Here is a 144,179-nt window from a genome sequence, read left to right as displayed (position 1 = left end):
ACTCAAAGAAACCAGCGCAAAATATCCCCACAGTTAATTCTGAGACCAAGATCCCAGCTGCCAAATTTGAGGTAGCAGAGGCAACGGTCAGTGAGGCATAGAGCTACGGATGATGGCATACGCTGAGTCTCAGGGATCTGGAGTGCGTTGTGGGATGTGGTGGGTCGAATCAAGAGAGCAAACCGAAATGTGTACCAATAATAAATCAACCACACTGGTCGCGCGGTTGCGATTACCGATATGTCCCATGGCCACACCCAGTACATCTGCAGGACCAGGGACCAATTGGGAATTTTGCCAATAGAGCACGTGTGGGGCTGAATCAGAGATATCGTGCATCTGGTCTGAGGGATCCAGGGGGCCTTGAATTTGAAATCAGAATGAAAAGCCTTAGGATATGCTACATTCATAACCTGGGCTGGGATTATGTTTTGGTTTGAGTCACAGGATGCGCAACAACTCTGTGGTTGCCTTCGTGCACCCATGCCACAAGGATGAGAGGACAAGGAAGAGTGGTCCAAGTCCACAGCGCGAGAAGAGGAAGCATTCCCTTCAGCACTATCTCCCAAAAGCGGATGCTACCTTTTGGATGGCACCGGCATGGTACGGAACCTAGGACACAAGGAAGGTCTGCGGGATCATTCCAGCAGGCCCTGATATGTGACATCCATAGATATGCTTCCACTGGTGTTTCTGTAGACAGAGAAGCTCTGGAAAGAACTGATTTCATTGGGACATTCCCGTGGCAATAAAAAGCAGAAGAGCACTCTCAGTTTGCTGTTTTGGAAACACTCCAAAATGACATAGAGAAGAATGCAGAGCTGAGAACTTTTAGAAGCTTCATTTCCACAAGAGGAAGTGTCCTGTGCACTTTCAGAAGTGTGAGATAAGTATAATCAAAGTGAAGTTATGGTAATCGAAGTAGAATGGGTTGTTCATCACAACTAATGCAACACCAGCAATTGGAGATATACCAAACAACACACACAGGTACAGGTTATGGCATCAATGCCTAGGAGAAATTGTCCTCACAGTAATCCCATGGAATTGCGTAGAGACAAGAGTCTAAATTTTTCAATTAACAAAGCCCTAGAAGTCTACATTAGATACCTGATATTACCTGACCAGTAGAGATGAAGAAGAACAGTAAAAGAAACAGGAAGTACCATTTTCAGTTCCAAAGATATTGAAGGCGCAAAAGATAAGCTTTCAAACAACTAGTCTGCAAAACGCTATCCAGAACAAGTGTTGAAAATGAAGGTCAGGAAAACACTGAAGAACACCAGTGTCTCAGAATCACAAAAGGCAGAATACCAGAAAAGGGGAAGAGAAAGTCTCAACACGAGCCAAAAATATCAGGAAACTCAATGGTTGTCATAATATCAGGGCTAAAATTCAGTCCTTAGCAGACTAGATAATGCAGAGGGACGCGTGAATGACTGTGAATACAGGGGAAGAGAAAAACCTCGGTCAGAAGCAGACATAGGAAAGCAAGTGCAAACAAATGAAAACATTGCAGTTGAACCCTGGGTTAAGACAGGGCATGAAAGAATAGAAATCATGAGTCCCAGATGGAAAAGCAAGAGATAAAGAAACAAAAAGTGTCTGAAAATTTATCTGTAGAAAAATCAGACTGAAACTTGCTGAAAGCCAAGAAAGAATCATCTATGCGAATTCAGGAATTACACAGCATCCGAAGGAGGTGGAATCCCAATAGACCTACCAGCAGCTGTATGATTCAAATCAACAAAGTTCACGAATATCCGAGTGATTTAAAATGCACCTGGAGGAAACAACATAGTCACAAGGAAACCTCCAGAGGGGTTTCAGCTGATATCTCGGCAGCAATATTGCAGGAGAGGGAGGAGTGCCAGGACACAGACCATATCCTGAATGGCCAAATGCTGCCACCTAGGGTAGCCTATGCCACATGAACACCATTTCAAATAACGGCAGAGCTAGAGAATTCTACAGACCGGCAAATCTTAAAAGAATTCAGCAGTTCAAAAGTTTTTCTAAAAGAAAGGTTGAGAAAACTCCCCTGAATAGAAAAGCAGCAAGATGGAATGGAAAGAAGAAACCATTATTGGAAATGCAAGAAGAGCATGTGTGGCAGAGAAGAAAGAAGAAGAACTTAAGGAGGACATCAAAACCCTAAAGATGGGAGAGGGAAGCAGGAAATCATAGGTGATTGGAAGCACTCTCTTAAGTGAATCAGCTTATTTGACTCTGTTTGAAGCGAAAGGAGAGATGCATGGCCTGACGTGTTTGCAAAACAAGCGAGAAGAAGACCAACAAAGAATCAAACCAACAAACAAGCACCAAAATGGTATGGTTGGCTGACATATACAAAGGGAACCATGATTATTCAAAAGAAAATACTCAAGGTGAGGTCAAGGGTCATTCAGAACGCATCGACCCAGTATCGTGGCTTGCATGTACTCAGCACACTTGTATTCGGAAATCAGAAGCGTGCATTCATATTCGTAAATTTTGATTCATAAGAGCATATCGTGACCTAACACTAATGCCGATTTGGAATCAAATGGTTTCCTAGTCCGTGATGTAGACTTGTATGTCTTCCAACAGGATGAAGGAATGCCATATTCTAGGCTACGTAGAGAAGAAATGTAAGAAGCCGATAACAAAGGCAAGTAGCTCTGCCAAAGTGTACTAAGTGCAAAAGAGACCGACAGCAAAGTGCACATTGGGGTTGGTTTCATTTCTTGGAATTTCAGCCCCCATGAATCCAATGGATCCATGTCCTGAGAGTGTGGGTGTTTCAGCAGAAATCAGGCGACGCATATGTATTCCGGGTGTACGGATCTTATAGGAACATAAGTCTCCTTTAGTGGGTCCCTGTGTACTGTGAACTGTTAGAAAGTTTAAAGACGTGTGAAACCATCAACTGAAAAGGGACACACTTCCCTCCATTGGTACGGTGCATAGAGCTCTGAACAAAAGGAAAGAGGGAAGAAGAAAGGCCCATGGGACGCTAGTGGGTAGAATCACATTTACCTTAGGAACCTCTCGTCGGATGCAGCCCCTCCCCCAACACTGACAAGATGCAGCAGCCATTGGGGATGGCAGTTAGCGGTTGGATTCCAGGTGGAATGTTGGTGTTTACCGCGAGGCTTGTTGTGGCTGTTGGATCCTAGGTAACCGGGCAGAGTTCTGTGGGTGGATCAGTGTGATGGAGGGGCTGCCGCCCTCTGTGGAGCTTGGCTTAGGTGTTTGGTCCGGGAAGCTGTGTAAGTTCGAGATACTGCTGCTGCCCAAAGACCTGAGGTCACAGGTCAGTTTCCAGAACCTGAAAGGGCAGACAGTGGAAGATCTGCCTGTCATCAGCTTACTGGTCAGGCTCCGAGGTACTTTCAGACTTGCCCAGTCCTGGTGAAGTCGACTTTAGGGGAGACACGAAGAGAAGCTGGCCGATAAGCTGGCTGCACGGATTGAGGAGAGATGCGAACACATGGATGAGAGATGTTCTGCTACAATGGAGAATACTGGCGTGGAGACAGCTGTAGAGGATACCAGGCTCAAAAGACATTCATGAGACATATTGAAACTCACTGATACAGGCAGAAACATACGGAGTGCCAACGTGGACTTGAGGAAGTTCCTCAATTCTCTTCTCCAAGAACGGGTCCAAGGTCCCTGACGTCTGAAGGAGAAGAAATGGCAGAGATGATCAAAACGCTCCTGTTCTTGGAAGAGGTCGTGAGAATCCACACGTCCCAAGGGGCATTCCCAAGCCATTCAGACCAAAATTCAACAAGCCCAGGTAAGCCTTTTCCCAGGTTTGGGCCTAGCTAGTGAGCACTTGCCCTTGCCTCCCCTCCACTCAGGCATCCATTTTGAAGGATCAGTACCTGAGCTGCAATGAAGCCATTACGAGAAGAGCAAGCCCCTCCTAGAATCAGAGTTCCTCCAGCTTCACTCTCTGTGAACAACAGTGAACACCTTAAAGGTCAAATAGTCTCGGCTGAAATAGATAAAATTGAATACTTAGCTCACACCTAGAAACGATGTCCTTCCGCTAGATTCAGCAAATGTTGTGTTTCTGTCTTCCCTGGGGTGAAGGGAGTGTGGTAAGTGAGGGGAATCTTTGACTGAACATGAATCTGTATTAGGCTTCAGTTTTTCAAGACAGTGAAGGTAAATAGTACAAGTCAGAAAGTGAACTGAACTGTAAAAGTCGCCAATGACATTAAAGACACAGCTTATGTGGATCGTCTTTCACTTGAGTCAAGCCCCCGGGGGCACTATATCATGGGGGTGCAGACTTGGTTGCGTTAAATGGCTTTAAACTACAGGATCGGATGATTAAGCGTTCTCAACACTGATAGAAATACACCTGGTTCTCAATAGACTAGCATAACTGCAGCAGGATTCTCCTAGCTAGAATGCCTCTAGGTGCTTTTGGATTCAAACCTAAATGTATATATTTGGTTTGTTTCCTCTTGTATTTTCCTAGAGAGGGATGTTACCCCTTGAAATGCCAACATTGGCCAGTAGGTGTCATTGGGATACAGGGCACCACATGCACAAGTGTATCCAAGGTTGGGGGTTATTCCATGTTTCCAAAAGTTATTTCATGGTTCCTGTTGGTTTCGGAGGCTTCAACCTTAAAGAGCTGACATGACCCCTTGAACAGTTTGGACTGCTAGTTTGCATTCTATCTGTCTAGCTTTTCCGTCGAGCTGACACAATGTTACCAAAATTGACAAGTCTGGCTTCTAGGTCGATTGAGTGTGTTTCAAAAAATAACTCCATTTTCGTATAACTCCCAAAACATGTAAATGAGTTCTGTTAAACTTCTTAAAGACTGCAAATGGGATATCAACACAATGTCAAAATAGTTGTCTTCGGACAATCCCTCCCACCACGGCTGTATAGAAACCAAGAGCTAAGCAAATATCACATTTCTGTGAAATGTATCTGGATAGTGTTGATTCATCGATGCCCAGTTGGCAGAGAAGAAGTGCAACCTGCACTCACTCGCTCCCATGTACAGAGCAATGGAAACATCCACTCACCCAGCCCTTAGCATAGGACAATGGCCGAAGCGAGGTCTGTTACTCCCAAAGACAGGATGAGGCCTCAGGACACCTGGAAGCAGGAGAATGCAAAGCAGGGAATGGAAACCAGTGCAGGTTCGGACCCCTGGTGATGGAGCAACAAGGGTGAAACTCTGTTTAACTTGGACGCACACTCTCAAGCGGACAGGAGACATGGGTTTGAAGGTGATGTGCTGAGATTTACAAGAGTGCACAGCAGATGCTTGGCTGAGAGAACTCAAAGAAACCAGCGCAAAATATCCCCACAGTTAATTCTGAGACCAAGATCCCAGCTGCCAAATTTGAGGTAGCAGAGGCAATGTTCAGTGAGGCATAGAGCTACGGATGATGGCACACGCTGAGTCTCAGGGATCTGGAGTGCGTTGTGGGATGTGGTGGGTCGAATCAAGAGAGCAAACCGAACTGTGTACCAATAATAAATCAACCACACTGGTCGCGCGGTTGCGATTACCGATATGTCCCATGGCCACACCCAGTACATCTGCAGGACCAGGGACCAATTGGGAATTTTGCCAATAGAGCACGTGTGGGGCTGAATCAGAGATATCGTGCATCTGGTCTGAGGGATCCAGGGGGCCTTGAATTTGAAATCAGAATGAAAAGCCTTAGGATATGCTACATTCATAACCTGGGCTGGGATTATGATTTGGTTTGAGTCACAGGATGCGCAACAACTCTGTGGTTGCCTTCGTGCACCCGTGCCACAAGGATGAGAGGACAAGGAAGAGTGGTCCAAGTCCACAGCGCGAGAAGAGGAAGCATTCCCTTCAGCACTATCTCCCAAAAGCGGATGCTACATTTTGGATGGCACCGGCACGGTACGGCACCTAGGACAACAAGGAAGGTCTGCGGGATCATTCCAGCAGGCCCTGATATGTGACATCCATAGATATGCTTCCACTGGTGTTTCTGTAGACAGAGAAGCTCTGGAAAGAACTCATTTCATTGGGACATTCCCGTGGCAATAAAAAGCAGAAGAGCACTCTCAGTTTGCTGTTTTGGAAACACTCCAAAATGACATAGAGAAGAATGCAGAGCTGAGAACTTTTAGAAGCTTCATTTCCACAAGAGGAATTGTCCTGTGCACTTTCAGAATTGTGAGATAAGTATAATCAAAATGAAGTTATGCTAATCGAAATAGAATGGGTTGTTCATCACAACTAATGCAACACCAGCAATTGGAGATATACCAAACAACACACACAGGTACAGGTTATGGCATCAATGCCTAGGAGAAATTGTCCTCACAGAAATCCCATGGAATTGCGTAGAGACAAGAGTCTAAATTTTTCAATTAACAAAGCCCTAGAAGTCTACATTAGATACCTGATATTACCTGACCAGTAGAGATGAAGAAGAACAGTAAAAGAAACAGGAAGTACCATTTTCAGTTCCAAAGATATTGAAGGCGCAAAAGATAAGCTTTCAAACAACTAGTCTGCAAAACGCTATCCAGAACAAGTGTTGAAAATGAAGGTCAGGAAAACACTGAAGAACACCAGTGTCTCAGAATCACAAAAGGCAGAATACCAGAAAAGGGGAAGAGAAAGTCTCAACACGAGCCAAAATTATCAGGAAACTCAATGGTTGTCATAATATCAGGGCTAAAATTCAGTCCTTAGCAGACTAGATAATGCAGAGGGACGCGTGAATGACTGTGAAGACAGGGGAAGAGAAAAACCTCGGTCAGAAGCAGACATAGGAAAGCAAGTGCAAACAAATGAAAACATTGCAGTTGAACCCTGGGTTAAGACAGGGCATGAAAGAATAGAAATCATGAGTCCCAGATGGAAAAGCAAGGGATAAAGAAACAAAAAGTGTCTGAAAATTTATCTGTAGAAAAATCAGACTGAAACTTGCTGAAAGCCAAGAAAGAATCATCTATGCGAATTCAGGAATTACACAGCATCCGAAGGAGGTGGAATCCCAATAGACCTACCAGCAGCTGTATGATTCAAATCAACAAAGTTCACGAATATCCGAGTGATTTAAAATGCACCTGGAGGAAACAACATAGTCACAAGGAAACCTCCAGAGGGGTTTCAGCTGATATCTCGGCAGCAATATTGCAGGAGAGGGAGGAGTGCCAGGACACAGACCATATCCTGAATGGCCAAATGCTGCCACCTAGGGTAGCCTATGCCACATGAACACCATTTCAAATAACGGCAGAGCTAGAGAATTCTACAGACCGGCAAATCTTAAAAGAATTCAGCAGTTCAAAAGTTTTTCTAAAAGAAAGGTTGAGAAAACTCCCCTGAATAGAAAAGCAGCAAGATGGAATGGAAAGAAGAAACCATTATTGGAAATGCAAGAAGAGCATGTGTGGCAGAGAAGAAAGAAGAAGAACTTAAGGAGGACATCAAAACCCTAAAGATGGGAGAGGGAAGCAGGAAACCATAGGTGATTGGAAGCACTCTCTTAAGTGAATCAGCTTATTTGACTCTGTTTGAAGCGAAAGGAGAGATGCATGGACTGACGTGTTTGCAAAACAAGCGAGAAGAAGACCAACAAAGAATCAAACCAACAAACAAGCACCAAAATGGTATGGTTGGCTGACATATACAAAGGGAACCATGATTATTCAAAAGAAAATACTCAAGGTGAGGTCAAGGGTCATTCAGAACGCATCGACCCAGTATCGTGGCTTGCATGTACTCAGCACACTTGTATTCGGAAATCAGAAGCGTGCATTCATATTCGTAAATTTTGATTCATAAGAGCATATCGTGACCTAACACTAATGCCGATTTGGAATCAAATGGATTCCTAGTCCGTGATGTAGACTTGTATGTCTTCCAACAGGATGAAGGAATGCCATATTCTAGGCTACGTAGAGAAGAAATGTAAGAAGCCTATAACAAAGGCAAGTAGCTCTGCCAAAGTGTACTAAGTGCAAAAGAGACCGACAGCAAAGTGCACATTGGGGTTGGTTTCATTTCTTGGAATTTCAGCCCCCATGAATCCAATGGATCCATGTCCTGAGAGTGTGGGTGTTTCAGCAGAAATCAGGCGACGCATATGTATTCCGGGTGTACGGATCTTATAGGAACATAAGTCTCCTTTAGTGGGTCCCTGTGTACTGTGAACTGTTAGAAAGTTTAAAGACGTGTGAAACCATCAACTGAAAAGGGACACACTTCCCTCCATTGGTACGGTGCATAGAGCTCTGAACAAAAGGAAAGAGGGAAGAAGAAAGGCCCATGGGACGCTAGTGGGTAGAATCACATTTACCTTAGGAACCTCTCGTCGGATGCAGCCCCTCCCCCAACACTGACAAGATGCAGCAGCCATTGGGGATGGCAGTTAGCGGTTGGATTCCAGGTGGAATGTTGGTGTTTACCGCGAGGCTTGTTGTGGCTGTTGGATCCTAGGTAACCGGGCAGAGTTCTGTGGGTGGATCAGTGTGATGGAGGGGCTGCCGCCCTCTGTGGAGCTTGGCTTAGGTGTTTGGTCCGGGAAGCTGTGTAAGTTCGAGATACTGCTGCTGCCCAAAGACCTGAGGTCACAGGTCAGTTTCCAGAACCTGAAAGGGCAGACAGTGGAAGATCTGCCTGTCATCAGCTTACTGGTCAGGCTCCGAGGTACTTTCAGACTTGCCCAGTCCTGGTGAAGTCGACTTTAGGGGAGACACGAAGAGAAGCTGGCCGATAAGCTGGCTGCACGGATTGAGGAGAGATGCGAACACATGGATGAGAGATGTTCTGCTACAATGGAGAATACTGGCGTGGAGACAGCTGTAGAGGATACCAGGCTCAAAAGACATTCATGAGACATATTGAAACTCACTGATACAGGCAGAAACATACGGAGTGCCAACGTGGACTTGAGGAAGTTCCTCAATTCTCTTCTCCAAGAACGGGTCCAAGGTCCCTGACGTCTGAAGGAGAAGAAATGGCAGAGATGATCAAAACGCTCCTGTTCTTGGAAGAGGTCGTGAGAATCCACACGTCCCAAGGGGCATTCCCAAGCCATTCAGACCAAAATTCAACAAGCCCAGGTAAGCCTTTTCCCAGGTTTGGGCCTAGCTAGTGAGCACTTGCCCTTGCCTCCCCTCCACTCAGGCATCCATTTTGAAGGATCAGTACCTGAGCTGCAATGAAGCCATTACGAGAAGAGCAAGCCCCTCCTAGAATCAGAGTTCCTCCAGCTTCACTCTCTGTGAACAACAGTGAACACCTTAAAGGTCAAATAGTCTCGGCTGAAATAGATAAAATTGAATACTTAGCTCACACCTAGAAACGATGTCCTTCCGCTAGATTCAGCAAATGTTGTGTTTATGTCTTCCCTGGGGTGAAGGGAGTGTGGTAAGTGAGGGGAATCTTTGACTGAACATGAATCTGTATTAGGCTTCAGTTTTTCAAGACAGTGAAGGTAAATAGTACAAGTCAGAAAGTGAACTGAACTGTAAAAGTCGCCAATGACATTAAAGACACAGCTTATGTGGATCGTCTTTCACTTGAGTCAAGCCCCCGGGGGCACTATATCATGGGGGTGCAGACTTGGTTGCGTTAAATGGCTTTAAACTACAGGATCGGATGATTAAGCGTTCTCAACACTGATAGAAAAACACCTGGTTCTCAATAGACTAGCATAACTGCAGCAGGATTCTCCTAGCTAGAATGCCTCTAGGCGCTTTTGGATTCAAACCTAAATGTATATATTTGGTTTGTTTCCTCTTGTATTTTCCTAGAGAGGGATGTTACCCCTTGAAATGCCAACATTGGCCAGTAGGTGTCATTGGGATACAGGGCACCACATGCTCAAGTGTATCCAAGGTTGGGGGTTATTCCATGTTTCCAAAAGTTATTTCATGGTTCCTGTTGGTTTCGGAGGCTTCAACCTTAAAGAGCTGACATGACCCCTTGAACAGTTTGGACTGCTAGTTTGCATTCTATCTGTCTAGCTTTTCCGTCGAGCTGACACAATGTTACCAAAATTGACAAGTCTGGCTTCTAGGTCGATTGAGTGTGTTTCAAAAAATAACTCCATTTTCGTATAACTCCCAAAACATGTAAATGAGTTCTGTTAAACTTCTTAAAGACTGCAAATGGGATATCAACACAATGTCAAAAGAGTTGTCTATGGACAATCCCTCCCACCACGGCTGTATAGAAACCAAGAGCTAAGCAAATATCACATTTCTGTGAAATGTATCTGGATAGTGTTGATTCATCGATGCCCAGTTGGCAGAGAAGAAGTGCAACCTGCACTCACTCGCTCCCATGTACAGAGCAATGGAAACATCCACTCACCCAGCCCTTAGCATAGGACACTGGCCGAAGCGAGGTCTGTTACTCCCAAAGACAGGATGAGGCCTCAGGACACCTGGAAGCAGGAGAATGCAAAGCAGGGAATGGAAACCAGTGCAGGTTCGGACCCCTGGTGATGGAGCAACAAGGGTGAAACTCTGTTTAACTTGGACGCACACTCTCAAGCGGACAGGAGACATGGGTTTGAAGGTGATGTGCTGAGATTTACAAGAGTGCACAGCAGATGCTTGGCTGAGAGAACTCAAAGAATCCAGCGCAAAATATCCCCACAGTTAATTCAGAGACCAAGATCCCAGCTGCCAAATTTGAGGTAGCAGAGGCAATGTTCAGTGAGGCATAGAGCTACGGATGATGGCACACGCTGAGTCTCAGGGATCTGGAGTGCGTTGTGGGATGTGGTGGGTCGAATCAAGAGAGCAAACCGAACTGTGTACCAATAATAAATCAACCACACTGTTCGCGCGGTTGCGATTACCGATATGTCCCATGGCCACACCCAGTACATCTGCAGGACCAGGGACCAATTGGGAATTTTGCCAATAGAGCACGTGTGGGGCTGAATCAGAGATAAAGTGCATCTGGTCTGAGGGATCCAGGGGGCCTTGAAATTGAAATCAGAATGAAAAGCCTTAGGATATGCTACATTCATAACCAGGGCTGGGATTATGGTTTGGTTTGAGTAACAGGATGCGCAACAACTCTGTGGTTGCCTTCGTGCACCCGTGCCACAAGGATGAGAGGACAACGAAGAGTGGTCCAAGTCCACAGCGCGAGAAGAGGAAGCATTCCCTTCAGCACTATCTCCCAAAAGCGGATGCTACATTTTGGATGGCACCGGCATGTTACGGCACCTAGGACAACAAGGAAGGTCTGCGGGATCATTCCAGCAGGCCCTGATATGTGACATCCATAGATATGCTTCCACTGGTGTTTCTGTAGACAGAGAAGCTCTGGAAAGAACTGATTTCATTGGGATATTCCCGTGGCAATAAAAAGCAGAAGAGCACTCTCAGTTTGCTGTTTTGGAAACACTCCAAAATGACATAGAGAAGAATGCAGAGCTGAGAACTTATAGAAGCTCCATTTCCACAGGAGGAAGTGTCCTGTGCACTTTCAGAAGTGTGAGATAAGTATAATCAAAATGAAGTTATGCTAATCGAAGTAGTATGGGTTGTTCATCACAACTAATGCAACACCAGCAATTGGAGATATAACAAACAACACACACAGGTACAGGTTATGGCATCAATGCCTAGGAGAAATTGTCCTCACAGAAATCCCATGGAATTGCGTAGAGACAAGAGTCTAAATTTTTCAATTAACAAAGCCCTAGAAGTCTACATTAGATACCTGATATTACCTGACCAGTAGAGATGAAGAAGAACAGTAAAAGAAACAGGAAGTACCATTTTCAGTTCCAAAGATATTGAAGGTGCAAAAGATAAGCTTTCAAACAACTAGTCTGCAAAACGCTATCCAGAACAATTGTTGAAAATGAAGGTCAGGAAAACACTGAAGAACACCAGTGTCTCAGAATCACAAAAGGCAGAATACCAGAAAAGGGGAAGAGAAAGTCTCAACACGAGCCAAAAATATCAGGAAACTCAATGGTTGTGATAATATCAGGGCTAAAATTCAGGCCTTAGCAGACTAGATAATGCAGAGGGACGCGTGAATGACTGTGAAGACAGGGGAAGAGAAAAACCTCGGTCAGAAGCAGACATAGGAAAGCAAGTGCAAACAAATGAAAACATTGCAGTTGAACCCTGGGTTAAGACAGGGCATGAAAGAATAGAAATCATGAGTCCCAGATGGAAAAGCAAGAGATAAAGAAACAAAAAGTGTCTGAAAATTTATCTGTAGAAAAATCAGACTGAAACTTGCTGAAAGCCAAGAAAGAATCATCTATGCGAATTCAGGAATTACACAGCATCCAAAGTAGGTGGAATCCCAATAGACCTACCAGCAGCTGTATGATTCAAATCAACAAAGTTCACGAATATCCGAGTGATTTAAAATGCACCTGGAGGAAACAACATAGTCACAAGGAAACCTCCAGAGGGGTTTCAGCTGATATCTCGGCAGCAATATTGCAGGACAGGGAGGAGTGCCAGGACACAGACCATATCCTGAATGGCCAAATGCTGCCACCTAGGGTAGCCTATGCCACATGAACACCATTTCAAATAACGGCAGAGCTAGAGAATTCTACAGACCGGCAAATCTTAAAAGAATTCAGCAGTTCAAAAGTTTTTCTAAAAGAAAGGTTGAGAAAACTCCCCTGAATAGAAAAGCAGCAAGATGGAATGGAAAGAAGAAACCATTATTGGAAATGCAAGAAGAGCATGTGTGGCAGAGAAGAAAGAAGAAGAACTTAAGGAGGACATCAAAACCCTAAAGATGGGAGAGGGAAGCAGGAAATCATAGGTGATTGGAAGCACTCTCTTAAGTGAATCAGGTTATTTGACTCTGTTTGAAGCGAAAGGAGAGATGCATGGCCTGACGTGTTTGCAAAACAAGCGAGAAGAAGACCAACAAAGATTCAAACCAACAAACAAGCACCAAAATGGTATGGTTGGCTGACATATACAAAGGGAACCATGATTATTCAAAAGAAAATACTCAAGGTGAGGTCAAGGGTCATTCAGAACGCATCGACCCAGTATCGTGGCTTGCATGTACTCAGCACACTTGTATTCGGAAATCAGAAGCGTGCATTCATATTCGTAAATTTTGATTCATAAGAGCATATCGTGACCTAACACTAATGCCGATTTGGAATCAAATGGTTTCCTAGTCCGTGATGTAGACTTGTATGTCTTCCAACAGGATGAAGGAATGCCATATTCTAGGCTACGTAGAGAAGAAATGTAAGAAGCCGATAACAAAGGCAAGTAGCTCTGCCAAAGTGTACTAAGTGCAAAAGAGACCGACAGCAAAGTGCACATTGGGGTTGGTTTCATTTCTTGGAATTTCAGCCCCCATGAATCCAATGGATCCATGTCCTGAGAGTGTGGGTGTTTCAGCAGAAATCAGGCGACGCATATGTATTCCGGGTGTACGGATCTTATAGGAACATAAGTCTCCTTTAGTGGGTCCCTGTGTACTGTGAACTGTTAGAAAGTTTAAAGACGTGTGAAACCATCAACTGAAAAGGGACACACTTCCCTCCATTGGTACGGTGCATAGAGCTCTGAACAAAAGGAAAGAGGGAAGAAGAAAGGCCCATGGGACGCTAGTGGGTAGAATCACATTTACCTTAGGAACCTCTCGTCGGATGCAGCCCCTCCCCCAACACTGACAAGATGCAGCAGCCATTGGGGATGGCAGTTAGCGGTTGGATTCCAGGTGGAATGTTGGTGTTTTCCGCGAGGCTTGTTGTGGCTGTTGGATCCTAGGTAACCGGGCAGAGTTCTGTGGGTGGATCAGTGTGATGGAGGGGCTGCCGCCCTCTGTGGAGCTTGGCTTAGGTGTTTGGTCCGGGAAGCTGTGTAAGTTCGAGATACTGCTGCTGCCCAAAGACCTGAGGTCACAGGTCAGTTTCCAGAACCTGAAAGGGCAGACAGTGGAAGATCTGCCTGTCATCAGCTTACTGGTCAGGCTCCGAGGTACTTTCAGACTTGCCCAGTCCTGGTGAAGTCGACTTTAGGGGAGACACGAAGAGAAGCTGGCCGATAAGCTGGCTGCACGGATTGAGGAGAGATGCGAACACATGGATGAGAGATGTTCTGCTACAATGGAGAATACTGGCGTGGAGACAGCTGTAGAGGATACCAGGCTCAAAAGACATTCATGAGACATATTGAAACTCACTGATACAGGCAGAAACATACGGAGTGCCAACGTGGACTTGAGGAAGTTCCTCAATTCTCTTCTCCAAGAACGGGTCCAAGGTCCCTGACGTCTGAAGGAGAAGAAATGGCAGAGATGATCAAAACGCTCCTGTTCTTGGAAGAGGTCGTGAGAATCCACACGTCCCAAGGGGCATTCCCAAGCCATTCAGACCAAAATTCAACAAGCCCAGGTAAGCCTTTTCCCAGGTTTGGGCCTAGCTAGTGAGCACTTGCCCTTGCCTCCCCTCCACTCAGGCATCCATTTTGAAGGATCAGTACCTGAGCTGCAATGAAGCCATTACGAGAAGAGCAAGCCCCTCCTAGAATCAGAGTTCCTACAGCTTCACTCTCTGTGAACAACAGTGAACACCTTAAAGGTCAAATAGTCTCGGCTGAAATAGATAAAATTGAATACTTAGCTCACACCTAGAAACGATGTCCTTCCGCTAGATTCAGCAAATGTTGTGTTTATGTCTTCCCTGGGGTGAAGGGCGTGTGGTAAGTGAGGGGAATCTTTGACTGAACATGAATCTGTATTAGGCTTCAGTTTTTCAAGACAGTGAAGGTAAATAGTACAAGTCAGAAAGTGAACTGAACTGTAAAAGTCGCCAATGACATTAAAGACACAGCTTATGTGGATCGTCTTTCACTTGAGTCAAGCCCCCGGGGGCACTATATCATGGGGGTGCAGACTTGGTTGCGTTAAATGGCTTTAAACTACAGGATCGGATGATTAAGCGTTCTCAACACTGATAGAAAAACACCTGGTTCTCAATAGACTAGCATAACTGCAGCAGGATTCTCCTAGCTAGAATGCCTCTAGGTGCTTTTGGATTCAAACCTAAATGTATATATTTGGTTTGTTTCCTCTTGTATTTTCCTAGAGAGGGATGTTACCCCTTGAAATGCCAACATTGGCCAGTAGGTGTCATTGGGATACAGGGCACCACATGCACAAGTGTATCCAAGGTTGGGGGTTATTCCATGTTTCCAAAAGTTATTTCATGGTTCCTGTTGGTTTCGGAGGCTTCAACCTTAAAGAGCTGACATGACCCCTTGAACAGTTTGGACTGCTAGTTTGCATTCTATCTGTCTAGCTTTTCCGTCGAGCTGACACAATGTTACCAAAATTGACAAGTCTGGCTTCTAGGTCGATTGAGTGTGTTTCAAAAAATAACTCCATTTTCGTATAACTCCCAAAACATGTAAATGAGTTCTGTTAAACTTCTTAAAGACTGCAAATGGGATATCAACACAATGTCAAAAGAGTTGTCTTCGGACAATCCCTCCCACCACGGCTGTATAGAAACCAAGAGCTAAGCAAATATCACATTTCTGTGAAATGTATCTGGATAGTGTTGATTCATCGATGCCCAGTTGGCAGAGAAGAAGTGCAACCTGCACTCACTCGCTCCCATGTACAGAGCAATGGAAACATCCACTCACCCAGCCCTTAGCATAGGACACTGGCCGAAGAGAGGTCTGTTACTCCCAAAGACAGGATGAGGCCTCAGGACACCTGGAAGCAGGAGAATGCAAAGCAGGGAATGGAAACCAGTGCAGGTTCGGACCCCTGGTGATGGAGCAACAAGGGTGAAACTCTGTTTAACTTGGACGCACACTCTCAAGCGGACAGGAGACATGGGTTTGAAGGTGATGTGCTGAGATTTACAAGAGTGCACAGCAGATGCTTGGCTGAGAGAACTCAAAGAAACCAGCGCAAAATATCCCCACAGTTAATTCTGAGACCAAGATCCCAGCTGCCAAATTTGAGGTAGCAGAGGCAACGGTCAGTGAGGCATAGAGCTACGGATGATGGCACACGCTGAGTCTCAGGGATCTGGAGTGCGTTGTGGGATGTGGTGGGTCGAATCAAGAGAGCAAACCGAACTGTGTACCAATAATAAATCAACCACACTGGTCGCGTGGTTGCGATTACCGATAAGTCCCATGGCCACACCCAGTACATCTGCAGGACCAGGGACCAATTGGGAATTTTGCCAATAGAGCACGTGTGGGGCTGAATCAGAGATATCGTGCATCTGGTCTGAGGGATCCAGGGGGCCTTGAATTTGAAATCAGAATGAAAAGCCTTAGGATATGCTACATTCATAACCTGGGCTTGGATTATGATTTGGTTTGAGTCACAGGATGCGCAACAACTCTGTGGTTGCCTTCGTGCACCCGTGCCACAAGGATGAGAGGACAAGGAAGAGTGGTCCAAGTCCACAGCGCGAGAAGAGGAAGCATTCCCTTCAGCACTATCTCCCAAAAGCAGATGCTACATTTTGGATGGCACCGGCACGGTACGGCACTTAGGACAACAAGGAAGGTCTGCGGGATCATTCCAGCAGGCCCTGATATGTGACATCCATAGATATGCTTCCACTGGTGTTTCTGTAGACAGAGAAGCTCTGGAAAGAACTCATTTCATTGGGACATTCCCGTGGCAATAAAAAGCAGAAGAGCACTCTCAGTTTGCTGTTTTGGAAACACTCCAAAATGACATAGAGAAGAATGCAGAGCTGAGAACTTTTAGAAGCTTCATTTCCACAAGAGGAAGTGTCCTGTGCACTTTCAGAAGTGTGAGATAAGTATAATCAAAATGAAGTTATGCTAATCGAAGTAGAATGGGTTGTTCATCACAACTAATGCAACACCAGCAATTGGAGATATACCAAACAACACACACAGGTAAAGGTTATGGCATCAATGCCTAGGAGAAATTGTCCTCACAGAAATCCCATGGAATTGCGTAGAGACAAGTGTCTAAATTTTTCAATTAACAAAGCCCTAGAACTCTACATTAGATACCTGATATTACCTGACCAGTAGAGATGAAGAAGAACAGTAAAAGAAACAGGAAGTACCATTTTCAGTTCCAAAGATATTGAAGGCGCAAAAGATAAGCTTTCAAACAACTAGTCTGCAAAACGCTATCCAGAACAAGTGTTGAAAATGAAGGTCAGGAAAACACTGAAGAACACCAGTGTCTCAGAATCACAAAAGGCAGAATACCAGAAAAGGGGAAGAGAAAGTCTCAACACGAGCCAAAAATATCAGGAAACTCAATGGTTGTGATAATATCAGGGCTAAAATTCAGGCCTTAGCAGACTAGATAATGCAAAGGGACGCGTGAATGACTGTGAAGACAGGGGAAGAGAAAAACCTCGGTCAGAAGCAGACATAGGAAAGCAAGTGCAAACAAATGAAAACATTGCAGTTGAACCCTGGGTTAAGACAGGGCATGAAAGAATAGAAATCATGAGTCCCAGATGGAAAAGCAAGGGATAAAGAAACAAAAAGTGTCTGAAAATTTATCTGTAGAAAAATCAGACTGAAACTTGCTGAAAGCCAAGAAAGAATCATCTATGCGAATTCAGGAATTACACAGCATCCGAAGGAGGTGGAATCCCAATAGACCTACCAGCAGCTGTATGATTCAAATCAACAAAGTTCACGAATATCCGAGTGATTTAAAATGCACCTGGAGGAAACAACATAGTCACAAGGAAACCTCCAGAGGGGTTTCAGCTGATATCTCGGCAGCAATATTGCAGGACAGGGAGGAGTGCCAGGACACAGACCATATCCTGAATGGCCAAATGCTGCCACCTAGTGTAGCCTATGCCACATGAACACCATTTCAAATAACGGCAGAGCTAGAGAATTCTACAGACCGGCAAATCTTAAAAGAATTCAGCAGTTCAAAAGTTTTTCTAAAAGAAAGGTTGAGAAAACTCCCCTGAATAGAAAAGCAGCAAGATGGAATGGAAAGAAGAAACCATTATTGGAAATGCAAGAAGAGCATGTGTGGCAGAGAAGAAAGAAGAAGAACTTAAGGAGGACATCAAAACCCTAAAGATGGGAGAGGGAAGCAGGAAACCATAGGTGATTGGAAGCACTCTCTTAAGTGAATCAGCTTATTTGACTCTGTTTGAAGCGAAAGGAGAGATGCATGGCCTGACGTGTTTGCAAAACAAGCGAGAAGACCAACAAAGAATCAAACCAACAAACAAGCACCAAAATGGTATGGTTGGCTGACATATACAAAGGGAACCATGATTATTCAAAAGAAAATACTCAAGGTGAGGTCAAGGGTCATTCAGAACGCATCGACCCAGTATCGTGGCTTGCATGTACTCAGCACACTTGTATTCGGAAATCAGAAGCGTGCATTCATATTCGTAAATTTTGATTCATAAGAGCATATCGTGACCTAACACTAATGCCGATTTGGAATCAAATGGATTCCTAGTCCGTGATGTAGACTTGTATGTCTTCCAACAGGATGAAGGAATGCCATATTCCAGGCTACGTAGAGAAGAAATGTAAGAAGCCGATAACAAAGGCAAGTAGCTCTGCCAAAGTGTACTAAGTGCAAAAGAGACCGACAGCAAAGTGCACATTGGGGTTGGTTTCATTTCTTGGAATTTCAGCCCCCATGAATCCAATGGATCCATGTCCTGAGAGTGTGGGTGTTTCAGCAGAAATCAGGCGACGCATATGTATTCCGGGTGTACGGATCTTATAGGAACATAAGTCTCCTTTAGTGGGTCCCTGTGTACTGTGAACTGTTAGAAAGTTTAAAGACGTGTGAAACCATCAACTGAAAAGGGACACACTTCCCTCCATTGGTACGGTGCATAGAGCTCTGAACAAAAGGAAAGAGGGAAGAAGAAAGGCCCATGGGACGCTAGTGGGTAGAATCACATTTACCTTAGGAACCTCTCGTCGGATGCAGCCCCTCCCCCAACACTGACAAGATGCAGCAGCCATTGGGGATGGCAGTTAGCGGTTGGATTCCAGGTGGAATGTTGGTGTTTTCCGCGAGGCTTGTTGTGGCTGTTGGATCCTAGGTAACCGGGCAGAGTTCTGTGGGTGGATCAGTGTGATGGAGGGGCTGCCGCCCTCTGTGGAGCTTGGCTTAGGTGTTTGGTCCGGGAAGCTGTGTAAGTTCGAGATACTGCTGCTGCCCAAAGACCTGAGGTCACAGGTCAGTTTCCAGAACCTGAAAGGGCAGACAGTGGAAGATCTGCCTGTCATCAGCTTACTGGTCAGGCTCCGAGGTACTTTCAGACTTGCCCAGTCCTGGTGAAGTCGACTTTAGGGGAGACACGAAGAGAAGCTGGCCGATAAGCTGGCTGCACGGATTGAGGAGAGATGCGAACACATGGATGAGAGATGTTCTGCTACAATGGAGAATACTGGCGTGGAGACAGCTGTAGAGGATACCAGGCTCAAAAGACATTCATGAGACATATTGAAACTCACTGATACAGGCAGAAACATACGGAGTGCCAACGTGGACTTGAGGAAGTTCCTCAATTCTCTTCTCCAAGAACGGGTCCAAGGTCCCTGACGTCTGAAGGAGAAGAAATGGCAGAGATGATCAAAACGCTCCTGTTCTTGGAAGAGGTCGTGAGAATCCACACGTCCCAAGGGGCATTCCCAAGCCATTCAGACCAAAATTCAACAAGCCCAGGTAAGCCTTTTCCCAGGTTTGGGCCTAGCTAGTGAGCACTTGCCCTTGCCTCCCCTCCACTCAGGCATCCATTTTGAAGGATCAGTACCTGAGCTGCAATGAAGCCATTACGAGAAGAGCAAGCCCCTCCTAGAATCAGAGTTCCTCCAGCTTCACTCTCTGTGAACAACAGTGAACACCTTAAAGGTCAAATAGTCTCGGCTGAAATAGATAAAATTGAATACTTAGCTCACACCTAGAAACGATGTCCTTCCGCTAGATTCAGCAAATGTTGTGTTTATGTCTTCCCTGGGGTGAAGGGCGTGTGGTAAGTGAGGGGAATCTTTGACTGAACATGAATCTGTATTAGGCTTCAGTTTTTCAAGACAGTGAAGGTAAATAGTACAAGTCAGAAAGTGAACTGAACTGTAAAAGTCGCCAATGACATTAAAGACACAGCTTATGTGGATCGTCTTTCACTTGAGTCAAGCCCCCGGGGGCACTATATCATGGGGGTGCAGACTTGGTTGCGTTAAATGGCTTTAAACTACAGGATCGGATGATTAAGCGTTCTCAACACTGATAGAAAAACACCTGGTTCTCAATAGACTAGCATAACTGCAGCAGGATTCTCCTAGCTAGAATGCTTCTAGGTGCTTTTGGATTCAAACCTAAATGTATATATTTGGTTTGTTTCCTCTTGTATTTTCCTAGAGAGGGATGTTACCCCTTGAAATGCCAACATTGGCCAGTAGGTGTCATTGGGATACAGGGCACCACATGCACAAGTGTATCCAAGGTTGGGGGTTATTCCATGTTTCCAAAAGTTATTTCATGGTTCCTGTTGGTTTCGGAGGCTTCAACCTTAAAGAGCTGACATGACCCCTTGAACAGTTTGGACTGCTAGTTTGCATTCTATCTGTCTAGCTTTTCCGTCGAGCTGACACAATGTTACCAAAATTGACAAGTCTGGCTTCTAGGTCGATTGAGTGTGTTTCAAAAAATAACTCCATTTTCGTATAACTCCCAAAACATGTAAATGAGTTCTGTTAAACTTCTTAAAGACTGCAAATGGGATATCAACACAATGTCAAAAGAGTTGTCTTCGGACAATCCCTCCCACCACGGCTGTATAGAAACCAAGAGCTAAGCAAATATCACATTTCTGTGAAATGTATCTGGATAGTGTTGATTCATCGATGCCCAGTTGGCAGAGAAGAAGTGCAACCTGCACTCACTCGCTCCCATGTACAGAGCAATGGAAACATCCACTCACCCAGCCCTTAGCATAGGACACTGGCCGAAGAGAGGTCTGTTACTCCCAAAGACAGGATGAGGCCTCAGGACACCTGGAAGCAGGAGAATGCAAAGCAGGGAATGGAAACCAGTGCAGGTTCGGACCCCTGGTGATGGAGCAACAAGGGTGAAACTCTGTTTAACTTGGACGCACACTCTCAAGCGGACAGGAGACATGGGTTTGAAGGTGATGTGCTGAGATTTACAAGAGTGCACAGCAGATGCTTGGCTGAGAGAACTCAAAGAAACCAGCGCAAAATATCCCCACAGTTAATTCTGAGACCAAGATCCCAGCTGCCAAATTTGAGGTAGCAGAGGCAACGGTCAGTGAGGCATAGAGCTACGGATGATGGCACACGCTGAGTCTCAGGGATCTGGAGTGCGTTGTGGGATGTGGTGGGTCGAATCAAGAGAGCAAACCGAACTGTGTACCAATAATAAATCAACCACACTGGTCGCGTGGTTGCGATTACCGATAAGTCCCATGGCCACACCCAGTACATCTGCAGGACCAGGGACCAATTGGGAATTTTGCCAATAGAGCACGTGTGGGGCTGAATCAGAGATATCGTGCATCTGGTCTGAGGGATCCAGGGGGCCTTGAATTTGAAATCAGAATGAAAAGCCTTAGGATATGCTACATTCATAACCTGGGCTTGGATTATGATTTGGTTTGAGTCACAGGATGCGCAACAACTCTGTGGTTGCCTTCGTGCACCCGTGCCACAAGGATGAGAGGACAAGGAAGAGTGGTCCAAGTCCACAGCGCGAGAAGAGGAAGCATTCCCTTCAGCACTATCTCCCAAAAGCAGATGCTACATTTTGGATGGCACCGGCACGGTACGGCACTTAGGACAACAAGGAAGGTCTGCGGGATCATTCCAGCAGGCCCTGATATGTGACATCCATAGATATGCTTCCACTGGTGTTTCTGTAGACAGAGAAGCTCTGGAAAGAACTCATTTCATTGGGACATTCCCGTGGCAATAAAAAGCAGAAGAGCACTCTCAGTTTGCTGTTTTGGAAACACTCCAAAATGACATAGAGAAGAATGCAGAGCTGAGAACTTTTAGAAGCTTCATTTCCACAAGAGGAAGTGTCCTGTGCACTTTCAGAAGTGTGAGATAAGTATAATCAAAATGAAGTTATGCTAATCGAAGTAGAATGGGTTGTTCATCACAACTAATGCAACACCAGCAATTGGAGATATACCAAACAACACACACAGGTAAAGGTTATGGCATCAATGCCTAGGAGAAATTGTCCTCACAGAAATCCCATGGAATTGCGTAGAGACAAGTGTCTAAATTTTTCAATTAACAAAGCCCTAGAACTCTACATTAGATACCTGATATTACCTGACCAGTAGAGATGAAGAAGAACAGTAAAAGAAACAGGAAGTACCATTTTCAGTTCCAAAGATATTGAAGGCGCAAAAGATAAGCTTTCAAACAACTAGTCTGCAAAACGCTATCCAGAACAAGTGTTGAAAATGAAGGTCAGGAAAACACTGAAGAACACCAGTGTCTCAGAATCACAAAAGGCAGAATACCAGAAAAGGGGAAGAGAAAGTCTCAACACGAGCCAAAAATATCAGGAAACTCAATGGTTGTGATAATATCAGGGCTAAAATTCAGTCCTTAGCAGACTAGATAATGCAAAGGGACGCGTGAATGACTGTGAAGACAGGGGAAGAGAAAAACCTCGGTCAGAAGCAGACATAGGAAAGCAAGTGCAAACAAATGAAAACATTGCAGTTGAACCCTGGGTTAAGACAGGGCATGAAAGAATAGAAATCATGAGTCCCAGATGGAAAAGCAAGGGATAAAGAAACAAAAAGTGTCTGAAAATTTATCTGTAGAAAAATCAGACTGAAACTTGCTGAAAGCCAAGAAAGAATCATCTATGCGAATTCAGGAATTACACAGCATCCGAAGGAGGTGGAATCCCAATAGACCTACCAGCAGCTGTATGATTCAAATCAACAAAGTTCACGAATATCCGAGTGATTTAAAATGCACCTGGAGGAAACAACATAGTCACAAGGAAACCTCCAGAGGGGTTTCAGCTGATATCTCGGCAGCAATATTGCAGGACAGGGAGGAGTGCCAGGACACAGACCATATCCTGAATGGCCAAATGCTGCCACCTAGTGTAGCCTATGCCACATGAACACCATTTCAAATAACGGCAGAGCTAGAGAATTCTACAGACCGGCAAATCTTAAAAGAATTCAGCAGTTCAAAAGTTTTTCTAAAAGAAAGGTTGAGAAAACTCCCCTGAATAGAAAAGCAGCAAGATGGAATGGAAAGAAGAAACCATTATTGGAAATGCAAGAAGAGCATGTGTGGCAGAGAAGAAAGAAGAAGAACTTAAGGAGGACATCAAAACCCTAAAGATGGGAGAGGGAAGCAGGAAACCATAGGTGATTGGAAGCACTCTCTTAAGTGAATCAGCTTATTTGACTCTGTTTGAAGCGAAAGGAGAGATGCATGGCCTGACGTGTTTGCAAAACAAGCGAGAAGACCAACAAAGAATCAAACCAACAAACAAGCACCAAAATGGTATGGTTGGCTGACATATACAAAGGGAACCATGATTATTCAAAAGAAAATACTCAAGGTGAGGTCAAGGGTCATTCAGAACGCATCGACCCAGTATCGTGGCTTGCATGTACTCAGCACACTTGTATTCGGAAATCAGAAGCGTGCATTCATATTCGTAAATTTTGATTCATAAGAGCATATCGTGACCTAACACTAATGCCGATTTGGAATCAAATGGATTCCTAGTCCGTGATGTAGACTTGTATGTCTTCCAACAGGATGAAGGAATGCCATATTCCAGGCTACGTAGAGAAGAAATGTAAGAAGCCGATAACAAAGGCAAGTAGCTCTGCCAAAGTGTACTAAGTGCAAAAGAGACCGACAGCAAAGTGCACATTGGGGTTGGTTTCATTTCTTGGAATTTCAGCCCCCATGAATCCAATGGATCCATGTCCTGAGAGTGTGGGTGTTTCAGCAGAAATCAGGCGACGCATATGTATTCCGGGTGTACGGATCTTATAGGAACATAAGTCTCCTTTAGTGGGTCCCTGTGTACTGTGAACTGTTAGAAAGTTTAAAGACGTGTGAAACCATCAACTGAAAAGGGACACACTTCCCTCCATTGGTACGGTGCATAGAGCTCTGAACAAAAGGAAAGAGGGAAGAAGAAAGGCCCATGGGACGCTAGTGGGTAGAATCACATTTACCTTAGGAACCTCTCGTCGGATGCAGCCCCTCCCCCAACACTGACAAGATGCAGCAGCCATTGGGGATGGCAGTTAGCGGTTGGATTCCAGGTGGAATGTTGGTGTTTACCGCGAGGCTTGTTGTGGCTGTTGGATCCTAGGTAACCGGGCAGAGTTCTGTGGGTGGATCAGTGTGATGGAGGGGCTGCCGCCCTCTGTGGAGCTTGGCTTAGGTGTTTGGTCCGGGAAGCTGTGTAAGTTCGAGATACTGCTGCTGCCCAAAGACCTGAGGTCACAGGTCAGTTTCCAGAACCTGAAAGGGCAGACAGTGGAAGATCTGCCTGTCATCAGCTTACTGGTCAGGCTCCGAGGTACTTTCAGACTTGCCCAGTCCTGGTGAAGTCGACTTTAGGGGAGACACGAAGAGAAGCTGGCCGATAAGCTGGCTGCACGGATTGAGGAGAGATGCGAACACATGGATGAGAGATGTTCTGCTACAATGGAGAATACTGGCGTGGAGACAGCTGTAGAGGATACCAGGCTCAAAAGACATTCATGAGACATATTGAAACTCACTGATACAGGCAGAAACATACGGAGTGCCAACGTGGACTTGAGGAAGTTCCTCAATTCTCTTCTCCAAGAACGGGTCCAAGGTCCCTGACGTCTGAAGGAGAAGAAATGGCAGAGATGATCAAAACGCTCCTGTTCTTGGAAGAGGTCGTGAGAATCCACACGTCCCAAGGGGCATTCCCAAGCCATTCAGACCAAAATTCAACAAGCCCAGGTAAGCCTTTTCCCAGGTTTGGGCCTAGCTAGTGAGCACTTGCCCTTGCCTCCCCTCCACTCAGGCATCCATTTTGAAGGATCAGTACCTGAGCTGCAATGAAGCCATTACGAGAAGAGCAAGCCCCTCCTAGAATCAGAGTTCCTCCAGCTTCACTCTCTGTGAACAACAGTGAACACCTTAAAGGTCAAATAGTCTCGGCTGAAATAGATAAAATTGAATACTTAGCTCACACCTAGAAACGATGTCCTTCCGCTAGATTCAGCAAATGTTGTGTTTATGTCTTCCCTGGGGTGAAGGGAGTGTGGTAAGTGAGGGGAATCTTTGACTGAACATGAATCTGTATTAGGCTTCAGTTTTTCAAGACAGTGAAGGTAAATAGTACAAGTCAGAAAGTGAACTGAAATGTAAAAGTCGCCAATGACATTAAAGACACAGCTTATGTGGATCGTCTTTCACTTGAGTCAAGCCCCCGGGGGCACTATATCATGGGGGTGCAGACTTGGTTGCGTTAAATGGCTTTAAACTACAGGATCGGATGATTAAGCGTTCTCAACACTGATAGAAAAACACCTGGTTCTCAATAGACTAGCATAACTGCAGCAGGATTCTCCTAGCTAGAATGCCTCTAGGTGCTTTTGGATTCAAACCTAAATGTATATATTTGGTTTGTTTCCTCTTGTATTTTCCTAGAGAGGGATGTTACCCCTTGAAATGCCAACATTGGCCAGTAGGTGTCATTGGGATACAGGGCACCACATGCACAAGTGTATCCAAGGTTGGGGGTTATTCCATGTTTCCAAAAGTTATTTCATGGTTCCTGTTGGTTTCGGAGGCTTCAACCTTAAAGAGCTGACATGACCCCTTGAACAGTTTGGACTGCTAGTTTGCATTCTATCTGTCTAGCTTTTCCGTCGAGCTGACACAATGTTACCAAAATTGACAAGTCTGGCTTCTAGGTCGATTGAGTGTGTTTCAAAAAATAACTCCATTTTCGTATAACTCCCAAAACATGTAAATGAGTTCTGTTAAACTTCTTAAAGACTGCAAATGGGATATCAACACAATGTCAAAAGAGTTGTCTTCGGACAATCCCTCCCACCACGGCTGTATAGAAACCAAGAGCTAAGCAAATATCACATTTCTGTGAAATGTATCTGGATAGTGTTGATTCATCGATGCCCAGTTGGCAGAGAAGAAGTGCAACCTGCACTCACTCGCTCCCATGTACAGAGCAATGGAAACATCCACTCACCCAGCCCTTAGCATAGGACACTGGCCGAAGAGAGGTCTGTTACTCCCAAAGACAGGATGAGGCCTCAGGACACCTGGAAGCAGGAGAATGCAAAGCAGGGAATGGAAACCAGTGCAGGTTCGGACCCCTGGTGATGGAGCAACAAGGGTGAAACTCTGTTTAACTTGGACGCACACTCTCAAGCGGACAGGAGACATGGGTTTGAAGGTGATGTGCTGAGATTTACAAGAGTGCACAGCAGATGCTTGGCTGAGAGAACTCAAAGAAACCAGCGCAAAATATCCCCACAGTTAATTCTGAGACCAAGATCCCAGCTGCCAAATTTGAGGTAGCAGAGGCAACGGTCAGTGAGGCATAGAGCTACGGATGATGGCACACGCTGAGTCTCAGGGATCTGGAGTGCGTTGTGGGATGTGGTGGGTCGAATCAAGAGAGCAAACCGAACTGTGTACCAATAATAAATCAACCACACTGGTCGCGCGGTTGCGATTACCGATATGTCCCATGGCCACACCCAGTACATCTGCAGGACCAGGGACCAATTGGGAATTTTGCCAATAGAGCACGTGTGGGGCTGAATCAGAGATAACGTGCATCTGGTCTGAGGGATCCAGGGGGCCTTGAAATTGAAATCAGAATGAAAAGCCTTAGGATATGCTACATTCATAACCAGGGCTGGGATTATGGTTTGGTTTGAGTCACAGGATGCGCAACAACTCTGTGGTTGCCTTCGTGCACCCGTGCCACAAGGATGAGAGGACAAGGAAGAGTGGTCCAAGTCCACAGCGCGAGAAGAGGAAGCATTCCCTTCAGCACTATCTCCCAAAAGCGGATGCTACATTTTGGATGGCACCGGCACGGTACGGCACCTAGGACAACAAGGAAGGTCTGCGGGATCATTCCAGCAGGCCCTGATATGTGACATCCATAGATATGCTTCCACTGGTGTTTCTGTAGACAGAGAAGCTCTGGAAAGAACTCATTTCATTGGGACATTCCCGTGGCAATAAAAAGCAGAAGAGCACTCTCAGTTTGCTGTTTTGGAAACACTCCAAAATGACATAGAGAAGAATGCAGAGCTGAGAACTTTTAGAAGCTTCATTTCCACAAGAGGAAGTGTCCTGTGCACTTTCAGAAGTGTGAGATAAGTATAATCAAAATGAAGTTATGCTAATCGAAGTAGAATGGGTTGTTCATCACAACTAATGCAACACCAGCAATTGGAGATATACCAAACAACACACACAGGTACAGGTTATGGCATCAATGCCTAGGAGAAATTGTCCTCACAGAAATCCCATGGAATTGCGTAGAGACAAGAGTCTAAACTTTTCAATTAACAAAGCCCTAGAAATCTACATTAGATACCTGATATTACCTGACCAGTAGAGATGAAGAAGAACAGTAAAAGAAACAGGAAGTACCATTTTCAGTTCCAAAGATATTGAAGGCGAAAAAGATAAGCTTTCAAACAACTAGTCTGCAAAACGCTATCCAGAACAAGTGTTGAAAATGAAGGTCAGGAAAACACTGAAGAACACCAGTGTCTCAGAATCACAAAAGGCAGAATACCAGAAAAGGGGAAGAGAAAGTCTCAACACGAGCCAAAAATATCAGGAAACTCAATGGTTGTGATAATATCAGGGCTAAAATTCAGTCCTTAGCAGACTAGATAATGCAGAGGGACGCGTGAATGACTGTGAAGACAGGGGAAGAGAAAAACCTCGGTCAGAAGCAGACATAGGAAAGCAAGTGCAAACAAATGAAAACATTGCAGTTGAACCCTGGGTTAAGACAGGGCATGAAAGTATAGAAATCATGAGTCCCAGATGGAAAAGCAAGGGATAAAGAAACAAAAAGTGTCTGAAAATTTATCTGTAGAATAATCAGACTGAAACTTGCTGAAAGCCAAGAAAGAATCATCTATGCGAATTCAGGAATTATACAGCATCCGAAGGAGGTGGAATCCCAATAGACCTACCAGCAGCTGTATGATTCAAATCAACAAAGTTCACGAATATCCGAGTGATTTAAAATGCACCTGGAGGAAACAACATAGTCACAAGGAAACCTCCAGAGGGATTTCAGCTGATATCTCGGCAGCAATATTGCAGGACAGGGAGGAGTGCCAGGACACAGACCATATCCTGAATGGCCAAATGCTGCCACCTAGGGTAGCCTATGCCACATGAACACCATTTCAAATAACGGCAGAGCTAGAGAATTCTACAGACCGGCAAATCTTAAAAGAATTCAGCAGTTCAAAAGTTTTTCTAAAAGAAAGGTTGAGAAAACTCCCCTGAATAGAAAAGCAGCAAGATGGAATGGAAAGAAGAAACCATTATTGGAAATGCAAGAAGAGCATGTGTGGCAGAGAAGAAAGAAGAAGAACTTAAGGAGGACATCAAAACCCTAAAGATGGGAGAGGGAAGCAGGAAACCATAGGTGATTGGAAGCACTCTCTTAAGTGAATCAGCTTATTTGACTCTGTTTGAAGCGAAAGGAGAGATGCATGGCCTGACGTGTTTGCAAAACAAGCGAGAAGGGGACCAACAAAGAATCAAACCAACAAACAAGCACCAAAATGGTATGGTTGGCTGACATATACAAAGGGAACCATGATTATTCAAAAGAAAATACTCAAGGTGAGGTCAAGGGTCATTCAGAACGCATCGACCCAGTATCGTGGCTTGCATGTACTCAGCACACTTGTATTCGGAAATCAGGGGCGTGCATTCATATTCGTAAATTTTGATTCATAAGAACATATCGTGACCTAACACTAATGCCGATTTGGAATCAAATGGTTTCCTAGTCCGTGATGTAGACTTGTATGTCTTCCAACAGGATGAAGGAATGCCATATTCTAGGCTACGTAGAGAAGAAATGTAAGAAGCCTATAACAAAGGCAAGTAGCTCTGCCAAAGTGTACTAAGTGCAAAAGAGACCGACAGCAAAGTGCACATTGGGGTTGGTTTCATTTCTTGGAATTTCAGCCCCCATGAATCCAATGGATCCATGTCCTGAGAGTGTGGGTGTTTCAGCAGAAATCAGGCGACGCATATGTATTCCGGGTGTACGGATCTTATAGGAACATAAGTCTCCTTTAGTGGGTCCCTGTGTACTGTGAACTGTTAGAAAGTTTAAAGACGTGTGAAACCATCAACTGAAAAGGGACACACTTCCCTCCATTGGTACGGTGCATAGAGCTCTGAACAAAAGGAAAGAGGGAAGAAGAAAGGCCCATGGGACGCTAGTGGGTAGAATCACATTTACCTTAGGAACCTCTCGTCGGATGCAGCCCCTCCCCCAACACTGACAAGATGCAGCAGCCATTGGGGATGGCAGTTAGCGGTTGGATTCCAGGTGGAATGTTGGTGTTTACCGCGAGGCTTGTTGTGGCTGTTGGATCCTAGGTAACCGGGCAGAGTTCTGTGGGTGGATCAGTGTGATGGAGGGGCTGCCGCCCTCTGTGGAGCTTGGCTTAGGTGTTTGGTCCGGGAAGCTGTGTAAGTTCGAGATACTGCTGCTGCCCAAAGACCTGAGGTCACAGGTCAGTTTCCAGAACCTGAAAGGGCAGACAGTGGAAGATCTGCCTGTCATCAGCTTACTGGTCAGGCTCCGAGGTACTTTCAGACTTGCCCAGTCCTGGTGAAGTCGACTTTAGGGGAGACACGAAGAGAAGCTGGCCGATAAGCTGGCTGCACGGATTGAGGAGAGATGCGAACACATGGATGAGAGATGTTCTGCTACAATGGAGAATACTGGCGTGGAGACAGCTGTAGAGGATACCAGGCTCAAAAGACATTCATGAGACATATTGAAACTCACTGATACAGGCAGAAACATACGGAGTGCCAACGTGGACTTGAGGAAGTTCCTCAATTCTCTTCTCCAAGAACGGGTCCAAGGTCCCTGACGTCTGAAGGAGAAGAAATGGCAGAGATGATCAAAACGCTCCTGTTCTTGGAAGAGGTCGTGAGAATCCACACGTCCCAAGGGGCATTCCCAAGCCATTCAGACCAAAATTCAACAAGCCCAGGTAAGCCTTTTCCCAGGTTTGGGCCTAGCTAGTGAGCACTTGCCCTTGCCTCCCCTCCACTCAGGCATCCATTTTGAAGGATCAGTACCTGAGCTGCAATGAAGCCATTACGAGAAGAGCAAGCCCCTCCTAGAATCAGAGTTCCTACAGCTTCACTCTCTGTGAACAACAGTGAACACCTTAAAGGTCAAATAGTCTCGGCTGAATTAGATAAAATTGAATACTTAGCTCACACCTAGAAACGATGTCCTTCCGCTAGATTCAGCAAATGTTGTGTTTATGTCTTCCCTGGGGTGAAGGGAGTGTGGTAAGTGAGGGTAATCTTTGACTGAACATGAATCTGTATTAGGCTTCAGTTTTTCAAGACAGTGGAGGTAAATAGTACAAGTCAGAAAGTGAACTGAACTGTAAAAGTCGCCAATGACATTAAAGACACAGCTTATGTGGATCGTCTTTCACTTGAGTCAAGCCCCCGGGGGCACTATATCATGGGGGTGCAGACTTGGTTGCGTTAAATGGCTTTAAACTACAGGATCGGATGATTAAGCGTTCTCAACACTGATAGAAAAACACCTGGTTCTCAATAGACTAGCATAACTGCAGCAGGTTTCTCCTAGCTAGAATGCCTCTTGGTGCTTTTGGATTCAAACCTAAATGTATATATTTGGTTTGTTTCCTCTTGTATTTTCCTAGAGAGGGATGTTACCCCTTGAAATGCCAACATTGGCCAGTAGGTGTCATTGGGATACAGGGCACCACATGCACAAGTGTATCCAAGGTTGGGGGTTATTCCATGTTTCCAAAAGTTATTTCATGGTTCCTGTTGGTTTCGGAGGCTTCAACCTTAAAGAGCTGACATGACCCCTTGAACAGTTTGGACTGCTAGTTTGCATTCTATCTGTCTAGCTTTTCCGTCGAGCTGACACAATGTTACCAAAATTGACAAGTCTGGCTTCTAGGTCGATTGAGTGTGTTTCAAAAAATAACTCCATTTTCGTATAACTCCCAAAACATGTAAATGAGTTCTGTTAAACTTCTTAAAGACTGCAAATGGGATATCAACACAATGTCAAAAGAGTTGTCTTCGGACAATCCCTCCCACCACGGCTGTATAGAAACCAAGAGCTAAGCAAATATCACATTTCTGTGAAATGTATCTGGATAGTGTTGATTCATCGATGCCCAGTTGGCAGAGAAGAAGTGCAACCTGCACTCACTCGCTCCCATGTACAGAGCAATGGAAACATCCACTCACCCAGCCCTTAGCATAGGACACTGGCCGAAGAGAGGTCTGTTACTCCCAAAGACAGGATGAGGCCTCAGGACACCTGGAAGCAGGAGAATGCAAAGCAGGGAATGGAAACCAGTGCAGGTTCGGACCCCTGGTGATGGAGCAACAAGGGTGAAACTCTGTTTAACTTGGACGCACACTCTCAAGCGGACAGGAGACATGGGTTTGAAGGTGATGTGCTGAGATTTACAAGAGTGCACAGCAGATGCTTGGCTGAGAGAACTCAAAGAAACCAGCGCAAAATATCCCCACAGTTAATTCTGAGACCAAGATCCCAGCTGCCAAATTTGAGGTAGCAGAGGCAACGGTCAGTGAGGCATAGAGCTACGGATGATGGCACACGCTGAGTCTCAGGGATCTGGAGTGCGTTGTGGGATGTGGTGGGTCGAATCAAGAGAGCAAACCGAACTGTGTACCAATAATAAATCAACCACACTGGTCGCGCGGTTGCGATTACCGATATGTCCCATGGCCACACCCAGTACATCTGCAGGACCAGGGACCAATTGGGAATTTTGCCAATAGAGCACGTGTGGGGCTGAATCAGAGATATCGTGCATCTGGTCTGAGGGATCCAGGGGGCCTTGAATTTGAAATCAGAATGAAAAGCCTTAGGATATGCTACATTCATAACCTGGGCTGGGATTATGATTTGGTTTGAGTCACAGGATGCGCAACAACTCTGTGGTTGCCTTCGTGCACCCGTGCCACAAGGATGAGAGGACAAGGAAGAGTGGTCCAAGTCCACAGCGCGAGAAGAGGAAGCATTCCCTTCAGCACTATCTCCCAAAAGCGGATGCTACATTTTGGATGGCACCGGCACGGTACGGCACCTAGGACAACAAGGAAGGTCTGCGGGATCATTCCAGCAGGCCCTGATATGTGACATCCATAGATATGCTTCCACTGGTGTTTCTGTAGACAGAGAAGCTCTGGAAAGAACTCATTTCATTGGGACATTCCCGTGGCAATAAAAAGAAGAAGAGCACTCTCAGTTTGCTGTTTTGGAAACACTCCAAAATGACATAGAGAAGAATGCAGAGCTGAGAACTTTTAGAAGCTTCATTTCCACAAGAGGAAGTGTCCTGTGCACTTTCAGAAGTGTGAGATAAGTATAATCAAAATGAAGTTATGCTAATCGAAGTAGAATGGGTTGTTCATCACAACTAATGCAACACCAGCAATTGGAGATATACCAAACAACACACACAGGTACAGGTTATGGCATCAATGCCTAGGAGAAATTGTCCTCACAGAAATCCCATGGAATTGCGTAGAGACAAGAGTCTAAATTTTTCAATTAACAAAGCCCTAGAAGTCTACATTAGATACCTGATATTACCTGACCAGTAGAGATGAAGAAGAACAGTAAAAGAAACAGGAAGTACCATTTTCAGTTCCAAAGATATTGAAGGCGCAAAAGATAAGCTTTCAAACAACTAGTCTGCAAAACGCTATCCAGAACAAGTGTTGAAAATGAAGGTCAGGAAAACACTGAAGAACACCAGTGTCTCAGAATCACAAAAGGCAGAATACCAGAAAAGGGGAAGAGAAAGTCTCAACACGAGCCAAAATTATCAGGAAACTCAATGGTTGTCATAATATCAGGGCTAAAATTCAGTCCTTAGCAGACTAGATAATGCAGAGGGACGCGTGAATGACTGTGAAGACAGGGGAAGAGAAAAACCTCGGTCAGAAGCAGACATAGGAAAGCAAGTGCAAACAAATGAAAACATTGCAGTTGAACCCTGGGTTAAGACAGGGCATGAAAGAATAGAAATCATGAGTCCCAGATGGAAAAGCAAGGGATAAAGAAACAAAAAGTGTCTGAAAATTTATCTGTAGAAAAATCAGACTGAAACTTGCTGAAAGCCAAGAAAGAATCATCTATGCGAATTCAGGAATTACACAGCATCCGAAGGAGGTGGAATCCCAATAGACCTACCAGCAGCTGTATGATTCAAATCAACAAAGTTCACGAATATCCGAGTGATTTAAAATGCACCTGGAGGAAACAACATAGTCACAAGGAAACCTCCAGAGGGGTTTCAGCTGATATCTCGGCAGCAATATTGCAGGACAGGGAGGAGTGCCAGGACACAGACCATATCCTGAATGGCCAAATGCTGCCACCTAGGGTAGCCTATGCCACATGAACACCATTTCAAATAACGGCAGAGCTAGAGAATTCTACAGACCGGCAAATCTTAAAAGAATTCAGCAGTTCAAAAGTTTTTCTAAAAGAAAGGTTGAGAAAACTCCCCTGAATAGAAAAGCAGCAAGATGGAATGGAAAGAAGAAACCATTATTGGAAATGCAAGAAGAGCATGTGTGGCAGAGAAGAAAGAAGAAGAACTTAAGGAGGACATCAAAACCCTAAAGATGGGAGAGGGAAGCAGGAAACCATAGGTGATTGGAAGCACTCTCTTAAGTGAATCAGCTTATTTGACTCTGTTTGAAGCGAAAGGAGAGATGCATGGCCTGACGTGTTTGCAAAACAAGCGAGAAGACCAACAAAGAATCAAACCAACAAACAAGCACCAAAATGGTATGGTTGGCTGACATATACAAAGGGAACCATGATTATTCAAAAGAAAATACTCAAGGTGAGGTCAAGGGTCATTCAGAACGCATCGACCCAGTATCGTGGCTTGCATGTACTCAGCACACTTGTATTCGGAAATCAGAAGCGTGCATTCATATTCGTAAATTTTGATTCATAAGAGCATATCGTGACCTAACACTAATGCCGATTTGGAATCAAATGGTTTCCTAGTCCGTGATGTAGACTTGTATGTCTTCCAACAGGATGAAGGAATGCCATATTCTAGGCTACGTAGAGAAGAAATGTAAGAAGCCGATAACAAAGGCAAGTAGCTCTGCCAAAGTGTACTAAGTGCAAAAGAGACCGACAGCAAAGTGCACATTGGGGTTGGTTTCATTTCTTGGAATTTCAGCCCCCATGAATCCAATGGATCCATGTCCTGAGAGTGTGGGTGTTTCAGCAGAAATCAGGCGACGCATATGTATTCCGGGTGTACGGATCTTATAGGAACATAAGTCTCCTTTAGTGGGTCCCTGTGTACTGTGAACTGTTAGAAAGTTTAAAGACGTGTGAAACCATCAACTGAAAAGGGACACACTTCCCTCCATTGGTACGGTGCATAGAGCTCTGAACAAAAGGAAAGAGGGAAGAAGAAAGGCCCATGGGACGCTAGTGGGTAGAATCACATTTACCTTAGGAACCTCTCGTCGGATGCAGCCCCTCCCCCAACACTGACAAGATGCAGCAGCCATTGGGGATGGCAGTTAGCGGTTGGATTCCAGGTGGAATGTTGGTGTTTACCGCGAGGCTTGTTGTGGCTGTTGGATCCTAGGTAACCGGGCAGAGTTCTGTGGGTGGATCAGTGTGATGGAGGGGCTGCCGCCCTCTGTGGAGCTTGGCTTAGGTGTTTGGTCCGGGAAGCTGTGTAAGTTCGAGATACTGCTGCTGCCCAAAGACCTGAGGTCACAGGTCAGTTTCCAGAACCTGAAAGGGCAGACAGTGGAAGATCTGCCTGTCATCAGCTTACTGGTCAGGCTCCGAGGTACTTTCAGACTTGCCCAGTCCTGGTGAAGTCGACTTTAGGGGAGACACGAAGAGAAGCTGGCCGATAAGCTGGCTGCACGGATTGAGGAGAGATGCGAACACATGGATGAGAGATGTTCTGCTACAATGGAGAATACTGGCGTGGAGACAGCTGTAGAGGATACCAGGCTCAAAAGACATTCATGAGACATATTGAAACTCACTGATACAGGCAGAAACATACGGAGTGCCAACGTGGACTTGAGGAAGTTCCTCAATTCTCTTCTCCAAGAACGGGTCCAAGGTCCCTGACGTCTGAAGGAGAAGAAATGGCAGAGATGATCAAAACGCTCCTGTTCTTGGAAGAGGTCGTGAGAATCCACACGTCCCAAGGGGCATTCCCAAGCCATTCAGACCAAAATTCAACAAGCCCAGGTAAGCCTTTTCCCAGGTTTGGGCCTAGCTAGTGAGCACTTGCCCTTGCCTCCCCTCCACTCAGGCATCCATTTTGAAGGATCAGTACCTGAGCTGCAATGAAGCCATTACGAGAAGAGCAAGCCCCTCCTAGAATCAGAGTTCCTCCAGCTTCACTCTCTGTGAACAACAGTGAACACCTTAAAGGTCAAATAGTCTCGGCTGAAATAGATAAAATTGAATACTTAGCTCACACCTAGAAACGATGTCCTTCCGCTAGATTCAGCAAATGTTGTGTTTATGTCTTCCCTGGGGTGAAGGGCGTGTGGTAAGTGAGGGGAATCTTTGACTGAACATGAATCTGTATTAGGCTTCAGTTTTTCAAGACAGTGAAGGTAAATAGTACAAGTCAGAAAGTGAACTGAACTGTAAAAGTCGCCAATGACATTAAAGACACAGCTTATGTGGATCGTCTTTCACTTGAGTCAAGCCCCCGGGGGCACTATATCATGGGGGTGCAGACTTGGTTGCGTTAAATGGCTTTAAACTACAGGATCGGATGATTAAGCGTTCTCAACACTGATAGAAAAACACCTGGTTCTCAATAGACTAGCATAACTGCAGCAGGATTCTCCTAGCTAGAATGCCTCTAGGTGCTTTTGGATTCAAACCTAAATGTATATATTTGGTTTGTTTCCTCTTGTATTTTCCTAGAGAGGGATGTTACCCCTTGAAATGCCAACATTGGCCAGTAGGTGTCATTGGGATACAGGGCACCACATGCACAAGTGTATCCAAGGTTGGGGGTTATTCCATGTTTCCAAAAGTTATTTCATGGTTCCTGTTGGTTTCGGAGGCTTCAACCTTAAAGAGCTGACATGACCCCTTGAACAGTTTGGACTGCTAGTTTGCATTCTATCTGTCTAGCTTTTCCGTCGAGCTGACACAATGTTACCAAAATTGACAAGTCTGGCTTCTAGGTCGATTGAGTGTGTTTCAAAAAATAACTCCATTTTCGTATAACTCCCAAAACATGTAAATGAGTTCTGTTAAACTTCTTAAAGACTGCAAATGGGATATCAACACAATGTCAAAAGAGTTGTCTTCGGACAATCCCTCCCACCACGGCTGTATAGAAACCAAGAGCTAAGCAAATATCACATTTCTGTGAAATGTATCTGGATAGTGTTGATTCATCGATGCCCAGTTGGCAGAGAAGAAGTGCAACCTGCACTCACTCGCTCCCATGTACAGAGCAATGGAAACATCCACTCACCCAGCCCTTAGCATAGGACACTGGCCGAAGAGAGGTCTGTTACTCCCAAAGACAGGATGAGGCCTCAGGACACCTGGAAGCAGGAGAATGCAAAGCAGGGAATGGAAACCAGTGCAGGTTCGGACCCCTGGTGATGGAGCAACAAGGGTGAAACTCTGTTTAACTTGGACGCACACTCTCAAGCGGACAGGAGACATGGGTTTGAAGGTGATGTGCTGAGATTTACAAGAGTGCACAGCAGATGCTTGGCTGAGAGAACTCAAAGAAACCAGCGCAAAATATCCCCACAGTTAATTCTGAGACCAAGATCCCAGCTGCCAAATTTGAGGTAGCAGAGGCAACGGTCAGTGAGGCATAGAGCTACGGATGATGGCACACGCTGAGTCTCAGGGATCTGGAGTGCGTTGTGGGATGTGGTGGGTCGAATCAAGAGAGCAAACCGAACTGTGTACCAATAATAAATCAACCACACTGGTCGCGCGGTTGCGATTACCGATATGTCCCATGGCCACACCCAGTACATCTGCAGGACCAGGGACCAATTGGGAATTTTGCCAATAGAGCACGTGTGGGGCTGAATCAGAGATATCGTGCATCTGGTCTGAGGGATCCAGGGGGCCTTGAATTTGAAATCAGAATGAAAAGCCTTAGGATATGCTACATTCATAACCTGGGCTGGGATTATGATTTGGTTTGAGTCACAGGATGCGCAACAACTCTGTGGTTGCCTTCGTGCACCCGTGCCACAAGGATGAGAGGACAAGGGAGAGTGGTCCAAGTCCACAGCGCGAGAAGAGGAAGCATTCCCTTCAGCACTATCTCCCAAAAGCGGATGCTACATTTTGGATGGCACCGGCACGGTACGGCACCTAGGACAACAAGGAAGGTCTGCGGGATCATTCCAGCAGGCCCTGATATGTGACATCCATAGATATGCTTCCACTGGTGTTTCTGTAGACAGAGAAGCTCTGGAAAGAACTGATTTCATTAGGACATTCCCGTGGTAATAAAAAGCAGAAGAGCACTCTCAGTTTGCTGTTTTGGAAACACTCCAAAATGACATAGAGAAGAATGCAGAGCTGAGAACTTTTAGAAGCTTCATTTCCACAAGAGGAAGTGTCCTGTGCACTTTCAGAAGTGTGAGATAAGTATAATCAAAATGAAGTTATGCTAATCGAAATAGAATGGGTTGTTCATCACAACTAATGCAACACCAGCAATTGGAGATATACCAAACAACACACACAGGTACAGGTTATGGCATCAATGCCTAGGAGAAATTGTCCTCACAGAAATCCCATGGAATTGCGTAGAGACAAGAGTCTAAATTTTTCAATTAACAAAGCCCTAGAAGTCTACATTAGATACCTGATATTACCTGACCAGTAGAGATGAAGAAGAACAGTAAAAGAAACAGGAAGTACCATTTTCAGTTCCAAAGATATTGAAGGCGCAAAAGATAAGCTTTCAAACAACTAGTCTGCAAAACGCTATCCAGAACAAGTGTTGAAAATGAAGGTCAGGAAAACACTGAAGAACACCAGTGTCTCAGAATCACAAAAGGCAGAATACCAGAAAAGGGGAAGAGAAAGTCTCAACACGAGCCAAAATTATCAGGAAACTCAATGGTTGTCATAATATCAGGGCTAAAATTCAGTCCTTAGCAGACTAGATAATGCAGAGGGACGCGTGAATGACTGTGAAGACAGGGGAAGAGAAAAACCTCGGTCAGAAGCAGACATAGGAAAGCAAGTGCAAACAAATGAAAACATTGCAGTTGAACCCTGGGTTAAGACAGGGCATGAAAGAATAGAAATCATGAGTCCCAGATGGAAAAGCAAGGGATAAAGAAACAAAAAGTGTCTGAAAATTTATCTGTAGAAAAATCAGACTGAAACTTGCTGAAAGCCAAGAAAGAATCATCTATGCGAATTCAGGAATTACACAGCATCCGAAGGAGGTGGAATCCCAATAGACCTACCAGCAGCTGTATGATTCAAATCAACAAAGTTCACGAATATCCGAGTGATTTAAAATGCACCTGGAGGAAACAACATAGTCACAAGGAAACCTCCAGAGGGGTTTCAGCTGATATCTCGGCAGCAATATTGCAGGACAGGGAGGAGTGCCAGGACACAGACCATATCCTGAATGGCCAAATGCTGCCACCTAGGGTAGCCTATGCCACATGAACACCATTTCAAATAACGGCAGAGCTAGAGAATTCTACAGACCGGCAAATCTTAAAAGAATTCAGCAGTTCAAAAGTTTTTCTAAAAGAAAGGTTGAGAAAACTCCCCTGAATAGAAAAGCAGCAAGATGGAATGGAAAGAAGAAACCATTATTGGAAATGCAAGAAGAGCATGTGTGGCAGAGAAGAAAGAAGAAGAACTTAAGGAGGACATCAAAACCCTAAAGATGGGAGAGGGAAGCAGGAAACCATAGGTGATTGGAAGCACTCTCTTAAGTGAATCAGCTTATTTGACTCTGTTTGAAGCGAAAGGAGAGATGCATGGCCTGACGTGTTTGCAAAACAAGCGAGAAGAAGACCAACAAAGAATCAAACCAACAAACAAGCACCAAAATGGTATGGTTGGCTGACATATACAAAGGGAACCATGATTATTCAAAAGAAAATACTCAAGGTGAGGTCAAGGGTCATTCAGAACGCATCGACCCAGTATCGTGGCTTGCATGTACTCAGCACACTTGTATTCGGAAATCAGAAGCGTGCATTCATATTCGTAAATTTTGATTCATAAGAGCATATCGTGACCTAACACTAATGCCGATTTGGAATCAAATGGTTTCCTAGTCCGTGATGTAGACTTGTATGTCTTCCAACAGGATGAAGGAATGCCATATTCTAGGCTACGTAGAGAAGAAATGTAAGAAGCCGATAACAAAGGCAAGTAGCTCTGCCAAAGTGTACTAAGTGCAAAAGAGATCGACAGCAAAGTGCACATTGGGGTTGGTTTCATTTCTTGGAATTTCAGCCCCCATGAATCCAATGGATCCATGTCCTGAGAGTGTGGGTGTTTCAGCAGAAATCAGGCGACGCATATGTATTCCGGGTGTACGGATCTTATAGGAACATAAGTCTCCTTTAGTGGGTCCCTGTGTACTGTGAACTGTTAGAAAGTTTAAAGACGTGTGAAACCATCAACTGAAAAGGGACACACTTCCCTCCATTGGTACGGTGCATAGAGCTCTGAACAAAAGGAAAGAGGGAAGAAGAAAGGCCCATGGGACGCTAGTGGGTAGAATCACATTTACCTTAGGAACCTCTCGTCGGATGCAGCCCCTCCCCCAACACTGACAAGATGCAGCAGCCATTGGGGATGGCAGTTAGCGGTTGGATTCCAGGTGGAATGTTGGTGTTTACCGTGAGGCTTGTTGTGGCTGTTGGATCCTAGGTAACCGGGCAGAGTTCTGTGGGTGGATCAGTGTGATGGAGGGGCTGCCGCCCTCTGTGGAGCTTGGCTTAGGTGTTTGGTCCGGGAAGCTGTGTAAGTTCGAGATACTGCTGCTGCCCAAAGACCTGAGGTCACAGGTCAGTTTCCAGAACCTGAAAGGGCAGAGAGTGGAAGATCTGCCTGTCATCAGCTTACTGGTCAGGCTCCGAGGTACTTTCAGACTTGCCCAGTCCTGGTGAAGTCGACTTTAGGGGAGACACGAAGAGAAGCTGGCCGATAAGCTGGCTGCACGGATTGAGGAGAGATGCGAACACATGGATGAGAGATGTTCTGCTACAATGGAGAATACTGGCGTGGAGACAGCTGTAGAGGATACCAGGCTCAAAAGACATTCATGAGACATATTGAAACTCACTGATACAGGCAGAAACATATGGAGTGCCAACGTGAATTGAGGAAGTTCCTCAGTTCTCTTCTCCAATAACGGGTCCAAGGTCCCTGACGTCGGCAAGAGAAGAGATGGCAGAGATGATCAAAACGCTCCTGTTCTTGGTCGTGAGAATCCACACGTCAAAATGGGCCTTCCCAAGCGACTCAGACCAGAATTCACCAAGCCCAGGTAAACCTTTTCCCAGGTTTGGGCCTAGCTAGCAAGCACTTGCCCTTCCCTCCCACCCACTCAGGCATCCATTTTGAAGGATCAGTACCTGAGCTGCAATGAAGCCGTTATGAGAGGAGCACGCCCCTCCAAGAATCAGATTTCCTCCCGCTTCACACTCTGTGAAAAACACTGAACTCTTTAAAGTCAAATAGTCTCAGCTGAACTAGATAGGAATTGAATACTTAGCTCACACCTAGAAACGATGTCCTTCCGCTAGATTCAGCAAATGTTGTGTTTATGTCTTCCCTGGGGTGAAGGGAGTGTGGTAAGTGAGGGGAATCTTTGACTGAACTTGAATCTGTATAAGGCCTCAGTTTTTCCAGACAGTATAGGTAAATAGTACAAGTCAGAAAGTGAACGGAACTGTAAAAGTCGCCAATGACATGAAAGACACAGCTTATGTGGACCGTCTTTCAATTGAGTCAAGCCCCCGGGGGCAATCTATCATGGGGGTGCAGACTTGGTTGCATTCAAGTGCTTTACCCAACATGATCGGATGATTAAGCGTTCTCATCACTGATAGAAGAACACCTGGTTCTCAGTAGCCTAGCATAGCTGCAGCAGGGTTCTCATAGCTATAATGCCTCTAGGTTCTTTGGATTCAAAGCTAAATGTATATATTTAGTTCATTTCCTCTTGTATTTTCCTTGAGAGGGATGTTACACCTTGAAATGCCAACATTGACCAGTAGGTGTCATCGGGAGTAAAGGGCACCACATGCACAAGGGAATCCAAGCTTGGGGGTTATTTCATGTTTCCATTAGTTATTTCATGGTTCCTGTTGGTTTCGGAGGCTTCAACAGTAAAGAGCTGACATGACCCCTTTAACAGTTCGGACTGCTAGTTTGCATTCTATCTGTCTATGTTTTCCTTAGAGCTGACAAAATGTTACCGAAATTGACAAGTCTGGCTTCTAGGTCGATTTAGTATGTTTCAGAAACTAACTTCATTTTCGTATAACTCCCAAAACATTTATATCTATTCTATTAAATTTTTAAAGACTGCAAATGAGATATCAACACAATGTCAAAACTGGAGTCTTCGGACAATCCCTCCCACCACGGCTGTATAGAAACAAAGAGATAAAAAGAAATCACATTTCTGTGAAATGTATCTGGAAAGTGTTGATTCATCGATGCCCAGTTGACAGAGAAGCAGTGCAACCTGCGCTCACTCGCTCCCATGAACACAGCAATGGAAACATCCACTCACCCAGCCCTTGGCACAGGACACTTGCCGAAGAGAGGTCTGTTACTTCCAAAGACAGGATGAGGCCTCAGAACACCTGGAAGCAGGAGAAGGAAAAGCAGGGAATGGATACCAGTGCATGGTCTGAGCCCTGTTGATGGAGCAGTAAAGGTGAAACTCTGTTTAACTTGGACGCACACTCTCAAGCGGACAGGAGACATGGGATTGAAGGTGATGTGCTGAGTGTTAGAAGAGTGCACAGCAGATGCTTGGCTGACAGATCTCAAAGAATCCAGTGCAAAATATCCCCACAGTTGATTCTGAGACCAAGCTCCGAGCTGCCAAATTTGAGGTAGCAGAGGCAGCGTTCAGGGAGGGATAGGGCTACGGATGGTGGCACACGCTGAGTCTCAGGGATCCGGAGTGCGTTGTGGGATGTGGTGGGTCCTATCTAGAGAGCAAACCGACCTGGGACCCCAATGAGCAAGCAACCACCCTGGCGCGCGCAGTTGAAATTATCGATATGTCCCATGGCCACACCCAGTGCATCTGCAGGACCAGAGACCAATTTGGCATTTTGCCAATAGTGCATGTGTGGGGCTGAATCAGAGATATTGTGCATCGGGTCTGAGGGATCCAGGGGGCCTTGGGTTTGAATTCAGAATGAAAAGCCTTAGGATCTGCTACATTCATAACCTGGGCTGTGATTATGGTTTGGTTTGAGGCACAGGATGTGCAACAGCTCTGTGGTTGTCTTCGTGCACCCGTGCCACAAGGATGAGAGGACAAGGAAGTGTGGTCCAAGACCACAGCGTGAGAAGAGGAAGGATTTCCTTCAGTTTATCTCTCAAAAGCGGATGCTACATTTTGGATGGCACCGGCACGGTTCGGCAGCGAGGACACCAAGTTCGGGCTGTGGGATCATTCCAGCAGGCCCTGATGTGTGACATCCATAGATATGCTTCCACTGGTGTTTCTGTAGACAGAGAAGCTCTTGGAAGAACTGGTTTCAGTGGGACATTCCCGTGGCACTACAAAGCACAAGCGCACTCACACTCTGCTCTTCTGGAAACACTCCAAAATAACAGAGAGTAGAATGCAGAGCTGAGAACCTTTAGAAGCTCCATTTCCACCAGAGGATGTGTCCTGTGCTCTTTCAGATTTGTGAGATAAGCGTAATCAAAATGAGGTTATCCTAATCGAAATAGTATGGGGGGTTCATCACAACAAAGGCAACACCAGCAATTGGAGATAGACCAGGCAACACACACAGGAACAGGACATGGCATCAATGTCTAGGAAAATTTGTCCTCACAGAAATCCCATGCAATTGTGTAGAGCCAAGTGTCTAAAGTTTTCACTTAACCAAGCCCTAGAAGTCTACATTAGATACCTGAAATTACCTGACCAGTAGAGATGAAGAAATACAGTAAAAGGAAAAGGAAGTACCATTTTCAGTTCCAAAGAGATTGAAGGCCCTAAAGATAAGCTTTCAGACAACTAGACTGCAAAACGCTCTCCAGAGCAAGTATTGAAAATGGAGGTGAGGGAAACACTGAAGAACAACAGTGTCTCAGAATCACAAAAGGCAGAATACCAGAAAAGGGGAAGAGAAAGCCTAAAGACGAGCCAAATAATATCAGAAAACTCAGTGGATGAGAAAATATCAGGGCTAACATTCCGTCCTAAGCAGACGAGATATTGCAGAGGGACGCGTGAATGACTTTGAAGACAGGGGAACAGAAATCCCTCGGTCAGAAGCACACATAGGAAAGCAAGTACAAACCAATGAAAACATTGCTGTTGAATCCTGGTTGAAGACAAGGCATGAAAGACTAAAATTCGAAAGAGTCCCAGATGGAAAAGCAAGAGATAAAGAAACAAACAATGTTTGAAAAGTTATGTGTAGAAAAATCAGACTGAAACTTGCTGAAAGCCAAGATAGAATCATCTAGGCGAATTCAGGAAGTACACAGCGTCCAAAAGAGGTGGAATCCCAATAGACTTAGCAGCAGCTGTATGATCCAAATCAACAAAGTTCATGAGCATCCCAGTGATTTAAAATGCGCCTGGAGGAAAGCAACATAGTCACAAGAGAACCTCCAGAGGGGTTTCAGCTGCTATCTCAGCAGCAATATTGCAGGACAGGGAGGAGTGCCAGGACATAGACCATAGCTTGAATGGCAAAATGCTGCCATCTAGGGTAGCCTATGCCACATGACCACCATTTCTAATAACAGCAGAGCTAGAGAATGCCACAGACCTGCAAATCTTAAAAGAATTCAGCAGTTCGAAACTTATCCTAAAAGAAAGGTTGAGGATTCTCCCCTGAAGGGATAAGCAGCAAGATGAAATGGAAAGAAGAAAACCCTTATTGGAAATGCAAGAAGAGCATGAGTGGAAAAGAAGAAACAAGAAGAAGGCAAGGAGGACATCAAAACCCTAAAGATGGGAGAGGGAAGCAGGAAATCATAGGGGATTGGAAGCACTCTCTTAAGGGAGTCAGCTTATATGACTCTCTGTTGGAAGCAAACGGAGAGATGCATGGCCTGACGTGTTTGCAAAGCAAACGAGAAGCAGACCAAGAAAGAATCAAACAAACAAACAACACAAAAAGGGTAGGGTAACATGAATATTCAAAAGAAATTACTCAAGGTGATGTCAAGGATCATTCAGTACGCATCGACCCAGTATCGCGGCTTGAATGTACTCAGCACACCTGTATTCGGAAATCAGAGGCGTGCATTTATATTTGTAAATATTGATTCATATGAGCATATCGTGACCTAACCCAAATGCCGATTTGGAATCCAATGGATTCCTAGTCCGTGATATAGACTTGCAAGTCTTCCAACAGGATGAATGAATGCCATATTCTACACTACGTCGAGAAGAAATGGCACAAGCCTATAACAAGGAAAAGTAGCTCCACAAAAGTGTTCTAAGATCAAAAGAGACAGGCAGTAAAGTGCACACTGGGGATTGTATCATTCCTAGGAATTTCAGCCCCCTTGAAACAAATGGATAGATGTCCCGTGAATGCGGGTGTTTCAGCAGAAATCAACCGACGGCTATGTATTGCGGGTGTGCCCATATTACAGGAACAAGAGTTTCCCTTAGTGGGTCTCTGTGTACTGTGAACTGTTAGAAAGTTTAAAGACGTGTGAAACATTCAACTGAAAATGGACACACTTCCCTCCGTTGCTACAGTGCATACAGATCTGAACAAAAGGAAAGAGGGAAGAACAAAGGCCCATGGGACGCTAGTGGGTAGAATCACATTTACCTTAGGAACCTCTCGTCGGATGCAGCCCCTCCCCCAGCACTGACAAGATGCAGCAGCCATTGGGGATGGCAGTTAGCGGTTGGATTCCAGGTGGAATGTTGGTGTGTACCGCGAGGCTTGTTGTGGCTGGTGGATCCTAGGTAACCGGGCAGAGTTCTGTGGGTGGATCAGTGCGATGGAGGGGCTGCCGCCCTCTGTGGAGCTTGGCTTAGGTCTTTGGTCCGGGAAGCTGTGTCAGTTCGAGATACTGCTGCTGCCCAAAGACCTGAGTTCACGGGTCAGTTTCCAGAACCTGAAAGGGCAGACAGTGGAAGATCTGCCTGTCTTCAGCTTACTGGAGAGGCTCCGAGGTCCTTTCAGACTTGCCCAGTCCTGTTGAAGTCGACTTTATGGGAGACACGAAGAGAAGCTGGCCGAAAACATGGCTGCACGGATTGAGGAGAGATGCGAACACATTGATGACAGATGTTCTGCTACAATAGAGAATACTGGCCTGGAGACAGCTGTAGAGGATAGCAGGCTCGAAAGGCATTCATGAGACATATTGAACCTCGCTGATACTAGCAGAAACCTACGGAGGGCCACCGTGGACTGGAGGAAGTTCCTCAATTCTCTGCTCCAAGAACGGGTCCAAGATCCCTGACGTCTAAAGAGAAGAGATGGCAGAGATGATAAAAACGCTCATGTTCTTGAAAGAGGTCAGATAATCCACACGACCAAAGGGGCAATTCCAAGCCATTCAGATCAAAGTGCACCAAGCCCAGGTAAGCCTTTTCCCAGGTTTGGGCCTAGCTATCAAGCACTTGCTCTTCCCTCCCCTCCACTCAGGCATCCATTTTGAGGGATCAGTACCTGAGCTGCAATGAAGCCAGTAAGAGAAGAGCAAGCCCCTCCTAGAATCAGAGTTCCTCTAGCTTCATCCTCTGTGAACAACAGGGAACCCCATAAAGGTCAAATACTCTCATATGAAATAGATAGGAATTGAATACTTAGCTCCCACAAAGAAACGATGGCCTTCCGCTAGATTCAGCAAATGCTGGGATTATGTCCTCTCTGGGGTGAAGGGAGTGTGGTAAGTGAGGGGAATCTTTGACTGAACTTGAATCTGTATTAGGCCTCCGTTTTTCAAGACAGTCTAGGTAAATATTAGAAGTCAGATAGTGAACGGAACTGTAAAAGTCGCCAATGACATGAAAGACACAGCTTATGTGGACCGTCTTTCAATTGAGTCAAGCCCCCGGGGGCAATCTATCATGGGGGTGCAGACTTGGTTGCATTCAAGTGCTTTACCCAACATGATCGGATGATTAAGCGTTCTCATCACTGATAGAAGAACACCTGGTTCTCAGTAGCCTAGCATAGCTGCAGCAGGGTTCTCATAGCTATAATGCCTCTAGGTTCTTTGGATTCAAAGCTAAATGTATATATTTAGTTCGTTTCCTCTTGTATTTTCCTTGAGAGGGATGTTACACCTTGAAATGCCAACAATGACCAGTAGGTGTCATCGGGAGTAAAGGGCACTACATGCACAAGGGAATCCAAGCTTGGGGGTTATTTCATGTTTCCATTAGTTATTTCATGGTTCCTGTTGGTTTCGGAGGCTTCAACAGTAAAGAGCTGACATGACCCCTTTAACAGTTCGGACTGCTAGTTTGCATTCTATCTGTCTATGTTTTCCTTAGAGCTGACAAAATGTTACCGAAATTGACAAGTCTGGCTTCTAGGTCGATTTAGTATGTTTCAGAAACTAACTTCATTTTCGTATAACTCCCAAAACATTTATATCAATTCTATTAAATTTTTAAAGACTGCAAATGAGATATCAACACAATGTCAAAACTGGAGTCTTCGGACAACCCCTCCCACCACGGCTGTACAGAAACAAAGAGATAAAAAGAAATCACATTTCTGTGAAATGTATCTGGAAAGTGTTGATTCATCGATGCCCAGTTGACAGAGAAGCAGTGCAACCTGCGCTCACTCGCTCCCATGAACACAGCAATGGAAACATCCACTCAACCAGCCCTTGGCACAGGACACTTGCCGAAGAGAGGTCTGTTACTTCCAAAGACAGGATGAGGCCTCAGAACACCTGGAAGCAGGAGAAGGAAAAGCAGGGAATGGATACCAGTGCATGGTCTGAGCCCTGTTGATGGAGCAGTAAAGGTGAAACTCTCTTTAACTTGGACGCACACCCACAAGCGGAGAACAGACATGGGATTGAAGGTGATGCGCTGAGTGTTAGAAGAGTGCACAGCAGATGCTTGGCTGACAGAACTCAAAGAATACAGTGCAAAATATCCCCACAGTTGATTCTGAGACCAAGCTCCGAGCTGCCAAATTTGAGGTAGCAGAGGCAGCGTTCAGGGAGGGATAGGGCTACGGATGGTGGCACACGCTGAGTCTCAGGGATCTGGAGTGCGTTGTGGGATGTGGTGGGTCCTATCAAGAGAGCAAACCGACCTGTGGCCCCAATGAGCAAGCAACCAGCCTGGCGCGCGCAGTTGAAATTATCGATATGTCCCATGGCCACACCCAGTGCATCTGCAGGACCAGAGACCAATTTGGCATTTTGCCAATAGAGCATGTGTGGGGCTGAATCAGAGATATTGTGCATCGGGTCTGAGGGATCCAGGGGGCCTTGGGTTTGAATTCAGAATGAAAAGCCTTAGGATCTTCTACATTCATAACCTGGGCTGTGATTATGGTTTGGTTTGAGGCACCGGATGTGCAACAGCTCTGTGGTTGGCTTCGTGAACCCGTTCCACAAGGATGAGAGGACAAGGAAGTGTGGTCCAAGACCACAGCGTGAGAAGAGGAAGGATTTCCTTCAGTTTATCTCTCAAAAGCGGATGCTACATTTTGGATGGCACCGGCACGGTTCGGCAGCGAGGACACCAAGTTCGGGCTGTGGGATCATTCCAGCAGGCCCTGATGTGTGACATCCATAGATATGCTTCCACTGGTGTTTCTGTAGACAGAGAAGCTCTTGGAAGAACTGGTTTCAGTGGGACATTCCCGTGGCACTTCAAAGCACAAGCGCACTCACACTCTGCTCTTCTGGAAACACTCCAAAATAACAGAGATTAGAATGCAGAGCTGAGAACCTTTAGAAGCTCCATTTCCACCAGAGGAAGTGTCCTGTGCTCTTTCAGATTTGTGAGATAAGCGTAATCAAAATGAGGTTATCATAATCGAAATAGTATGGGGGGTTCATCACAACAAAGGCAACACCAGCAATTGGAGATAGACCAGACAACACACACAGGAACAGGACATGGCATCAATGTCTAGGAAAATTTGTCCTCACAGAAATCCCATGCAATTGTGTAGAGCCAAGTGTCTAAAGTTTTCACTTAACCAAGCCCTAGAAGTCTACATTATATACCTGAAATTACCTGACCAGTAGAGATGAAGAAATACAGTAAAAGGAAAAGGAAGTACCATTTTCAGTTCCAAAGAGATTGAAGGCCCTAAAGATAAGCTTTCAGACAACTAGACTGCAAAACGCTCTCCAGAGCAAGTATTGAAAATGGAGGTGAGGGAAACACTGAAGAACAACAGTGTCTCAGAATCACAAAAGGCAGAATACCAGAAAAGGGGAAGAGAAAGCCTAAAGACGAGCCAAATAATATCAGAAAACTCAGTGGATGAGAAAATATCAGGGCTAACATTCCGTCCTAAGCAGACGAGATATTGCAGAGGGACGCGTGAATGACTTTGAAGACAGGGGAACAGAAATCCCTCGGTCAGAAGCACACATAGGAAAGCAAGTACAAACCAATGAAAACATTGCTGTTGAATCCTGGTTGAAGACAAGGCATGAAAGACTAAAATTCGAAAGAGTCCCAGATGGAAAAGCAAGAGATAAAGAAACAAACAATGTTTGAAAAGTTATGTGTAGAAAAATCAGACTGAAACTTGCTGAAAGCCAAGATAGAATCATCTAGGCGAATTCAGGAAGTACACAGCGTCCAAAAGAGGTGGAATCCCAATAGACTTAGCAGCAGCTGTATGATCCAAATCAACAAAGTTCATGAGCATCCCAGTGATTTAAAATGCGCCTGGAGGAAAGCAACATAGTCACAAGAGAACCTCCAGAGGGGTTTCAGCTGCTATCTCAGCAGCAATATTGCAGGACAGGGAGGAGTGCCAGGACATAGACCATAGCTTGAATGGCAAAATGCTGCCATCTAGGGTAGCCTATGCCACATGACCACCATTTCTAATAACAGCAGAGCTAGAGAATGCCACAGACCTGCAAATCTTAAAAGAATTCAGCAGTTCGAAACTTATCCTAAAAGAAAGGTTGAGGATTCTCCCCTGAAGGGATAAGCAGCAAGATGAAATGGAAAGAAGAAAACCCTTATTGGAAATGCAAGAAGAGCATGAGTGGAAAAGAAGAAACAAGAAGAAGGCAAGGAGGACATCAAAACCCTAAAGATGGGAGAGGGAAGCAGGAAATCATAGGGGATTGGAAGCACTCTCTTAAGGGAGTCAGCTTATATGACTCTCTGTTGGAAGCAAACGGAGAGATGCATGGCCTGACGTGTTTGCAAAGCAAACGAGAAGCAGACCAAGAAAGAATCAAACAAACAAACAACACAAAAAGGGTAGGGTAACATGAATATTCAAAAGAAATTACTCAAGGTGATGTCAAGGATCATTCAGTACGCATCGACCCAGTATCGCGGCTTGAATGTACTCAGCACACCTGTATTCGGAAATCAGAGGCGTGCATTTATATTCGTAAATATTGATTCATATGAGCATATCGTGACCTAACCCAAATGCCGATTTGGAATCCAATGGATTCCTAGTCCGTGATATAGACTTGCAAGTCTTCCAACAGGATGAATGAATGCCATATTCTACACTACGTCGAGAAGAAATGGCACAAGCCTATAACGAGGAAAAGTAGCTCCGCAAAAGTGTACTAAGATCAAAAGAGACAGGCAGTAAAGTGCACATTGGGGATTGTATCATTCCTAGGAATTTCAGCCCCCTTGAAACAAATGGATAGATGTCCCGTGAATGCGGGTGTTTCAGCAGAAATCAACCGACGGCTATGTATTGCGGGTGTGCCCATATTACAGGAACAAGAGTTTCCCTTAGTGGGTCTCTGTGTACTGTGAACTGTTAGAAAGTTTAAAGACGTGTGAAACATTCAACTGAAAATGGACACACTTGCCTCCGTTGCTACAGTGCATACAGATCTGAACAAAAGGAAAGAGGGAAGAACAAAGGCCCATGGGACGCTAGTGGGTAGAATCACTTTTACCTTAGGAACCTCTCGTCGGATGCAGCCCCTCCCCCAGCACTGACAAGATGCAGCAGCCATTGGGGATGGCAGTTAGCGGTTGGATTCCAGGTGGAATGTTGGTGTGTACCGCGAGGCTTGTTGTGGCTGGTGGATCCTAGGTAACCGGGCAGAGTTCTGTGGGTGGATCAGTGCGATGGAGGGGCTGCCGCCCTCTGTGGAGCTTGGCTTAGGTCTTTGGTCCGGGAAGCTGTGTCAGTTCGAGATACTGCTGCTGCCCTAAGACCTGAGTTCACGGGTCAGTTTCCAGAACCTGAAAGGGCAGACAGTGGAAGATCTGCCTGTCTTCAGCTTACTGGAGAGGCTCCGAGGTCCTTTCAGACTTGCCCAGTCCTGTTGAAGTCGACTTTATGGGAGACACGAAGAGAAGCTGGCCGAAAACATGGCTGCACGGATTGAGGAGAGATGCGAACACATTGATGAGAGATGTTCTGCTACAATAGAGAATACTGGCCTGGAGACAGCTGTAGAGGATAGCAGGCTCGAAAGGCATTCATGAGACATATTGAACCTCGCAGATACTAGCAGAAACCTACGGAGGGCCACCGTGGACTGGAGGAAGTTCCTCAATTCTCTGCTCCAAGAACGGGTCCAAGATCCCTGACGTCTAAAGAGAAGAGATGGCAGAGATGATAAAAACGCTCATGTTCTTGAAAGAGGTCAGATAATCCACACGACCCAAGGGGCAATTCCAAGCCATTCAGATCAAAGTGCACCAAGCCCAGGTAAGCCTTTTCCCAGGTTTGGGCCTAGCTATCAAGCACTTGCTCTTCCCTCCCCTCCACTCAGGCATCCATTTTGAGGGATCAGTACCTGAGCTGCAATGAAGCCAGTAAGAGAAGAGCAAGCCCCTCCTAGAATCAGAGTTCCTCTAGCTTCATCCTCTGTGAACAACAGGGAACCCCATAAAGGTCAAATACTCTCGTATGAAATAGATAGGAATTGAATACTTAGCTCCCACAAAGAAACGATGGCCTTCCGCTAGATTCAGCAAATGCTGGGATTATGTCCTCTCTGGGGTGAAGGGAGTGTGGTAAGTGAGGGGAATCTTTGACTGAACTTGAATCTGTATTAGGCCTCCGTTTTTCAAGACAGTCTAGGTAAATATTAGAAGTCAGATAGTGAACGGAACTGTAAAAGTCGCCAATGACATGAAAGACACAGCTTATGTGGACCGTCTTTCAATTGAGTCAAGCCCCCGGGGGCAATCTATCATGGGGGTGCAGACTTGGTTGCATTCAAGTGCTTTACCCAACATGATCGGATGATTAAGCGTTCTCATCACTGATAGAAGAACACCTGGTTCTCAGTAGCCTAGCATAGCTGCAGCAGGGTTCTCATAGCTATAATGCCTCTAGGTTCTTTGGATTCAAAGCTAAATGTATATATTTAGTTCGTTTCCTCTTGTATTTTCCTTGAGAGGGATGTTACACCTTGAAATGCCAACATTGACCAGTAGGTGTCATCGGGAGTAAAGGGCACCACATGCACAAGGGAATCCAAGCTTGGGGGTTATTTCATGTTTCCATTAGTTATTTCATGGTTCCTGTTGGTTTCGGAGGCTTCAACAGTAAAGAGCTGACATGACCCCTTTAACAGTTCGGACTGCTAGTTTGCATTCTATCTGTCTATGTTTTCCTTAGAGCTGACAAAATGTTACCGAAATTGACAAGTCTGGCTTCTAGGTCGATTTAGTATGTTTCAGAAACTAACTTCATTTTCGTATAACTCCCAAAACATTTATATCAATTCTATTAAATTTTTAAAGACTGCAAATGAGATATCAACACAATGTCAAAACTGGAGTCTTCGGACAATCCCTCCCACCACGGCTGTATAGAAACAAAGAGATAAAAAGAAATCACATTTCTGTGAAATGTATCTGGAAAGTGTTGATTCATCGATGCCCAGTTGACAGAGAAGCAGTGCAACCTGCGCTCACTCGCTCCCATGAACACAGCAATGGAAACATCCACTCACCCAGCCCTTGGCACAGGACACTTGCCGAAGAGAGGTCTGTTACTTCCAAAGACAGGATGAGGCCTCAGAACACCTGGAAGCAGGAGAAGGAAAAGCAGGGAATGGATACCAGTGCATGGTCTGAGCCCTGTTGATGGAGCAGTAAAGGTGAAACTCTCTTTAACTTGGACGCACACCCACAAGCGGAGAACAGACATGGGATTGAAGGTGATGCGCTGAGTGTTAGAAGAGTGCACAGCAGATGCTTGGCTGACAGAACTCAAAGAATACAGTGCAAAATATCCCCACAGTTGATTCTGAGACCAAGCTCCGAGCTGCCAAATTTGAGGTAGCAGAGGCAGCGTTCAGGGAGGGATAGGGCTACGGATGGTGGCACACGCTGAGTCTCAGGGATCTGGAGTGCGTTGTGGGATGTGGTGGGTCCTATCAAGAGAGCAAACCGACCTGTGGCCCCAATGAGCAAGCAACCAGCCTGGCGCGCGCAGTTGAAATTATCGATATGTCCCATGGCCACACCCAGTGCATCTGCAGGACCAGAGACCAATTTGGCATTTTGCCAATAGAGCATGTGTGGGGCTGAATCAGAGATATTGTGCATCGGGTCTGAGGGATCCAGGGGGCCTTGGGTTTGAATTCAGAATGAAAAGCCTTAGGATCTGCTACATTCATAACCTGGGCTGTGATTATGGTTTGGTTTGAGGCACAGGATGTGCAACAGCTCTGTGGTTGGCTTCGTGCACCCGTGCCACAAGGATGAGAGGACAAGGAAGTGTGGTCCAAGACCACAGCGTGAGAAGAGGAAGGATTTCCTTCAGTTTATCTCTCAAAAGCGGATGCTACATTTTGGATGGCACCGGCACGGTTCGGCAGCGAGGACACCAAGTTCGGGCTGCGGGATCATTCCAGCAGGCCCTGATGTGTGACATCCATAGATATGCTTCCACTGGTGTTTCTGTAGACAGAGAAGCTCTTGGAAGAACTGGTTTCAGTGGGACATTCCCGTGGCACTACAAAGCACAAGCGCACTCACACTCTGCTCTTCTGGAAACACTCCAAAATAACAGAGAGTAGAATGCAGAGCTGAGAACCTTTAGAAGCTCCATTTCCACCAGAGGAAGTGTCCTGTGCTCTTTCAGATTTGTGAGATAAGCGTAATCAAAATGAGGTTATCCTAATCGAAATAGTATGGGGGGTTCATCACAACAAAGGCAACACCAGCAATTGGAGATAGACCAGACAACACACACAGGAACAGGACATGGCATCAATGTCTAGGAAAATTTGTCCTCACAGAAATCCCATGCAATTGTGTAGAGCCAAGTGTCTAAAGTTTTCACTTAACCAAGCCCTAGAAGTCTACATTAGATACCTGAAATTACCTGACCAGTAGAGATGAAGAAATACAGTAAAAGGAAAAGGAAGTACCATTTTCAGTTCCAAAGGGATTGAAGGCCCTAAAGATAAGCTTTCAGACAACTAGACTGCAAAACGCTCTCCAGAGCAAGTATTGAAAATGGAGGTGAGGGAAACACTGAAGAACAACAGTGTCTCAGAATCACAAAAGGCAGAATACCAGAAAAGGGGAAGAGAAAGCCTAAAGACGAGCCAAATAATATCAGAAAACTCAGTGGATGAGAAAATATCAGGGCTAACATTCCGTCCTAAGCAGACGAGATATTGCAGAGGGACGCGTGAATGACTTTGAAGACAGGGGAACAGAAATCCCTCGGTCAGAAGCACACATAGGAAAGCAAGTGCAAACCAATGAAAACATTGCTGTTGAATCCTGGTTGAAGACAAGGCATGAAAGACTAAAATTCGAAAGAGTCCCAGATGGAAAAGCAAGAGATAAAGAAACAAACAATGTTTGAAAAGTTATGTGTAGAAAAATCAGACTGAAACTTGCTGAAAGCCAAGATAGAATCATCTAGGCGAATTCAGGAAGTACACAGCGTCCAAAAGAGGTGGAATCCCAATAGACTTAGCAGCAGCTGTATGATCCAAATCAACAAAGTTCATGAGCATCCCAGTGATTTAAAATGCGCCTGGAGGAAAGCAACATAGTCACAAGAGAACCTCCAGAGGGGTTTCAGCTGCTATCTCAGCAGCAATATTGCAGGACAGGGAGGAGTGCCAGGACATAGACCATAGCTTGAATGGCAAAATGCTGCCATCTAGGGTAGCCTATGCCACATGACCACCATTTCTAATAACAGCAGAGCTAGAGAATGCCACAGACCTGCAAATCTTAAAAGAATTCAGCAGTTCGAAACTTATCCTAAAAGAAAGGTTGAGGATTCTCCCCTGAAGGGATAAGCAGCAAGATAAAATGGAAAGAAGAAAACCCTTATTGGAAATGCAAGAAGAGCATGAGTGGAAAAGAAGAAACAAGAAGAAGGCAAGGAGGACATCAAAACCCTAAAGATGGGAGAGGGAAGCAGGAAATCATAGGGGATTGGAAGCACTCTCTTAAGGGAGTCAGCTTATATGACTCTCTGTTGGAAGCAAACGGAGAGATGCATGGCCTGACGTGTTTGCAAAGCAAACGAGAAGCAGACCAAGAAAGAATCAAACAAACAAACAACACAAAAAGGGTAGGGTAACATGAATATTCAAAAGAAATTACTCAAGGTGATGTCAAGGATCATTCAGTACGCATCGACCCAGTATCGCGGCTTGAATGTACTCAGCACACCTGTATTCGGAAATCAGAGGCGTGCATTTATATTCGTAAATATTGATTCATATGAGCATATCGTGACCTAACCCAAATGCCGATTTGGAATCCAATGGATTCCTAGTCCGTGATATAGACTTGCAAGTCTTCCAACAGGATGAATGAATGCCATATTCTACACTACGTCGAGAAGAAATGGCACAAGCCTATAACGAGGAAAAGTAGCTCCGCAAAAGTGTACTAAGATCAAAAGAGACAGGCAGTAAAGTGCACATTGGGGATTGTATCATTCCTAGGAATTTCAGCCCCCTTGAAACAAATGGATAGATGTCCCGTGAATGCGGGTGTTTCAGCAGAAATCAACCGACGGCTATGTATTGCGGGTGTGCCCATATTACAGGAACAAGAGTTTCCCTTAGTGGGTCTCTGTGTACTGTGAACTGTTAGAAAGTTTAAAGACGTGTGAAACATTCAACTGAAAATGGACACACTTGCCTCCGTTGCTACAGTGCATACAGATCTGAACAAAAGGAAAGAGGGAAGAACAAAGGCCCATGGGACGCTAGTGGGTAGAATCACATTTACCTTAGGAACCTCTCGTCGGATGCAGCCCCTCCCCCAGCACTGACAAGATGCAGCAGCCATTGGGGATGGCAGTTAGCGGTTGGATTCCAGGTGGAATGTTGGTGTGTACTGCGAGGCTTGTTGTGGCTGGTGGATCCTAGGTAACCGGGCAGAGTTCTGTGGGTGGATCAGTGCGATGGAGGGGCTGCCGCCCTCTGTGGAGCTTGGCTTAGGTCTTTGGTCCGGGAAGCTGTGTCAGTTCGAGATACTGCTGCTGCCCAAAGACCTGAGTTCACGGGTCAGTTTCCAGAACCTGAAAGGGCAGAAAGTGGAAGATCTGCCTGTCTTCAGCTTACTGGAGAGGCTCCGAGGTCCTTTCAGACTTGCCCAGTCCTGTTGAAGTCGACTTTATGGGAGACACGAAGAGAAGCTGGCCGAAAACATGGCTGCACGGATTGAGGAGAGATGCGAACACATTGATGAGAGATGTTCTGCTACAATAGAGAATACTGGCCTGGAGACAGCTGTAGAGGATAGCAGGCTCGAAAGGCATTCATGAGACATATTGAACCTCGCAGATACTAGCAGAAACCTACGGAGGGCCACCGTGGACTGGAGGAAGTTCCTCAATTCTCTGCTCCAAGAACGGGTCCAAGATCCCTGACGTCTAAAGAGAAGAGATGGCAGAGATGATAAAAACGCTCATGTTCTTGAAAGAGGTCAGATAATCCACACGACCCAAGGGGCAATTCCAAGCCATTCAGATCAAAGTGCACCAAGCCCAGGTAAGCCTTTTCCCAGGTTTGGGCCTAGCTATCAAGCACTTGCTCTTCCCTCCCCTCCACTCAGGCATCCATTTTGAGGGATCAGTACCTGAGCTGCAATGAAGCCAGTAAGAGAAGAGCAAGCCCCTCCTAGAATCAGAGTTCCTCTAGCTTCATCCTCTGTGAACAACAGGGAACCCCATAAAGGTCAAATACTCTCGTATGAAATAGATAGGAATTGAATACTTAGCTCCCACAAAGAAACGATGGCCTTCCGCTAGATTCAGCAAATGCTGGGATTATGTCCTCTCTGGGGTGAAGGGAGTGTGGTAAGTGAGGGGAATCTTTGACTGAACTTGAATCTGTATTAGGCCTCCGTTTTTCAAGACAGTCTAGGTAAATATTAGAAGTCAGATAGTGAACGGAACTGTAAAAGTCGCCAATGACATGAAAGACACAGCTTATGTGGACCGTCTTTCAATTGAGTCAAGCCCCCGGGGGCAATCTATCATGGGGGTGCAGACTTGGTTGCATTCAAGTGCTTTACCCAACATGATCGGATGATTAAGCGTTCTCATCACTGATAGAAGAACACCTGGTTCTCAGTAGCCTAGCATAGCTGCAGCAGGGTTCTCATAGCTATAATGCCTCTAGGTTCTTTGGATTCAAAGCTAAATGTATATATTTAGTTCGTTTCCTCTTGTATTTTCCTTGAGAGGGATGTTACACCTTGAAATGCCAACATTGACCAGTAGGTGTCATCGGGAGTAAAGGGCACCACATGCACAAGGGAATCCAAGCTTGGGGGTTATTTCATGTTTCCATTAGTTATTTCATGGTTCCTGTTGGTTTCGGAGGCTTCAACAGTAAAGAGCTGACATGACCCCTTTAACAGTTCGGACTGCTAGTTTGCATTCTATCTGTCTATGTTTTCCTTAGAGCTGACAAAATGTTACCGAAATTGACAAGTCTGGCTTCTAGGTCGATTTAGTATGTTTCAGAAACTAACTTCATTTTCGTATAACTCCCAAAACATTTATATCAATTCTATTAAATTTTTAAAGACTGCAAATGAGATATCAACACAATGTCAAAACTGGAGTCTTCGGACAATCCCTCCCACCACGGCTGTATAGAAACAAAGAGATAAAAAGAAATCACATTTCTGTGAAATGTATCTGGAAAGTGTTGATTCATCGATGCCCAGTTGACAGAGAAGCAGTGCAACCTGCGCTCACTCGCTCCCATGAACACAGCAATGGAAACATCCACTCACCCAGCCCTTGGCACAGGACACTTGCCGAAGAGAGGTCTGTTACTTCCAAAGACAGGATGAGGCCTCAGAACACCTGGAAGCAGGAGAAGGAAAAGCAGGGAATGGATACCAGTGCATGGTCTGAGCCCTGTTGATGGAGCAGTAAAGGTGAAACTCTCTTTAACTTGGACGCACACTCTCAAGCGGACAGGAGACATGGGATTGAAGGTGATGCGCTGAGTGTTAGAAGAGTGCACAGCAGATGCTTGGCTGACAGATCTCAAAGAATCCAGTGCAAAATATCCCCACAGTTGATTCTGAGACCAAGCTCCGAGCTGCCAAATTTGAGGTAGCAGAGGCAGCGTTCAGGGAGGGATAGGGCTACGGATGGTGGCACACGCTGAGTCTCAGGGATCCGGAGTGCGTTGTGGGATGTGGTGGGTCCTATCAAGAGAGCAAACCGACCTGGGACCCCAATGAGCAAGCAACGAGCCTGGCGCGCGCAGTTGAAATTATCGATATGTCCCATGGCCACACCCAGTGCATCTGCAGGACCAGAGACCAATTTGGCATTTTGCCAATAGAGCATGTGTGGGGCTGAATCAGAGATATTGTGCATCGGGTCTGAGGGATCCAGGGGGCCTTGGGTTTGAATTCAGAATGAAAAGCCTTAGGATCTGCTACATTCATAACCTGGGCTGTGATTATGGTTTGGTTTGAGGCACAGGATGTGCAACAGCTCTGTGGTTGGCTTCGTGCACCCGTGCCACAAGGATGAGAGGACAAGGAAGTGTGGTCCAAGACCACAGCGTGAGAAGAGGAAGGATTTCCTTCAGTTTATCTCTCAAAAGCGGATGCTACATTTTGGATGGCACCGGCACGGTTCGGCAGCGAGGACACCAAGTTCGGGCTGCGGGATCATTCCAGCAGGCCCTGATGTGTGACATCCATAGATATGCTTCCACTGGTGTTTCTGTAGACAGAGAAGCTCTTGGAAGAACTGGTTTCAGTGGGACATTCCCGTGGCACTTCAAAGCACAAGCGCACTCACACTCTGCTCTTCTGGAAACACTCCAAAATAACAGAGAGTAGAATGCAGAGCTGAGAACCTTTAGAAGCTCCATTTCCACCAGAGGAAGTGTCCTGTGCTCTTTCAGATTTGTGAAATAAGCGTAATCAAATTGAGGTTATCCTAATCGAAATAGTATGGGGGGTTCATCACAACAAAGGCAACACCAGCAATTGGAGATAGACCAGACAACACACACAGGAACAGGACATGGCATCAATGTCTAGGAAAATTTGTCCTCACAGAAATCCCATGCAATTGTGTAGAGCCAAGTGTCTAAAGTTTTCACTTAACCAAGCCCTAGAAGTCTACATTAGATACCTGAAATTACCTGACCAGTAGAGATGAAGAAATACAGTAAAAGGAAAAGGAAGTACCATTTTCAGTTCCAAAGAGATTGAAGGCCCTAAAGATAAGCTTTCAGACAACTAGACTGCAAAACGCTCTCCAGAGCAAGTATTGAAAATGGAGGTGAGGGAAACACTGAAGAACAACAGTGTCTCAGAATCACAAAAGGCAGAATACCAGAAAAGGGGAAGAGAAAGCCTAAAGACGAGCCAAATAATATCAGAAAACTCAGTGGATGAGAAAATATCAGGGCTAACATTCCGTCCTAAGCAGACGAGATATTGCAGAGGGACGCGTGAATGACTTTGAAGACAGGGGAACAGAAATCCCTCGGTCAGAAGCACACATAGGAAAGCAAGTGCAAACCAATGAAAACATTGCTGTTGAATCCTGGTTGAAGACAAGGCATGAAAGACTAAAATTCGAAAGAGTCCCAGATGGAAAAGCAAGAGATAAAGAAACAAACAATGTTTGAAAAGTTATGTGTAGAAAAATCAGACTGAAACTTGCTGAAAGCCAAGATAGAATCATCTAGGCGAATTCAGGAAGTACACAGCGTCCAAAAGAGGTGGAATCCCAATAGACTTAGCAGCAGCTGTATGATCCAAATCAACAAAGTTCATGAGCATCCCAGTGATTTAAAATGCGCCTGGAGGAAAGCAACATAGTCACAAGAGAACCTCCAGAGGGGTTTCAGCTGCTATCTCAGCAGCAATATTGCAGGACAGGGAGGAGTGCCAGGACATAGACCATAGCTTGAATGGCAAAATGCTGCCATCTAGGGTAGCCTATGCCACATGACCACCATTTCTAATAACAGCAGAGCTAGAGAATGCCACAGACCTGCAAATCTTAAAAGAATTCAGCAGTTCGAAACTTATCCTAAAAGAAAGGTTGAGGATTCTCCCCTGAAGGGATAAGCAGCAAGATGAAATGGAAAGAAGAAAACCCTTATTGGAAATGCAAGAAGAGCATGAGTGGAAAAGAAGAAACAAGAAGAAGGCAAGGAGGACATCAAAACCCTAAAGATGGGAGAGGGAAGCAGGAAATCATAGGGGATTGGAAGCACTCTCTTAAGGGAGTCAGCTTATATGACTCTCTGTTGGAAGCAAACGGAGAGATGCATGGCCTGACGTGTTTGCAAAGCAAACGAGAAGCAGACCAAGAAAGAATCAAACAAACAAACAACACAAAAAGGGTAGGGTAACATGAATATTCAAAAGAAATTACTCAAGGTGATGTCAAGGATCTTTCAGTACGCATCGACCCAGTATCGCGGCTTGAATGTACTCAGCACACCTGTATTCGGAAATCAGAGGCGTGCATTTATATTCGTAAATATTGATTCATATGAGCATATCGTGACCTAACCCAAATGCCGATTTGGAATCCAATGGATTCCTAGTCCGTGATATAGACTTGCAAGTCTTCCAACAGGATGAATGAATGCCATATTCTACACTACGTCGAGAAGAAATGGCACAAGCCTATAACGAGGAAAAGTAGCTCCGCAAAAGTGTACTAAGATCAAAAGAGACAGGCAGTAAAGTGCACATTGGGGATTGTATCATTCCTAGGAATTTCAGCCCCCTTGAAACAAATGGATAGATGTCCCGTGAATGCGGGTGTTTCAGCAGAAATCAACCGACGGCTATGTATTGCGGGTGTGCCCATATTACAGGAACAAGAGTTTCCCTTAGTGGGTCTCTGTGTACTGTGAACTGTTAGAAAGTTTAAAGACGTGTGAAACATTCAACTGAAAATGGACACACTTGCCTCCGTTGCTACAGTGCATACAGATCTGAACAAAAGGAAAGAGGGAAGAACAAAGGCCCATGGGACGCTAGTGGGTAGAATCACATTTACCTTAGGAACCTCTCGTCGGATGCAGCCCCTCCCCCAGCACTGACAAGATGCAGCAGCCATTGGGGATGGCAGTTAGCGGTTGGATTCCAGGTGGAATGTTGGTGTGTACCGCGAGGCTTGTTGTGGCTGGTGGATCCTAGGTAACCGGGCAGAGTTCTGTGGGTGGATCAGTGCGATGGAGGGGCTGCCGCCCTCTGTGGAGCTTGGCTTAGGTCTTTGGTCCGGGAAGCTGTGTCAGTTCGAGATACTGCTGCTGCCCAAAGACCTGAGTTCACGGGTCAGTTTCCAGAACCTGAAAGGGCAGACAGTGGAAGATCTGCCTGTCTTCAGCTTACTGGAGAGGCTCCGAGGTCCTTTCAGACTTGCCCAGTCCTGTTGAAGTCGACTTTATGGGAGACACGAAGAGAAGCTGGCCGAAAACATGGCTGCACGGATTGAGGAGAGATGCGAACACATTGATGACAGATGTTCTGCTACAATAGAGAATACTGGCCTGGAGACAGCTGTAGAGGATAGCAGGCTCGAAAGGCATTCATGAGACATATTGAACCTCGCTGATACTAGCAGAAACCTACGGAGGGCCACCGTGGACTGGAGGAAGTTCCTCAATTCTCTGCTCCAAGAACGGGTCCAAGATCCCTGACGTCTAAAGAGAAGAGATGGCAGAGATGATAAAAACGCTCATGTTCTTGAAAGAGGTCAGATAATCCACACGACCCAAGGGGCAATTCCAAGCCATTCAGATCAAAGTGCACCAAGCCCAGGTAAGCCTTTTCCCAGGTTTGGGCCTAGCTATCAAGCACTTGCTCTTCCCTCCCCTCCACTCAGGCATCCATTTTGAGGGATCAGTACCTGAGCTGCAATGAAGCCAGTAAGAGAAGAGCAAGCCCCTCCTAGAATCAGAGTTCCTCTAGCTTCATCCTCTGTGAACAACAGGGAACCCCATAAAGGTCAAATACTCTCGTATGAAATAGATAGGAATTGAATACTTAGCTCCCACAAAGAAACGATGGCCTTCCGCTAGATTCAGCAAATGCTGGGATTATGTCCTCTCTGGGGTGAAGGGAGTGTGGTAAGTGAGGGGAATCTTTGACTGAACTTGAATCTGTATTAGGCCTCCGTTTTTCAAGACAGTCTAGGTAAATATTAGAAGTCAGATAGTGAACGGAACTGTAAAAGTCGCCAATGACATGAAAGACACAGCTTATGTGGACCGTCTTTCAATTGAGTCAAGCCCCCGGGGGCAATCTATCATGGGGGTGCAGACTTGGTTGCATTCAAGTGCTTTACCCAACATGATCGGATGATTAAGCGTTCTCATCACTGATAGAAGAACACCTGGTTCTCAGTAGCCTAGCATAGCTGCAGCAGGGTTCTCATAGCTATAATGCCTCTAGGTTCTTTGGATTCAAAGCTAAATGTATATATTTAGTTCGTTTCCTCTTGTATTTTCCTTGAGAGGGATGTTACACCTTGAAATGCCAACATTGACCAGTAGGTGTCATCGGGAGTAAAGGGCACCACATGCACAAGGGAATCCAAGCTTGGGGGTTATTTCATGTTTCCATTAGTTATTTCATGGTTCCTGTTGGTTTCGGAGGCTTCAACAGTAAAGAGCTGACATGACCCCTTTAACAGTTCGGACTGCTAGTTTGCATTCTATCTGTCTATGTTTTCCTTAGAGCTGACAAAATGTTACCGAAATTGACAAGTCTGGCTTCTAGGTCGATTTAGTATGTTTCAGAAACTAACTTCATTTTCGTATAACTCCCAAAACATTTATATCAATTCTATTAAATTTTTAAAGACTGCAAATGAGATATCAACACAATGTCAAAACTGGAGTCTTCGGACAATCCCTCCCACCACGGCTGTATAGAAACAAAGAGATAAAAAGAAATCACATTTCTGTGAAATGTATCTGGAAAGTGTTGATTCATCGATGCCCAGTTGACAGAGAAGCAGTGCAACCTGCGCTCACTCGCTCCCATGAACACAGCAATGGAAACATCCACTCACCCAGCCCTTGGCACAGGACACTTGCCGAAGAGAGGTCTGTTACTTCCAAAGACAGGATGAGGCCTCAGAACACCTGGAAGCAGGAGAAGGAAAAGCAGGGAATGGATACCAGTGCATGGTCTGAGCCCTGTTGATGGAGCAGTAAAGGTGAAACTCTCTTTAACTTGGACGCACACTCTCAAGCGGACAGGAGACATGGGATTGAAGGTGATGCGCTGAGTGTTAGAAGAGTGCACAGCAGATGCTTGGCTGACAGATCTCAAAGAATCCAGTGCAAAATATCCCCACAGTTGATTCTGAGACCAAGCTCCGAGCTGCCAAATTTGAGGTAGCAGAGGCAGCGTTCAGGGAGGGATAGGGCTACGGATGGTGGCACACGCTGAGTCTCAGGGATCCGGAGTGCGTTGTGGGATGTGGTGGGTCCTATCAAGAGAGCAAACCGACCTGGGACCCCAATGAGCAAGCAACGAGCCTGGCGCGCGCAGTTGAAATTATCGATATGTCCCATGGCCACACCCAGTGCATCTGCAGGACCAGAGACCAATTTGGCATTTTGCCAATAGAGCATGTGTGGGGCTGAATCAGAGATATTGTGCATCGGGTCTGAGGGATCCAGGGGGCCTTGGGTTTGAATTCAGAATGAAAAGCCTTAGGATCTGCTACATTCATAACCTGGGCTGTGATTATGGTTTGGTTTGAGGCACAGGATGTGCAACAGCTCTGTGGTTGGCTTCGTGCACCCGTGCCACAAGGATGAGAGGACAAGGAAGTGTGGTCCAAGACCACAGCGTGAGAAGAGGAAGGATTTCCTTCAGTTTATCTCTCAAAAGCGGATGCTACATTTTGGATGGCACCGGCACGGTTCGGCAGCGAGGACACCAAGTTCGGGCTGCGGGATCATTCCAGCAGGCCCTGATGTGTGACATCCATAGATATGCTTCCACTGGTGTTTCTGTAGACAGAGAAGCTCTTGGAAGAACTGGTTTCAGTGGGACATTCCCGTGGCACTACAAAGCACAAGCGCACTCACACTCTGCTCTTCTGGAAACACTCCAAAATAACAGAGAGTAGAATGCAGAGCTGAGAACCTTTAGAAGCTCCATTTCCACCAGAGGAAGTGTCCTGTGCTCTTTCAGATTTGTGAGATAAGCGTAATCAAATTGAGGTTATCCTAATCGAAATAGTATGGGGGGTTCATCACAACAAAGGCAACACCAGCAATTGGAGATAGACCAGACAACACACACAGGAACAGGACATGGCATCAATGTCTAGGAAAATTTGTCCTCACAGAAATCCCATGCAATTGTGTAGAGCCAAGTGTCTAAAGTTTTCACTTAACCAAGCCCTAGAAGTCTACATTAGATACCTGAAATTACCTGACCAGTAGAGATGAAGAAATACAGTAAAAGGAAAAGGAAGTACCATTTTCAGTTCCAAAGAGATTGAAGGCCCTAAAGATAAGCTTTCAGACAACTAGACTGCAAAACGCTCTCCAGAGCAAGTATTGAAAATGGAGGTGAGGGAAACACTGAAGAACAACAGTGTCTCAGAATCACAAAAGGCAGAATACCAGAAAAGGGGAAGAGAAAGCCTAAAGACGAGCCAAATAATATCAGAAAACTCAGTGGATGAGAAAATATCAGGGCTAACATTCCGTCCTAAGCAGACGAGATATTGCAGAGGGACGCGTGAATGACTTTGAAGACAGGGGAACAGAAATCCCTCGGCCAGAAGCACACATAGGAAAGCAAGTGCAAACCAATGAAAACATTGCTGTTGAATCCTGGTTGAAGACAAGGCATGAAAGACTAAAATTCGAAAGAGTCCCAGATGGAAAAGCAAGAGATAAAGAAACAAACAATGTTTGAAAAGTTATGTGTAGAAAAATCAGACTGAAACTTGCTGAAAGCCAAGATAGAATCATCTAGGCGAATTCAGGAAGTACACAGCGTCCAAAAGAGGTGGAATCCCAATAGACTTAGCAGCAGCTGTATGATCCAAATCAACAAAGTTCATGAGCATCCCAGTGATTTAAAATGCGCCTGGAGGAAAGCAACATAGTCACAAGAGAACCTCCAGAGGGGTTTCAGCTGCTATCTCAGCAGCAATATTGCAGGACAGGGAGGAGTGCCAGGACATAGACCATAGCTTGAATGGCAAAATGCTGCCATCTAGGGTAGCCTATGCCACATGACCACCATTTCTAATAACAGCAGAGCTAGAGAATGCCACAGACCTGCAAATCTTAAAAGAATTCAGCAGTTCGAAACTTATCCTAAAAGAAAGGTTGAGGATTCTCCCCTGAAGGGATAAGCAGCAAGATGAAATGGAAAGAAGAAAACCCTTATTGGAAATGCAAGAAGAGCATGAGTGGAAAAGAAGAAACAAGAAGAAGGCAAGGAGGACATCAAAACCCTAAAGATGGGAGAGGGAAGCAGGAAATCATAGGGGATTGGAAGCACTCTCTTAAGGGAGTCAGCTTATATGACTCTCTGTTGGAAGCAAACGGAGAGATGCATGGCCTGACGTGTTTGCAAAGCAAACGAGAAGCAGACCAAGAAAGAATCAAACAAACAAACAACACAAAAAGGGTAGGGTAACATGAATATTCAAAAGAAATTACTCAAGGTGATGTCAAGGATCATTCAGTACGCATCGACCCAGTATCGCGGCTTGAATGTACTCAGCACACCTGTATTCGGAAATCAGAGGCGTGCATTTATATTCGTAAATATTGATTCATATGAGCATATCGTGACCTAACCCAAATGCCGATTTGGAATCCAATGGATTCCTAGTCCGTGATATAGACTTGCAAGTCTTCCAACAGGATGAATGAATGCCATATTCTACACTACGTCGAGAAGAAATGGCACAAGCCTATAACAAGGAAAAGTAGCTCCACAAAAGTGTTCTAAGATCAAAAGAGACAGGCAGTAAAATGCACACTGGGGATTGTATCATTCCTAGGAATTTCAGCCCCCTTGAAACAAATGGATAGATGTCCCGTGAATGCGGGTGTTTCAGCAGAAATCAACCGACGGCTATGTATTGCGGGTGTGCCCATATTACAGGAACAAGAGTTTCCCTTAGTGGGTCTCTGTGTACTGTGAACTGTTAGAAAGTTTAAAGACGTGTGAAACATTCAACTGAAAATGGACACACTTGCCTCCGTTGCTACAGTGCATACAGATCTGAACAAAAGGAAAGAGGGAAGAACAAAGGCCCATGGGACGCTAGTGGGTAGAATCACATTTACCTTAGGAACCTCTCGTCGGATGCAGCCCCTCCCCCAGCACTGACAAGATGCAGCAGCCATTGGGGATGGCAGTTAGCGGTTGGATTCCAGGTGGAATGTTGGTGTGTACCGCGAGGCTTGTTGTGGCTGGTGGATCCTAGGTAACCGGGCAGAGTTCTGTGGGTGGATCAGTGCGATGGAGGGGCTGCCGCCCTCTGTGGAGCTTGGCTTAGGTCTTTGGTCCGGGAAGCTGTGTCAGTTCGAGATACTGCTGCTGCCCAAAGACCTGAGTTCACGGGTCAGTTTCCAGAACCTGAAAGGGCAGACAGTGGAAGATCTGCCTGTCTTCAGCTTACTGGAGAGGCTCCGAGGTCCTTTCAGACTTGCCCAGTCCTGTTGAAGTCGACTTTATGGGAGACACGAAGAGAAGCTGGCCGAAAACATGGCTGCACGGATTGAGGAGAGATGCGAACACATTGATGACAGATGTTCTGCTACAATAGAGAATACTGGCCTGGAGACAGCTGTAGAGGATAGCAGGCTCGAAAGGCATTCATGAGACATATTGAACCTCGCTGATACTAGCAGAAACCTACGGAGGGCCACCGTGGACTGGAGGAAGTTCCTCAATTCTCTGCTCCAAGAACGGGTCCAAGATCCCTGACGTCTAAAGAGAAGAGATGGCAGAGATGATAAAAACGCTCATGTTCTTGAAAGAGGTCAGATAATCCACACGACCCAAGGGGCAATTCCAAGCCATTCAGATCAAAGTGCACCAAGCCCAGGTAAGCCTTTTCCCAGGTTTGGGCCTAGCTATCAAGCACTTGCTCTTCCCTCCCCTCCACTCAGGCATCCATTTTGAGGGATCAGTACCTGAGCTGCAATGAAGCCAGTAAGAGAAGAGCAAGCCCCTCCTAGAATCAGAGTTCCTCTAGCTTCATCCTCTGTGAACAACAGGGAACCCCATAAAGGTCAAATACTCTCGTATGAAATAGATAGGAATTGAATACTTAGCTCCCACAAAGAAACGATGGCCTTCCGCTAGATTCAGCAAATGCTGGGATTATGTCCTCTCTGGGGTGAAGGGAGTGTGGTAAGTGAGGGGAATCTTTGACTGAACTTGAATCTGTATTAGGCCTCCGTTTTTCAAGACAGTCTAGGTAAATATTAGAAGTCAGATAGTGAACGGAACTGTAAAAGTCGCCAATGACATGAAAGACACAGCTTATGTGGACCGTCTTTCAATTGAGTCAAGCCCCCGGGGGCAATCTATCATGGGGGTGCAGACTTGGTTGCATTCAAGTGCTTTACCCAACATGATCGGATGATTAAGCGTTCTCATCACTGATAGAAGAACACCTGGTTCTCAGTAGCCTAGCATAGCTGCAGCAGGGTTCTCATAGCTATAATGCCTCTAGGTTCTTTGGATTCAAAGCTAAATGTATATATTTAGTTCATTTCCTCTTGTATTTTCCTTGAGAGGGATGTTACACCTTGAAATGCCAACATTGACAAGTAGGTGTCATCGGGAGTAAAGGGCACCACATGCACAAGGGAATCCAAGCTTGGGGGTTATTTCATGTTTCCATTAGTTATTTCATGGTTCCTGTTGGTTTCGGAGGCTTCAACAGTAAAGAGCTGACATGACCCCTTTAACAGTTCGGACTGCTAGTTTGCATTCTATCTGTCTATGTTTTCCTTAGAGCTGACAAAATGTTACCGAAATTGACAAGTCTGGCTTCTAGGTCGATTTAGTATGTTTCAGAAACTAACTTCATTTTCGTATAACTCCCAAAACATTTATATCAATTCTATTAAATTTTTAAAGACTGCAAATGAGATATCAACACAATGTCAAAACTGGAGTCTTCGGACAATCCCTCCCACCACGGCTGTATAGAAACAAAGAGATAAAAAGAAATCACATTTCTGTGAAATGTATCTGGAAAGTGTTGATTCATCGATGCCCAGTTGACAGAGAAGCAGTGCAACCTGCGCTCACTCGCTCCCATGAACACAGCAATGGAAACATCCACTCACCCAGCCCTTGGCACAGGACACTTGCCGAAGAGAGGTCTGTTACTTCCAAAGACAGGATGAGGCCTCAGAACACCTGGAAGCAGGAGAAGGAAAAGCAGGGAATGGATACCAGTGCATGGTCTGAGCCCTGTTGATGGAGCAGTAAAGGTGAAACTCTCTTTAACTTGGACGCACACTCTCAAGCGGACAGGAGACATGGGATTGAAGGTGATGCGCTGAGTGTTAGAAGAGTGCACAGCAGATGCTTGGCTGACAGATCTCAAAGAATCCAGTGCAAAATATCCCCACAGTTGATTCTGAGACCAAGCTCCGAGCTGCCAAATTTGAGGTAGCAGAGGCAGCGTTCAGGGAGGGATAGGGCTACGGATGGTGGCACACGCTGAGTCTCAGGGATCCGGAGTGCGTTGTGGGATGTGGTGGGTCCTATCAAGAGAGCAAACCGACCTGGGACCCCAATGAGCAAGCAACCAGCCTGGCGCGCGCAGTTGAAATTATCGATATGTCCCATGGCCACACCCAGTGCATCTGCAGGACCAGAGACCAATTTGGCATTTTGCCAATAGAGCATGTGTGGGGCTGAATCAGAGATATTGTGCATCGGGTCTGAGGGATCCAGGGGGCCTTGGGTTTGAATTCAGAATGAAAAGCCTTAGGATCTGCTACATTCATAACCTGGGCTGTGATTATGGTTTGGTTTGAGGCACAGGATGTGCAACAGCTCTGTGGTTGGCTTCGTGCACCCGTGCCACAAGGATGAGAGGACAAGGAAGTGTGGTCCAAGACCACAGCGTGAGAAGAGGAAGGATTTCCTTCAGTTTATCTCTCAAAAGCGGATGCTACATTTTGGATGGCACCGGCACGGTTCGGCAGCGAGGACACCAAGTTCGGGCTGCGGGATCATTCCAGCAGGCCCTGATGTGTGACATCCATAGATATGCTTCCACTGGTGTTTCTGTAGACAGAGAAGCTCTTGGAAGAACTGGTTTCAGTGGGACATTCCCGTGGCACTACAAAGCACAAGCGCACTCACACTCTGCTCTTCTGGAAACACTCCAAAATAACAGAGAGTAGAATGCAGAGCTGAGAACCTTTAGAAGCTCCATTTCCACCAGAGGAAGTGTCCTGTGCTCTTTCAGATTTGTGAGATAAGCGTAATCAAATTGAGGTTATCCTAATCGAAATAGTATGGGGGGTTCATCACAACAAAGGCAACACCAGCAATTGGAGATAGACCAGACAACACACACAGGAACAGGACATGGCATCAATGTCTAGGAAAATTTGTCCTCACAGAAATCCCATGCAATTGTGTAGAGCCAAGTGTCTAAAGTTTTCACTTAACCAAGCCCTAGAAGTCTACATTAGATACCTGAAATTACCTGACCAGTAGAGATGAAGAAATACAGTAAAAGGAAAAGGAAGTACCATTTTCAGTTCCAAAGAGATTGAAGGCCCTAAAGATAAGCTTTCAGACAACTAGACTGCAAAACGCTCTCCAGAGCAAGTATTGAAAATGGAGGTGAGGGAAACACTGAAGAACAACAGTGTCTCAGAATCACAAAAGGCAGAATACCAGAAAAGGGGAAGAGAAAGCCTAAAGACGAGCCAAATAATATCAGAAAACTCAGTGGATGAGAAAATATCAGGGCTAACATTCCGTCCTAAGCAGACGAGATATTGCAGAGGGACGCGTGAATGACTTTGAAGACAGGGGAACAGAAATCCCTCGGTCAGAAGCACACATAGGAAAGCAAGTGCAAACCAATGAAAACATTGCTGTTGAATCCTGGTTGAAGACAAGGCATGAAAGACTAAAATTCGAAAGAGTCCCAGATGGAAAAGCAAGAGATAAAGAAACAAACAATGTTTGAAAAGTTATGTGTAGAAAAATCAGACTGAAACTTGCTGAAAGCCAAGATAGAATCATCTAGGCGAATTCAGGAAGTACACAGCGTCCAAAAGAGGTGGAATCCCAATAGACTTAGCAGCAGCTGTATGATCCAAATCAACAAAGTTCATGAGCATCCCAGTGATTTAAAATGCGCCTGGAGGAAAGCAACATAGTCACAAGAGAACCTCCAGAGGGGTTTCAGCTGCTATCTCAGCAGCAATATTGCAGGACAGGGAGGAGTGCCAGGACATAGACCATAGCTTGAATGGCAAAATGCTGCCATCTAGGGTAGCCTATGCCACATGACCACCATTTCTAATAACAGCAGAGCTAGAGAATGCCACAGACCTGCAAATCTTAAAAGAATTCAGCAGTTCGAAACTTATCCTAAAAGAAAGGTTGAGGATTCTCCCCTGAAGGGATAAGCAGCAAGATGAAATGGAAAGAAGAAAACCCTTATTGGAAATGCAAGAAGAGCATGAGTGGAAAAGAAGAAACAAGAAGAAGGCAAGGAGGACATCAAAACCCTAAAGATGGGAGAGGGAAGCAGGAAATCATAGGGGATTGGAAGCACTCTCTTAAGGGAGTCAGCTTATATGACTCTCTGTTGGAAGCAAACGGAGAGATGCATGGCCTGACGTGTTTGCAAAGCAAACGAGAAGCAGACCAAGAAAGAATCAAACAAACAAACAACACAAAAAGGGTAGGGTAACATGAATATTCAAAAGAAATTACTCAAGGTGATGTCAAGGATCATTCAGTACGCATCGACCCAGTATCGCGGCTTGAATGTACTCAGCACACCTGTATTCGGAAATCAGAGGCGTGCATTTATATTCGTAAATATTGATTCATATGAGCATATCGTGACCTAACCCAAATGCCGATTTGGAATCCAATGGATTCCTAGTCCGTGATATAGACTTGCAAGTCTTCCAACAGGATGAATGAATGCCATATTCTACACTACGTCGAGAAGAAATGGCACAAGCCTATAACAAGGAAAAGTAGCTCCGCAAAAGTGTACTAAGATCAAAAGAGACAGGCAGTAAAGTGCACATTGGGGATTGTATCATTCCTAGGAATTTCAGCCCCCTTGAAACAAATGGATAGATGTCCCGTGAATGCGGGTGTTTCAGCAGAAATCAACCGACGGCTATGTATTGCGGGTGTGCCCATATTACAGGAACAAGAGTTTCCCTTAGTGGGTCTCTGTGTACTGTGAACTGTTAGAAAGTTTAAAGACGTGTGAAACATTCAACTGAAAATGGACACACTTGCCTCCGTTGCTACAGTGCATACAGATCTGAACAAAAGGAAAGAGGGAAGAACAAAGGCCCATGGGACGCTAGTGGGTAGAATCACATTTACCTTAGGAACCTCTCGTCGGATGCAGCCCCTCCCCCAGCACTGACAAGATGCAGCAGCCATTGGGGATGGCAGTTAGCGGTTGGATTCCAGGTGGAATGTTGGTGTGTACCGCGAGGCTTGTTGTGGCTGGTGGATCCTAGGTAACCGGGCAGAGTTCTGTGGGTGGATCAGTGCGATGGAGGGGCTGCCGCCCTCTGTGGAGCTTGGCTTAGGTCTTTGGTCCGGGAAGCTGTGTCAGTTCGAGATACTGCTGCTGCCCAAAGACCTGAGTTCACGGGTCAGTTTCCAGAACCTGAAAGGGCAGACAGTGGAAGATCTGCCTGTCTTCAGCTTACTGGAGAGGCTCCGAGGTCCTTTCAGACTTGCCCAGTCCTGTTGAAGTCGACTTTATGGGAGACACGAAGAGAAGCTGGCCGAAAACATGGCTGCACGGATTGAGGAGAGATGCGAACACATTGATGACAGATGTTCTGCTACAATAGAGAATACTGGCCTGGAGACAGCTGTAGAGGATAGCAGGCTCGAAAGGCATTCATGAGACATATTGAACCTCGCTGATACTAGCAGAAACCTACGGAGGGCCACCGTGGACTGGAGGAAGTTCCTCAATTCTCTGCTCCAAGAACGGGTCCAAGATCCCTGACGTCTAAAGAGAAGAGATGGCAGAGATGATAAAAACGCTCATGTTCTTGAAAGAGGTCAGATAATCCACACGACCCAAGGGGCAATTCCAAGCCATTCAGATCAAAGTGCACCAAGCCCAGGTAAGCCTTTTCCCAGGTTTGGGCCTAGCTATCAAGCACTTGCTCTTCCCTCCCCTCCACTCAGGCATCCATTTTGAGGGATCAGTACCTGAGCTGCAATGAAGCCAGTAAGAGAAGAGCAAGCCCCTCCTAGAATCAGAGTTCCTCTAGCTTCATCCTCTGTGAACAACAGGGAACCCCATAAAGGTCAAATACTCTCGTATGAAATAGATAGGAATTGAATACTTAGCTCCCACAAAGAAACGATGGCCTTCCGCTAGATTCAGCAAATGCTGGGATTATGTCCTCTCTGGGGTGAAGGGAGTGTGGTAAGTGAGGGGAATCTTTGACTGAACTTGAATCTGTATTAGGCCTCCGTTTTTCAAGACAGTCTAGGTAAATATTAGAAGTCAGATAGTGAACGGAACTGTAAAAGTCGCCAATGACATGAAAGACACAGCTTATGTGGACCGTCTTTCAATTGAGTCAAGCCCCCGGGGGCAATCTATCATGGGGGTGCAGACTTGGTTGCATTCAAGTGCTTTACCCAACATGATCGGATGATTAAGCGTTCTCATCACTGATAGAAGAACACCTGGTTCTCAGTAGCCTAGCATAGCTGCAGCAGGGTTCTCATAGCTATAATGCCTCTAGGTTCTTTGGATTCAAAGCTAAATGTATATATTTAGTTCATTTCCTCTTGTATTTTCCTTGAGAGGGATGTTACACCTTGAAATGCCAACATTGACCAGTAGGTGTCATCGGGAGTAAAGGGCACCACATGCACAAGGGAATCCAAGCTTGGGGGTTATTTCATGTTTCCATTAGTTATTTCATGGTTCCTGTTGGTTTCGGAGGCTTCAACAGTAAAGAGCTGACATGACCCCTTTAACAGTTCGGACTGCTAGTTTGCATTCTATCTGTCTATGTTTTCCTTAGAGCTGACAAAATGTTACCGAAATTGACAAGTCTGGCTTCTAGGTCGATTTAGTATGTTTCAGAAACTAACTTCATTTTCGTATAACTCCCAAAACATTTATATCAATTCTATTAAATTTTTAAAGACTGCAAATGAGATATCAACACAATGTCAAAACTGGAGTCTTCGGACAATCCCTCCCACCACGGCTGTATAGAAACAAAGAGATAAAAAGAAATCACATTTCTGTGAAATGTATCTGGAAAGTGTTGATTCATCGATGCCCAGTTGACAGAGAAGCAGTGCAACCTGCGCTCACTCGCTCCCATGAACACAGCAATGGAAACATCCACTCACCCAGCCCTTGGCACAGGACACTTGCCGAAGAGAGGTCTGTTACTTCCAAAGACAGGATGAGGCCTCAGAACACCTGGAAGCAGGAGAAGGAAAAGCAGGGAATGGATACCAGTGCATGGTCTGAGCCCTGTTGATGGAGCAGTAAAGGTGAAACTCTCTTTAACTTGGACGCACACTCTCAAGCGGACAGGAGACATGGGATTGAAGGTGATGCGCTGAGTGTTAGAAGAGTGCACAGCAGATGCTTGGCTGACAGATCTCAAAGAATCCAGTGCAAAATATCCCCACAGTTGATTCTGAGACCAAGCTCCGAGCTGCCAAATTTGAGGTAGCAGAGGCAGCGTTCAGGGAGGGATAGGGCTACGGATGGTGGCACACGCTGAGTCTCAGGGATCCGGAGTGCGTTGTGGGATGTGGTGGGTCCTATCAAGAGAGCAAACCGACCTGGGACCCCAATGAGCAAGCAACCAGCCTGGCGCGCGCAGTTGAAATTATCGATATGTCCCATGGCCACACCCAGTGCATCTGCAGGACCAGAGACCAATTTGGCATTTTGCCAATAGAGCATGTGTGGGGCTGAATCAGAGATATTGTGCATCGGGTCTGAGGGATCCAGGGGGCCTTGGGTTTGAATTCAGAATGAAAAGCCTTAGGATCTGCTACATTCATAACCTGGGCTGTGATTATGGTTTGGTTTGAGGCACAGGATGTGCAACAGCTCTGTGGTTGGCTTCGTGCACCCGTGCCACAAGGATGAGAGGACAAGGAAGTGTGGTCCAAGACCACAGCGTGAGAAGAGGAAGGATTTCCTTCAGTTTATCTCTCAAAAGCGGATGCTACATTTTGGATGGCACCGGCACGGTTCGGCAGCGAGGACACCAAGTTCGGGCTGCGGGATCATTCCAGCAGGCCCTGATGTGTGACATCCATAGATATGCTTCCACTGGTGTTTCTGTAGACAGAGAAGCTCTTGGAAGAACTGGTTTCAGTGGGACATTCCCGTGGCACTACAAAGCACAAGCGCACTCACACTCTGCTCTTCTGGAAACACTCCAAAATAACAGAGAGTAGAATGCAGAGCTGAGAACCTTTAGAAGCTCCATTTCCACCAGAGGAAGTGTCCTGTGCTCTTTCAGATTTGTGAGATAAGCGTAATCAAAATGAGGTTATCCTAATCGAAATAGTATGGGGGGTTCATCACAACAAAGGCAACACCAGCAATTGGAGATAGACCAGACAACACACACAGGAACAGGACATGGCATCAATGTCTAGGAAAATTTGTCCTCACAGAAATCCCATGCAATTGTGTAGAGCCAAGTGTCTAAAGTTTTCACTTAACCAAGCCCTAGAAGTCTACATTAGATACCTGAAATTACCTGACCAGTAGAGATGAAGAAATACAGTAAAAGGAAAAGGAAGTACCATTTTCAGTTCCAAAGAGATTGAAGGCCCTAAAGATAAGCTTTCAGACAACTAGACTGCAAAACGCTCTCCAGAGCAAGTATTGAAAATGGAGGTGAGGGAAACACTGAAGAACAACAGTGTCTCAGAATCACAAAAGGCAGAATACCAGAAAAGGGGAAGAGAAAGCCTAAAGACGAGCCAAATAATATCAGAAAACTCAGTGGATGAGAAAATATCAGGGCTAACATTCTGTCCTAAGCAGACGAGATATTGCAGAGGGACGCGTGAATGACTTTGAAGACAGGGGAACAGAAATCCCTCGGTCAGAAGCACACATAGGAAAGCAAGTGCAAACCAATGAAAACATTGCTGTTGAATCCTGGTTGAAGACAAGGCATGAAAGACTAAAATTCGAAAGAGTCCCAGATGGAAAAGCAAGAGATAAAGAAACAAACAATGTTTGAAAAGTTATGTGTAGAAAAATCAGACTGAAACTTGCTGAAAGCCAAGATAGAATCATCTAGGCGAATTCAGGAAGTACACAGCGTCCAAAAGAGGTGGAATCCCAATAGACTTAGCAGCAGCTGTATGATCCAAATCAACAAAGTTCATGAGCATCCCAGTGATTTAAAATGCGCCTGGAGGAAAGCAACATAGTCACAAGAGAACCTCCAGAGGGGTTTCAGCTGCTATCTCAGCAGCAATATTGCAGGACAGGGAGGAGTGCCAGGACATAGACCATAGCTTGAATGGCAAAATGCTGCCATCTAGGGTAGCCTATGCCACATGACCACCATTTCTAATAACAGCAGAGCTAGAGAATGCCACAGACCTGCAAATCTTAAAAGAATTCAGCAGTTCGAAACTTATCCTAAAAGAAAGGTTGAGAATTCTCCCCTGAAGGGATAAGCAGCAAGATGAAATGGAAAGAAGAAAACCCTTATTGGAAATGCAAGAAGAGCATGAGTGGAAAAGAAGAAACAAGAAGAAGGCAAGGAGGACATCAAAACCCTAAAGATGGGAGAGGGAAGCAGGAAATCATAGGGGATTGGAAGCACTCTCTTAAGGGAGTCAGCTTATATGACTCTCTGTTGGAAGCAAACGGAGAGATGCATGGCCTGACGTGTTTGCAAAGCAAACGAGAAGCAGACCAAGAAAGAATCAAACAAACAAACAACACAAAAAGGGTAGGGTAACATGAATATTCAAAAGAAATTACTCAAGGTGATGTCAAGGATCATTCAGTACGCATCGACCCAGTATCGCGGCTTGAATGTACTCAGCACACCTGTATTCGGAAATCAGAGGCGTGCATTTATATTCGTAAATATTGATTCATATGAGCATATCGTGACCTAACCCAAATGCCGATTTGGAATCCAATGGATTCCTAGTCCGTGATATAGACTTGCAAGTCTTCCAACAGGATGAATGAATGCCATATTCTACACTACGTCGAGAAGAAATGGCACAAGCCTATAACAAGGAAAAGTAGCTCCACAAAAGTGTACTAAGATCAAAAGAGACAGGCAGTAAAGTGCACATTGGGGATTGTATCATTCCTAGGAATTTCAGCCCCCTTGAAACAAATGGATAGATGTCCCGTGAATGCGGGTGTTTCAGCAGAAATCAACCGACGGCTATGTATTGCGGGTGTGCCCATATTACAGGAACAAGAGTTTCCCTTAGTGGGTCTCTGTGTACTGTGAACTGTTAGAAAGTTTAAAGACGTGTGAAACATTCAACTGAAAATGGACACACTTCCCTCCGTTGCTACAGTGCATACAGATCTGAACAAAAGGAAAGAGGGAAGAACAAAGGCCCATGGGACGCTAGTGGGTAGAATCACATTTACCTTAGGAACCTCTCGTCGGATGCAGCCCCTCCCCCAGCACTGACAAGATGCAGCAGCCATTGGGGATGGCAGTTAGCGGTTGGATTCCAGGTGGAATGTTGGTGTGTACCGCGAGGCTTGTTGTGGCTGGTGGATCCTAGGTAACCGGGCAGAGTTCTGTGGGTGGATCAGTGCGATGGAGGGGCTGCCGCCCTCTGTGGAGCTTGGCTTAGGTCTTTGGTCCGGGAAGCTGTGTCAGTTCGAGATACTGCTGCTGCCCAAAGACCTGAGTTCACGGGTCAGTTTCCAGAACCTGAAAGGGCAGACAGTGGAAGATCTGCCTGTCTTCAGCTTACTGGAGAGGCTCCGAGGTCCTTTCAGACTTGCCCAGTCCTGTTGAAGTCGACTTTATGGGAGACACGAAGAGAAGCTGGCCGAAAACATGGCTGCACGGATTGAGGAGAGATGCGAACACATTGATGACAGATGTTCTGCTACAATAGAGAATACTGGCCTGGAGACAGCTGTAGAGGATAGCAGGCTCGAAAGGCATTCATGAGACATATTGAACCTCGCTGATACTAGCAGAAACCTACGGAGGGCCACCGTGGACTGGAGGAAGTTCCTCAATTCTCTGCTCCAAGAACGGGTCCAAGATCCCTGACGTCTAAAGAGAAGAGATGGCAGAGATGATAAAAACGCTCATGTTCTTGAAAGAGGTCAGATAATCCACACGACCCAAGGGGCAATTCCAAGCCATTCAGATCAAAGTGCACCAAGCCCAGGTAAGCCTTTTCCCAGGTTTGGGCCTAGCTATCAAGCACTTGCTCTTCCCTCCCCTCCACTCAGGCATCCATTTTGAGGGATCAGTACCTGAGCTGCAATGAAGCCAGTAAGAGAAGAGCAAGCCCCTCCTAGAATCAGAGTTCCTCTAGCTTCATCCTCTGTGAACAACAGGGAACCCCATAAAGGTCAAATACTCTCGTATGAAATAGATAGGAATTGAATACTTAGCTCCCACAAAGAAACGATGGCCTTCCGCTAGATTCAGCAAATGCTGGGATTATGTCCTCTCTGGGGTGAAGGGAGTGTGGTAAGTGAGGGGAATCTTTGACTGAACTTGAATCTGTATTAGGCCTCCGTTTTTCAAGACAGTCTAGGTAAATATTAGAAGTCAGATAGTGAACGGAACTGTAAAAGTCGCCAATGACATGAAAGACACAGCTTATGTGGACCGTCTTTCAATTGAGTCAAGCCCCCGGGGGCAATCTATCATGGGGGTGCAGACTTGGTTGCATTCAAGTGCTTTACCCAACATGATCGGATGATTAAGCGTTCTCATCACTGATAGAAGAACACCTGGTTCTCAGTAGCCTAGCATAGCTGCAGCAGGGTTCTCATAGCTATAATGCCTCTAGGTTCTTTGGATTCAAAGCTAAATGTATATATTTAGTTCATTTCCTCTTGTATTTTCCTTGAGAGGGATGTTACACCTTGAAATGCCAACATTGACCAGTAGGTGTCATCGGGAGTAAAGGGCACCACATGCACAAGGGAATCCAAGCTTGGGGGTTATTTCATGTTTCCATTAGTTATTTCATGGTTCCTGTTGGTTTCGGAGGCTTCAACAGTAAAGAGCTGACATGACCCCTTTAACAGTTCGGACTGCTAGTTTGCATTCTATCTGTCTATGTTTTCCTTAGAGCTGACAAAATGTTACCGAAATTGACAAGTCTGGCTTCTAGGTCGATTTAGTATGTTTCAGAAACTAACTTCATTTTCGTATAACTCCCAAAACATTTATATCAATTCTATTAAATTTTTAAAGACTGCAAATGAGATATCAACACAATGTCAAAACTGGAGTCTTCGGACAATCCCTCCCACCACGGCTGTATAGAAACAAAGAGATAAAAAGAAATCACATTTCTGTGAAATGTATCTGGAAAGTGTTGATTCATCGATGCCCAGTTGACAGAGAAGCAGTGCAACCTGCGCTCACTCGCTCCCATGAACACAGCAATGGAAACATCCACTCACCCAGCCCTTGGCACAGGACACTTGCCGAAGAGAGGTCTGTTACTTCCAAAGACAGGATGAGGCCTCAGAACACCTGGAAGCAGGAGAAGGAAAAGCAGGGAATGGATACCAGTGCATGGTCTGAGCCCTGTTGATGGAGCAGTAAAGGTGAAACTCTCTTTAACTTGGACGCACACTCTCAAGCGGACAGGAGACATGGGATTGAAGGTGATGCGCTGAGTGTTAGAAGAGTGCACAGCAGATGCTTGGCTGACAGATCTCAAAGAATCCAGTGCAAAATATCCCCACAGTTGATTCTGAGACCAAGCTCCGAGCTGCCAAATTTGAGGTAGCAGAGGCAGCGTTCAGGGAGGGATAGGGCTACGGATGGTGGCACACGCTGAGTCTCAGGGATCCGGAGTGCGTTGTGGGATGTGGTGGGTCCTATCAAGAGAGCAAACCGACCTGGGACCCCAATGAGCAAGCAACCAGCCTGGCGCGCGCAGTTGAAATTATCGATATGTCCCATGGCCACACCCAGTGCATCTGCAGGACCAGAGACCAATTTGGCATTTTGCCAATAGAGCATGTGTGGGGCTGAATCAGAGATATTGTGCATCGGGTCTGAGGGATCCAGGGGGCCTTGGGTTTGAATTCAGAATGAAAAGCCTTAGGATCTGCTACATTCATAACCTGGGCTGTGATTATGGTTTGGTTTGAGGCACAGGATGTGCAACAGCTCTGTGGTTGGCTTCGTGCACCCGTGCCACAAGGATGAGAGGACAAGGAAGTGTGGTCCAAGACCACAGCGTGAGAAGAGGAAGGATTTCCTTCAGTTTATCTCTCAAAAGCGGATGCTACATTTTGGATGGCACCGGCACGGTTCGGCAGCGAGGACACCAAGTTCGGGCTGCGGGATCATTCCAGCAGGCCCTGATGTGTGACATCCATAGATATGCTTCCACTGGTGTTTCTGTAGACAGAGAAGCTCTTGGAAGAACTGGTTTCAGTGGGACATTCCCGTGGCACTACAAAGCACAAGCGCACTCACACTCTGCTCTTCTGGAAACACTCCAAAATAACAGAGAGTAGAATGCAGAGCTGAGAACCTTTAGAAGCTCCATTTCCACCAGAGGAAGTGTCCTGTGCTCTTTCAGATTTGTGAGATAAGCGTAATCAAAATGAGGTTATCCTAATCGAAATAGTATGGGGGGTTCATCACAACAAAGGCAACACCAGCAATTGGAGATAGACCAGACAACACACACAGGAACAGGACATGGCATCAATGTCTAGGAAAATTTGTCCTCACAGAAATCCCATGCAATTGTGTAGAGCCAAGTGTCTAAAGTTTTCACTTAACCAAGCCCTAGAAGTCTACATTAGATACCTGAAATTACCTGACCAGTAGAGATGAAGAAATACAGTAAAAGGAAAAGGAAGTACCATTTTCAGTTCCAAAGAGATTGAAGGCCCTAAAGATAAGCTTTCAGACAACTAGACTGCAAAACGCTCTCCAGAGCAAGTATTGAAAATGGAGGTGAGGGAAACACTGAAGAACAACAGTGTCTCAGAATCACAAAAGGCAGAATACCAGAAAAGGGGAAGAGAAAGCCTAAAGACGAGCCAAATAATATCAGAAAACTCAGTGGATGAGAAAATATCAGGGCTAACATTCCGTCCTAAGCAGACGAGATATTGCAGAGGGACGCGTGAATGACTTTGAAGACAGGGGAACAGAAATCCCTCGGTCAGAAGCACACATAGGAAAGCAAGTGCAAACCAATGAAAACATTGCTGTTGAATCCTGGTTGAAGACAAGGCATGAAAGACTAAAATTCGAAAGAGTCCCAGATGGAAAAGCAAGAGATAAAGAAACAAACAATGTTTGAAAAGTTATGTGTAGAAAAATCAGACTGAAACTTGCTGAAAGCCAAGATAGAATCATCTAGGCGAATTCAGGAAGTACACAGCGTCCAAAAGAGGTGGAATCCCAATAGACTTAGCAGCAGCTGTATGATCCAAATCAACAAAGTTCATGAGCATCCCAGTGATTTAAAATGCGCCTGGAGGAAAGCAACATAGTCACAAGAGAACCTCCAGAGGGGTTTCAGCTGCTATCTCAGCAGCAATATTGCAGGACAGGGAGGAGTGCCAGGACATAGACCATAGCTTGAATGGCAAAATGCTGCCATCTAGGGTAGCCTATGCCACATGACCACCATTTCTAATAACAGCAGAGCTAGAGAATGCCACAGACCTGCAAATCTTAAAAGAATTCAGCAGTTCGAAACTTATCCTAAAAGAAAGGTTGAGAATTCTCCCCTGAAGGGATAAGCAGCAAGATGAAATGGAAAGAAGAAAACCCTTATTGGAAATGCAAGAAGAGCATGAGTGGAAAAGAAGAAACAAGAAGAAGGCAAGGAGGACATCAAAACCCTAAAGATGGGAGAGGGAAGCAGGAAATCATAGGGGATTGGAAGCACTCTCTTAAGGGAGTCAGCTTATATGACTCTCTGTTGGAAGCAAACGGAGAGATGCATGGCCTGACGTGTTTGCAAAGCAAACGAGAAGCAGACCAAGAAAGAATCAAACAAACAAACAACACAAAAAGGGTAGGGTAACATGAATATTCAAAAGAAATTACTCAAGGTGATGTCAAGGATCATTCAGTACGCATCGACCCAGTATCGCGGCTTGAATGTACTCAGCACACCTGTATTCGGAAATCAGAGGCGTGCATTTATATTCGTAAATATTGATTCATATGAGCATATCGTGACCTAACCCAAATGCCGATTTGGAATCCAATGGATTCCTAGTCCGTGATATAGACTTGCAAGTCTTCCAACAGGATGAATGAATGCCATATTCTACACTACGTCGAGAAGAAATGGCACAAGCCTATAACAAGGAAAAGTAGCTCCGCAAAAGTGTACTAAGATCAAAAGAGACAGGCAGTAAAGTGCACATTGGGGATTGTATCATTCCTAGGAATTTCAGCCCCCTTGAAACAAATGGATAGATGTCCCGTGAATGCGGGTGTTTCAGCAGAAATCAACCGACGGCTATGTATTGCGGGTGTGCCCATATTACAGGAACAAGAGTTTCCCTTAGTGGGTCTCTGTGTACTGTGAACTGTTAGAAAGTTTAAAGACGTGTGAAACATTCAACTGAAAATGGACACACTTGCCTCCGTTGCTACAGTGCATACAGATCTGAACAAAAGGAAAGAGGGAAGAACAAAGGCCCATGGGACGCTAGTGGGTAGAATCACATTTACCTTAGGAACCTCTCGTCGGATGCAGCCCCTCCCCCAGCACTGACAAGATGCAGCAGCCATTGGGGATGGCAGTTAGCGGTTGGATTCCAGGTGGAATGTTGGTGTGTACCGCGAGGCTTGTTGTGGCTGGTGGATCCTAGGTAACCGGGCAGAGTTCTGTGGGTGGATCAGTGCGATGGAGGGGCTGCCGCCCTCTGTGGAGCTTGGCTTAGGTCTTTGGTCCGGGAAGCTGTGTCAGTTCGAGATACTGCTGCTGCCCAAAGACCTGAGTTCACGGGTCAGTTTCCAGAACCTGAAAGGGCAGACAGTGGAAGATCTGCCTGTCTTCAGCTTACTGGAGAGGCTCCGAGGTCCTTTCAGACTTGCCCAGTCCTGTTGAAGTCGACTTTATGGGAGACACGAAGAGAAGCTGGCCGAAAACATGGCTGCACGGATTGAGGAGAGATGCGAACACATTGATGACAGATGTTCTGCTACAATAGAGAATACTGGCCTGGAGACAGCTGTAGAGGATAGCAGGCTCGAAAGGCATTCATGAGACATATTGAACCTCGCTGATACTAGCAGAAACCTACGGAGGGCCACCGTGGACTGGAGGAAGTTCCTCAATTCTCTGCTCCAAGAACGGGTCCAAGATCCCTGACGTCTAAAGAGAAGAGATGGCAGAGATGATAAAAACGCTCATGTTCTTGAAAGAGGTCAGATAATCCACACGACCCAAGGGGCAATTCCAAGCCATTCAGATCAAAGTGCACCAAGCCCAGGTAAGCCTTTTCCCAGGTTTGGGCCTAGCTATCAAGCACTTGCTCTTCCCTCCCCTCCACTCAGGCATCCATTTTGAGGGATCAGTACCTGAGCTGCAATGAAGCCAGTAAGAGAAGAGCAAGCCCCTCCTAGAATCAGAGTTCCTCTAGCTTCATCCTCTGTGAACAACAGGGAACCCCATAAAGGTCAAATACTCTCGTATGAAATAGATAGGAATTGAATACTTAGCTCCCACAAAGAAACGATGGCCTTCCGCTAGATTCAGCAAATGCTGGGTTTATGTCTTCTCTGGGGTGAAGGGAGTGTGGTAAGTGAGTGGATTCTTTGCCTGAATTTGAATATTTTTTTATCCTCAGTTTTTCAAAACAGTATTTGTAACTATTATAATTCTCTTATTGAAATGAAGTGTAATTGTTGGCATAGATATGTAGTGACAAATTTTTTGTGGACCATTTTTCCCTTCAGGCATATACCGGGTGCAAATATGTGGTTGCCATATTTGTCGGGTTTAATTGTGTTCCTCAACATAATTGGATGATTAAACATTCTCATCTTTCATAGAAGAGTACATGATTCTCAATAGCCTAGCAAAACTTTTGCAGTGTTCTCGTATCTTTAATGTCTCTAAGTGCTATTGAAACCAAGCCTATATAAAAATACATTGTTTTGATTTCTTTGTGCTTTCCTAAATAGTAATGTTGCCCCTTGAATCGCCAACATTGACCAGTATGTGCCATTATTAGGAAAGGGCACCACATGAACAATGGAAACCCATGGTTGTGGTTGTTAATGATTCTAAGAATTATTTCATTTTTTTTCTTAGTGTTGGAAGCACCAAGAGAAAAGTGTTGACCTGCCTCCTTCATGAATTTTGGCTGCTAACTAGTATTTTCTGTGTATTTTTCTTATTTGGGTATTTCAAGCTGATACCTAAATATGGCAACTCTGTCTTGTAGTTAGATTTAGTATATTTCTAAAACTATCTTTATTTTGATACACTTCCCATAGTATGTAATTCAATTCTGTTAACTATTTGAAAGTCTGCAATGTAGGTATGTACACATTGTCAGACTTGGAATCTTCGAACACATCCTTCCACAATTGATATAGAGAAAAATAGCTAATCAAGGATCAAGTGTCTGTGAGTTATATCTAAATTGTGTTAATTTATCCATGCCAAACTGGCAGAGTACCAGTGCAAACTTCGCTCACTCTCTCCCATGTATACAGCAAGATAAACATCCACTCTCCCGGCCCTTGGCTCAGGATCCCTGCTGAATAATGGCCAAACATCTCTTACTTCAAAAGTCAGAAAGAATTCTCACATAACCTGGAAAGAGTAGAAGGCAAAGTAGAGAATGGAAATCAGTGCAGGACCTGACCTTTGGTGAAGGAGCAGTAAAGGGGAAACTGTGTTTTACTGGGATGCACACTCTAAAGTGGACAGGTCATTTAAGATGGAAGACGATGCGCTGAGGGTTAAAAGAGTGCATAGTGGACGTTTGATTGACATAACTGAAAGCAATAATCACAAAATTTCTCTGCAATTGATTCCCAGACCAAGACTGCATCTGCCAGTTTTGAGCTAGGAGTGCCTGTGGAATCTGTGTGTTAGGGGTGTGGCTGATGTCACAAATTTATTCCCAGGGGTTTGGAGATTGTTTTGGGCTGTGGTTGGTACTATCTAGAGAACAGATCTGCCTGGGTCCTCTCTTAATATTAAATCTGCTGGCATATGTGTTGTGGATTAGCTTAGTAACCCAGGGCCTTAGTCACAGCATTTTCACATCCACATTATAATTGCTCATTTTCTCCATAAAGGAGAAATGGTCTCAATCAGAGCCATCTTTATCTGGTTTCTAGAATCCAGGGCAATTTAGTGTTGAAATAAGATTCTATAGCCAAAAGATCTGCAACTTTCATAGGCAGGATTGAAATTTCTTATTGTCCAGTGCAGAGGTTTTTGAAATGCTCCATGCTTGCCTTTGAGTTCCCATGCCTTATTGACAAGAGTTCTTGGAGCAGAGATCTGAGGAAAAATAGGAGAATTTGAAGCTTTTCCATCAACCTTGCCTACCACATGCTAATGCAACTATAGTTGTGGTGCTGACCCAGTACTACACTTAGGACCCAATTGTGGCACTGCAGGATTGTTTCAGCAGTTTCTAATGTGTGACATCATTAAATTTGTTTCCACTTTTGTCTTTGTTTGCAGAGAACCTGAGGGAACCCATTATAAAATTTTGACTTTTCCGTGGCAACAGTGAGGACGAATGCACTTTCATGAGTGTGTATTGGAACAATTCCCTCTCCACATATCCAGCCTGCAGCCCAGAAACCATTTGGAAACCTCTATTCCAGCAAAAATTAGTAGTCCCAGCACTGTCAGAGCTATGATAAACATTTAACCAAAATGACACTCTGCTAACTTTACTAGAATAGGTTATATTCACCACAACAAAAACCGCAGTAGCAATCATAGATATAACAGGCAACAGACACAGAAGGAATGCATGGCATCATTACATACCAAAAACAATCCTCACAGCATTAAAACTAAATGTGCACAGAAATGATTTCACTTACAAAAGCCGTTCAACTCTATAATAGATAACTGATAATCCTTAACCCATAGCGATAGAGAGATATAATAAAGTTAAAAGAACTATTCCAAATTTTCAAAAGACAGGAGTCTCCTGAAAGAACATCCAATGTATTAGACCCCCAAAATTTACTAGAACATGACTTGAAAAGGGAGGACATAAAACACTGAAGGAAATCTTGAGTCTATGAATACAAATGCAGGCTAGTATAAATGGAAAGAGAAACACTTTAGATGAGCCAAATATAATCAGAAAACTCAATGGTGAGAATAGCTAAGCTAAAGACAGTCCAAATCGGACTAGATAATGCACAGGAACAAATAAATGACTTAGAAAACAGGATAATCACAATCACTCAGTCAGAACACGACATAGAAAAGCTAGTGAAAAGCAATGCAAGCAATGCAACTGAAACCTGGGATAAGAGAAAACATACCAGTGTATGACTCATAGGGATCCCACATGGAAAAGAATAAAGACAAATGATTTGAAAAGGTATTTGAAGAAATCAGACTGAAATTTTCTTAAACCAAAGATAGAACCGGCTATCTCAACACAGCAAGCACAGAGCGTCCAAGCATAATTAACCCCAGTAGGCCTAGAACAATATGTATTCTAATTTAAATGGCCAAAATTGATAATAAGGAAATGATTCTAAATGCACCAAAATAGAAACAAGTGCATTGCAAGAGAACTTTTTAATGTCTTCAGCTGATTTCTCAACAGATAGATTGGTATTTTTTTCTTCCCTCTTTCCTTTTGTGTTGATCTCTATTCCAAGAACTGATGAAAGGCAGATTCCTTCAGTCTAAACAAGATGAATGGGCAGAGATTCTAAAAGTGTTCAAGTTCTTGGAAGAGGTCATCAGAATCAACACATCTCAAGGGTCTTTTTCAGAGAATACAAGAGACCATGCACCAAGCCCTGTTTATCCTTTTCCCAGGAGTGGGCCAATGTATTAAGACTTGCTGTTCCTTCACACTCAACCAGCCATGCAGGTATAACCTCAGTCTGCTACTGCAGGAGAATTAGAGCCAGGTCCAATTTTACCAATACTGTAGGGAGAACCTGAGCCTGCTACTGCAGGAGAGACAGCACTGTGTCCCATTTCACCAATCTTTCAAGGAGACCCTAAGCCTACTCCTGCTGGAGACTCAGAGCCGAATCACATTCCACCAGCTGTGTAGGAAGACCATCATGCCTTCACTTGCAATGGATCCAGGAATGTGTCCAATTACACTAGCCTTGTAGGGAGACCTTGAGCCTGTTCCTGCAGGAGAAACAGATCTCTGTCGTATTCCACCATCCCTCCAGGAAGATGCAGGGCCTCCTCCTGCAGGAGACTCAGGAATTGGTCCAATTTCACCAGTCCTGCAGGAAGACTCTGAGCCAATTCCTGCAGGAGACCCAGGACTGGGTCCCATTCCATCAATCATGCACTAAGACCTTGAAGTGGGTCCAATTCCACTAGCCTTGCTGGGTGACCCACAAGCCTGATCCTGCAGGAAAATTAGAGATATGTCATATTCCAGAAGCCCTGCAGGAAGACTGAAAGCCTGCTTCTGCAGGAGACCCAGGAATAGGTCCAAATACGCCAGCCTTGCTGGGAGAGCACAAACCTGATCCTGCAGGTGATACACAGTGAGGTACAATTCCAACAGCCCTGCAGGGATATCCTGAGGCCACTTCGGCAGGAAACACATGACTAGGTCACATTCCAATACCCCAGAAGGGAGACCGTGAGCCTGCTACTCCAGGAAACCCAGAACTTCGTCCCATTCCACCAAACCTGCAGTCAAACACTAAGACTGCATCTGCAGAAAACACAGTGCGGGTCACATAACACCAGCCCTGTAGTGAGACTACAAACCTGCTCCTGGGGGAGACCAAGCCATTCACAGAGAATATGAGCCAGCTCCTGCAGAAGAACAAGAGTTATGTGACATTCTACCAGCTCTGCAGGTAATCCATAGGCTTGCTCCTGCAGGAGACAGACATCCCAGTCCAATTCCATCAGCCTCTCCAGGGAGAACCCCAGCCTCCTCCTGCAGGAGAGCCAGAACTAGATCCCATTCCACCAACCCTGCATGGAAACACTGAGCTTGCTCCTGCAGCATACCCACAGCCAAGTCATATTCAACAAACCCTCCAGGGAGACACTGAGCCTGCAATTGTAAGAGACCCAGGACTGGGACCAATTCCAACAGCTCTCCAGGGAATCCCTCACCTGCTCCCATAGGAGACTAAGAGCCATCAGTTCTGGTGGGGTCCCTGAGCCTGCATCTGCAAAAGAACCACAGGGTGGAGTCACATTCCACCAGCCCTGCAAAGAGAACAGAACCTGCTACTGCAGGAGACACAGGACTATGTCCCATCCCACCAACCTTGCAGGGATACCCTGAGCCTTGGACCAAGGAATGGGACAAATTCTGCTAACCTTCTAGGGAGACCATGAGCTTCTCCTGCAAGAGAACCAGAGATGGGTCATATTACAGTATTCTTCCAGGAAGAACCAAGGCCTGCTCCTGCAGGAGATGCAAGAACAGGCCCAATTCCACCAGCCTGAAGGCAGAGTCCAAATCTGTTCTGGCAGGTGACCTAGAGAAGGGGCCCATTCCACCAGCCCTGCAGGGAGACTCTGAGCCTACTACTACAGGAGACCCAGGAATGGGTCCCACTAAACCAACCCTGAAGGGAGACACAGAATCTACACTTGCAGGAACCACAGAGCCAGGACACATTTCATCAGCCCTGTAGTGACCCCTGAGCTGGGTCCAATTACACTATCCTTGCAAGGAGACTCTGTGCCTACTCCTGAAGCAGAACCAGTGATGGGTCATGTTCCAACAGCCCTGCAGGAAGACCTGGAGCTGCTTCTGCAGAAGACTCAGGACAGGGTCTGATTCCACCATCCCAGCAGTGAGAAAACTAGCCTGCTCCTGCAAGTGACCAAGGTCTGAGTCATATTCAACTAGCCATGCAGGAAGGACATAAGCCTGCTGTTGCAGGAAACTCAGAACCATGTGCCATTCCAGCAACACTGCAAGGAGACTCTGAGCCTGCCCCTGCAGGAAACAGAAACCCAGTCACATTCCACAAGCCCTACAGGGATACCAAAGCCTGTACATGCAGGAGACCCAGGCCTGGGACCAATTCTACCAACCCTGTGGAAAGACCCTGAATCAGCTCTAGCATTAGACTAAGAGCCATGTCACATTCCACCAGCCCTACAGGTAATTTATCAGCCTGCAACCTACACCTTCAAAAGACCCAAGAATTGGACCAATTCCAATGGCACTGCAGGGAGACCATGAGCCATGTCCAATTCCACTAGCCCTTCAGGAAGGCCCCAAGCCTACTCCTGCAGGAGAACCTGAGATTGGTCATGTTGCAACATGAGCCTGCTCCTCCAGGAGACCCAGGACTATGTCCCATCCACCAGCCCTGCAGGGAAACCCTGAGACTGTCCCTTCAGGAGAACCACAACTGGGTCACATTTCACTAGCAATGCAGGGAGACTTAGAGCCTACACCTTCAAGACACCCAAGAATTGGAACAATTCCAGCAGCACTGCAGGGACACCATTAGCCAGGTCCAATTCCACTAGCCCTGCATGTAGACCCCGAGCATGCTCCTGTAAGAGACCCAGCAATGGGTCTCATTCCACAAGTCTTGCAGGGAGAAATTCTGCCTGTTTCTGCAAGAGACCAACAGCTGAGTCACATTTCACCAGCCCTGAAGGGAGACCCCAGTCCTGCACCTGCAAAGGACCTAAGACTGGAACAAAATCGACTAGCCCTGTAGGGGGACCCTGAGCCTGCTTCTGAAAGAGAATCAGAGATGGGTCATATTCCAACAACCCAGCAGGGACAGTCCAAGCCTGCTCCTGCAGGAGTTATAGAGCAGGGTGAAATTGCAAAACCTTGCAGGGACACCCTGAATCTGCTGCTGCAGGAGAAAAATGATGGGGTCTCATTCCACAAGCATTACAAGGATACCCTGAGCCTGGTCTTGCATGAGATCCTGAGCTGGCTCCTTCAGGAGACCCAGGACTGTGTCCCATTCTAACAACCCTGCTGGGGAACCCGAGCCTGCACCTGCAAAACACACAGGACCGTGTCACATCCCACCAGCTTTGCAGACTGTAAGACTAGCCCTACAGGAGACCTAGAACCAGGTTACATTACCAGTCCTGCAGGGAGACCCTGAGCCTGATTTTGTAGCTCCCCCTGCACCTACACACATACTTCTATGAGACCCAGAGCCAATTGAGGCATCACCACCCCTACGGGCTGAGATGTCTCTGCAACCACCAACACTGTCATCTAATTCTAAGAATCAACCCACTCTCAGACCCGAACTTTACTTCCCTTCTCCTGGCATCATTTTTGTTTCTTTTTTCTGTCATTTCCTTGTTTTCTTTCATGTCATTTAGAGTACCATCTATTTTTATGTTTTAAGTTTACCATAATAAAATTTAGATGTTTTTCCATTTTAAATTGTGCAATTCAGGAGCATTAAGTGCATTCACAATGCTGTGTAACCATCGTCACTGTCTAGTTTCAGACTGTTTCTTTCCTCAAAATAAAACCCCGTATCCAAAGCACACATTCTCTTTTCTCCCTCCCCCAACCCCTGACAAGCCCTAATCCTCTTTCTCTCTGTGTGTCTTTCCCTACACTGGATGTTCCCTATCAATGAAATCATACAAAAGATGGCTGTTTGTGTCTGCTCTCATATTTTAACAAGGGATTGGTGTTTTTTTTTTACTTGAAGTAGCATTTTGGTTATTTCAAAGGGAAATCCAGGTGGATTAAATATGAGATATACAAAATGAATATTTTTAGAAACTATGTGCATAATCTCGAGATAGGCACTGCTATTCTATGTGTGAAACCAGAGCCAGGAGGGAGATGCTTAGCTCTTCCTGTGGCAAAACATAACCTAACAAAATAAAAAAAAATAATAATCAAAATCCATGAAAGACAAACCACAACATGGAAATATCATTTTTCATAACCTAAAGTCAGAGAAAGGTTTCACATCCCTGTGGTCCAAAAATATCTTGAAACACTGTGTTCTAAACAGAAACAGAACAAACACATGCAATTCCAACAAGAGGCAATGCAGGTGGCCAGTGTATATTAGAGATGCTCGACCTCTCAAGTGAGAATGCAAGATGTTCACACTTCGGAGACAGCATTGGTCAACATCACACTGGCAGGCCTTTAGCCTGGTGACAACCAGCTCTAGTGACAACATGAGGAGACAGAGGCCACAGTAGATCCCCTGGAGGGAAGAGTGAGCAGACTCTCCTCTCTGGGAGAACAGTATGCAGGATGCATCACAGTTCCACAAGTGCACCACTTTTCGAGCAGTGCTAATGCTTACCGTTGATCATACTAAAATTCTTGCACAATTGTTCAAAGATGTCTTTTCAAGGATGTTCATCACAGTCCTGCTTAAACTACTAGGGAAATGGAAGCAACACTAATGTTCATGGAGAGGGGGCGGGATTCATCAGTTCTGGTTCAGATGGAGGAATGATTGTTGTGCAGCTGGAAAAATGAGTGCTAGGTCTTTACCTGATGTCAAGGAAGCCCTCAGTTTGGATGCCTGTTAATCCATCATCTACATCCAAGATGCCATCTCTATGACCACATATGTGTCAAATCATCATAGATGTAAATGAATCTTGTGGTGTGTGAGAGACAGAGGCAGAGAGAATGAGAGAGATAGAGACTGAGAGATGTTCACCAAACCATTAATGACGGTCACTTCTGGGAGTGGGATTTGCAAATCTCTGCACTTTTCCTTTAGGCAACATTTCAAGCGTTTATAATGTATCTATATTGCTTTACTAATTCTAAGGTATTAAAAGCATATGTTACTTGAGATTCATTCATATTTCATCTATAGAATAAAGTTTATTATTTTTATTTTAAAATATTTGTTACAAGTACAATCAGCATTTATGAGAGTAAAATGATAAATTCTAAAGAATTAAGAATCAGATAAAGAACAAAACTTTTTGGTGACTCAGACACAGGCCAGCTATTTGGCAGTAAATGGCAGGGTGGGACAGGTTTCTCCAGAAGGTTGTGTATGTTCTGAATCAGCATCCAATAGAGGCAAGGAAAAATTACAAGACATGTACGCTGAAAACTACAACAGCTTGTTAAGAGTAATTAAGAAAGACCTAGCCCTATTTTAAAATTTGAAGGAGCCAAAATGGCAGAGTAGACAGACTCACAGCTTGACCTCTCCCACAAATACGCAAAGAATTACATCTACAAAAACATTGAATTGCACAGAAACCTCCTGAACTCTGGTAGAGTGTCTTTTATTTTGAAATACAGGAAGATTCTCACAAAATATGGTAAGGAATAAAAAGAGAAAAGAAAAATTCAGTGCAGAACTGATCCTGCAGGGAAAGAGTAGCATAGGAAGAAAGGCACACTCACACTGGGACACAACCTCTCTAGCTGGGAGATCAGCTAGGAAAGAAGCAGAGCTTCCAAGGTTTGGAGGAGACAGTGGCAACTGCATGGCAGGCAGAACTGGAGAAAACTGACACAGAGGGTCCCTGTGATGACCAGCCCTAGACATGAGCTAGAAGGGATGAGCCAGAACTGGCTACTGGAGTCAGTGAAGAGCCCAGGCAGAGGGCTGGGTCACACTGCAGACAGGCAGCCTCAGGAAACTAGAGGGCAGTGTGAGCTCTGGCTGTGTGTGTGTGTGTGGAACAGAACAGACTGAAACTCTCATAAAAAAGCACCGATGTTGGTATAATGGGGGAGGAATGAAACACAGCTGTGCCAAAGTCACTTTCTCCACTTGGCTCCATTGTTGGTGTGTTCTCATGAGAAGAGAAATGGGGCTTGGTGATAGGCAACACTTCTGCACAAAGGCAGAGCTGAATGTTGACTCCATACCCTGTGCCATTGCAACTTCACAGGCAGGAATGAGATTTGTTTACAGCCCCAGGCAGAGAGGGTGGATTTGCTGTATCTGGTCACTTTGTGGATCCACACCTCTGAGACTTACAGGCAGTGAGTGGAGTTCTGACTCAAGAAGGGTGGCCAGTGAGGGTATTTACAACAGGGTGGTGTATGGTTCCATATGTGGGTGCGGGATTAGGGTTTGAGCTGAACCTGTAGTGGACCACAAATTCATGTGTGTGACTGCACACTTGCTAAGGCAGGTCCAAGGGACTGACACTGCTGGATCTGCACTGATGTTTCCTGGGGCTCAGAACCTGAGGGGCACCAGAGTAGGTGGCTGACATTCCCATAGCTAAGGCAGGGATAAAGCCAACATCAACAAATAGTACTTTGTAAGTCTGCATAACAAGTGACAGGCAACACCACAGAGAGAACTCCCCAGTGAACATCTTCTGCCTATTCTTCTTCACAACTGAATTGCTCCAACCCTGCCTACTACATATCACAGCTCAGAAATGGGTCTAAAAGAAATACATAGAGCCAGAGAAATATAAGTAAAATAAAGAAGCCGAGGAACCACTTTCAATTAAAAGAACAAGAGAAATCCCCTGAAAGAACAATCAGTAAAATAGACTTTGATAGTCTACTAGACTTCAAAAAGGAAATGATCAACTCACTGAAAGAAATAAAAGAGACTATCAATAGAGACAGAAAACTTTAAAAAGAAAATTTAAACTATAAAGAAGAGCTAGTTAAAAATAGAAAATTCAACTACAGGCAATCAAAAGAAGACTAGATAATGCAGAGGAATGAATAAATGGCTTAGGAGACAAGATAAAAGAAATAACCCAAAAAGAACAGCAGACAGAAAAGTCAATAAAAACCAATTAAAGCAAGATAATATAAAGTGTGCCAGCCTATGCATAATGGTGAGTCCCAGAAGGAGAAGAAAGTGAAAGGGGGATTGAAAAGTTAGTTAAAGAAATCATGACTGAAAACTTTCCAAACCTTAAGAAGGAAAGAATTATCTAACTACAGGAGGCACACAGGGTCCCAAACAAGGAGAAACCAAACAGACCTACACCAAGACATATTATAGTTAAAATGGTTAAAGTAAAATAAAATATTCTAAAGGCAGTGAGAGAAAAACAAAGTGTTTGTTACAAGGGAGTCCCATAAGCATTCAGCAGATTTCACTACCTAAAATCTTCTGGCCAGAAGGGAGTGGCAAGATGTATTCAAAGTCCTGAATAAGAAAAAGGCTGCAAACTAGGATATTCTATCTAGAAAGACTATCCTTTAGAACAGAAAGAGAGAAAGATTTTCATAGACAAGCAAAAACTAAAAGAATTCAGCAGTACTAAATCTATGCTAAAAAACAATTTGAAAGTTCTAATCTAAATAAAAAATAAACAGGAAGCTATAGAAATTAAGAAACCATAATTGGAAATGCGATAAATACAGTGAGTTGCAAGGGAAAACATGAGGATATAAATAAGTCAGTAAGTCAATAAAGAAAACAAGAAGGCAAACAAGAAAGAGAGAATAGCAAAATCATGAAAGGTGGAAGAGGAGAGCAAGAGAATATATATTTTTTTCTCTTTTTTTTCTTTTTTCTCTTTGTCTTCTTTCTTTTTAGGATGCACTTGAGCCCACATGACTATCAACTAAAACCAAACAGATGAAGTAAGGGGTTATCATACTTGAATGACAAGATAACCACAAATCAGAAGTATATAATAGAGTCATAAAACCCAAAAAGAAACCAAGCTAATAGAAAAGGAATTTATCAAACCACAAAAATAAAAATAATTAAAAGAAAGAAACAAATAATTACCAAAATCAACTGGAAAACAAATTTCAAAATAGCAATAAACCCACATCTATAAAATAGCTACTATAAATGTCAATGGACTAAATGTTCCAATCAAAAGAAAAAGAGTGAAGGAGGAGGAAAGATGGTGGAGTAAAAAAGATGCTCAGAGCTCACCCTCTCCCACAAATTCACCAAGAGTGACATCAACAGACACACCCACCACCCAGAACACCTGCTGAACTTTGACAGAATATTGGCTTCTTCAAAAGATAAAATTTTCCACAAATCTGGTGGGAGAACAGGAGAAAAGGAGAAAAAGGAAAATAGTTCTGGACCATTCCAATGGGGAGGGAGCTGCAAAGGAGGAATAGCATTAATACACTGGGTCTCTCCAACTCCAATGGCCAGTTCAGCAGGATGGAGATGGAACCTCAGAGGCTCAGATCTGTATAGAATAGACTTTGACTGACAGAACTAAGTTAATGGGGCACAAAGGGTCCCAACGATCCCCAGCCCTAGAAGCAAACCAGCAGGGGTGGGATGGGACAGGCTCTCTGAGTTGAGCAGAGGACTTGGGCTGACTCTACAGAGGAAACTTTGGGGGACTGCAATGTTCTGTGTGCCATGGCTGGGAGAGTATACAGAACAGCCTGGGTCCCCCATAAAATACAAAAAAAAAAGGCAGAAAACACTGCTGGTGTGCCCTGGGGGGAAGGGTAGCCATAGCCTTTGTGTCCGCAGACCCACAGTGCCATTATTGGAGACTTCTTGGGAGAAGAGAGTCAAGGCTCAGCCATAGCCACTATATTTTCTGGTGCATGGTTCCCAGATAGAGGAGGGGTCAAAACCCAAATCCCTACCTAGGGGCTCCACAACCTCATAGGTGGGAATGAGATTTGTTTACAGTCCCAAGAAGAAGGGACCATTACACACCGATGCCTCTCTGAGTTGGCTCTTCTAAGACAAATGCACAAGAAGCAGTGTTCTGGAACAGAGCAGGGGTGAGGGCTAGTGTAGCTGTTTCCTCTGAGTCCACCTACAAAGCATGGACCTAATGCGGCAGGGGAGCTACCTGCCAACTACCTTGCACAAGTGTGGTCCTGGGACCAGGCATCTGGTGGGGGGTGCAGACCACCCATTTACAGATGCTGGGACACAGACCAGGGGCACGACTAGACGGCCTCTGGAACCAGCAAGTGGAGTTTTCACAGCAGGATATGGGCAGGAGTGTGACAACCACAGGAAAAAAGGAGCTCCTGCTCAATAGCCAGGGCAGATTCAGGCCACCAGAACACCAGCCACACCACCAAAAAAGGGGATAACAGGCAAAAGGCGTAGAAGGAAGACTTGGCAACCACCCATAGTTAAAAATAACCTTATGACAAAATTATTAAGAGTGTATATTCTTGGAGAAAGGCCAAGATATTGGAGTAGAAGGATGCTTGTATCTTATCCTCTCCAATAAATTCACCAAGACTGACATTCACAGACACACCCATCCACTCAGGACATCTGCTGAACTTTGATAAAACATTGCCATCTTCAAAAGACAAAATGTGCCACCAATCTGCTAGGAGAAAAGGAAAAAAGAAGGAAGAAAATGCAAAATGGCTTGGGTTGGTCCTTTGAAGAGGGAGCAGCAAAGGAGGGATAGTGCTGGTTGACTGGGTCTCCCTCTTTCCAATGGAGAGGTCAGCAGGATGGACAGGGAACCTCTGAGGCCCAGATGTGTACGGAACCACCCTTGACTGACAGAATTAAGTTAAATGGGCACAAAGTGTGACAACAACCCCCAAACCTAGAAGTGAATCAGGGATGGGAAGGGACAGGCTGCTGGATCCAGGCAGACTCTGGATGACTGTACATAGGTAACCCTGGGGGACTGCAGTGTGCTGTGGACATCTGCTTGGATTGTATACAGGTCAGAACAGCCTGGGCCTCCCATAAAATAAGAAAAAAAATAAAGCAAAGCAATATTGCTGGCTTGCCTGGGGGAAGGGGTGTTTCGTCCTTTGTTTCTGCTGACTCATGGCAACATAACTGGTGATTTCTCAGAATAAGAGAGATGAGGCTCAGCCACAGCCATCATACCTACCCAGGCAGACATGGGGTTGAAACCTGAATATGTACCTGGCAGTTCTGCAACCTCATAGGTGAGACTGAGACTTGTTTACATCCCCAGACATATAGGAAGTTTCTGTCCTGGTGCCTCTACGAACTCACACCTCTAAGACAAATGAACAAGGAGCAAAGTTCTGGCAAAGAGCAGGGACTAGGGCTGGTGTGGCCATTTGCCTCAAGCCCACCCACAGAGTGTGGAACAGATGTGGAGTGGGGAGTTGCACTGAATATGGGAGCAACCAACCCAACTATTGTGGAGGACTGCTGCACCTGGACACGGCATTGGGAAGGGGCACAACCTGCCCACCTACCATGCAGGAGTGCAGCACCAAGATGCAGCACTGGGAGGAGATGTGACATGTCTACCTACAGGCACTGGGAGCAGCACAGACCAAGAGTGTGACCAGAGGGTCTCTGGAAACAACGAGCTGAGTTCATGAAGCAAGGCAAGGGCAGGAGCTGTGACAACCACAAAACAAAGAGGAGTCCCCATTCAATAGCCAGGGTAGGCTCTGGTTAACAGGTTAATGGCCACATCATTAACCAAAGGGATAACAGACAAAAGGCACAGAAGTAAGACTTGGTAACCACACATATTTAAGAAGGACCTCTTGATAAAATTACTAAGGGCACACAATCTCCACGGGAACATACTCTTTTCTTTTTCTGTTCCATTTTCTTTTACTTTTTTAATGTTACTTCTTAAATAATTTTTATATTTCTATTTTTAATCCCTTTTAAAATTTTCTTTTAAAATACTTTTATTATTATCTTTCAATTGGTCTAATTTCATTTTTATCCTTGTTTTTTTTCTTCTGTTGTGATTATACTCTGTTGTCAAATATTTTTTCTTCCTTTAATATTTTAAAAATTCATCCCAACTCAATTGTTATCTTGTTTCAATATGTTCTTCTGTTATTGATTATACTGCTTTTAAAACTAATTTCTTTGTGCTTAGTTTTATTTCTGCATCCATTTTATATAAATAAGTAAACTCTTAAAAGACCACAGTAGATAATTGATACTCCATAAGCCATAGTGCCAGAGAGATATAAGCAAGATAAAAAAGCAGAGCAACCTGTCTCAATTAAAAGAACAAGATAAACCCCCTGAAAGAACAATCAATGAAATAGACATTGATAGTCTACTAGATGATTTCAAAAAAGGAGTGATCAAAGTACTGAAGAAACTAAAAGAGATTGTGTATAGAGACAGAGAATATGTCAAATAACGAAATTGAAACTCTAAAGAGGAGCCAGTGAAAATTGGAAAACTCATTTGCTGAGATGAGAGTTGAGGTAAAGGATGTAAAATGTAGGCTGGATAATTGAGAGGAATGAATATGTGACTTAGAAGACAGGACAACAAAACAGCTGAGAGACAACAAATAAAAACCAATGAAAGCAATATAAGGGACCTATGGAATAACATAAAGCATGCCAACCTACTCATAATGGGGGTCTCAGAAGGAGAAGAAAGAACAAAGGAGATTGAAAAGATATTTGAAGGAATCATGACTGAAAACTTCCCAAACCTAAAGAAGGAATCAGATATCCAAGTACAGGAAACACAGAGCGTCCCAAACAAGGAGGACCCAAACAGACCCACACCAAGACATATTACAATCAGGATGACCAGGGTTGAGAATGGGAAATGATTCTAAAGGCAGCAAGAGAAAAACAAAGAATGAGATACAAGGGAACCCCCATAAGACTTTCAGCTGATTTCTCTACAAAAACAGTAAAGGCCAGAAGGGAGAAGCAAGGTATATTCAAAGTCCTGAATGAAAAAATGATGCAGCCTAGGATACTTTATCCAGCAAGGGTATCCTTTAGAATAGAAGGAGAGATAAAGAACTTCACAGACAAGCAAAAACTAAAAGAAGTTAGCAACACTAAACCTATGCTAAAGGAAATATTGAAAGACCTACTCTAAATAGAAAAGAAGCAGGATGCTACAAAAAGGAGAAAACCATAATTGGAAAGGTGATTGCTACAATGAATTACAACAGAATAAACATGAAATCATAAAAGAGGGCATCTAAATCATTAAGGGTGGGAGAGGCGAGCAAGAAAATATACAGGTTTCTCTCTCTCTCTCTTTCTCTCTGTCTCTCTCTCTTTTTTGTTCTTGGTAGGATGGGTTTGAGCTTATATTACTATCTGTTTAAAACAAACAGATATAGTAATGGGTTAATATATGTACAAAGTAGGTTAACCACAAGCCAAAAAGTTACAATAGAGTCACAAAACTAAAAAGACACCAAGATAATAAAAAGGAAAATTATCAAACCACAAAAAGAAAAAGTAAGGAACAAAGAGGAAATACAAAATGAACTGCAAAACAAAGTTCAAAGTGTAATAAACACATTTCTATCAATAATTAATATAAATGTCAGTGGACAAAATGCTTTAATCAAAGGACATAGAGTGCAGAGTGGATAATAAAGCAAGTATCTACAATACGCTGTATAGAAGAGACCCACGTTAGGGAGAAGGACACACATAGATTGAAAGTGAGAGGATTGAAAAAGATATTCCACACAAATGGAAATGACCAGAAAGCAGGAATATCAACAGTGATTTCAAATAAAATAGACTTTAAAACAAAGATTATAAAGAAAGATTAAGAAGGATATTTTATAATGATTACAGGAGTCATAGATGAAGATATTTCACTCATTAACATATATGAACACAACATAGGAGCACCTAAATACATAACAGATAACAAGAAAATACTAACAGATAAAAAGGGAAAATTTGATCGGAACACAATCACAGTAGAAGACTTTAACAATCCATTAACATCACTGGACAGATATTCCATACATAAAATTAATAAGACAACATAGAAATTAAATGATACAATAGAACAATTTGTCTTGGGTAATATTTTCAGAACATTATATTTCCCTAAAATAGAACATACATTCTTCTCAAGTGCACATACCACATTTTCTAGGATAGATCATATACTTTGTCACAAAAGAAGTATTAACAATTTGAAGAAGATAGAAAATATTTGAAGCAACTTTTTCTGACCACAATACCATGAAACTAGAAATGAACTACAGAAAAATAAAGGAGAAATAAATGACAGTATGGAGGTTAAACAACATACTACTTTAAAAAAAAATGGGTGGATGATGAAATCAAAGAAGAAATAAAAAACACATTCAGACAAATGATGATGAAAACACAACCATACAGAACCTATGGGATCCAGAAAAGGCAGTGCTTAGAGGGAAGTTTATAGCGAGAGAATCAGGTCTACCTCAAAAACGAGGAACAACTGCAATAAACAATCAAACTTACCACCTAAAAGATTTAGAAAAAGAAGAGCAAAAATAACAAAAGTAAGCAGAAGGAAGGAAATAATAAAGATCAGGGAGGAAAAAAATAAAATAGAGATATAAGGAACATTTGAAAAAATCAAGCCAAGAGATGGTTTCTTGAAAGAGTAAACACAATTGACAAAATTATGTTCTATGCTGGAAATTGACACAACAATGCAAACTGACTATAACTCAATAAAATAAAAATTAAAAAAATAAATATATTAACAAAAGAAAAAAGAAAAGGTAGTTTCTACTCACCAGACTGGAGGAGGGGACTGCAACCCATGCGGGGTCACACCCCATGGGAAAGCCTGGGGTCAGGATCGGAGGAGCAGGGTGCTGTGGACATGATCTGTCACAGGGTTTCTGCAGGAGGGGAGTGTGAGGCATGTGAGCAGGCTGAGGACTGGCCATTTGAGTAAGTTCATGGGCTCTGTGGTGGAGGGGCTCCCCCAAGTTTCTGGACTTGACTCTGGGTGAGTTGGGCAGGTGGACAGTGGCTCAGTGTGAGTCCAAGTCCAGTGGAGGAGGTAGTGAGTTAGATCTAGAAGGACTCCTTCTGGGGTGGGAGGGCCCACAAGGGAGGCAGGAGGCCAAGTCCAGGTGACTGAGAACAGGGTGTGTCCTGCACAGGGCTGCAGGGCAGATGAAAGCATCCAGTCTACAGAAGGTGGAAACACGGTCCATACAAGGGCTCAGCTCAGATGTCACCTCCTCAGAGGAGCCTTCTCTGCCTGCACAGTCTACAGGAACAGCCTCCTCCAAGCACATCTCCCCAGCAGACACCTTCTCCATTTCCTGCATAGCATTCAGGACACGGGCCCCTGCTCCGTACCCAGCCATGGTTCCGCTGCCCTGAGGAAAAGCCCTCACAGGAGCCATAAAGCCCTACACGACCTGGGCCCCACCTCTCTGTCTCCTCTGGCACCACTGTCTCCACCTGGCCCTCTTCTCCTCCACTCCTGCACTCCTGACTTCCCCCAGCCTTATGTGCTCTCCAGAGCACAGGTCCCTCCTAACATGCTGTGTGTGCTCACTGTGTCTAATCCACTGCATGCCTCCCACCCAGGTCAGTAACCAGCACACAGTAGGGCTCAGTAAGTAGAGTATGAATGACTCTTACCATGACTGCTGGGAAGGCTTTTGTCTGTGGCCTACAGTGATCACACACCCGTCACACAATCTCTGAGGTCCTACTGTGTTGGGTGGGTTCCAGATACCGGGCACAGCAGGTAGTGAAGCAGTCAGGTCTCCATCCACATGCAGCAGACAGCCTGGTGGGGGACACAGAGAAAATTAAGTAAAATATATACAATGTCCGGAGGTGATATGTTCCATGGAGAAAAATAAGGTCAGGGAGGACATTTGAGCAGATTCCTGGAGGTGTTTAAGAAGCAGGGGGAGAGAGAGCCTGGCTGAAAGAGCAGCCATCCCAAAGGCCCTAAGGGCAAAGTGGGATGTATGTGGAGGGTCTTAGTTATCCGTGTGAGTTCTTAGTCCTGCCTTGAGTATGTATGTTGCTTTCATTTGTAAACCTTGATTTCACCTTTATAGCAAATTAACCTGCATCATCAGTCTGCATAATTTAGTCAACTCTGTTTCAGGTGTTGTGGGCACAATGGCAGGCTAATTACTTGGGTTGGTAAAGAATTACCAGCGTCTGAGAAGGGTTTAGGAAAGTTCAATAGGGACACTGCTATAGGCAACATCAGGCCACACAGGCAAGAGGTGCCTACACGAGAGCCAATGTTGAGTGTGTGGGGTCTGTTATTGGGGGGGTGCTGTGCACACAAGGAGGAGGGGGCTGCATGATCAATTCATGCACAGGTACCTTGTTGGTTGTGAGATCTGTCAGGGGCTTCTCTGAACAAAAGGCTTTACCACTTTAATAAGGGAAGGATGTGAGTTCTCTCTTCCTGGGGCAATGAGGTTTCATAGGGTAAACACACAGCAAGAGAAGATGTTTTATAGCTTGTGGAAATGCAGGTGTGCAAAGGGTCCTGCAGTGGGGAGTGGGAGGTAAGGGGCCACTGGGCTCTAGGCACACAGAGAGCCCATGGGTGAGGGTGTATGACTCTGAAGAGTGCCTGCTGGCTTCACACCAGGGACTTTATGTGGAAAGAGGAGAATCTAGGTTATCGGCACGTGTCTACTCAGTGACCTCCCTAAGCCTAACTCTGTCAGGCACCAGGTGGCTATGAAATGAACATGAAGGTCCCCACCCTGAGGACCCCAATGAATGAACATCTTGATATCCTCAAGCCCCTTCCCCTGCACCACCGCCCCACCACATCTGGGTCTCAGGCTTTGACCCTGACATCAGTGGCATCTTCGTTCCCTACATCCAGCACCTCTGGACATCTCTGTGATGAGCTGTTCCATGTCAGCAAGCCCCAAACTGAGCTCTGCCTTTACCCCATGTTTGCTTCCTTCCTGTGAAGCCCCTCGTGAAGGAGCCACCACTAGCAGGATCCTACAGCTCTGAGGCTCTGCCTTCCCCACCCCTCCGATGTCTCCCAGCCCATGATCCCCTATGGAGGTCCCTATTATCCTCTCCCTCCCACTTCATTCTTGGGATGCACACCAAATCCCTCTTCACAATCTCCCACAAGACAGGTCCAGGTCCACTTGGGGACACTGAGGTGACACAGGCGGATGTTGCTGGGAATGAAGAGCAGGATACTTTAGCAGAGGAGAGGAAAGGGCTCTAAATCCACCAGAACACACGCTAAAGTGGTGGCAAGACACCCATAAAGGGTGAGGCAGGCATCACACTGCAGCCCCGCCCTCTGCTCCCCCAGGGTGCCCTGTGTTTCCTGCTTTGGCCTAGGGGACTCCCCCCTCACTCTCTGTTAGAGGGGTGCCCATCCATTCATTCACACCCTCATTAACCATGTACATGGGTCTTGCTCAATGCTAGGCCTCAGCTAGATGACAGCTCATCCTTGGGGACACAGCTCAGATCTTACCTCCTCCATGAAGCATTTCTGGATTCCCACCCCCCCTGAAGCTCCTCTGGCCTCAATTGAGACCACTAGGGCTGTGACCACACTCTGATTACATCCCAAGTCTGTGATCTCTGTGAAAGCCCTGGGCCCAATGTAGAAAGAGACTCAGAAAAATGGGGCCAAAACGGGCTAAGAAAAATGTTACTAGTTCTCTATTACAGAGAAGGGCACTGAGCAGAGAGAGGGCAGTGTCCAACCAAAGCCACAGAGGAGGGTCTCAGTGAGCCCTCCCATGGCCCTGTTACTAGTTCTCTGTTACAGATGAGGACACTGAGCCACAGAGAGGGAGCAGAGCCCTGCTATAGCCTTGGCCCCACGACCTGTGTCCTTTATGACTAGCTCCATGCTGCCAGCAGGGGTGTGGGCCTGGAATGGACGTTGAAAGCAGCCTGACCCCCAGGCCCCCTTCATACACAAAGTCAGTCTCAGGAACACCCCTCAAGACCTACCCTATACCCCTGGGATTCGGACCTGATTGCTGTTCCTGGAAGCTGTCTGGGCTTCCCTGTGAATTGCCCCAGGAGGTGCTTGGGACAGCCACAGGGCCCCTGAGGCTTCCTGTCCCCAGCTGAGCAGCTCTGGTCCCCTTGACTGTCCCTGGCCCAGGCCTGATTACACAACGTTTTGGCCGGGTAGCCAGCTGTGGAGATGAGGAAATGGGGGCAACATGCAGATACACGCAGAGGTTCAGGTATTCACTCAACAATCACTGATTCAGGCTTTGCAGTGTGGCTGGCCTGGGCCCAGGCCTGGGTGTCCAGTAGTGAATACAGTCAACCCCTTGAGCCTTCTGGGAAAGCAGTCCTCAGAGAAACGGGCCCTCAGTGCAACCACCCTGCTCCCCATGAACAATCACACTGAGATGAGGCTGCGGCCATGGGTCCCAGTGGAGGATGAAGGGAGGAGGAAAACCCAGAATGGGCACTTACCATGAGCCTGGACACTGGAACCAGATGACCTGGGCTCTGTAATCTGGGGTGGTCACCTCAGCTGTTCTCTCTGCGCCTCAGTTACTTCTGCAGAAATGGGTGATAATGCCTGTCCCTGCCCCACAGATTTTCATGAGGAGTCAGTAAGCTTCTCTAAGGTGTGTAGGACAGTGCCTGGCTATGGGTCAGGATCCTGCTCACCTCACAAGAGTCTGTCCCACTTTAAAGATGATAAAGTCAAATCTAAGGGGGTTATGAGACCAGCCTGGGCTAGCCCCCTTCTCATGGTCTGCTGTCCATGTCTCCTGCTTTTACATCATACCTCTGCCCCCATATCCACCCAGCAAAGTAGGTGCTGAGAATCTGAGCAAATCAGAGTATGAATGGAGGCACACCCTCTCCCCATCTTGGGCACCTGGTGTGGTGGGCAGGTTGGGGATATCGGGCTCCTCCAGACTGTCCAGGAGGCCCAGCATGTCGGTCACCTCATTTCCACTCAACACGGAGTAGGTGTGTGGCCAAGGGCCAGAGGGCGCTGGAGTAACCCAGGGTGGGTGGATGCTAGGTAGGTGTGGGAGGCACAGAGTGGCCCCTGGAAGACAGTGCCCAGGCAGCCAAGGTGCAATGAATGAGGGTCCCCAAAAGGGGCAGAGGACAGAGTCCAGCCTGGACACCACCCCCTGCTGGACCCTGATCTGGGGTGAGAATTGGGACAAGCCAGTGCCCCTCTGGGACTCTACATCCAGCAAAGAGGTGAGGAAAAGTTAAGGAGACCGTGCTCCCTGTGTGAGGGCGCTGCTTCCAGGATCCTGGAGGTTCCATAGACCCTTGTGAAGTGGCTGCTGTTTGCAGCCCCATGTGGGCAGAAGAACTGAGGCAGGGAGGACAGAGTGACTCAGGACAGAGCTAGGATTCATCCAGGAGTGTGTGCTGAGCCTCTTGCTAAGAGCAGCCTCTGGGCATCATGGACTCAGGAAGTGTCTTGTCGTCCCTCTTAAGGCTCCTGGCATGTTAGGCAGGAAAGGTCCCAGTGCCCATACCTGGGCCTCTCTGGGTGATTCTGACATGTGGGATCATGATGGTCCTGAGAAAGGAGAGAGAATGTGGGCTGGGCGTCAGGTCTGCATCAGACCCTAATGATGCCCCTAATGTTGTGTGACTTGGAAACTCCCTGACCTCTCTGTGCCTGGCTTTCCAGCCCTGACTCAGAGGACTGCTGTGATTGGCACACAGTAGGACCTCAATCAGAGGAAAAAGCCAGCCCTTCCCCAGGAACCTCTCCTCTTACATTCCCAAAGCTAAGCCCATGTTCCACACATCACCAGAGCTGAAACTTGACAAACAGGGCAAGTGAAATCCAGCAACTCCTCCCTCCTGCCTGAGGCCCTTCCCTCCTCAGTGACAGTGGCTCTGAGCAGGTCTCTGCATCCCAGAAGTCTGAACTGAGCCTTGTGACCTGGAGGAGTCCCTGTTCCACACAACTTTGTTTCCAGGTCCTTCCAACAAGACACAAGATCACCTGGTCAGTGTCTTAGCTACAAGGTCCTCCCTTTGCAAATTGCCCCATCACACCCGGGCTAGATGATGTGAGTTCCAGAGCACATGACCATCCAAATGATGACTTCAGGGAAACATCCCTGCCCACACTGCACTCTTCAGAGCCCACCTTCTAAACTAAGGGGTAGTGACCCACGGTTGTGCACACTTTTATCAGAACACAGCCCTCACCCACCCACCATTGGAAACACGTGAGAAGCAGAGATTCCCAAGTGCCTGGACCCCTGTCATCCAGAAAGCAGAGGGTAGGATAACAGACAGAAGGGGAGAAAGTACTTTCAGACTATATATCTGATAAGGGGTTAACACCCAAAACATATAAAAAACTCTTACAATTCAACAGCAAAAAACAAGCAATCTGATTTAAAAAGTGGGCAGAGGAACTGAATAGACATTTTTCCAAAGAAGGCACACAGATGTCTATCAGGTACATGAAAAGGTGCTCAACATCACTCACCATCAGGGAAATGCAAATCAAAACCCCAGTGAGATACCCCCTCTCACCTGTCAGGGTGGGTGTCATCAAAATACAAGAGATAACAAGTGATGGTGGTGGTGTGAAGTAAAGGGAAACTTGTGCAATGTTGGTGGGAATGTAAATTGGTGCTATCACTCGGGAAAAGAGTAAGAAGGCTCCCCCAAAATTTAAAATTAGAACTTCCATATGACCCAGCAAGTCCACTGCAGGAAATATATCCAAAGGAAATGAAATCACTATGTCAATGAGACAACTGCACCCTCATGTTCACTGTATCATTATTTACAATAACCAAGATATGTAAACAACCTAAGTGTCCATCAGCAGATGAATGGGTACAGAAAACGTGATGCATATATATGTATATAAAATGGAATCTTATTCAGACATTAAAAAAGTGAAATACTGCCATTTGTGACAACTTGGGTGGACCTTCAGGGTATTATGCTAAGTGAAATAAATAAGACAGAAAGACAAATACCTATGATCTCATTTATATGTGGAATCTACAAAATAAACCGAAACACATAGAAACAGAGATCAGGTTGGTGGTTGCCAGAGGTGAGTCAGGGGGTGATTGAAATTCGGGAAGATAATCAAAATGTACAAACTTCCAGTTAGAAGATAAACAAGTCCTGGGGACATAATGTACTGCAAGGTGACTGTAGTTAACAGCACTGCGTTGTGCATTTGTTAGTTAAGAGAGTACCTCTTAAAATTTCTCATCACAAGGAAAATAGTGTGTCACTATGGGTGATGACAGACGTCAAGTAAAGTTAATGAACTGATCATTTCACAATATGCACATGTAACAAGTCATTATGCTGCACACCTAAAGCCAACAAAGTTATGTGAAAATTGTATCTCAGGAATACTTATGTCAGGAAGCGGGGGTGCGAGCCTGGACTACCTACTGCAGGAGCTGCCTTTGCCCTCCAACAGCAGAGGGTGGTAGTTGTGACAGAGACTGTAGGTCCCTCAAAGCCTAGAATGTTTACTGTCTGGACCTTCACAGGGAACGAGTGCAGACCCTGCCCTGGAAGACAGTGGTCATGGCAGCAACAAAGGCCTGCCTGTATGCAGGCTCAGCCCAGACAGCTCCTGTGCTCTGCTGTCACCGCATTTACTTCCCTCCACACCCTCAGAGGGAGAGGCTTCAAAGTTCTCATTTTACACGTGAGAAAACTGAGGCTGATTTGCTCTGAATTATTGACAAAGTGGTGGGGGAAGCTTTGAATTCCAGTGTTCTGATTTCAAAGCCACATCTCAGTCCTGATTTTTAGAAGTTGGAGGTCCAGGCACTGGGGATCCTCCACCTTCCTCACTTGTAGTCGTACTCCAGGGCTGCCACTCCCAAGGCGTCTGGGTGAACACATTTAATCCGCTTACTCTGCACCAGCTGAGCCCTTGGCTGCCAGTCTGTGGTCACTGCCTGAAACCAGCTGAGGTTTTACAAGTGAACCATCACCCCCTGCCAGCCCACCTGCCCTGCCATGTGGAGAAGACCCCTCCTAGCCTGGACATTCTAAACCCTTAGCTCGCATATTTGCACAACTGCATCAAAAGGACCCTACTCCCTGTGTGGAGATATCGACAAGGGGAAGGGAGAGGAGTTTGGGGTGGCCGCTTACTGTGAAGGTGACACATGACAGGGACATGTTCATGTCCATAATGGCACTCAATTTGAAGCTTAGAACATGGTCACAGCGAGGGGTAAAAGCTGAGAGGCTACAAGGCTGCCTAGAAAGAGGCTTGACTATTGAATTGTAAATGTGTAATTTAATTTAAAAATTATCCCCCTGGGTGATAAGAATTTGCCCCTAAGGCCAGAATTGGCCACCTGACCCCTGGGAACCCCTCAATTCCAGGATGTAATCATCTGAGCATGGAGGGGGCTTAAATTGGAGTGCTGTCCTCTCAGTCATGGTGCACCTGCCCACGTGTGCACCCATGATCTGCAGTGCTCACACATCAAGGAGGTCCAGGTCATAAGGAAGGGATGACAGACTGTGAGGTCACACGTGTGCCCCTGCAGGGGTGAATGTTGTATAGAGAAGAGCCCCCCACTCTCACCTCCAGGAGGGGTGATGGAGGGAACAGGACTCCTGAGCCCCGAGGCTTAGCAAGCATCCTGGCTGAGGGTGGGGAGGCTGTCCACTCCGAAGTCATAGGTCAGATGGTAGATTGGGGTCCCACCCCCACATCTCACCAGTGAGAACGTCTAGTCTGTTTTCTCTGTAAACTGGAACCCAGTCACCCTCACCCTCAGAACTGGGGGCAGCCTGTGTAAATTACTACACAAAGCCCTGGGCTGTTTCAGGTGCCCGGGGGTGTCCAGCCCCCCCTAGGCCTGGCAGGTGGGAGAGGAGAGTTGTGGGTTAGCAGGTGTGACAGCAGAGCTGAGACTTGGCTGAGTGCATGCACTCTAATATCCAGGAACTGGGAGCTACCAGTAGCAAATCTGTTCACTGAGGCCATGTGTACTCTCCCTTGTCATTTACAATCCCCTGTTTGAACAGAGGCCTCTGGAGTCTATTTGCCACATTGTTGCCTGTCACCTCACTGTTGCAGTTCCAGGGTCTCCATTTAGCCAGCTTGAAGGAATAGTCAAACTTTTTCTTAAAACCAGTGACAGAAAACCAAAGTGGCTTTAAGAAGCAAACAGGGCAGGAGAGAATGACTTACCTAACTGAGACGTCCACAGGGAGATAGCTTCAGGCAGGTCTGTACCTGGTGCTCAGTGACATCAACAAAAGTCATCCTTCCCCACCTCTGGGCTCTGCCACTGGTGTCATCTTCACATGGCTCTGCCTTTATAAAGCAAGATAGTCACCAACTGCCACAGGCTGACATCACCACCCCTCAACTCCCAACTGAAATAGAACTTCTCTGCTCCCAGGATTCCAGCAACTAGGCCTGACCTCCGTGGAGCCTGATTGGGCTGGTGCCCAGCCTTGAGCCAATCACAGTGGCCAGGGAGGATGGAAAATGCTGATCGGCCAGATCAAGGCCATGTGACCATCCTCTTCAGGAAACCTGTGAGCTGTTCACCTGTTTCCAGCTTGGGAGAGTGTGATGTCTCCCAGAGGATTCTGCTTCTAGCACAACCTGCTGGTGGCACAATGAGCTGGAATGAGCCTGTCTGCTTGGTGACAAGTGACAGGTCACTTAGTGGTTCCTTGCTCCGGGGAGGGAGGCATGTCCACACAGTATTGGGGCTTCAGAGCCAGAATGTAGTAGAAAAGCCTCCTGGTCTCCCAAAAGGTGGGAAAGTGAGCAGTGACACTGGAAAGGCACTCCTCTCTGTGGCCCTTGGCTTTCTCCTTGTTACAGTGGAGAGTGCAGTGCTGCCCCTGACAGCCCACTTCCCTGCTGGGAGGCCTTTGCAACAGGTGGAGAGTGCTTGGAAAAGCCCATTTATTCTGAGGAACTGTTATTGCTCCTGGTGGGATCATTATTTTCATGTCACTTGTGAGGTGGGCCCTGAGGGGTCCCTGATCTGGGGGCACAGACACCCACAGAAACTTGGCCCAGTATTGCTGTTCATTCAACAATGTCTTACCAAGCACCTACTGTGTGCCAGATTCCCAGGGTAGAGCAGTGATGTTGACAGCACAGGTCCCTGCCTCACCTCATCTCTGCATCCCAGGTGGGGTCACCAGAGTGGGAGTTCAGGAAGCAGAGGATGTGGCCGAAGCCTTGTGGGAACCCCTGGGTTTTTCTCTGTGCTGAGGACCCAAGCAGCACACCGGTTGTGGGACTCAGTACCCGCAGGACCCAGCATTGATGGGTAAAGGAGAGGGGCATTTCTACAAGCCCATCCTCACTAACCCCAGGCTCTGGAGGGCAGCTCCAGTCTGCTCAAACCCAGGGGGCATCTTCCTCCATCCTGATCACCCTCTGGTATTACTCCCCGCTCAGATGCAATTTTCCCTGTGATAGCTACACTCAGAATATGTGTTTGTTTCTCTCCCATGTGGTTAAGTGGACTTCACATGCATGATAGCGATGGAGTGGCTAAGCCTCTGGGCAGATTGCTGGGTGACCCGTGGAACTTGCTGCACATGGTGAGCTCCCTTCTGTCAACCAATGGGCCAGGCCCCACCACTGTTCTTTCTGTTCTACCTCACTTAATCTGCACAGACACTCTGTGCGGGACATCCTGTTATCCCCCATCTCTGCTAACCGTGGGTGGACAAAGCTTGGGTTTGAGAAAGTTGCCCAGGTCACATGGTTGACAAGTGCGGAGCTGGGGATTTGCACCCTGGTCCCAGGAGTCTGGATCATGGAAAGGGCTGGGTGGGGCATCTTATTGCAAAGGGAAGTCCTGCCCAAGCCCCTCCCATGAGAGCCCACCCAACAGCACATCTAGGAGAGTCAGCATTTCCTGGACCAGATGGACAGAACCTCAAAACTTCTTTGCAGATAGTTTCCATGTTCTTTTGCAAGCACAGAAAGGCCGCAGACCAGGGAAGGATAAGGCCAAGAGTGTTTTCACTGGGGAGAGTGAAGGACAAGTGTGAAGACACACAGCACTCCCAGCAGCCCTCTCGGCAGAGCCTGCCACTGGGTGAGCAGCTACCGTGACTACCTACCATAACCCTGTGAGGTTCATGCCTGTACAACTCTGCCTGTGAGAAGAGCAAAGTGAAGCTCAGAGAGGTGTGGGGACATTCCAAAAAGAAACAGATAAGGTGGGATCATCACCACCATGCTGTGCAGGTGTCACACTGTCACACTGCTCATGCATGGCCTGCTGGGAGTAGTGAAGGCCTGATAGGAGCACAGGAACACTGTGGTGAAGGTGACGTTTCTACCTGGGACAGCTGGTACCGGGGACTCTAGCTGGTTCTTCATTGTGCCTGCTTTGAGTGTCAGCGTGTTGCAGCCTCATGTAGGGGAAGGGCTGTCTCCTTTCCACACCGGTGCAAAAGGAAGAGCATGTACACACTGGCATCACCATAGACCACCGGCAGGATCAGGATCTGGAGCTCAGAGCAGAAACTGCCAACACCTCAGGAACTGGTGCAAGAGGAGGACCTGAGTGCCCCCTGAAATATTTCTAGTTTTAAAAACATACTTCATTAGGGGGAAGTGATAAACAGTTGATCCCTTCAAAATATTCTGTTATCCAAGGAACAATAGCACCTCAGCATTGTAAGAGGTTTAACTCAGTCATCAATAACCATCACTATAGGTATGAGAAAACAGAGTGTTAGGAGTTACAAAAGGGTCTCAAGATCATGCAGGTCAGAACTGAGAACCATCCAAAGCATGTGCTGCATGATAGCCTCTCTAAGCTACCTGAGGCTTGGTCTGCTCCTGACACAGGGCAGATGGTTCTGAGAAAACCACACTCCTCAGGGGACCCCAGGGAGTTGACAGAGTTGAGTTTGGGTTCCTGGTCATCTTCTAAGTCTGGAATTTTGAGATTCTTCTGCACCTGTCCTTCCTCCAGAACAGAATCTGATTCAGGCGGGATTCCAAGGACTGAGGCATGTGCCAGGCAAGAGAGCAGGCATGGCTGGATGAGAGCATCACCAGTGCCATTAAAAAAGAGGCCAGGGCACTGAGATTTCCATTGATTTAGCATCATGGCTGGGAGGGGTCATGTGTTCTACAGTGAGTTCCGAGTATCCTGCACCGCCCTCGAGGACCTGCAGGGGGCGAACGAAGCCAGCGTGTCTTAGGTGGCGGTGCGCATGCGCAGTCCGCATCAGCAGCCAGCGTCTTCCCTGGGGGCGGAGCTTGCTTTCCTCAGGCCTGAGAGGGCGGCGCCAAGGAGGCTCCGGGACAGCGCTGCCTGCGTGTCTGCGGGAGGATGCTCCCCACTCTCTGTCTGAAGTTACGCCGGTTTCCCACGGCCTGAGCCTGCTTCCTGCCGGGGTGTGTGTGGACCTGACCGAGCTGGGGCCCCGGCCAGCAGGGCAGGAGGGGACGTGTGCGCTGGCGGGCCCGCTTCGACTATTCTCCTCGCCCGCCGGGAGCGGGTGAGTGTCCGTGTCCATCGGGGCCGCTGGGGTGTCCGCGCCCCTGGTCCTCACCGCCCGGGTCCCCCCTTCCCCCGTGTGATCGTAGGTGTGTACACCGCGGGTCAGGAGCGGGGATGCGGGTGTGAGTGTCCGTGTCCATCCGGGCCGCGGGGGTGTCCGCTCCCCTGGTCCTCACCGCCCGGGTCCCCCCTTTCTCCGTGTGAACGGAGGTGTGTACACCAAGGGTCAGGAGCGGGGACGCGGGTGTAATGGGAAAGGGGCTGAGAAAGTACTGAGAGTTAAAGAGAAGTGTGTAAAATTACATTATATTAATTTTTATATTTTAAGTGTGTCAAAGTCAGAGTTTATCATGCTTTTACTTTCTTGTCTTTAAAGGAATGCAATCATTTAGTTTATACTTAAAATATGCTTCTCAGCTTATCTCATTTTCAAGTCAAAATACTGCCACGGTTGACATTTTCTCATAATACAGTGACAATCTTAAACATGTGTGAATATAAACTCATTGAAAAAATCTTGCAGTATTCCATGGTGAGTTGTCTTCTTAAAAATAATATCCAGGCCATTGCTAAATTATTACAAAAATATAAATTTTTTGAAGCACTTTTAGAAGTTCCACACACAGTGGTATTTTTAAAACACCAACCACTGCATAGTGCTTAAGATCATTTAAGATGAAATATATTCAGACCTAAAACTTTAGAATACTCAAAAGGCAGGGTAATGGCTGCTTTTTCATTGCAAATACATTTTTTTCTTCATAAGTGCAAAATACGAAGGTATTCAGCTAAATTTTGTATATCTTAATTCAAAAGGTGAAATTAGAATATAATCTCCTTATTTTTTATTTTAAGGCTATTTCCCATAAAAATTGGTATTTTTATCTGTAGGACCTTAATTGTCTATTCATTTGTTTTTTTCTTTTCGTTTATTTTCTTTAACAGAGAGTGCATTCTTGTGTCTTGTTAGAGTTTTTAATTCTCCTAACTTATTCCAAGACTTTCTGACACTGATAGTAAATAATGGGAAAGGCCTTATAGTAACTGCATCTTTTCATGTAGTCAGGATTTTTTTTTTTTTTTGGATAACTTTTTTTTACAATTTCCACTTGGTTCACAATATTATCCCATTATGACAACTCAATAAAAAATTGTAATCTGTTTACACCAAGACACTTATGTCAGCACAGTGCTTTTGCTGATATGATTTTACATTAGATTATAATATAATATTTGATTTGATTTACATATAGACTAATACCTATTTTATATATTTACACACATATATGAATATCTGCTAAATGTCATTAATTTGCATGGGGTGGTAGCTGATAACATGTGATCTTTCTGACCATTGGCTATTCTTATGTGTGTCTAACGTACTTCTTAGAACAGATACTAGAACATCACACCTCTCATTATACAGTATTTTAAAGGTTATATTTTATTTTATTTATTTTTAAACATTTTTTATTGAGTAAGAGTCATTTTACAATGTTATGACAAATTCCAGTGTAGAGCACAATTTTTCAGTTATACATGAACGTACATATATTCATTGTCACTTTTTTTTTTTGCTGTGAGTTACCACAAGATCTTGCATATATTTAAGATTCCACACATGAGTGATCTCACATGGTATTTCTCTTTCTCTTTCTGTACTGCTCCACCATGAATAACATTCTTCAGGAGCATCCATATCTCTGCAAATGGCGTTATGTAGTCAGTTTTTGTGGCTGAATAGTATCCCATCATATAAATATCCCACATCTTTATCCAGTCATCTGTTGATGGACATTTTAGGCTGTTTCCATGCCTTAGCTGTTGTAAATAGTGTAGAAAAATCAGCTGAAAAACTTATGGGGGTTCCCTTGTAACTCACTCTTTGTTTTTCTCTTGCTACCTTTAGGATCATTTCTTTATCCTTGAATCTGGCTATCTTGATTAGGATATGCCTTGGTGTGGGTCTGTTTCGGTTCTTCCTGCTTGGGACCCTCTGAGCCTCCTGTGCTTGGATATGATTCCTTCTTTAGGTTTGGGAAGTTTTCAGTCATGAGTCCTTCCCATACCTTTTCAACCCGCTTTGTTCTTTTTCCCCTTCTGGAACTCCTATTATGCATACATTGGCACAGTTTATATTACCCCATAGGTCCCGTATATTGTTTTGTTTTTCATTTGTTTTTCTCTCAGCTGTTCTGATTGGGTGCTTTCTGTTGTCCTGTCTTCTAGGTCACTTATTTATTCTTCTGTATTTTCTTGTCTGCTTTGCACAGCCTTTAGGTCAGCTCTCATCTCAGCCAATGAGTTTACTAATCCTACCTAGTTCTTCTTTATAGTTTCTATTTCATTTTTGATACATTTTATATACCTAAACACTATTTCTTTTAGTTCCTTCAGTACTTTGATCACTCTTTTTTGAAATCTTGATTTAATAGACCATCAATGTCTATTTCTTTGTTCATGCTTTCAGGGGATTTCTCTTGATCTTTTCAATGGGAGTGGTTTCTCTGCTTCTTCACATTGCTCATATCTCTCTGGCACCGTGGCTTAAGGAGTAGCAGTTACCTACTTATCCTGGAGATGGTGTGCCCTTAATGATTTTATCGAGAGGTCTTTGTGTCTTTGCCCTGCTTCATGAACTCAGCTTGCTGTTTCATAGGCCTTCTGTTGGCACCCTCATCTGTGCTGCTCTCAGTGGCTGTTGGCCAGCAGATTGTGCCCCCTCCTGACACTAGGTCAGGAGCTGAACTCTTATCCAGTGGGTGGGCAGGTCACTCCCCCTCCTGATGCCACAGTCAGATGCTGTGCTTAGGGGGAAGCAGGTGGGCAGATCACACCCTGTCCCAGCACTGTGGTCAGGTGCTGTGTTCCTGCCAGGAAGGTGGGTGGCTGCCCACCTGCCCTCTCCTGGTGCTGGTCGCTCCGCTGCTCTGTGCAGCTGCCTGCTCTGCCTCGGGTAGGCGGTCTGTAGGTGGGCTCAGGGAAGACCACGGAACAGCCCCGCCTACGCTCTGTGCCAAATCTGAGCTCCTTGTTTCCCTTGGCGGCACAAGTTCTCTGAGGTGTCAGGGTAGAAAAATCCTCTCTGCCTCAGGCTATAAACAAGTCTCAGTCCTGCCTAAAAGGTTGTGGGGCCCCCACGTGCAGATTCAGGTCTCAGCCCTGCCCCCGCCCGGGCAATATGCACAGGAGGAGATGGTAGCTGTGGCTGAGCCCTGCCTCTCTTCTTGCGAGATGTGCCAGTAATGGCACAGGTCTGAGGAGACAAAGGCTTCAGCACCCCTCCCACTAGGGCACATGCCTGCTTATAGTTTTGTTTACCTTCTGAGTTAAAATTTACCTGACAATGAAATGTATAAATTAGGCTTTTGAGGTTCATCCTTGTATCAGTAGTTGATTCTTTTTTATTGTTGAATTGTATTCCATTGTTTGAATATACTATCATTTGTTTTATCCATTCTCCTACTGATAAATACTTAGGCTTTGGATATCTTTTTTTGCAAGCAAACATTTTTTTTAAAAAATGCAAATATAATATACATGCTTACATGTGAACATATCTTAAGTATACAGCTCAGTGATTTTTCACAAAGTAAACACATCTATGTAACCTTCATCCAGTCAAGAAACAGAACATTGCTGTTCCACTTTGGGTTTCTTCCCAGATACTATGGCACCCCTTTGATGGATTCACCATCCTAAATTCAGCCACCATGGATTGGTTTTTTTGCTTTTGAAATTTTTAGTCCTGTACATTCCACTCAACATTATGTAAGATTCATCCACTAGTGTTTTCTGTAAACTAGTATATTTATTTTTATTGCTTTAAAGTATACAACTTGTATGCATGTGCCACCACTTATGGTTATGTATTTATTGTTGACAGGTGTTTGGGTCATTTTCTATTTGGGGCTATAACAAATAGTGATTATGAGAATTTTCTGGATGTCCTTTTGTGCTCTGATGTAGAAGCTTCTGAAGGGTACACAGGGAGTGTGTGTTTGTATGTATGTATATGTGTGTGTGTGTACATATATACACACACACACATATACATATATAACTTTCATTCAAAAAGCCTACTTTCAAATTATTTGTAAGAATTTATATTCCCACTGGCCATGTGTAAGAGTCCCCATTGCATGTTACCCTCACCAATGCTTCATATCACTTAACAACTAACTATTCTAGTGGATGTCTAATGGTGTTCCAAGTGTGGTTTTAGTACGTATTTTTATTATTACTAACGAGCTCAGCCACTTTTCATAGCTTATTTGGATTTTTCTTTTTTTTTATGAAGCACCTGTTCAATTTTTTTGCACATTTTAATATTGAGGTTTTGCCTTTTTCTCCACTGGTTTTTGTTCTCTATATGCCCTAGATACAAGTCTTTTGGTGGATATAGATATAGCAAATATATTTTCGCACCATGTGGCTTTTCACTTTCTTAATGGTATCTCTTGATAAAAATAATTCTTAATTTTACTGAAGTCCAACTTAAAACTCTTCTTTTATGTTTAGTGCTGTGTCCTGTTTAAGAACTCTTTGCCGCTTCAAAGTCATTAAAATATCTCCTACACTATTTTCTAGATGCTTTATTTTGGTGGGGGATTAGGTTATTTATTTTAATGGAGGTACTGGGAGTTGAACCCAAGACCTTATGCATGCTAAGCACACATTCCACCTGAGCTTTACCCTCCCCCAGATGCTTTGCTTTTTGTTTCAAATTTATTAGATTTATAATCTATCTAAAATTACTGTTCATGTATGGTACAGGGTTTAATTCAATACTGTTCCATTGGTCTATATGTCTAACTTTAGGTAGTTATCACATAGACTTAATATTGTTTTATAATAAGTTCTTTAACATTGTTCTTTAATATCAGCTTGGCTATTGTTGGCTCTTCAAGCTTCTCTATGTATTTAGAATCAGCTTGTCAAGTTCTACAAAGAAACAGTAACAACAATTAAGTTTTGGGGATTTTGATGTGCACATATAAATCTTTGAATCAGTTGAAGGGGAACTGACATCTTTAAAATGTTGAACCCTCCAATCCATAAATTTGGATTACCTCCCCTATACTTATTTTTATCACTGCTGTTACAAATTATCACAAATTTTGCAGCTTAAAGCAACACAAACTTATTATTTTATGATTCTGTAGGTCAAGTCAGGAACAGGTATCACTTGGCTAAAAATCAAGATGTCAGCAGGGCTGTATGCCCTTCTGTAAGTCAAAGGAAGAATATATTTCCTTGTCTTTTCCGGCTTCTAGTGTTCACCCACATTTCTTTACCCATGACCCTTCCTCTATCTTCAAAGCTAACAGCTTTACAGCTTTCTAATCCTTCTTCCAAAGTCATATCTTTCTGACCACATCTGGGAAAGATTTTCAATTTTTAAGGACTCCTGTTGTTAGACTAGGCCCATGTAGATAATCCAGGCTAATCTCCCTGTCTCAGAGTCCTTAACCTGATACATCTGCAAAATACCCTTTGCCATGTAAAATAACATATTCACAGATTTCAGGATTAGAACATGGATATAGGTAGGGGTCAGTGTGGTGCACTATTCTGTTTATCAAACTGTTTAACATTTGATACTTTCTGACAAACGTATAAGATAGAAGATCCTGGTCATGTTTAGAATGCTTCCTCTGCAAAATATTGGGCACTGAGTTTATTTGAAAGGACTGAAAATAATATTACCACAGGAATGGTTTCCTAATTCTACTGACATTTACTTACTTTATACTTAAATACCCAAAATGGTCAGCCAGGAGTGGGATCTTGGCAAATAAAATAAAAGTATAATTCAAGCTTTTATCACTGAATTTATTAGCTAATTCTATTTTAGAAACAGACAGAAAATAAAACAATTTAGAGTAAGCCTGCTTGCTTATATATTAAGTGAAAATAAAGTTTTAAAAGCATGTCTGAATATGGGATAAAGTGAGCATCATAAAATGTAATGTTAATATTTAGTACCTGGAAATCTCAAACTCCCAATTTATAAACAAGTTCATACTGTATAGCACAGGGAACTATATCCAATAAAGTTTTGTAGTAACTTATGGTGAAAAAGAGTATGAAAATGAATATATGTATGTTCATGTATGACTGAAGCATTGTGCTGCACACCAGAAATTGACACAAAATTGAAAACTGACTACATATATATATATGTAGTATATATATACATATATATATATATATGTATATATATATTTGAAAGGACTGAAAGGACTATATATACCAAGAAAAAAATTAGATTGCTAACCAATAAAAAATCTGTCAGTAATATAATGCTAGAAACCCTGAGACACAAAAGAAAATTTCAGGCATACATCTGTTTATAGAGTCATAGAAAAAATAGTGCCTATGCAAGTCCCTGATAAGCATGAGAAAATAGGAAAGGCAATATAAAAGTTCAAAATGCTTTGCTATGTAAGAGCTGCAACATGACTCAGACACAAACTTCAGTGGTCAAAATATCTATATAATTAATGATAACTTAAAGTAATTGAGGGCATCATTTTAAATGAGATAAAAATAGCTGCTCAATCTTCATATTACTAACCAAGTCATTTCTGTTTATAGTAGGTTTATATTATTTTTATATGTATTTATATTTTATAAAGACATATCAACTTAGATCCTGGCAGATAACTGACAGTGGAGCAACTGATTGATTTAAATGGGCATCACAGGCTTATCAGATTTCATATGCTTTAAATATACATTAGATATTAGCTGTCAGGAAGAGTTCAATTTTCATTTATTCTAACATAGCTGTGCCACAGGCAGGTTACTCTGTATTCACAATGGAGGATCATGATAGATATGAAGATATCAAGCCTTATTGATCTTCATAGGGGTGCTTTTATAAGAAAAGGAGAATAAAATAAAAAAAATCTAAAATACTACTTTTTTTTATAGTGTTCTAACAGTTATATCTTTTATTTTTTAACTGAGTTATAGTCCATTTACAATGTTGTGTCAATTTCTGGTGTACAGCACAATTTTTCAGTCCTTTATGAATATACGTATATTTGTTTTCATATTTTTTCACCATGAGCTACTACAAATTCTTGAATATATTTCCCTGTGCTATACAGTATAAGCTTGTTTATCTATTCTATATATACCTGTCAGTATTTACAAATCTTGAACTTCCAGTCTGTCCCTACTCACACCCCTCCCCCCTGTAAAATACTATTAAATCAACATATATTTTTGAAGAATTATGAAAAATGGGAAACTATAAGTTGTTTCTTTAAATTGGAGCAAAAAGAACTACTTTAACTGGAAAAATACTTAAAATCTGGCAAGTTTTATGATTTCATGTTCACCCCTGACAGCTTTTCTTTCCTCCTTTCTCCTTCAATCTTTATTGGACCTTCTAAAGAATTAAATTACAAAAAAGAAAAAAAGAAAGAAAGAAAGAAAATTAAGAAACAGCTCTGCATCTAAAATAACCTCCTAACTGGAAAGATGGTATACTTTGTGAAAAATTTACAGCTGCCAACTTATGATCTATGTCTCTGTCCACACTGCCTTACTTGTTAGGGAGGGTCTTAAAAAAAAAGTAAAGAAAAATAGCAAATTATAATGGCTTTTACATTTTAAATGCTTTTCTATGTGTCTACAATCTGCTCTATCATGAGTTATTAAGATAAACATTATCAGCTATACTCTACTTTCCTATCATGCACATTGTGACTCTAAGAAGCACGCACGCTCTAACTTACCATCTGCTGGTGGTGTACAGGTTAATGCAGTTCTTTTGACAATATATGGTTTTGTAGTCTAGTTGTCTAACTACTACATAATGGAAAAGATGTAGAACTACTGGTACCACTGCCCTCCGTCTCTGTCATTTACCTTAAACATACCTGGAAAAGTAGATTCAAAAACTCATTGGCAAGAACATTTTTCACACTCCAGATCTGATATTCTTCTAGAGTTAAGATGGCCATTCTGAAAGAGAAACAATATTTAAGAATATCTTAAATCTTCATTTTCTTATATTATTTGAATTAAATTTGTTTTATTAAACTTGCAATGGTCATTTGTCTGAAAGAAAACTAATGATTTAATGTAGATGCTGTGTATTCATCCGAAAGTAGGCCAGCAAGAATAAGTTCAAAAGTAACCAAACTCTGAAGTAGTCACTCATAACGTGGGCAATTTATCACCAAAAATCTTCCTCCAGTAAGACCTGGGAAATAACTCACAGTATCTTCTGGTTCAAGGTGAAGTTTACTAACAGAACCCACAAAAGGTTCTGGGTAGAGAAAAAGGACTATTTACTAACTTTGAAAGCATTTTTCCAAACTCTTTGGATTATGCCCTTTGACCCTAGCAATTTTCTAAGATCTTTAAAACATCTGGCAATATTATTAGACTTCTTAAGAGATTTAAAAGAACTAAATATATATAATAAATGAGTATCTATATTAACATTTCCTCAAAATAAAATGTAACATTACTTTCACAAGTTGAGTAAAGCAGTATTTTTTTTTTTTTTGGTGTCAAAGTGTACCAAAAATTACATTTATATACAGTAGACAATATTTCTTGGCAGGCAAAAATATAACCAAATGCTTCTTACTTCATGTTTTGAACAATCACCTTAACAATCCTAGATGAATAATAATGTTCTTAGCGTTTATTACTTAATTATATTTTTATTATCTAATGATTTATTATTTAAAGATATTTAATAATATTTACTATTAATGATATTCATGTATTCATTCAATATATATTACCATTTATTACAAGAAAAGATTTTAAAGCACTGTGATGGTAATTAATGGCTTTCATGATGCAACTTCCATTGAAGTATATTAACACCAATGTAATGGTACAAAATAATGGGTAATATTGTCACCGTCTAGTCACCAGTGAATATGGGTAATAGGTTTGGTTGAAAGGTCCAAAATCTATTCTAAATTTTTACCATTTCATTATTATGGTTACACGGAGATGGAGCAGCTAAATGATCTTTTTTTTTAATGTTCAAAAGTACAGCCATATGAAGAAACTCGGTCTTATATAAAAATAGACAGCAATGATAACCTCCATACTTATCAAACACCCAGAAGAAAGGCGATGGAAATTGTATCTCTACATAAGGTATTTCCTAATAGAAACTTTCCTGTGTTTCTGTTTTCATATATACCAAATATAAATGGCTACCTTAGTTTTGGGCAGAAAAGTAAATGAAGACGGTTATCTGAATTGCCAAACAAAGATCAAGCCCTGAAAAATTCATTTCTATTATTTATTTCTATTGAGTGTCAGTTAATAAGACTATGATGATTTCTTCTGGATTTGTGATTGAAAAAAATGTTACTTATTTTTCTAAGCCTGTGTAAGGCCACTATGGTCTACATCCTACCATTTGCAACTTGGTACATGTCAACATTTGAATAGAAAGGGTCAAATTAACTCATATGTGTCTCACATATATGGATTATCTTCAGTTTCACAGGGATACATAGACATTAAGGCAAACCTATTATAATATCTTTAATAAATGTTTTGAAACTAAAAAAATTCAAGGCTTTATTCTTTGTAAAGTACATGCTTGTTTCTGCTATTATACACTTATTCTGGCTGCTATTAAAGAACTTAGGACAGACCCTCACCAATATTATTGAAAAAAAAATTTAAAAACTATATACACCACCCAGATTGAGATGAAAAATAATTTCCATCATCCCAGATATCCTATGCTCCTTCTCAGTTAACTCACCCATCTCCAAAATCACTACTGTACCACTTATTAACATTAGTTCTGTCTCTGTTCTAGAACTTCATATAAATTAAATTGTACAATGTGTTCTTTTATTGTGGCTTCTTTTGCTCAATATAAGTTTTGTCTTACCATAATGTATTAAACTGGGAGAAGTAAAGATTATAAACTACAGATGGCAAGGGCTGTCTCTACTTAATTTTTACAAAATGCCTAGCTTATAAAATATAATGTTTTTATGTAAATAACACTTAATGGAGTTGTTTAAAGGTCGAATGGGCTTTCCTTAGGGACAACTTGGAGTTATTGTAACCACAGGTCCAAATAAGCATTTAGCAGGGATGATGCAGAAGAGATTCAAGTATGTATATGTAACGTATGTATACCAATTCAGAATATAATGTATTTTTAGAAAAGAATAAATTAGTCTCTGCTAGACTCACCTTTGTGGTGTCATGTGCATTCTATGTGTCTCTACAATGTTGGATAGATCCACAAGTAATTCCTTTAAAACCAGAAACCCAAATCAGTAGTTAGGAAAGAGAAGGTATCATTTTTATTAGACAGTAGCTGAAGTATAAAATATTTTTTCGGTCAAGTTTTGTTTTTTTTTAATTCCAGAAATAGATTGCTTGTTTACCTTAAAAATTTATGACAATTTTCCAGTGGTTTCATTTTTTTTTTACATAATACATTCAGTTTATTAAATTTTCTAAGGTAAATTCTCTTCCCAATTTTGCATCTTTGGCTATGAATATTTTGAGTAGCATAATATAGAACCTAGAAGTAGAAAGAAATCTTTTTCTCAACCTCTTTTAAAAAATTCTTCACTCTATGTTCCTGTTGGAAGTTTACATGCAAGAAGATGTATACAATCAGACTTTACCAGGGTATCATCGGTGCAGTTGTCCTTCCAGACCTCTGTGCAACCACGTGTCTCTCAGTTCAACCCTACAGAGAACTCCATCACCATCAACATCAAATACCTTGAAGCAAACTAAAGAAAAGAAACTCTTATGGAGGAAAGTTACTTTTATATTCTGAAGTATAATACATTTTATTACAACCTGCCCTAGTGAAATTACTTAGTTCCTCAAACAACTACATTCTGGATTAAGTTCTTATTTGGAGGAGATTGTGTCATTAAAGTCCTTTGAACTTGTAGGAATTCCTGTACACTTCACAAGTCTCTCTCCTTATATAATTAGCCAGCTTAGAGAACTCTATCCTTCATCTAAATCTAAAGTTAAATTTCTTGCAAACTGAAAAAGAAGGGCCAAGTTACTATACAATATCTCACAGATTTTGAGAAGGTAATTCAAGCTTTTAAATTAATTTCTAATATTTATAACTGATCACTTCAGAGTTGATTCTTACAATGCTGAAAATATTCCATCTACATTAAGAATCAACAAAAAGCTGGTACAGTCAGCTCCCCGTATCCATTGGTTCTGCATTCACAGGTATAAACAATAGATCAAAAGTATATATGTATATGTATATGTATATATATATATATATATATATATATAAATTTTCCCAGAAATTTCTCAAAAGCAAAACTTGAATTTGCTATGCACTGACAACTATTCACATATCATTTACATTGTATTTACAAATAATTACATTGTATTAGGTACTAAAAGTAATCTAGAGATGATTTAAAGTATACAAGAGGATGTGCATAGATTATATGCAAATACTATGCCATTTTACATAAGGACATGAGCATCCATGGACTTGGTATCTGAGGGGGTCTCAGAACCAATCCTCAGCAGATAATGAGAGATGACTGTATAAAGATTTTGCCTCTCCAATGTAATTAATGTGCACCCAATATTTTTGCCTAAGAACAATTTCAATTCTTCAATGAAGTTTATATACAACAAGCTAAAAATCCAAAATATCAGCACTTTGCTAATTAACATCAATATCAGCAAAATTGCTAGTTAGTCTAGTTGGTTAACTTCCACTAGTCCACTGGCAAAAAAATAAATTTAAAAAAAATTTAAGACAACAATTAACCTCAATTGAGAAACAAAGACTTCAGCCTCTTTAATACCAGAACTTTAATGTGAACAAATAATCTATCACAAAGCCAGGTTAGAGTAATGGTATACTATCAGGGAAGATAAAAGAAATCTAAATTTTTAAGATTAAATAATTATCTACTTCACACACCCATGTAATAATTATGCTATTAAGTTAACGAGTGCATCACAGTACAACATTACTAAAGAATATTGAACTATTAAGTATCATACCCAAAATATGCAGTATTTGTGAAGCTGTATTTTAGAAAGATGCAGAGATAATGACCCTAGTGAATATGTAAGAATTAGGTTCCAATTAAATGTAAACTGCTGCATTTTCCTAAACAAATATGGTTAAGATTTAGGAATGTAATATGCTTATAAATTATGCCATAATATTTTAGATAGGTTTAAAAGATAAATTTAGTATTTAATAAAATTGTTTTATCATAAATTTAATTTTGCTAATAAAATATCAATATACACAGTGATAGAAAATAAGTTGAAATTCAAGTTAAGCAAGACAAATTTTCTATATAGACTACCAGAAAATATTTTCTATATGCTTAACATTTTCAAACACATCATGACTGATGTAGTTCATTTATCATGAATTGTACATTTATCTGGAAAATCAACCATTATTAATAACAAAGATCTTAAATTACTCCACAGTAAAAAAGAATAGATGATTGAACCTTTACACTGACGTCAGTAAAACCTTAGCAAGAGATTGCTATTTGCAAAAGGGATGAAAATTCAAGCCTTAATCAGATGATTTTTTACATGAATGGATGCTAATTTTTTTCTCTGTATAGCTTCCAAATTTTGTGATGTTTAACACACTTACATTTCTGTCTTTCAGCCAGAGGTCCTCTGCAACAAGCTGATAGCCCACAGGATATCTCCTTAAAATCTATGTGGCTGTCATGATTTTCACCAAAAGCATTAAATAAACCTGTAAAATAGGAACACAGACAGAATAAATCACAGCCAACAAACTTTCTGTTAATAATGACATGCCTATGAAAGGAGGCATGACTCGCATAAACTGATTTAGTTTTTAAAAGTTATCAGTAGTTTCCACTGTCTTAGGAAGTTTTTCCCCCACCCCCTGGCATAATTATAACCAACATTTAACTTCCTAGAAGAAAATACTATCATTTAGTGTTTGGTTTTGTCTGCATACCTGTCTCTATCTTATATTAATTCCAAAAGTCAAAAGTGATTGTAGAATGTAAAAAATAAAAATGTATTTTAAAAATTTAACTGGAAAAATGTCAGAGACCACAATTATCCTAATTTGGAAAGACTAAGAAGAAAAAGGAAAAAAGAAGAAGAAAAGTTGAACTCTATCAAAGATATACTGTGTTGTTATTAATGAGATTCATACAGCTCCTTCATGAAGCAAAGAAAACTAACACACTATATTATAAGAGACAGAAATTCTGTACTGCAGTCTTCATTGTACCACTTAATCTGTATAACTAAATATATTAAATTTCAGAAATAAAGGGCAATTTATAATCTAATCCTGTGGTTTTTAAACTTTTCCTAAAAAATAAATGGAATCATTTTATTTTCAAATGAAATGATTTCTCAATCTCTAATTATAAAAAGGTAAAAACATAACTGCACTGCTGAAGTGGAAACCCTGTCTGTTCTAGCTCCCCTAACAAATAAATATTTCTAAAACACACTAGAAACCTGAAGAATACAGACTGTCTATTTCAAGAATCTAATTCTGTGCCCTCAAAGAGCAGAAAATTGAAGCTAAGAAGTAGTTAAATGACTTGCTAAAAGTAAGAAATTTTTTTTAAAAAGGTCTGAATCAGAAGAAGAACCCAAGCTTTCAGATTTCAAATACAGTTTTTGTGATTATCACCCACAACTGCTCCTTGTAAACCTCATTTAAAATATATATATATATATATATATATGTATATATATATATATAGTAGTGAAAAGTTTAGAGCTAAGTGGGGACCTTAGAGATGGTCTAGTGGTTTCTTAATTTTTTAAGGGTGGGGGAAGTATACAGCAGTGGAACCTTCTTCTATATAAAAGAAATACAATAGACACTCCTCAGCTGAGGAAGAGGTGGGGTCATGTGTGGAAGCTAGAGCTTTGCCTATTCAGTGTCCACCACCCTGACCCTGCACCAGATGCTGAGGCACCACACTGGAGCACACTTTCATAATGATTGTCTTGGTCAAACTGATTTTATATATGAGAATATTCAAGTGCAGAAAGGTAAACCGACTTACACAAGGCTCCAAAGGTGGAACAAGGCTCAGGTGTTTAGCAAAGAACATTTGTAGAAAATAGAAGGATTCCCACCTTCACTCAGAGATGGACGAATTGGTGGTGAAGCCAATGGGCCAAATGTCTCTAAATCAAATCATCCAGTTCAGGATTGAGCCCTCAGCAACCAATAGCATTTCTCCAGATGAATGATGTCTGATTCTTCCACTGACAATCAAATCAAACAAGATTATAAAATCTCACTCTTCTCTTCTGGACAATTAATTAGTTCATCCTGATAATGTAACTTCTAAATACACATTTTAATTTCCCAGTTAAACTGTTAAAAAACTACCTAAAACAAAAACTCTGAAAGTCAAATATATTGTATCTAAAGTGGCATGAAAATTAAATTCAAATTAATGTAAAAGAGGCTTTAGAATGGGAAAAAATTTGCAATTTCCCATTAAGCAGGCTGTTTAATTCCAACATGTAAAATAATAAACTAAGATACTTATTTTTTGCTTCCCACACTTTTATCTGTATACCCTTTGGTGATTTTAATCTCTATCTTGGATTTGAAAATTCTTGATCATAGTCTCTCCTGGCTACACAGGTAACACACTAATAGCAGAAACTATGTTTGATTTATCCTGTCACTATGGTAACCACTTACACATTTAATACTTATTAAATAAATGTACAAAGGGGATAGACCTAAGCTTCTCCTTCTTGGCCCTAAAATTCTTACTACCCCTCCTATAAAGGCAGGAGCCTCCTCTGTAGGACAGAGAGTAAATGTATCTCATGAGAAGGATTCCCCAACAAGGGCTGTCTTTTCAGCGTGCTTTTAGATGTTTTTATGGGACATTTCAATAAAAGGATCAAGGACCTAAGCTTCCCAGTATGGTGGGCGTTGTGATGGGCATGGGAGGATGCTCACTTGGGAGGATGAGATGTTAAAGACACTAACAGTGAAAAGGACAGGGCAAGATGAAGGGCGATTGGGAAACAGGACCACAGAGATGTGACATTTACTTCCCACTGTCATCTAAGTGATACCTACTTGAAAGAAACATTTCTACAGTTAAATTCTATAATGGGGGTTATTTAAATGAAGCACACATATACTCAATGAGTAGATCACATAATTTTTAGAGATTCAGAGTGCAGTAGCATTTTCAGAGTACTTTTTACATCAATAACTAGTATTTATAAATTCCTGTGTACTAAATAAGTATGTGGAATTATTTCCATTTTGCTTTTAGACTTACTACAGCTTAACGTATTCACTGCACTGATACAGAGTAATTTTTCTAATGAATAAAAATGATAATGTACAACCTTGTTAAAGATTCTTTAATTTCACCATCACCAGATTTATGAACATTTAGGCCTATGTGTCAGGCCCCGTTTCTTACCAGCTTTTTCACCAACACCTTACATTGAGGTTATATTGCATTACCCAGAGGTCAGGAAATGTTCTTTCACACATCCACATCTTTATTAGGTCCTGTGTCCTCTGAGGAGAAACATTCTCCCCACTTTCACATCCTTCCATTTTACAGCCTAACCACTAATCCTTCTCTAAACACCTTCTAATGCTTTCCAACCTCACCAGCTACCCTAGGATTTTAACTTCTCTCTTCTGCAACTGTCCTCCACTGTATATAGTATCCAATATTCAAGTGAAGTATGAGTCCTCATTTACAGGTCTGTGGCCTCTCTAGATTACAAAGTATTTGGATTCAGTAACCTTGTCCTTTTATCACTTTTGCTGCTAGAGTTCCTTTCATAGGACCTGATACATAGTAACCACACAATAAATACTTCCTGAATGAATAAATGAATGAATGAATGAATAGCCAAGGCAATCTTCACAGCCAAGGCTTCCCCAACCCAGCTCAGTATTCTTTCTGTTATATCAAAGAGACTCTGCCCCATGAAACAATAGACCCTGCACATTTTAACAAATGTATACAATTATTAGGAACTATTATTAGAACAGAGACTAGCACTACTGTTCTCATAGTTATGTCACATAAGTAGTGTATTAAAGCTCGTTCTGATTTCTTGTTTATACAAATCAGCTATGTCTGTCACCAGTTTAAATGTTAGTAATTTAGAAAACAAAAGTTATTGATTTATCTACTCATCAGAAATCATTACAACAGATCTATTTACATACCTCTTCTGTCAGTTTATATACCAACTGGAAAAGAAGGGGTGTACAGTCAACTCTGAGAGTATAATTGCCTGCAAAATAAATAAGAGAGAATTTTAATACCTCCAAATGGACTACAAACCTGTATTTAATTCTAACTTTATTTTCTAATTATAAACAATATATAACAGATTTCAAATTCAAGGCATCATTCCTGGAGAATTAAAAATAGGGTGGACCTTACAGATTATCATATTAAGTGAAGTATGTCAGACAGAGAAAGGCAAATATCACATTCTATCACTTATATGTGGAATGTAAACAAACAAAAAAATGATACAAATGAACTTATTTACAAACCAGAAATAGACTCATGACATAGAAAAGAAACTATGGTTACCCAAGGGGAAAGGGGGAAGGGAAGAGATATGTTAGGAGTTCAGGATTAACAGATATACACTATTATATATGAAACAGATAACCAACAAGGACCTACTGTATAGCACAGGGAATTATATTCAGTATCTTATAATAACCTATAATGGAAAAGAATCTAAAAACATGTATATGTATATGTATATGTATATGTATATGTATATGTATATGTATATGTATATAACTGAGTAACTTTGCTGTACACCTGAAACTAATATTACAAATCAGATGTACTTCAGTAAAAAGAAATAAATAAAATTTTAGAATAGACAGATAGGTAGGGAGATAAATAGACAGGCAGACAGTCTGGCTAAAACTAAAACACAAGGTGGAAATAACTCTTCAGGAGCCAGAGAGGCTGCAGCACACACTCAGGATAGGAGACTGCAGAGGCGGACTCTGCTGCTAAGGCTGCAGCTCCTGCAGTAAAAGTAAGGGTCATTGCTCATTACGGCAGCAGTACCTAGGGGTCTTTGCCAAAGGAAGTGGTAAGGCCATAATATTCATGTTTTTATTCATTTATTCAATTCAATATGAAGGCTTTAGACTAGAGCATGTCAGTAACTAACATGTGTCCTGTGACACTTACCTAGAAATAACCATAATACGATGAAAGCCTACAGATGCACATGCCACATGTCAGGGTCAAAAGGAAGTTTGTAGTGGGTGCTTATTTCAGAGTTGTTCCAATACATACAGGAACTATTTCTGTATGAAATATTTTAGCCCAACTTTTAAAAATAGCTCCACAGGAAGAATGTCAAAAGTACTAAAGTTTTAAGTAGTAATCCAAGATAGGCAAATGGTAAATATACTAAAGAAATTAGGATCAATAGCTTAGTTATGAATCATATTGATTCATTTGAATCATAATAATGTTCTCTCTGGTAAAATGGAGAAATGGAGGTATTATTGAGGCATCTCATAGAAAGAGGATAATCCTAGTTTATGAGTTGGAATTGATAGACTTAAATACTGGTATACTATTTAATGACAATCTGAAATAAAATTTACCTTCTGTGTATGAGTCTGCATTGATATATGCAACCTCTCTCTCCTGGAGTGTTTTCACATTCTCCTGTAGTTGAAGCAAAGCATTCACTTAACTCACAGCGTTTACAATTTTGGAAATACAAGCAAAACAAATTAATTCAGTAAAAGAGTGGTTTGCAGATACCATTATAAATCAAACACCTATGCTTTTGACCATAATTTTAAGAAAATGCTATTAACTGGTTGATAATATTAATGCAATTAAAACAAGAAAGAAAAATATTAGTGATGCTGTAGCCGCTGTTCATAGCAACAGCAGGGAGACCCAGAGGAATACTGCCCCTGATCCCCTGCACCATAATATGAAGGGGGAAGGCTCGGAGATGCTCAGCCTCACCCTGGATCTACTGGAAGAGGACTGCTCAAAGTAAGGGCTGGAAATCTGTACTTTTAAAAGGTGTCTCTGGAAATCCTTACAGACATTAAAGTATGAGATCCCTTGATGTTGGGGATCCAAGTAACTTTACCATATTAAAAGTGAGGAAGTTGGAAATTTGATTTATCAAGAATTTTTTGAAAGAGAAGATATTGATGAAAAAGAAAAATATAGGAGGGGAGGATAGAGAAAAAAACTAGAGGGAGAGAAGAGTGGCTATTAGGACAAAGACAAGACATTTCTCACACATACATGCACACACGCACACACATTCTAGAAAAATACAGCAGAAGAAGACTAATGCCATCACACAACATGGGAATATGCAGAGAGAACTCTTTTCTTCTCTCTGTTTCTCTCTCTCTCTCTAGCTTGCTACCTTATAAAAGCAGTTACAGTAAAAACATTTAAAGCTGTGAGTGGTCATCCCACAAATGAGAATTCTCACCTCTGCGCTTGACCACATGGGATAGATGACAGCTGATTCTGCGGCAGAGTATCCATTATGACAGAGCTACAGTAGAATTAAAAAAGATTCCTTAATTATATGTAAAGGTAAATGTGCTGCTGAATATGATCAAGAAGCTAGTAGAAAATGGGAAACAATATTCAAATTGTCTTTTAACTCACATGAATTTAAATTAATGCAAGGCATATTATCTTGTATCTTGGATTTATTTTATCTGTATTTTAAGCTGCTTAAATTATAAAAAGACACATGTATTTCTATATACATGTGTTCACAAGAAATTACATATTTCTAAAAGTAAATGACCTTAATGAATAAGCTCTGATTCATCTAAATAAGTGTATTATGAAATGCATGTTCATAACAACAACATAATAATAAGACTTTGCCATATAAATGGAATCAAATGTGATACAAGTAAATGTGATTTTATTCCCATACTTATTTGATTCATATTATTATTTTAAAGTATGCAGAAATGAGTCAGAAGGAAAGCATTTTAAAAACCATTCACAATAATAAGAAAGATATGACATTCTTTAAATCAATTCTATAAAATTTGGACTCATAAATGAACAAAACAGAGGATAGTCACAGGAAAGTGCTTTTTGGTGCGCCTGCCTTTAAAAAAATACACAAGCCTACCTTGAACATGTAAGAACTCAGAGTTACTGGACAGAGAGCATAAGGGAAGAAGATGAAAGAAGGGGGTCTATGAGAGACACTTTAAAATAAAGCATTAAGAGCCAGTGACAAATGAAAATTAATCATAATTGAATTAAAAATAAATCCTTGAAATTTTAGAGTAATTCAATTTACAAAATCATTGTATTACACTCCCCAACCAGGCACTTTTGTAAATGGTAAAATATACCTATGGTTACAATTTAGTGTTGAATCCATAAAGGAGAGACTATAATCAGAGTATAGTCATCTAAGAAGAGCATGTTGTTTTCCTGGATAGAAGAAATCCAAGGAAACTGTAAAAACTTGAAAATTAATGCCAAGGATCTAAATCAGATTTTCAATAGGCTAATTCACTTGTCAGAAGTAGTTTCCTAGGTTTGACTATTTTCTGAGCTTACAGATTTTACTTACTTATCACAAAACCAATATAAATAGAAACTAAAATATTTTAAAAATAATGAAAAAATTGGTTTGTGCTTAGTAATTAAGAGGTTGTTCTGTTTTGCCAAACTGATGTAAAAGCAAAAACAAACTCTATTTCTTAAATTTTCTTGTTTTTATCCAATTTAAAACAGTATCAGGTAATGGAACACATCTGTGATTACCCTGAGATACATGTTGACCAAGAAGATATGTTTACTGTCTTAGTTACCTCAGCCCATTTGTGGAACCCAGAAGTCCAAATTTTTCTGCATCCCAGCTGGCAAAAATGGCAGTTCTTCTCAGTCTTCAGCTTGAAATCATTGTTAACATACATGGTTAGGTACATCTGCCTAAAAACAAAGGAAAATTCACTGAAGTCACTTTCTGTCATCACTTGCCATGGAAACATTATTTACCTCTACTAATCAGTTTTCCAAAATTCTGGACAACTTCTTATAAATCAGCAGTTCCACTGGTTAGGTCAATACCTCCAAATACCCAGAAGTCCTGATGATCTCCCAGAATAACACATCTGTCTGGAAAGGAAGGCATTCAAAAGAATGACAACTTAGAATGTATTATAAAAAGCAGTAATTTATGTTTTTAAATTAAACTTCCTCCTGCTTGAGTTTCCTCCATAGAAAACCATCAAGGTACTGTCTCCTTTTAGAATTTACCTTTTTTTCCCCACATTTAATTATATCACATCAACCAGGAAAAAAATATTAAGAGTTGATTAAGATTTACCTTCTCTTACTCCTGTAATCTTTGTAAAAACAAAATGTTTTAAGACATTTTAAAAAATTCACCAACTCACCAAGTTTCACAGATCCTCAGGTAGTTCTGATTACATCATAAATGCTTGTGACTTTCTTGAAGTTATGAACATGCATTTTAACCTTCCTAGAATTTCACAAAGGGAACAAATTACTTCACATAGAGCATTATGTCTAACAGGTTCCTTCCAATGTTTTATTATAAGTCTCAGAAGTACAGAAAACTGTTTAATAAGATGATAAATTCCCATATGCCCACCACCTAAATTCAATCATTGTTAATACTGTTGAACTATTTGCAAGCGAGTTGTGCAAATCATGACAGTTGTCTCCTATGTATTTAAGAATGCACCTTACGGTGAAATCAAATAAAAAAATCAGTATTTTATATTTTTCCTCCCTCATAGCTCTATTGTTGGTATTTATTTAAACTCCAAAATTATTACTCAACATGAAAAAGAATCTTGTTCTTAGCAATTTTTTTTTAAAAAAAAATGTGTATTTGTCCATTTAGAGCTCAAATCAATTAAGGGATATAAGCCCCAGGTGCTTTTTTTGGTATTTTGACCAGGGAAGATTTCTGTTTCTGACTTTTCTCTTAAACTGTTACTGAAGCTACATGCTCTGTTTTCCTTCTGTCTGTATGTATCTGTTTATAAATCACATTTTTCATTGTGTACCTCTAGAGGGTATTAATACATGAGATAATAAAGTCTCCTATGTTAAAGGAACTCTGTTCTAATTGAGTTAAATAAACACTTTTTAAAAATTCTTATAAAATAAAACTGAACTTCTAATACCTTAAGAGTTCTGAAATTTTAAAACAAGCTTCTTACAGAACTTATAAAATACTTGCAGAATCCAAATTCAAATTGCTAAGGCAAATCATTAATCAACAAGGCTCATTCAACCATTTTAGTTTAATAAAAAACAGCTATCTCCTCTCTGATTCATCAGTGTGAAGTTTCCCTTTCCCTCTACATTTCAAGCCAGTCAAACTAAAGTTCTGATCATGCCATGCTCTTTCCCAGCCCTGCACAAGCTGTCCTCTGCAGCTGGCGTTTACTGCCTGTCTTGATTCCGTGGAAAACTTACTGTTTGTGTAAAATTAAGCTCAATGAGCACATGTTCTGTGGTCATGCCTCCTTAATACCAGAACTGTCTGGGGTTAGTAACAGTAACGACTATGATGGTAAGCGCACTGGGCCATGTAGCAGTTACGCGTTCACCACTGTGACCACTTAACCCTCCCCCACAGAAGTGACCGGTGAACTTCGCTCCTTTCCCCCTTCTCTCCTACTCCTTCCCTTAAGTTAACCTAATATTTTGCATGTACAGTGTTTTGACAGTTATCTGAAACACTGTTTTAAACCGTCAGTTGAAAAGGGAAGACAAAATGTTACACCTGGCCCAGAGGAGGAGAGGGGTGGGGAGTGGCTCAGAGGAAGCCGAACAGGACGCGCGGCCTCGGATCACAACACAGCCCCTTTCCTTCCCAAGTTTCACAGCCGGGAAAGCAGAGGCGTGGGGCCCGGACCGCTTCGGGGCCTTCGTGGGAGGCCGAGGGAGGGACGGAGACACGCGCAGGGCTGGGGAGGGGCCCGCAGGGACTCACCGTCTGTGCAGCGGCTCCTGACCCACAGCTGGGCGGGCGGCGGTGGCAGTTGAGGCGGCGGTGCCGGCTGAAGGGGCTGAGGCGGCAGCAGTGGAGGTACCGGGTGAGGGGGCCGAGGCGGCGGCGGCGGCTGCGGTGCCGGCTGAGGGGGCTGGGGGGTCGGCGGCTGCGGTGACGGCTGAGGGGGGTGGGCGGGCGGCGGTGGCGGTAGAGGCTGCGGTGCCGGCTGAAGGGGCCGAGGCGGCGGCGGCTGCGGTGCCGGCTGAAGGGGCTGAGGCGGCATCGGCGGCGTTACCTGCTGAGGCGGCTGTTCCGGCTGAGGGGGCCGAGGCGGCGGCGGCTGCAGTGCCGGCTGAGGGGGCTGAGGCGGCATCGGCGGCGGTCCCGGCTGAAGCGGCGGCGGCTGCGGTGCCAGCTGAGGGGGCTGGGCGGGCGGCGGTGCCGGTAGAGGCTGCGGTGCCGGCTGAAGGGGCTGAAGCGGCGGCGGTTGCGGTGTCGGCTGAGGGGGCTGGGAGGGTGGCGATGGCGGTTGAGGCTGCGATGCCGGCTGAAGGGGCTGAGACGGCGTCGGCGGCCGTGCCTGCTGAGGCGGATCGGCGCCGGTACCGGCTGAAGCGGTGGCGGCTGCGGTGCCGGGTGAGGGGGCTGGAGGTTCGGCGGCTGCGGTGCAGGCTGAGGGGTCCGATGCGGCGGCGGCTGCGGTGCCGGCTGAGGGGGCTGAGGCGGCATCGGCGGCGGTCCCGGCTGAAGCGGCGGCGGCTGCGGTGCCAGCTGAGGGGGCTGGGCGGGCGGCGGTGCCGGTAGAGGCTGCGGTGCCGGCTGAAGGGGCTGAAGCGGCGGCGGTTGCGGTGTCGGCTGAGGGGGCTGGGAGGGCGGCGATGGCGGTTGAGGCTGCGATGCCGGCTGAAGGGGCTGAGACGGCGTCGGCGGCCGTGCCTGCTGAGGCGGCATCGGCGCCGGTACCGGCTGAAGCGGTGGCGGCTGCGGTGCCGGGTGAGGGGGCTGGAGGTTCGGCGGCTGCGGTGCCGGCTGAGGGGGCTGGGCGGGCGGCGGTGGCGGTAGAGGCTGCGATGCCGGCTGAAGGGGCCGAGGCGGCGGCGGCTGCGGTGCCGGCTGAAGGGGCTGAGGCGGCATCGGCGGCGTTACCTGCTGAGGCGGCTGTTCCGGCTGAGGGGGCCGAGGCGGCGGCGGCTGCAGTGCCGGCTGAGGGGGCTGAGGCGGCATCGGCGGCGGTCCCGGCTGAAGCGGCGGCGGCTGCGGTGCCAGCTGAGGGGGCTGGGCGGGCGGCGGTGCCGGTAGAGGCTGCGGTGCCGGCTGAAGGGGCTGAGGCGGCATCGGCGGCGTTACCGGCTGAGGCGGCTGTTCCGGCTGAGGGGGCCGAGGCGGCGGCGGCTGCGATGCCGGCTGAAGGGGCTGAGACGGCGTCGGCTGCCGTGCCTGCTGAGGCGGCATCGGCGCCGGTACCGGCTGAAGCGGTGGCGGCTGCGGTGCCGGGTGAGGGGGCTGGGTGTTCGGCGGCTGCGGTGCCGGCTGAGGGGTCCGAGGCGGCGGCGGCTGCGGTGCCGGCTGAGGGGGCTGGGCGGGCGGCGGTGCCGGCTGAGGGGGCTGAGGCGGCATCGGCGGCGGTATCGGCTGAAGGGATGAAGCGGCGGCGGCTGCGATGCCGGCTTAGGGGGCTGAGGCGGCGGCGGCGGCTGCTGGAAGGACTTGAGGGACTCGAAGTCCTTCACCATCTTTTCCAGGGTCGCCATGGCGGCCTCCCGCCACGCGGGGACAGCCCCCGGGGTCGCCGATCCGACCGGCGTCTCTGGTCAGCAGCGGTGGCAGTGAACGGGGCTCGGGGACGCCAGCAGTTGCGGACCCCAAGCGCGCGGCCATCTTGGAATCGTCCCGACAGTCCCCGCGGCCCTGCGTCCTGCCACGCTCCGCCGGTGGGGCGGGGCCGGGCCGCGGGATTGACAGCCAGAGGCAGCGGCCTCCGCCAATGGCTGCCTCGCTCGCCCCTTGGACTCAAAGAGCCGCCACGGCTGCTGGAGTTACTGCCGTTCTTCCCGGCGATGGACGGGGGGTACTACACGGGGATCGGGAGGGCGGTTCGGGGGCGGGGTTGCAAGGCACGGACAGGAGGGTGGGGAGGGCGGGTGACTTGTGATTGAGGGTCTCTCTTGGCGAGGGGCGTCCCCGGATGACGCATAGCATGTGGCAGGGAGGCCGGGCAGTGGGCTGGGAGCCCGAGACCCCTGCGGGGCGCTTGCCCACCCCGCGGCGCGGGCGGAGGGCCGGCTCGCCGGACAGCCTGCTATAATATGTTGACTGTTACATATTTGGCCTTACCCTTGTTAGTAGCCTCAAATCACTCCTTGTTCACCTTCAGGATCATTATCATAGATATACTTCTGACAATCCTCGTACTTAACTATGTTCCCTCATGCTACAGGGGCATGCACATGCTATTCTCACTCTTAGAAATAATCTTTTACAGATCAATCCCCTACTCCCCTCAAGGGATTTGCCTATCTAATTCCAATCACTCTCATTGCTCAGCTAATTTGTGAATTCATAAAGCCCATTACATTAACATAATTCCTTAACACCATGTAATTCTCCTTTATCACAATTATTAAAGTATACTTTATAATAACATAAAAACTCTTCCATGCATGAAGGTTGATATTCAACAATTAAGTTCACTGTATGAAGTTGTAAGTACATATACTCTATATTATGAAAAATGTTAAGGAATTACATACTATAGTTAAATTCATTCATATTTTTTCATAGAAATATGGAAATATTTATTCCAAGTTGGATCATCACTATATGTGTGTGTGTATATATGTATATATCTTTCATCCTTCATTCACATTATAAGTTCTGATAAAATATTGCCAACAATTAACTTTTATACCAAGGAAGGAAAGAGGAAGGAAGGAAAGAAGGAAATGGAGGGGTTTTAGAACTCTTGAGATTGATACATATTAGATAAAAACTCATATCTGTACATTTTTATATGATAATTATTTTCCTGAAATTATATAAAAACGCATAAAGAAAACTGAAAGCTAAATATAAAATTATTTACAACCCAAATTTGAGGTTAATTTATATCTTCAATTGATATGCATTTTTTTAAATTTAATATTACACTGTTCCATTGCTATAATCAAATTCATAAACAGAAAACTATATATGATATATAATCCTCTCACCATTTATAACATCTCTGAAAGCATTTTTGAAGTAGAATATTTTATATTTAAAGTTTTTATCATTAGAAAGGCTTTGAACATTTTAACACTATTAGATTTAATTTACTTCATCGTATTATTTTTTCCAATACATGTGAAATAATATCTTATATGGTTTTGATTCATTCTTTAAGTAGTTTGTTAATATTGTGTAATAAGTGAATTCATGGAATATTGTTATAGAGTTAGACATTTTTATTTGAAGATGTCATCTTTTGTAGTATAATAATGCCATTATTGTAGGAATGTGAAGGAGTTAGACATTGCTTTTAGTAAAATCATCACTCTAACGGGCATATTGGCAATAGCAGCATGCGGTTAAGATCATGTCAATTTTTTGTAAATCTTTAACAAATTCTGAAATCACTCTGGTTGCTTGCAAATTTATAAAACACAATTACTTAATGGAAGAACAAGGCTGTAGTCAGTGCATGACAAAGGAATGCTGCTTAATAAATAAGTGAGAAGAATTAAGTTTAATTCAAGGAAAGCAGCATTCTTAAAATATTTTGAATTGATTCGAGAAACAGATTTTATGATTATTTAGCAGAGCTTATATAGACATTTATGTGTGTGTATGTATCCTTCATCTCTGTATCAATTCAAATAAGATTTTGCCAAAAAAATAAATTTTAGAGCCAAAAAACCCAATCAAAAAGAAAGAAAAGAAGAGGGAAGGAAAGCAGGAAGGCAACCTAACATCAAAAAATTACATCATTATTTAGAGTAAAGATCTATATCAACTAAACATTTGTATTGTGACCTCCACATTCCACTAAAACTTATGCCATTTACCTACAAATATAAGCTTTTATTTGCTTCTACAATAAATAATACATAAATTTAATGAAACTGCAGCTCAAAAGACGGAAATAGCATTAGAAATTCAGTCATCCAGTGCAGTAGCTAAAGCATGGGTATGACCTGACTCTAAGCAATCAGAGAACAACCAAGAAAATGTGCCAAACTTTTGGATATCCAGATTTGTTCCCAGGGCAGGGAAATAGGCCTATCAAGATAAGTAAAAGAATATACCATGTTTAAAGCTTAATTATAATGCAAAATAGATATATATCTATATCTATTTCAAAATGTTAAATTTAAAAGTGGACCAGAAAAAAAACAAAAAACAAAATTACTTCTATAGAGAAAACAAAGAATTGCCTTGTCTTCTTCTATTAAAGACTGACTAGCCACCAAATATTATGGAAATAGCTATAAAGCTTTAAGAAAAAATATTATAATTCTATAATTGTGTTACCACTAATGTTGTTATGTTTGTAGTTAAGCCAAAGTAATACCAAGACATTCAAAGAATCAGAAGGAATGGTAACTATATATTTATCCTAAAAAATAAATATAAATACTAAGTAAAGGATACATTTTTTAAAATTTAAGAAGTACGATATGATTATATAAATGCTATGTTAAAGGGTATTGAATCTACAGGTAGACAAAATAAGGATCACGTCTATTTTGAAAATATTTCAAAATAAATGCCAATAAATAAAAGTAATTCTTAAAATGATACTTCCGTCTAACTTGTTTGATTTTGTAAATGCATGTTACTTTATATCAATTTGCATTATTGATTATTATATGGTTAATAACACAGATACAATTAAAAGAAAATTATAAAGAAGTTGAGATAGCAAAAATAACTTTCTTTTCTAATATTTACAAATAAAAGATTTAACAGTGAATTTTTATCAATCATAAGTCTTTATATTTTAAGTATAATATAAAATTATAATGGAGAAAAAAGTAAGCAAAAAATGATTCAAATAAAAATGTTAAGGGGAATAATCGTTTATAACATTTGCCAGCTACCTCTGCTTGGTACTATAACCAATCACAAGCCACTGTAGCCGCTGACCTCCATCACTCCCTAAAAGTTCACAGTGGAGATCAGGAATGGAGCACTTTGTGCTGTGGGGAAACTGACAAAATAGAGCTTCAGATAGATGTTTTCAGGAGAAGATTTTATAAGCCCCAATTCTTGCATCTCCTTATATCTAGAAGAGCACAAAATTCATTAATGGTGACGTCTGCTCCTCATAACTGGCAAAAGAACTCAATGTGTGTTTGATTGCACGTAATCCCCTTCACTAAAATTACATATATAATATTGAATTTCCCCCTGCCTCTTCAGAAAAGGTCCTCAGAGCCATCTGAGGTGCTGTCTCCTAGATTATAGTCCTCATTTTGCCCCAAATAAAACTTAATCCACAACTCTCATGTTATACAATTTTATTTTAGTAAACAGCATGTATATTAAAATAGTTCAAAACATTGATGTAACAATTGGTGAAAAGATACCTCTGCCTATATAATTTCAAATTGAAATAAAAAAAAAATTGGGCCACCATGATAATGAATCTGTGTAAGGAGAGACATTTTCAGCATGATGAAAGGAAGATAAATCACTCTAAGCTTAAAACTATGCATCTGGACAAATTAGCAGTTGTGAGAGTAATAACCAAATATACTTCTAGAAATAAAAAGGATGAAAAAAAATTTACACCCAGACATCTTCACAGAGAGAATTTCTGGAGGATGTACTTCAGCCCAGTCTGCTTGATGATCCATGAACTGGTCCAACACAGACGGGAAGGAGACCATAGAAAGAAGCAGAGCCCTGCAGCTTAGTGGGCAGCAGGTTTTATCAGCAAGATAACTTAATTATGAGACTTGTCTTGAGCAGCCACAAGAGTCTCCCTGCAACCCCACCAGAATCTTAAAAGTTTATATAGAAGCCTTAAAATACTGTCCGATGGTCTCGGCAACAAGCACATTACTGTCGCAAGGCTGAGTACTTGGTGGGACTTCTGCAGGGAAGGCAAGCGAAACACATTCCAGTAGTCATGTCCTCTTGATGATCCCTTCAAGACTGATCCCTATCAGGTATAAGTAGTGGGGAAAAAGAAGAAAAGGAAAACAGAGTTAATGACTTCTTGGATATGTAAAACATTTTAAAATTTCTGTGCAAAATTTATAATTAAAATAATGAGTATATTTTTAATGATAGCATTCTGGAAGTCTCTATATCAAAGATTAAATTTAGTTAATTATGGGCTTGTGAGTAATAATTTTTCTGTTTCTATATTTCATAATCTATATTATTCACTAAAGATTTTTAATAATTTAATTACAAAGTTAAAATCATTTCAAATGTATAAATAAAGAGATATTAGAATGGTTATTTTAATAGAAAAATTACAGTGTGAAGCATTAAAAACAATGTAACAACATCAGTAAAGCTGAGTAATTATATTTCTTATGGTTTTCACAAATAAAATGTTACTTTGTTATTAATAATTATATTTACAGTCTTTGAAAACAATCAGGGATTCTCAATATAGAATGTCTAATGTTCATAAAGCAAAATTGTGTGCATAATTTGATTCTAGGACAAAAATATACATATATATAATATACACACACATAATACCCAGGAATTACATACAAAAAAGAATGTTTAATTCTTTATTTGTTACATTACAGTAAGATTTGATTATATTTTTTATTTGCATTTCTAAATTATGAAACATTTGATACATACAGGTTATGATTATAAAATATTTATCCATTACTCTACCACCCAAACTGAGAAATAAAACATGACATTTCCAATATATTTACCCTTGCTCATTTATGTTGCTTAAAACTAAAACTGATATAACTACATTTTATAGTAATAGGTATTTCTTTCTGGTGTTTCTTTTTCTATATTTTTATTTTCAATAATTTTTGCAGCATGTTTAAGTGTTCCTCTTGCAAATATCCTAGAGATTCCCCCCAAATATCTGAGAATTTATGCATTTTAATGTCTTTTAATAGGGAAATTGACTTAATTTAGGCTTATCCATATGTATTATTGACTAATTTATTTATGACTTTATTTTGTTTTCCACATATAACTTTGTTCATTAATTTTCTTTTTTTTTGAGTGACTTTCTTTTGTTTTTCCTTCAGATGCGTTTTTCAGGCATTAAACACCTCATTCATTATACCACTGAAGATAATTTCATTTATTTCATACTTGTATAATATTTTGGCCTTTTCTAGATTTTAAAATTCAGGATGACTTTTCTACAAAACATACATTTCAAGAAGCTGTCTTCTAATCCAGTTTTGCCAATATTATATAAAAAACAACCTGTTTATTGTTATTTTCTGATAGTTATTATTCTATCCTACACAAGGATAGTTAAATTTTTTCTAATTATATATTTTTATATATATTTTCTACTTTATATCAAGAAAGTAGTCATGTTAACTGTTTTTTATATTATAAGTTCATTATGGTATTTTGCTCCATCTTTGGAAATTAGTTTCTGCTATTTAAAGGATTATCTAGTCCATATTTTGACTTTGTTCACTTTACTTTTTGATATACCATCAAAGGCATGATCAATGAAAGGAATAATTTCTAAGCTGAACTTTAAAAAAAATTACAATTTGTTTTCTTTGCAAAAGACATTGTCAAAAGAATGATAAGACGCCACAGATTGGGAGGATGCATATTCAAAAGATATATCTGATAAAAGGCTATTAGCCAAAATATACAAAGAATTCTAAAAAGCTCAACAATAGAACATTAAACAACCTGATTTAAAAAATGAGCAAATTACCTGAGCAGATACCTCACCAAGGATGATGACAGATAACAAACATACGAAAATATGTTCAGCATTGTATGCCATTAGGAAACTACAAATTAAAACAAGAAGATACTACTACATACCTATTAGACTAACCAAATGTAGAACACTGACAACACCAAACATCCTGCCACGATGTAGAGCAACAGGAACTCTTACTTATTGCTGATGGAAATATAAAATGATTAAAACAGTCTGGAAAGTAGTTTGGCAGTTTCTTACAAAACTAAATGTGCTCTTACCATAAAATCCTTCAAGTCTACTCTTTACAGTTTACCTAAAGGAGCTGAAAACTATGTCCACATGAGAACCTACACAAGGATATTTACATCAGATTTGTTTGTAATTATCAAAACATGGAAGCAACAAAAAATCCTTCAGTAGGAGAATGGATAAACCATAGAACAATCAGACAATGGATTATTATTCAGTGCTGAAAATAAATGAGCTATTAAGCCATAAAAAGATAATATAGATCCTTAAATGTATAATGATAAGTGAAAGAAGCCAATCTACAAAGGCTATGTATTATATGATTCCAACCTCATGATATTCTGGAAAAAACAATACTATGGAGATAATAAAAAGATGAAAAGTTGCTAAGTGTTATGAGAAAGGGAAGATTGATTAGGTAAAGCATAGAGGATTTTTAGGGCAGTGAAACAATTGTGTGTGGTACTGTAACAGTGGATAAATACCATTGTACACTTGTCCAGACACATAGAGTATTCAACACCAAGAGTGAGTCCAAAGGTAATTATGAGTGATTATAATGTGCCAGTGTAGATAAGTATATATTTATATATGCTGCTGGGTCCTATAGATCCCAGGACATGGGCTTTCTCTGGGAAGAATGATTGTTGCATCAGGGTCTTGGTCCTCTCACATATGTAGATATAGGGTAGACTGACAAAAAAAGAATGTCTGGATACTGAGAAACTCAAAATTAAAGTGAGAAGATTTACAATAATAAAAACCAACTAATCCCTTGAAGATTTCTAGATTAATTAGACAAAAAAGAACAGGGAGGACTTTCTTATAGAGTTTCCAACCTTTGTCTAACAATTTGTACACCTCACAGAATATATATTTTTAAATGTACATATAAAAATGACAAAAAATAACTATATAGTAAGTCAGAAAGGAAGTGTCCACAAATTTCATGATGCTAAAGTTGTACTATTTTTATAAAAATAAGTAAGATAAAATTTAAACAACAAAAATGGCTAATTGTCTGGCTAACTGAAATTTATCAACCTTCTTTTTGAAATTAACTAAAACATGTACTTTATTATTAAAGCCCTTAATGTGCTTTTATTTTATCCTATTTACCTCTCTTTCTTCACTACGGAGTATCCTGAGATTTTAAAATGCATTCTCCTGCTTTTCTTTATAATTTCTTGAACACACTTATATATCAATAAAATGATATCATTTAGTTTAAGTTGCCATTTATATTTATTAAATGTTATATTGTTGTTCAATTTCCCCTGAAACATTCTCTTTACTGCAATTTTTATATTTAGAATTATTAATTTTTATAAAACTGAAATTTTTAGAATGCAACTTAAAAATTACTCCATTAATCCATTTTCCAAAAAGTGGATGTTTGAGTTATTTATGATGTTTGATTACTATAAGCAATGATGTTATAAACATACTTGTATATTTATCTTGGTGCACACTGAACACAGGCAGAAGGTTGAAGGTAACTTAGGAAAGAAATTGCTAGAGTTTGTGTGTTGAAACCTTTAATTTATAAGGATATTATAATTTTCTGAAGTTAATGTAATAGAGGAGAAAAAATCTGACTCTATATTAGATCTGTTCCTTTAGCTTTGACCACTGTGCCCTGTTTCCTAGGCTTGGTCTTGCTAGCTTTGCACTCACATAAAGATAACAAGCTGTAGAATAGAGAATAACATTTGTTTTTTGGAGGTTTACAGGGACACCATGAACTGCCCCTCATGGACAGCTGCAAGAACAAAGAATTTCTACAGCAAGATGTTTGCAACAACCTACCATACACCTTCCCTTGTTTTTTATTTGTTTGTTGTTGTTGTTTTTTTTTGTTTTTGTTTTGTATAAAAGAAGCCTGTATTGTGACTGGACCTGGATGGTTCTCCAAAACATTATTCAGCCATCCTCTCGGTCTGCCAGCTTTCCAAATAAAGTCGCTATTCCTTGCCCCAACACCACATCTCTTGTACTTAAAGTTTAAAGTTTAAACTTAAAGTTTCAAGTTTGGGTAAGTGTTTTTCTAACTTTTCTGCTAAGTGTTACTGCCTAATATTTATGGCTGGAATTTACACTCACCTAAATTTCTTCAAGAATAACTTGACTAT

The 144,179-nt window shown here is 43.5% G+C and overlaps 1 protein-coding gene and 7 long non-coding RNA genes across 8 annotated transcripts in view; all 8 read right to left on the bottom strand.

The window, feature by feature from the left end:
* Positions 1 to 40,566: 40,566 nt before the first annotated feature.
* Positions 40,567 to 45,529, bottom strand: LOC140693808 (uncharacterized). Its single transcript, XR_012069513.1, has 3 exons — positions 45,364 to 45,529; positions 42,102 to 42,174; positions 40,567 to 40,726 (listed from the first exon to the last, which is right to left on the bottom strand). It is a non-coding gene; the product is annotated as an uncharacterized lncRNA (long non-coding RNA).
* Positions 45,530 to 51,119: 5,590 nt separating this feature from the next.
* LOC140693813 (uncharacterized) lies at positions 51,120 to 56,051 on the bottom strand. Its single transcript, XR_012069518.1, has 3 exons — positions 55,926 to 56,051; positions 52,664 to 52,736; positions 51,120 to 51,290 (listed from the first exon to the last, which is right to left on the bottom strand). It is a non-coding gene; the product is annotated as an uncharacterized lncRNA (long non-coding RNA).
* Positions 56,052 to 56,400: 349 nt separating this feature from the next.
* On the bottom strand, positions 56,401 to 61,333 carry LOC140693812 (uncharacterized). Its single transcript, XR_012069517.1, has 3 exons — positions 61,207 to 61,333; positions 57,945 to 58,017; positions 56,401 to 56,571 (listed from the first exon to the last, which is right to left on the bottom strand). It is a non-coding gene; the product is annotated as an uncharacterized lncRNA (long non-coding RNA).
* A 345-nt stretch (positions 61,334 to 61,678) lies between these two features.
* Positions 61,679 to 66,616, bottom strand: LOC140693795 (uncharacterized). Its single transcript, XR_012069499.1, has 3 exons — positions 66,488 to 66,616; positions 63,226 to 63,298; positions 61,679 to 61,852 (listed from the first exon to the last, which is right to left on the bottom strand). It is a non-coding gene; the product is annotated as an uncharacterized lncRNA (long non-coding RNA).
* A 346-nt stretch (positions 66,617 to 66,962) lies between these two features.
* On the bottom strand, positions 66,963 to 71,897 carry LOC140693801 (uncharacterized). Its single transcript, XR_012069505.1, has 3 exons — positions 71,769 to 71,897; positions 68,507 to 68,579; positions 66,963 to 67,133 (listed from the first exon to the last, which is right to left on the bottom strand). It is a non-coding gene; the product is annotated as an uncharacterized lncRNA (long non-coding RNA).
* A 259-nt stretch (positions 71,898 to 72,156) lies between these two features.
* Positions 72,157 to 104,132, bottom strand: LOC140693791 (uncharacterized). The gene is made up of 4 exons (XR_012069495.1): positions 103,858 to 104,132; positions 101,044 to 101,194; positions 100,179 to 100,286; positions 72,157 to 72,414 (listed from the first exon to the last, which is right to left on the bottom strand). It is a non-coding gene; the product is annotated as an uncharacterized lncRNA (long non-coding RNA).
* On the bottom strand, positions 77,525 to 82,457 carry LOC140693802 (uncharacterized). Its single transcript, XR_012069506.1, has 3 exons — positions 82,331 to 82,457; positions 79,069 to 79,141; positions 77,525 to 77,695 (listed from the first exon to the last, which is right to left on the bottom strand). It is a non-coding gene; the product is annotated as an uncharacterized lncRNA (long non-coding RNA).
* Positions 104,133 to 116,463: 12,331 nt separating the features above from the next.
* The window catches only part of LOC140693727 (uncharacterized), a 295,946-nt gene continuing 268,230 nt past the window's right edge, over positions 116,464 to 144,179 (bottom strand). Inside the window, exons 3-14 of the mRNA XM_072957410.1 lie at positions 133,923 to 135,359; positions 132,349 to 132,434; positions 131,761 to 131,881; positions 130,401 to 130,466; positions 129,538 to 129,601; positions 128,113 to 128,180; positions 126,021 to 126,152; positions 124,531 to 124,638; positions 122,534 to 122,644; positions 122,091 to 122,152; positions 119,780 to 119,864; positions 116,464 to 116,828 (exon numbers count right to left, since the gene is read on the bottom strand). Of these exons, the coding sequence (XP_072813511.1) occupies positions 132,379 to 132,434; positions 133,923 to 135,359 (1,493 nt within the window). The 3' untranslated portion in view covers positions 116,464 to 116,828; positions 119,780 to 119,864; positions 122,091 to 122,152; ... (6 more) ...; positions 131,761 to 131,881; positions 132,349 to 132,378. The remainder of the gene's footprint in view (positions 116,829 to 119,779; positions 119,865 to 122,090; positions 122,153 to 122,533; positions 122,645 to 124,530; positions 124,639 to 126,020; positions 126,153 to 128,112; positions 128,181 to 129,537; positions 129,602 to 130,400; positions 130,467 to 131,760; positions 131,882 to 132,348; positions 132,435 to 133,922; positions 135,360 to 144,179) is intronic.

Source organism: Vicugna pacos, unplaced genomic scaffold, assembly GCF_048564905.1.
Source record: "Vicugna pacos unplaced genomic scaffold, VicPac4 scaffold_20, whole genome shotgun sequence".
Classification (NCBI taxonomy): domain Eukaryota; kingdom Metazoa; phylum Chordata; class Mammalia; order Artiodactyla; family Camelidae; genus Vicugna; species Vicugna pacos.
Note: the sequence above shows the minus strand (reverse complement) of the source record. Positions and strands in the feature narration are given on the sequence as shown.